Source organism: Carettochelys insculpta, chromosome 6 (assembly GCF_033958435.1).
Source record: "Carettochelys insculpta isolate YL-2023 chromosome 6, ASM3395843v1, whole genome shotgun sequence".
In the NCBI taxonomy this organism is placed as follows: Eukaryota; Metazoa; Chordata; order Testudines; family Carettochelyidae; genus Carettochelys; species Carettochelys insculpta.
The window spans coordinates 119,189,197-119,300,115 of NC_134142.1; the positions used below are offsets into that span (position 1 = coordinate 119,189,197).

General features: G+C 51.4%; 4 protein-coding genes across 7 annotated transcripts; 3 read left to right on the forward strand and 1 right to left on the reverse strand.

Annotated features, from left to right (window-relative positions):
• Nucleotides 1–4,857: 4,857 nt before the first annotated feature.
• Nucleotides 4,858–14,395, forward strand: CBLIF (cobalamin binding intrinsic factor). Its single transcript, XM_074998567.1, has 10 exons — nucleotides 4,858–4,883; nucleotides 5,096–5,175; nucleotides 5,424–5,612; nucleotides 9,594–9,728; nucleotides 10,304–10,438; nucleotides 11,853–12,028; nucleotides 12,264–12,450; nucleotides 13,746–13,881; nucleotides 14,052–14,170; nucleotides 14,334–14,395. Exons 1-10 carry the CDS (start codon nucleotides 4,858–4,860, stop codon nucleotides 14,393–14,395), a joined length of 1,245 nt encoding a protein of 414 aa, XP_074854668.1.
• A 2,079-nt stretch (nucleotides 14,396–16,474) lies between these two features.
• MRPL16 (mitochondrial ribosomal protein L16) lies at nucleotides 16,475–21,382 on the forward strand. Its single transcript, XM_074998052.1, has 4 exons — nucleotides 16,475–16,629; nucleotides 18,178–18,243; nucleotides 20,260–20,408; nucleotides 20,662–21,382. The coding sequence occupies exons 1-4, from the start codon at nucleotides 16,578–16,580 to the stop codon at nucleotides 21,145–21,147; spliced, it is 753 nt and encodes a 250-aa protein (XP_074854153.1). The 5' UTR covers nucleotides 16,475–16,577; the 3' UTR covers nucleotides 21,148–21,382.
• A 121-nt stretch (nucleotides 21,383–21,503) lies between these two features.
• STX3 (syntaxin 3) lies at nucleotides 21,504–53,561 on the reverse strand. Of its 2 annotated transcripts, XM_074998051.1 has the most exons (12): nucleotides 53,330–53,561; nucleotides 37,409–37,489; nucleotides 36,957–37,056; nucleotides 36,710–36,784; nucleotides 35,880–35,947; nucleotides 34,635–34,743; nucleotides 33,755–33,828; nucleotides 33,278–33,412; nucleotides 31,669–31,779; nucleotides 31,448–31,558; nucleotides 23,317–23,425; nucleotides 21,504–22,851 (listed from the first exon to the last, which is right to left on the reverse strand). In XM_074998051.1, exons 1-11 carry the CDS (start codon nucleotides 53,357–53,359, stop codon nucleotides 23,348–23,350), a joined length of 972 nt encoding a protein of 323 aa, XP_074854152.1. In that variant the 5' UTR covers nucleotides 53,360–53,561; the 3' UTR covers nucleotides 21,504–22,851; nucleotides 23,317–23,347. The 2 variants fall into 2 exon arrangements, with proteins under 2 accessions (XP_074854152.1, XP_074854151.1); XM_074998050.1 differs by lacking the exons at nucleotides 21,504–22,851; nucleotides 23,317–23,425; nucleotides 31,448–31,558 and adding exons at nucleotides 24,067–27,230; nucleotides 29,744–29,858.
• A 23,001-nt stretch (nucleotides 53,562–76,562) lies between these two features.
• On the forward strand, nucleotides 76,563–94,937 carry PATL1 (PAT1 homolog 1, processing body mRNA decay factor). Of its 3 annotated transcripts, none has more exons than XM_074998054.1 (19): nucleotides 76,563–76,639; nucleotides 79,069–79,180; nucleotides 79,465–79,679; nucleotides 79,784–79,861; nucleotides 80,954–81,148; nucleotides 81,811–81,912; nucleotides 82,448–82,537; nucleotides 82,806–83,017; nucleotides 83,130–83,219; nucleotides 83,487–83,670; nucleotides 84,032–84,155; nucleotides 84,495–84,592; nucleotides 84,732–84,791; nucleotides 85,186–85,334; nucleotides 85,857–86,016; nucleotides 90,377–90,532; nucleotides 92,194–92,285; nucleotides 93,115–93,264; nucleotides 93,689–94,937. In XM_074998054.1, exons 1-19 carry the CDS (start codon nucleotides 76,625–76,627, stop codon nucleotides 93,708–93,710), a joined length of 2,304 nt encoding a protein of 767 aa, XP_074854155.1. In that variant the 5' UTR covers nucleotides 76,563–76,624; the 3' UTR covers nucleotides 93,711–94,937. The 3 variants fall into 3 exon arrangements, 2 of the variants coding, with proteins under 2 accessions (XP_074854155.1, XP_074854154.1); XM_074998053.1 differs by having other exon boundaries at nucleotides 76,584–76,639; nucleotides 79,757–79,861; XR_012646059.1 differs by lacking the exon at nucleotides 93,689–94,937 and having other exon boundaries at nucleotides 76,584–76,639; nucleotides 79,757–79,861; nucleotides 90,377–90,543; nucleotides 93,115–93,253.
• Nucleotides 94,938–110,919: the final 15,982 nt, after the last annotated feature.

Sequence of the window (110,919 nt, forward strand, 5' to 3'; positions counted from 1 at the left end):
GTGGGGACTGAGCTCCCAAGTGCACCTACACTACAGTTTTCCTACTCTCTGTTCCAAGCTGGGAGCCAGTGATGCCATTCACCCAGGGCCTTAGCTCTGGCCAGTGTAGCTATAGCTCTCCGTAGAGGGCTACCCTACAACTGGGAACGGTTACCTTGTGCCCCTCTGTTGGGCTTCCCCTAGGGGCCTGTTAGAAACTGCTGCAGTGATCATCCAATGAGTTTCCGCACACTCTGGTGGGGGGTGATTTGCCCTATTTTCACCAGTTCTCATAGAGTCCTTTCCCTCCTGCGTGTGAGCAGGAACACGGAGCCTGTCGCCTAAGCTGAGGTAGGCCCCTGGGCATCCGGATGGGGCCATAGGTCACAGCCCCAACCTGTGTGCCAGGGTTGGCTGATACCCACGCTTCTCTCGTGACCAGAGATCACCCTGGTCTGCAGCACTCCCCCCGGTGTCCCTTCACGGGGGTCCTTACCCAAACACAAGAGCCTGAAGGACAGTAAAATGTTCCCCACTGGCGGTCAGATTTTTTTCACTCTACGCTGGCCCTCCAAGTCATCACCTCAGTTCAGTGTCTCTCTCCCCTTCGTGGGGGCGTTCCCAGCCCTCTTTCCCATCTCTCAGAGAGCCTTCTCCCTCCTTACACCAGTGTTCGCCTTCTCCTTCTGACCAGCTACAGCTTCTCAGGCCACGCTTTCCTGAGTGGTGTCCTCCGCTTGCGTGAGCCACTTCCAGTTTTCATAGGAAATTCCTGATCCCGCTCAAGTGAGGCTCACCCTGGAATCATGGTCGGTTTAGTCCCAAGACCTGCACCCCGTAGGGGGAACCGCCCCATCACAGCCCCCATGGGGCAGGGTGCATTCCAACCACAAAGGCAGGAACAGCTGTGCGGACCGTACCATGAGTCCCCCTCCTCCGCTCAGCCGAAGATGCAATTTATTGACTCTACCAGATGATGCCACAGAATTGCTGGTGTACAGCTGACAGAGCTCACAGAAATTAGGAGGCAAACGAGACAGGCAGAGAATACAGACTTAGCTTGCCCCAGAGCATGAGTTCTTGATGCTTCCTCTTTCTTCTGGCTTGGAACCAGCCGTGCAAGATGTCCAAGCTGAGGAGGGAGTGTCACTTGCTGACTGCAGGGGAGGCAGAGGGGTTTGTAGAGATCCCACCAAAGGGCTGAAGTCCATTTCCCCAGGCACAAACGGGACTGAGCTGCAGTTCCCCTTTAAGGAGAAGGCAGGTGTGTTCGCTGTTGCTGTGCAGCCATGACTGATCAGGGGCCATATTTCCCACAGGAGTGAGAAGGCCTGGGATCTTCGCTGGGGGCACCAACTGGTGCTTTCTGGAGACACCGACTTTCATCCACCTAGCTCACCATTGATCACTGGGGTGGGGGGACTCCAGTTCTTCAAGCCGAAGAGTCTCCTGGATGCGAGGGATGAGAATGAGCTCATGGTCAGCCCTGTCACACACTAAGGGAAAACCGGTGCCCAACTGGCATGTGAACGTCGCTCGGCAAAGTCTTTGCATGACCAACAAGGGAAACAGCCCTTGCTTACTGCCTCGCTAATGGAACCTCGCTCTCCCGTGCGTCTAGGAAGGGGGTACTTTAAGATTTAACTGCTAGAGTCGTTTTTGTTTGGGAGGCATAGAAAACACGAATATAGTAGCATGCAACAGATTATAAGGCCCAAAGGAACCATTGTATCAGTCATGGTCAACCAGTGTGCCGCAGCACATTGGTGTGCCATGAGAACTGTCCAAGCGTGCCATGAAATTTAATCAATGTCCCTTCACTGTGGCTCTTTGCAGAGCCCCTGTGCGGGAGGGGAGGGGAAATTGATGACCCCATGTAGCCAGACAGAATTCCCCCCTGCTCTACTCCATCTTGCCCCTCTTAGGTGCTTCAGAGCACAAAGGAAACAGCCCAGTCTTGGAATGCCTGAGAGCACAGACGCGCTAATCTCAAGCACAGTCTTTGATGCCTCAGAGCACAGATGGACTGTCTCATCATGACCCTGAATGGACCGAAACCAGACCACAAAAGACAAACGGGCAAGCAGACGACCAGGGCCTCAGGCTGCCCTTGGCTAGTACCAGTGATTGATACACCTACACATTGTCCCAGGAGAGGAATCTCCCGCCCATAAGAAAAGAATGCCTGAATTATCTCCACCTCGCAGGTGTGAATTAAGCCCTTGAAACTCCCTATGAGAACTAGCGTCACAAGATGATCTAACACAATTGGCATCTTTAAAGATAAGGAAGAGTGTATGTGACCCAAGGGGTATAAAGAAGGGTCTGGCAGCCCCCTCTAATTGAGCTCCAATTACCTATACCTGCCAGTCAGGAAGGTCTTTGCCTCCCAAGGTCCCCAGGGATGCCCTCTTCGTACTTCTTCTTCCCGAGGGACTGAGTGACAGACACTGGCCACACCAAGTCAGGTAACGCAGGGGTGAGAATAAGACCTGCTATGTGTTTTGCTTTTGTGCACATTTAATAATAGATCTATGAATTAAAGTACTTTTGTTGTATGCTAGCTGCTTGTAAGTAAAGAAGTAAAATATAAGCCTTGTAGCCATAAAAATTAAGCTTTTCCTTATCAATTAAATAGTAACTGTTTAAGTTTTAACCTGACTCCTCCTGTTACTGTGCAAACCGAACACAAATAAAAGAACCCAGCCAGTTTTTTGGCTGTATTAGCGTGGCCACCGGTGAGGCGTACTGAGAGCTGAGCACTGAGTTGTGCCGCCTCCACGGGGCAGACTCCTGGGGCACCTGCCAGCATCCCTGGCTGCCCGCTGCGAAGGGACTTCTCTGTCCTAGCAGTCAAAGATTCGGGTGGAGGAGGCTCTCAGTACAACCTTTGGGGCACCCGTCAGCCTCCCTGGCTGCCTGCTGTGAAGGGACTTTCCATCCTAGCAGTTAAAGACTCGGCTGACAAATCCTTGGGGCATCCGTCAGCCACCCCTGGCTGCCCGTTACGAAGGGACTGTCTGTCCTAGCAGTTAAATACTTGGATGAAATAAGGGCATACATGGTACCTCTCCCCCGGCCATCGGCTAACACCCCTTGCCAGCAGGGCTCAAGGAGCAAGGCTGCCTGAGTCCCAGCTCGGACGAGGTTCATCAATTGCAGAGCCACATTGAAGGGAAATGCCAACTCCATAGGACCACTTTAGCACCAGGAGGCAGCTGAAATGCAGCTTCCTGGCTCAAACGAGCTGGTGGGGACACTGCCCCGGGTCCCTGCTGTGGCAAGGGGATAGGAGGGAGGGCAGGAGACTATTGGAGCTGGGCTATGGTTTAAATGGGTTTGGTCCTGCTTAGAGCAAGGGGCTGGACTCGATGGCTTTTTTAGGTTTCTTCCAGCTCTGTTGTTCTATGATTCTATGAAATGCCACATCCTGGCTTCAATGAGCTGGTGGAGAGGGGAACCTGCTTTCAGTGGTTACTCGTTTACATCCCTAACATCCCTAGCATAGGGTTGAGCAGATTTTGAAAACCCACCTGTGCTCACTACCCAAGACAGTGTATTCTGGGCTGGATTTGAAGCATTAATGCATTTGATCCTCGTTTAGCTTGTTGTATGCAGGACTGTGTTGCAAACCTCTCTAGTAGGATGGTAACCATAGTAAATGTCAGTAAATGGGATGTTTATGAGCAATCGATTCAGCTGAAGAAAGTGGGTGTGCCGTGGAGTTGTTTGTCTCGTTGAAGAATGCCTTGTTACTGAAAGGGTGGGGAACCACTGCATTAGATCACCTTGTCTGACTTCCTGTATACCACAGACCAGTAAATTTCTCCCTCCACCCCCACCTCCAGTGCCATAATCCCTTCCTCGAGCCCAGGATAGAACTGGGGCTCTGTCTTTCGACAGCCAAGAACTGGAGATAATGCCCCCAATAGAGCAGCTCTGTCTCCCCAGACATCTCAGCTGCTCTCTGTGGGGCAGCAAAGGGAGACCCTTCATCTACTACACAGGTAGCAGTGCTGGTCTCTTTTGTATGATGCTTTGAGACCTAAGGCTGCAAAGTGCAACATCAGAGCTGGGTGTTGAGCTTTGGCTCTCAATGAGATTTGGAGGGGAATCACTCTGGCTAAACACCAGTGCACACAGATAAGATTTGTGGGGACATGCTACAGTTTCTCTGACTCCTTTTGATCTCAGATATCAGGCAAGGATATCAGTGCCAGGATAGGGAAAGCAACAGCTGCATTCAAGACTCTTCATCCCATATGGAGTTCACAAATAATATTTGTGAAGACAAAACTGCAGATCTTCAACACAAACGTGAAGAGTGAGCTCTTGTACGGTTGTGAGACCTGGCGTACTAAAAAGTCTTCCAATCACAAGCTACACACACTCCATAAACAGATGCCTGAGGCACATCCTTCGCATCAAACGGGAAGCCTTGGTCACAAATGAGGAGCTCTGGAACAGAGCAGGACAAGAACCACTTGATGCTCAAATCGAGAGAAGAAAGTGGGGATGACTAGGCCACACTCTCAGAAAACCATCATCCAGCAGAGTCCGCCAAGCTTTCCAATGAAACCTGCAAGGAAAGCACAAAAGAGGAAGACCTTGGACAACGCGGAGATCTACTGAGACGGAAGGACAACCAGGGTACTCCTGGGGTCAGCTAGAAGTTTCGTCCTGAGACGGAGTGAAGTGGAGGAGACTTGTAGATGACCTATGCTCCGCTCGGAGCACAAGGGTTTAAGTGTTGATTTAGGACACTTTCTCTGCTAGCCACACCCTGCCCTGTCTTACTCACACCACATATCAAATTAGCCAACCAGAAGGCCCCTCCAGTTGCGAGGTTGCCTGCTCACCCAAGGACGGGGTATAACAATGATGTATGACCTTCCACTCACTGGGTACCTGGCCCCACCACTGCCGGCCAGCTCCTGTGTTTGTTCCCCAGAGTCACCTTGTGAAAGTCTTGATAATCTTTGTTGTGGAATCTGAGATAAGCCAATAGAGCTGAAGAGTGGCCGAGAAGCGGCGGGGGAGAGGTGAGGACTGTGCATATAAAGAATGACGCAGATGGCTGCCAGCACTCTTTGGGACCCCACAACCCTGCGCCCAGACGAGCAGGCAGAATGTCCCCCTGGGCCCTGGCTGTTCTGTGCGCATTTTGCGCAGCTGTCAACACCGCTGAGAAGTGCAGTGAGTATCAGCCCTTCCTCGGGAGAGACCAGTGAGGGGTGCAGTCGCTGGGGCACCAGGGGAGAGGAGATGGTCCTGAGCACAGTTAAGGGTACTAGCGGAGGTGGCACAGCTGATCATGGTTGCCAGTGTTGGTGGGAGCCAAGAATCCCTCAGGAAAGGGAATCCGCGGGAAAACGCTTCTTATTTCACATTGTGGTGGCTGCCACGTGCTCTCCTGCATAACATCTGCTTCTCTCCCTCTCCAGCGGTCCCTGCTAACCAGCAGGCCCTGGTCACTGAGCTCCAGCATAGGCTGGAGAGCTCCGTCGCCTTGCAAAGCCCACCGAACCCCAGCATCCTGATCGCTTTGAACCTGGCCGGCGCACAGAGCAGCGAGACGGCAAAGCTCCTGGTGCAGGAGATAATAGACCGGGTCGTCCAGAATGGCACAGCAGGTAGGAAGCCAGAAATGAGAGCTTCTTCTCTGTGCGCCAGATCACAGGCCCACTGAAGTCATCTGGGGATTTCCACTGACTTCGCAGGGCGGTAGATCTGGCTGTCTGTGCATGCCTCACCCCATCTCTGCATATTCCACCCTTAGAACAGCAGTGGAAAACCTGTGGCCACAGCTGGCCCCTCTATAGGACGCATCAGGGTGGCCACCGTAGGTCCTGCACTTTTGAGAGCCCCATGGCCTTTTACGTGTCTGATGTCTAGTATCAGGTCCCCGCTTAGTCATCCCTTCTCAAAACTAACCCTGCCCAGACGTGCGCTGCTCTTCTCTAGACTCTCTCCTTTCTCCCCAGTGTTTTTAAAGTGTCGGCCCCAAGACTAGAGCCAGAACTGCAGCTGAAGTCTCAGAGCTTAGTAGAGCAGGAAAATTACCTCCCAATCTTGCATATAGCTCTGCTGTTACAAGTTGAACATCTCTAATCTGGAACTCTTTCATACAGCAGCTTCCATAATCTGGCATGGTTTTAGTTTGCTGGACAACCTCTTATCATCAGTGCAGCCAAACTTCCTGTGGTCCCACCAAGTTTTTTTACAGCCTCCAGCCCTGGCTCTCCCTGTTCTGCACTGTTATTTAGCTGAAATTTACCCCTGAATGTGTTCTAAGAGCCCAGGAAGCAGTGCAAGTGTTGATAATGGGCTAGAAAATATTTACCTCCTGTAGTGGCAGTAGGCATCCTTCAGTCTGTATAGACTATGGATTGCGCCCTTTAAAGTTTCAATTGAGGACTTCATATACAGCGTCTATTGTGACTATGAAGACCCACACGAGAGTGACAGTCCTTGCTGCATCTCTTGCAGATGTAGTGGGTGTCTGGCAAGTCCTTATTGTGCTTTCTGTGCGCTCGCTTCTCCTCTGCTAGCTGTCTGATCTTCAACTCACCCTTCTGAAGGCCCTTGTGTAACCCCTGCCTCCATCTGCTGAGGTCGTCCGCTAGTTCTTCCCAGTTGTCCAGCTCGATGTCTACCTCTCTGAGGTCTCTCTTGCAGACATCTTTGTAGCCTCTGGGAGGTCTTTTGCCAGAGGCTAGCTCACCATACAGGATGTCTTTTGGAATCCTTCCATCATTCATCCTGTGGACGTGGCCAAGCCAGCGGAGTCGACACTGCCTGAGGAGGGTGTGCATGGTTGGTATTCCAGCTTGCTCGAGGACGGCAGTGTTGGTCACTCTGTCCTTCCATGATATTCCAAGGATGTGCCTGAGGCAGCGCAAGTGGAAGACGTTCAGCCTCTTTTCCAGGCGGGCATACAGGGTCCAAGTCTCGCTGCCATAAAGGAGGGTGCTGAGGATGCAGGCTCTGTAGACTTGCATTTCGGTGTGAGTGTACAGCTTGTTGTTATTCCACACTCTCTTGCTGAGTCTGGACAGAGTTGTGGCCGCTTTTCCGATCCTCCTATTTAGCTCAGTGTCCAACGACAGGGTGTCGGTGATGGTGGACCTGAGGTACACGAACTCGTGGACGACCTCTAACGTATAGTTGTCAATGCTGATTGATGGGGATTCGGCAACATCCTGACCGAGTACGTTTTACCTCCTGTGCTCCAGCAAATTCTCTCATCTGGCACCAGTCAGGTCCTGAGGGTGCCGGATTAAAGAGGTTAAACCTAATACACCCCAGAACAACATTTGCCTTTTTTGCATTAGTATTGCACTGTTGGTTCACATTCAACTTGTACTCCATGACACTGCACAGATCCTTTGCTGCAGCACTGCTGCCTGGTGGGTCCTTTCTGTTGCCGCTCAACCAGTCCCGTCCCCTCTGCGGGCCAGATTTTGTATGATTGCCAATCTGAAAGGATCTAGTGAGTGGGTTTCCCCAGCAGCTACTGAATGATGCAAATGCTGACCCCTCGTGGTGGTCAGGAAGAATATTCCTTCCAGTTGCATTTTGCTGAGTTTGAAGGGGGTTGTTACAGTTACCGTAATCCCTCGATTTATGCATCGGTTGTGTCCTGGGCAACCTCTGCCTAAATCTAATTTCGCGTAAAGTGGGGGAAGGTTGGGGAGGTACCTGGAATTCGCCTGGCTGGGACGGAGCAGGCAGCTGGAGCCTCTGCAGAGCTCTGCTGCTTCCCGACTTCCCCCAGCTGGTGGAAGCTGAGGAGCAGCAGCGCTCCACCACTGTTCCAGCCACCCACGTCCCCTGGCTGGAGAAGCACCGCAGCTGCTGGCTCCAGCTGCCAGCTTCCCGCAACTGGGGAAAGCGGGGAGGGGCAGCCACGCAGCCCCCAGCTTCTCCCAGCTGGGGCACACAGCTGCTTGTGGCACGTTTTCTCCCAGCTGTGAGAAACCATACCACAAGCCTCTGTCTGTGCGCAGGGCTTCTGGAAGAGCCGGGGGAGCTGGGGCGGGTGGGGGATGATTTGAACTTAACTCGTGTTCATGCGAGGTAAGTGCAAATTGAAATCACACTTCTTGAGGGTTGACTGTATTCTGTGCTAACGCTCTGGCTCTCTGCCTTGCCATGCACACACAGCGGGTGAAGAGGACATTACAGATCTAGGTTAAATGTGGAAAAGTCACCATCAATTACAATTTCACATCTAGCCTTAATGCTGCCCCCTTGAGTGGCTGCATCACTGGGGTACGGGCTCTAAGGACAGGACCTCGGACTATTTCTCAGCTAAAGCTGCCTCTGTAACTGATGAGCCCGTGGAAGCCAGAGAAAGGGGATGGGAGTAGAACAAAAAGATTAACTGTCGCAGTAGCAGTTTCTCTCACTGTGTTTCGATGGTTCTGGTCTAGACAATGTGGAAGATCGACCTGTTCACAGTCAATCTTCCGGGGCTCGATTTCGCATGCCTGGTGGAGACGCATGAAATCCCAATATCACAAGGAGTAAGGGAGTTTGATGGGAGTTTCTCCCATCGACCTCCCTTTGTGTGGACGGCCAGCTAAGTCAATTGCAGATAAGTCGATCTGAGCTATGTAATTGCCATACCTAGAACTGTGTATCTACAAACAACTTACCTGCCTAGTGCAGACCTGTCCTTAAGCTGTTTTCATCCCAGTCTAAGACTTTGTCATCCGGCTGCCTCTGGGGAACAGCGGTCTGTGATCCTACCCAGTGGGTTAGCAGAGGAAATGAAAACAAACCCTGTGTTCAGTGGAAGCAGGAGAGCAAATGGTTTTCAGCATAAAGAAACCTTCCTAACCTCACCACTTATTCCCATGGGCAACTCGGGCCTCTCTCTGAGCCTGAGTCCCCATCAGTAAAATGGGTCATTTATTTATTAGGTGTATTATGCACTGAGGAGTCCCAGTCCTGGACCAGGACCTGATTGTGCAAGGTCCTGCACAGCCATGGGACAGCAATCCTTGTGAGTTTGACTGGAGATTCTTTGGGGCAGGAACTAGCTCAGACTGCATGGATGTACAGCACCTAGCACAACAAGGCCCAGATCTCAGCTGGGGTGCTTAGACACTATCCTGCTGGAATATAATAATAAACCAAAAAACTGAATTCCAGGAGGAAGGGAGGTGCGAGAGCTGGAATGAGGCAGGCAAAAGACTCTGCTTACCAGCCTTGTTGTTATGAAGAACACCATGGGCTCTTTAACACACACGAGCACGCAGGGCCTGAGTTTCACAGCCCATCTGAGAGACAGCCCCTGCCAGCACTCTGCCAGGGCGTCGAAGGCAGAACCCACTCGGAAGGAAAAGCAGTAAGTCACCTTTACCTCTGTGCACCCCACAAGTGTCCTTCAAATGTTGCCCATCCCAGCAAAGCTTCATACCATGCCCACCTCGCTTCGAGAACCGCTCATGTTCTGCTGGCTGCCCCCGTCCTCACTCCTCTTGATGCTTCATGTGCACGATCCGTCACAGTTTTAACCCAAGAAAGTATCTGTGTTGTGCCAATGACTCCGTGATGAGCTGTTCTCTCTCTCTCTCTCTCCTCCACTCCTCTGTCTCGCCCTACAGAGATGACCTCCGGTGAGGTGGCCCTCTACATCCTTGCCCTCCTCTCGTCCTGCAAGGACCCCAAGCATGCCACGGCCAACATCAACTTGGTCGAAGTCTTGAAACACAAAACTGAGGAGGAGTTGAGCCATTTGAGTAAGAGAGGGAGCGGGGCTTCAAACGCGTAAGAATTAGACCTGCATTTGGCGGGCCTGGGACCTGCTGGGTGACCTTGAGCCAGTCACAGTGCCATTCTGTGCATCAGTTTCCCTATCCAGGCAATGGGGATAATGATCCTGACCTCCTCTGTAAAGCCCTTTGAGCTTTATGGGTGAAAAGCGCTATACAAGAGCCAGGGAACTGGACCCCAGGTCTCCTTGCACTTGTAGGGTCCTGCCCCAGTGTGTCTGGGATCATCCTGTCTAGGCGGAGGATCCTTTATACATCCCTGGTGGCAGAGGCTTGTCCAGGTCTGCACTCAGCTGAGGGATCGCTGGGAGCATTGCTCTTTTCTTTACCCACTGAATGGGGCACTGGCAGAAGGTGCTGCCCCGGCCCCTGGGGAGTTTGAAAGTCCCTGTCTATGCCCACAGTGGGAGCAGCATCAGCGAGGATGAGGACAAGGCAGTGCAGGTCCCGGCCTGGTCTACAGACATGCCCATCAGCGGAGGGGAGGTCTGGGGTGTCTCCACAGCCCGGTGTTCAGTCACTCCTGCTCTGGTGCTTTCCAGGTGACTCCAGCTTGGCTGGGACAACATTCTACCAGCTCGGCCTGGACGTCCTAGCACTGTGCCTGGCGGGGGCAGACTCCAACGAGGCAGCTCTGAGCCTGGCCAGGGAGGCGCTGACCAAGGACTTCTTTGTGGGTGAGAGCTGCTGCTCAGCGTGTGTGCCCCTCCCAGCACCAAGCCTCGGAGACACCGGGGCCTGCTTCCCATTGGGCACCTGCTCTGCTCCCCTAACATACCCCGCATCTGGCTTGCTGCTGAGCTTCCCCCTCGTTGCCCCCTCCTTCCAGCAGAGACATCCTGTCCATTGGACGGTTCAGGGCAACAGCCACAGGCTCTGCACTTTGGGGCACTCCATGGGGCTTGGAGCAGCCCAGGAGACCTGGTGCCTGTGACAGGGGTTGGGCCTGCCCCCGCATTCACTAGCAGCAGCACAAAGTGGGATGACCCACCCCCAGCCCGCCCCAGCCCCCAGGGGTGTCCCTGAGGGAAGTGGTGGGACAGCGGGAAGCGGAGACGTGGCTGGGAACTGGCAAAGCAGAGCAGGCCAAGGCCAGGCTGCTCCACTCTCTGCCAGAGACCACCAGTTATACAGACTCCAGGGGCTGAGGCCCCATGAATATTGAAGCCTGGGGGCTCAGTCCAGCAGCGTTAGCTGCAACACAGCCTGCGACTGTGCTGAATTCCAGAGCAGCACAGCCTTTGGGGCAGGGGATTCCTTTACAAGCTGAGGCAGGGTGATTTCATAATGAAAGGTTTGTCAGTAAAGGGAACTGAGGATCATAAGATCATCCCAAAAGCCTTATCAGGTGCACCGGTCAAAAGATGAAGAAAAAGAAAAAGGATGGGCTAAGGGGAGCTGGGCGACAGAGTTTAGGGGCAGAGTTTGAGGGGCATCATTGAAGCTTGGTGGAATGAGGATAATCAGTGGGACGCAGTCATATTGGGGTGCAAGATACATTGGAAGGACAGAACAGGACATGCTGGTGAGGGAGTGGCCCTGTATGTGCAAGAAAGTATAGAACCGAATGACGTAAAAATCTAAAACGAACCCCGATGCTCCACAGAATCTCTGTGGTCAGGAATTCCCTGCTCCAAGCATAAGACTATCGCAGCAGGGCTATGTTACCCACCCCATGACCAAGGTAGTGATAGGGACTGGGAAAGTTAAGGGAGATTAGGGGGGGCTCTGGGCACCACCAAAATTTCTGCAGAACTACTGCTCCTGCTTCCCACTGCTGCTGGTGAGTGCGGGGGCAGGACTGACCCCGGCTGCTGGCACCAGGCCTCCTGCTGAGTCCCCTGGGCCGTGTTGGTTGACAGAGGGGCATTGGAGCGGGAAGAGTTGGGCTGGGGCCTGGGACGAATGGATGAGCTGCCCCAGGCTCTACACCCATCTAGGGATGGTCCTGCCTCCCTGTCTGTGCCCCCGTCACCCTCGTCTCCTCACTGCCCCTTCCTGCCAGCCGCATGCAGCTCCGCTCCTAAGAACATGCTGTTCTAACCACCCTTGTGATCTCCCCCCATGTCCCTCACCGGGGGTGGTCTGCAGACACTGGAGCCATGGCGACTCTAGCACTGACCTGTGTGCACAATGGGCTGGTGAAGTCTCAGCAGAGCAGGATCCTGGAGGCCATCAATGAGGCTCTGGACAAGCTCCAGCAGCAGATCCTCAGGGACTTGGAGACCAACAGCACTAACATATACAGCCTCGGCTTGGCTCTGCAGGTACCAGATCCCCACCCACTCCCTGCCGGGAGCACTGGCCTGCTGCAGAGCCCCAGAAGCACCTTCAGCCAGGGCCTGGCTGTGCCATGGCTGACTTGTGGTCCAGCCTGGCCAGGCAGCAACCAAAGGGCCACGGGACAGTGAGCAATGGGGCTGAGTGCACAAGGATTCAGCCCCCTACACTTCTCCCACCCTGCCCTGCTCTGTTAGGGTTGTCTCCCTCCTCCTTTGACAGGCACTCAACGTCACTCCAGCACCCTATCCCTCCGGAGAGTGGAGTTGCGCACAGACCCTAGCCAAGGTGCTCACCGGGATTTCCCAGGGAGCCTTCAACAACCCCATGGCTGCTGCCCAGGTCCTCCCTTCCCTTGTGGGCAAAACCTACCTGAGTGTGACTGGACTCAGCTGCTCCTCAGATGAGGGTAAGGATCCCTCCCTAGCCTCTTTCCTCGCTGGCCACGTCTCCTGCTCTTTGGAGCCATGGAACAGTGACCCCAGGGTCCTGAGGTCTCTCCTACCTTGGTAGAGGTCTGTGCTAGCTGGCTCTGATAGAACCACAGAACACTATTACTAGAAGGGACCTCAAGAGGTCAAGTCGAGTCCCACACCCTCACAGCAAGACCGAGCACCTTCTGTATCATCCCTGTTAGATATTTGTCTAGCCCGTTCTTAAATATCTGCAATGATGGAGATTTTACAACCACCCTAGGCAATTTCTTCCAGGAATTAACTGCCCTGACAGACCTGAGACCCGCTCCTGGTCTCTGTGCCACTGGCCCTCAGAGAATAATCCCAGTGCTGGGGGTTTCCCTGACTAATGTAGGGCTCCTGGAGCAGCTCTCCCTCATGCTGCATTCCTAGCTCCCAGCGAGGGTGCATGCCAGCAGGCCCTGCTAGTCTTACCTGCTGAAATGGTCCCTCGGGCTGCTGTAGCCAAAGGGGAGCTAGAGCGGCACTCAAGCCACTTTAGCTGCCCCGGGGCTGCCCCAGTCTCTGGTCAGCCTCTCAAAACAAGCAAGGGATGTGCCCACCCTATGAAGAGTTGGAGAACCAATGTTCTCTCTGTCATGCTCTGTTCCTGGGCTCTCTCGCACTCCCATCAGCTGGTTCCATGCTGTCGGGGCAGCCCAGCTTGTAGCCCAGGCACTACCTGCAGAAATGTGTTAGATGATCTGTCTCCTACTGGGTTACCATGGTACCCCCTTATGAGGCACTCTGTCGCCCTCACACCTGCAGTCAGGAGTTCCTCTGCTGGCACATTCTCCAGCTGCTTTTGCTTGGTTACCACAGGACACCCCGTCTAAACAGCTCAGCCCTGCCCACTCAGCCATGCAAGCCAAGGGCTATTCCTTACGGAGGTCCATCTCTTTCCCAGTGCATCCCTGATCACATAAGGGTTGGCCCATGTTTTCCCTTCAGCCACTGTCATCAGGTGCCTCAGGTGCTGCGTCTCACCTGCATTTCCTCCAGACTTCCTCACCCCGGGGGCAAAACCTGGATGCTGAGGGTGAGGGCTTTTCCCACCCATGCATCCCAGCTGCTGAGAGAAACGCAGACCCAGGCAAGAGGCTCCATAGGGTGTTCAGTTTCCATCTGAGATGGGGCAGTGCAATTAGACATGCATTCCTCTCACCCAACCTCCCATCCAAGTCTTGGTCTCTCCCCTGGGGAGCTCTACCTGCCATCACCCATCCCCTCCTGTCTCCTCTCTGCTCAGTCACAGTGGAATACACCATCATCAACCACCTCAGAGGAACATACTTCAACTACACCATCCGCGTGAGTGTACCCAGCGGCTCCGTCCTGCTCTCCATCCTGCAAGCAGCTCAGCAGAAAAATCCACAGCACTTCAGGTGAGCAAGGCAGGCCGACCGTGGCTATTGTTGTAACTTCCCCTTTGGTAGCTCTCAGTTTCCCTCCTGAACCATCCCCGCTCCACCCCTCCCCTTGCCCACAGCCCCGGTGGTACCCTTTCCCCATTACCCCAGCTCCCTCCTGAGTCTCACCTTCATTTCACTTGCAGCTACAAAACAAAGCAGACTTCCTGGGGCCTCATGGTGGTGTCCATCAACAACCGCGCAGCCAATGCCAATGACAGGACCTACTGGAAGTTCTTGAACGGCAAAGAGCCCCTGGATCAAGGTGGGATGGGACAGGAGTAGGTGTGATGGTTGGTGGCAGCCATCCAGCAGGTGCATCAGTTCCATCCAAGCGGGACGTTTTGTAGGAGGGTGGCAAACAGCAATAGCGAGATAAGTCTGACCAGCACCGCCCTCACCTTACCCACCTGTCCCATTATTTCCAGGTGTCGAAAGCTACATACCAAGTAACAACGAGCACATTGAGGCCATCTTCAGCACGTACTGAGCACACAGGTCACCTGAGGGAGGGGGATCCAATCTAGTACAGAAGAGACTCCTTCTGTTGCTCTTCAAGATGACAAGCCAGGCAAGACCCCCGAGGCTGAGGAGAGACATCCCAGCCCATCACAGGGCCGTCACAGGCAAATAAAAAGATTTCTCTGGTTCTCATGGATTGTTGAGTCTTTATTTCAGTCTGGGCTCTCAATAAAGCTCTCAGCTTCTGAAAGGCTCCACAGCTGGGGATAGTCTATGCCAGTAAGCTCAAGGTTCACCTGCGATTTCCCGCTTTGACGGATCACCTAACACCAAGTCTGAGTTGGTTAAGATTGAGACCAGCTTTCTGTTTAAAGCTGGAGCTACGAGCTTCTCAAATCCACATGGTTAGATGGATTTCCTGGAATTTTGGTACACCTCACGAGGGTGCTTGCAAGAGTTTGTGTTCCAAATATTGAGGCATTTGACCAAGGGATCCCCAAAACACAGCTCCTGAAAAAAGTTTTCCCCTAAAGTTTGTGAATTCTTCCAATGTGTATTGATAAAGCTTTTTTTCTGGCTAAAGAGGCTCCAGAACGAGTCGTTCCCACCCAGCTCTTACAGGATATCATTAACATTTCTCCCCCTTTGCAGAAGTCTCTAGAACAGGACATTGCTTCCCAATCAACACTAGAAGATTGCCAAACCTCTTTACCAGACCCTAGGTTGGGTCACACATTTCAGGAGAGCAACAGAGTATCTATACAGTGTCTGGGGAACCAGGAGGAATGATTATCATAGAGGTAGCTGAGTTAGTCTCTATCTTCAAAAACAACAAGGCATCCTGTGGGATCTTACAGACTAACAGATATTTTGGAGCATAAGCTTTTGTTGGCAAAGACCCGCTTCGTCAGATGCATGAGTGGGGGGATTTCAGAGGAGGATTTAAAGAGGGGGTCTCAGTAAAAGGGAGGGCCAGAGGTGACAAGGTCTATTCAGTCAGGGTGGATATGGCCCATTATGGGGCCCTTTTACTGAGAACCCTACTCCCTTCCCAGAGATGGGAGTGTCCAGCTAGGCTGGGAGCATATGTGGGTGGAGTGCTTCCCAGCAACAGGTGAATAGCATATAAAACCCAAGAGTCCTGGCTCTCAGTGCCCACCCACCTCCCAACCACTAGACATTAGGGTGGCCATATTTTCCCAAAAGGAAAATGGGGTGCCCCCTGGAGTCAGCCTGAACCCTCCCTGTCTCCCATCATGCAGGGCCGCCCAGGCCACTCCTCGGTCTACAGCTGCTTTTCCCTACATGGAGCCAGCCCAAGCTGCTCTCCAGAGTAGCCAAGGTGTTACCCGCCCCTCTGCAGCCCATACAGCATTTGCACCTCACTTTCTTGGCAAAACTGCATGTGTCCCTTTGCACCTGCCAGGAGTTGGCAAGCAGAAAGGGGGCAGCAAGCACAAAGGGGACATGCACAGCCCTGCCAACCAAGTCAGGACAGGGCTTTAAAAGGGGGTCATCCAGGCCAAACTGGGACCCTAAGTAGACCCCTCCCCGCCCAGGCTGGGATGGAACCCACGTGTCCTGACTCCCAGGCCCGTGATACCCCATCCCCTGATGTAGCTGCAAAGCCTCAGGGGCAGCGTTCTCTACCAGCTGAGTGCACGGCTGGCCGCCCAGCAGATTAGCAGAGCACCCCACAGGGCAGCGCGTGTGTTTGCTGCTGGAGCACATCCCACTGGCCTCAGCGCACGTAACAAAATGTGCTCCACACACGGGTAGAAAAGCATCGAGGGTACATTGTTCAGGGGGCGCACGCGCCGCGCCGCGCCGCGCCCCAGCCCAGGCGCTCTAGGGCGAAGGCGGTGGGAGGAATGGGAGTTTGCAGCGTCCCCGGTAGCCGGCTTCGCTCTCTGTGGCTTCTCTTTCCACCGCCTTGCGAGATAGAACTCCCCGAGTCCCGGAACTAAAGCTCCTGGCTCTTGTTTCCCCCCGTGCCACGCGCCTCAGCTTACCGGAAGTGGCTCCCCGAGGGCGGACTAAAAAACACTCCAAAGATGGCGGCGTCGCGGTGACCCTTTCCCCTCCCCTTCCGCTTCCTTTCCGCGGTGACAGGCTTCTCTGCGCGGCTACTCAGGCAGCCTCGTTTCGGGATCACCCCGCCGCGCGTGGGCACCCCGCCCCCTCCCCCGCCTCCGGAGCGGCGCGCGACCATGTGGAGGGAAGCCGCGCGCCCTGTGCGCGCACTGCTCAGAGCTCCCGGAGGTCAGAAGGTCACCAACGGACGCGGGAGGGGGGCGGGAGCTTTCCCAGTGCTGGTCTCAGCCGGGCGCTGCCGGGGCGTTGTCCGCCCAGTGAGCCCTTGCCCTGTGCCCCTCGCCGCCCGCCCTGGTCCTGAGCCTCGCCAGCAGCTGAGCCACTGGGTGGCGCCTTTTGGGGAGCGAGAGCCGAAATTCCTGGGTTCTGTCGGGACTGGGGGCCGGGGACTCCTGGGTTCTGTCCCGGGGGGGGGGGACTGGGGGCCGGGGACTCCTGGGTTCTGTCCCGGGGGCCGGGGACTCCTGGGTTCTGTCCCGGGGGCGGGGGCCGGGGACTCCTGGGTTCTGTCCCGGTGGGGGGGACTGGGGGCCGGGGACTCCTGGGTTCTGTCCCGGGGACTGGGGGCCGGGGACTCCTGGGTTCTGTCCCGGGGACTGGGGGCCGGGGACTCCTGGGTTCTGTCCCGGGGACTGGGGGCCGGGGACTCCTGGGTTCTGTCCCGGGGACTGGGGGCCGGGGACTCCTGGGTTCTGTCCCGGGGACTGGGGGCCGGGGACTCCTGGGTTCTGTCCCGGGGGCGGGGGGCCGGGGACTCCTGGGTTCTGTCCCGGGGGCGGGGGGCCGGGGACTCCTGGGTTCTGTCCCGGGGGACTGGGGGCCGGGGACTCCTGGGTTCTGTCCCGGGGGACTGGGGGCCGGGGACTCCTGTGTTCTGTCCCGGGGGCGGGGGGCCGGGGACTCCTGGGTTCTGTCCCGGGGGCGGGGGGCCGGGGACTCCTGGGTTCTGTCCCGGGGGACTGGGGGCCGGGGACTCCTGGGTTCTGTCCCGGGGGACTGGGGGCCGGGGACTCCTGGGTTCTGTCCCGGGGACTGGGGGCCGGGGACTCCTGGGTTCTGTCCCGGGGGCGGGGGGCTGGGGACTCCTGGGTTCTGTCCCGGGGGCGGGGGGCCGGGGACTCCTGGGTTCTGTCCCGGGGGACTGGGGGCCGGGGACTCCTGGGTTCTGTCCCGGGGGGGACTGGGGGCCGGGGACTCCTGGGTTCTAGCCGAGTGACAGGGAGAAATGTAATGGGATCTAGTGGTTAGAGGAGGAGGAGCTGGAGCTAGTGATGGGGTCTGTTGATCAGAGGGGAGGGGCTGGGGCTTATGGAGTCTGGTTGCAGGTGGGGCTGGGGCTAGTAATGGGGTCTGTTGATCAGAGGGGAGGGGGCTGGGAGTCAGATTCCCGAGTTCTATGGTATTTTTGGTACGTGGGGGGGATACTAGGGGGTTAGAATGTGGGTTTCTCCCCTAGTCTGTCACACCTCCCTTTGCCCATCTGTAAATTGGGGAGCATGCCTCTTAGCTGCCTTTGAGAAGCCCTTTGAGTCCCTCTGCCAGTGTTGCACTGTTAATGCAGCATATTATGGTTTTGTTTGATGCTGGGACTTTAGGGCATGTTTTGGTGGTGGCATGGTCCATGGCAGTGTCAGCTTTGTGTCTCCCGCTAGTATTTTATTCATGGTCAAGGTTCTGTGCAGTGTCTCTCTATATCTCTTGCCTTTTATTTATCAGATATTTCTTGTACCAGAGCCTTCAGGTCGGACCCGAAGAATTACGTGCTTCCCCTGGATTATAGCGGTGAGTGCCAGGAATGGAGAAATGTCCACCCAAAAGGGCAGTGGGTGTCTTATAATGGTGGATGAATTTGTGCATTCCAGTGTTGGGGAAAGATGGTAAATCCCTAGGGGAGAGGGGCACTGAAGTGGGTAGGTGTCAGGGGAGCTTTGTAGGATGTGTATTACTGATTTTTGCAGTGTGGCAGTGTAGTGACTTAAGAATACTGTCACCATCACTTAGGAGAACATGGGTTATCCATGCAAGATGCTGATCTTGGTGTGGGGAGTGGAGGAAGCCTTTTGTCATTCTTACTTTCAGGGAGGAGCCTGTTCATTCTTATTTGTCATAGCTTTAGAAAGTGACAGCTAGTTGTGTATCTTCCTTATCAGGAGAACACGCCATTTGCTGTAGGCCGCCCTATTATTTAAACACTGAGGGAGAGCAGTAATGTACCATTTTCTAAAGGCTAATGCGCTTGGGTTCTGGCCCAATGTGAAAGGTGAATACTAGAGCTGAAAACCTTCCTCTGTGAACATACAGACAATCTAGGGCTTTGCACTAGCAAACTCTGCATCTCCCCACCCCATTGTCTAAATGAGATAAGAGGGAGGCTCTGCTGATAGTTTGATGTAAAAAAGGGCAGAATTCGTCCTTAGGTCTGGTCTAGACCTAAAAGTTAGGTTGATGTAGCTACATCACTTAGGGCTGTGAAGAATTTCCACATAGTTAGGTTGACTTAGCACCCCACTGTAGGTGCAGGAGAGGAGACCACAAACAATGAGCCTTCAAGTGTGCTATCACTTCAGTCCAGCTATTGTCTTTTGGAGGTGTGGATTGCCTACAGCAACAGAAGGACCCATTGGTCAACATAGAATGTGTCTACATTGCTGCGCTATAGCGACACAACTGTAGTGCTGTGGCTGTGCCATCGCAGTCACTGTAGTGTAGCCATACCCTTAGGCCATGTCTACACTAGCCCCCACCCCCTTTCAAAAGGGCAAAGCTAATGACACACCTCAGGATATGCTAATGAGGCACTGCAATGAATGTGCAGTGCCTTGTTAGCATAATGGCAGCCGCAACACTTTGAAAGTGCCACTTTCAGTTGCTCACAGCTTGTCTACACAGGGTCCTTTTCGAAAAGAGCCTGCAGACTTTGAAGTCCCCTTATTCCTATTTAGAGGTAGGAAAGCGCCACACCTACCGTTATGCCAATGAGACACTGCATATTCACTGCAGAACCTCGTTAGCATATCCCAAAGTGTCTCGGTAGCATTCCCCTTTCAAAAGGTGTGGGGAGCTACTGGAGACATAGCCTTAGTTTGGCATTGGCTCACCAGACTCTCCCAAGGCTGTTGTGTAGGTGTTAGATAAAATGGAGGAGAGGAGTGGAGCCTTGTGGGACTGCTCTGAGGCCCATAACTATTCTCTGCATTCGGTATGAGAAGGTAGAGCTTTGCCATTTGAGGATGTCATGTTCAGCTCCAGGCAGATGGGATGGGAATATTTGGGGATAAACAGGAGACCCATATTCTGAATCATCTGCTCAAAAAGGAAGCAGTGACAGTGGGAGAATTGGTGGTAGTATTACTAGAGTCAAGAAGTAACTTCCTGAACAGGATCCACACCAGAGCTGCCTTCTTGCTTTCCATCAGAGAAAGTGATGTTCTTTAGCCACAGTAGAGCAAATGCCTCCTCTTGCTTGTAAAACAAGTGCCTTTGAGTAACAGATTTTTTAGGGTATAAACTTTCTTGGGTGCCCTTATAAATCTGTTAGTTTCTAAGATGCTAAGGGCCTCCCTGTTTTTAAACAGACAACACAGCTATCCTTCCAAGACTTTTCTCTCTAACATAACTCTGTGAGGCATAGACACTCAGCTGGGCACATGGTTTCAGAAGCTTAGTGAGGAAAACAGGCTGATGTTCCCCATTTGCATTTTGTGGCTATAGAGCTGTGCCTATCAGCATCTGCCCTAGTGAAAAATTGGGGGTTCTTGTGTGGCATGCTGTGGCACCTCTCTTTGTTCATCCTTCCAGATATCATCATCCCTGAGAGACCCAAACTGAAATTTGTGGACAAAGTTCCAAGTGTTCCTAAACTGAAACGGGAATTCAAGAATCTACGTGACATCCGTGGCCCATCTCCACTGGCCACTGAGTTCACCCAGGGACAGTATGGCATTCTGGTGAGTGGGAGAGGGAGACGCAAACTGGGATGTTTTTGGTTACCCAGAGCAAGGAAAACAAAACCCAAGAAACCTAATCTCTTCAGCAAAGGCAACTGCAACCATTAGGTCTTACTCTGTCCCCAGTGAAGACCTAAACTGGGGCCAAGAGGGAGTATGGAAGTTGCATGAGTGAGAACAAATATAAATGTGACAGAAGCAGCCCCTTTGCAGGTATGAGTCAACTCTTCCTCTGCTTGCGCTCTCCTTGCAGGCATTGGGCGGTGGCTACCTCCACTGGGGTCACTTCGAAATGATGCGCCTAACCATCAATCGTCACCTGGAACCCAAGATCATGTTTGCTGTGTGGCGTGTCCCAGCCCCTTACAAGCCTGTCACCCGCAAGAGCCTAGGCCACCGTATGGGTGGGGGCAAAGGTGCAATTGACCACTATGTGACAGCTGTGAAATGTGGCGGCCTCATTCTGGAAGTGGGTGGGCATTGTGAGTTTGCGGAGGTGGAGTACTTCCTCACGCAAGTGGCCAAGAAGCTGCCATTCCCAGCCCAGGCCGTCAGCCGCCAGTCCCTGCAGGAAATGCAGAAGGCAGAAGAGGAGAAAAGACGCAACAACCAGAATCCATGGACCTTTGAACGTATTGTCACTTCCAACATGATGGGGATCCGCAAGGTGCTGAGTCCCTATGACCTAAAACATAAGGGGCGCTACTGGGGCAAGTTTTTTTTGAAAGACCGAGTGTAGTGGCTAGTTTAAGGTAGAAGGGGAAAAAAAAACACCCTGGGACTTCTGACATGTGAAACATGCAGCAACTGCCAGGAAGGAACCTTGATCTTCCTTCCTCATCACGGGTGAGGTCATTGCTGATTGCACCTGACCTTGGATGGTAGGTGCTCCAGGCAAGGCAGAACAATTGAAAGCAGCCTCTCAGCTTGGTGAGTGGCTGAGCTGTGTGCAGTAAAGATGGAGGTGTGTGCTGGAGTAACCTGTGATCATTTTGGATTAATAAAACTTTACTACAGGGGCAGGGTGTTGTGGCTGTGCCTCCATGACCTGTGTATGTTGGAGGCTAGAGGTGTAAAGTGGTCACCTACAGGTCATCTGGGGCTATTAGGTTAGAGTCTGTGCCCTTGCTCTTTGGCTTGAGGGCAGATGTCCTTGACAACATTCTTCAGTGGGGCAAGTTTGCTTAAAAACACTTCCAACTGATCTTCATCCTCACCCCCAACCCCACCAGACTGAACAGACTAGCAGTAGTCATTGAACTCTTTATTCAGGAGGTGGTCTGGGTGGATGATTGTGCCTTTTAAACAGTAACTATGCAAGTAAGTTAGTGATACAACTTCTGGGCACAAGATGCAGGGGTGGGGGGTTCTCCTTAAGAACTGGAGTGAGTCCTCTGCTCCTCTCACCTTCCCCTGAACAGTACAGTCTCACCTTCTCTGTAATATTTCATGGAGGACTCACTCTCTGAAGACCCTCTCACTCAGATGGGCTCATGGACAACCAGTGCTGGGGAAGAGGGGGAAGGAACCTTAAAACTTTATTCATTTTGTCAGACAAGGAGCCACAGAAGTAGCTGGGTATTAAACAGCATTCAAATTCACTCCTCTCCTTGCTAGAGAGATATGTAGGAGAGCATGTGGAGAAAACCTTAATATACTGACAGTTAGGTATTCAAAGTAAGTGCCAAACTTTCATGGGAGATTTCTGTAGGTTGAAGGAAACCATCCCACATATAAAACAAAGGAATACAGTTTACTCTCTGCATAGAAGACCCTAGCTGAGTGAGTGGGGGCGGTCTTCCTGTTTTCTTCCACTCAGTGGTTCAGGTCAAATATGTTCTGATTTCCAACATCAGCAGCAGGAGTGGACCAGGAAAGAACCAGAGAATGGTATCACTCAACTAAGAGACTGCCAGGTGGTTCAGGGCTTTGATCATGCTTCTGCTGCTGCTGCTCTGAGCTACAACCATCACATAGGCTGACAAGACGACACACCTATAGCAACATGGTCAGGACTGTGCTCTTCCCCACTCTTCAACTTTGTGCTGAGCATATGCAGCATCCCATGGAATGGAAGTCCTCTGCTAGACAGATAGTCCTAGTGGCCATGGGGGCAGAGACTAAGTACAGCTCAAGTAAAAGGTTGATGATTTAGAAGTACTTTGAACATAACAAACAGGGAGTCTGGAAACAGTTAACAGTGGAATATGACCATCCCCTATCTTGTTTGGTTCAGTCTTTGCAACCCATCCTCCCTGGTCCAGCTTCCTCTACCCCTCCAGCCAGGAACAGGGAATGGAGAACAGCTGGCAGGTAGGGTCCATGAGGCAAGCGTGTGACTTCTCCATAGAAGAGGAGGTAGAGCTGGTGAGAAATCCAAATGGGAAAGAACATTTGATGGGTGGCAGCAGGGGGTGGAGTAGAGGAAACAGTGAAAGGCCATCTGCAAAAGCAAGAGATCAAGAGATACTGAAGGAGAAGACATGGCTCATGTAGTCACATCCACATCTGTCAGTTCCCTTTGCCAGAAACATACCATCCTGCCTCCTTGAGATCTGGATCATCTCTTAGGTTGAGAGTGATGTTCCTGTATTATGCTTCCTGCCTGCTTCTCAACTCCCCCCCCCGCCCCCCCCCCCCACTGCTCTCTGATCTAACAGCACCTTCCTGTGCCTCTTGTTAGACATGGCATGTCAGACATACCCCCTAACATTAGCTGTTGCATGCAGCAGTGCTGCCTCTAGAAACCTAGGAGACTTGCTATCTAGATCACTCTTCCCTCTTCTCCCCACCCCCCGCTCTGGAATCAAGGCACAGCACAGAGAACACAACCCAGAAGTACCAATATAGACAGAACCAAACACCAGCTACAGCCTGCAGACCCAGCCTATAGCTCTACCAGACTCACCTGTAGTGGATAGAGGGCCAGAGATGGGCACTCAAGCAAAGATGCCCCCAATGGTGGAAGCCAGGATGATGACAAGGATGATACAACAGATCATGATCATGATCTTCTTCTGTTTGGAAAGAGAGATTTAAACACACCATACAGGCAGCCAGCTGTCAGCCAACTACACAGGGGACAGGGGAGAGAAGAGGGCAGGGTCATTCATTCTCTGTGCCTCACAAAGAGCAAAAGGAAGGTGGACCACAGCTTTGGGCTGGATAAAAAGGAAAAGGACCCATGGAGTAGTAGGATGGAGATGCAGATGGAGGGAGGGAGGAAGGCTTTTCTCTCACAGGACAGGACATGACAGGTTTTATCCTTAGTGCCAGTGGCCCACATGGGAAATCATGGCACAGCAAGCTCATTTCCCTTCCCCTCAACTCACATGCCATGGGGGGGAGGGGGGAGGGGAAGTGCTCAGATGCAGTTACAGGGACCCAGCAAATAGCTAGAAAGGAGCGAGCCTGCCCTGCACATGCAGAATAACCCTGCTACCCCCAAGGCAATTATATGAACTCCCAACATCTGTTCTTACCATACACACTGGATACCACAGACCAGCAGAGGAGAAGCCCCAGTCAAGTTTTCTGATGCAGCTGGTGTACTTGAGAGGAGGTCCCTTCTGGAGACTCAGGACAACAGGTTGGCTTGGGTGAGGGAGGGGAGGGGGATGGTCCTCTAACCCATTCACCTTGCTAATTGTCATTAGTGTAGCCAGCTGGTCAGGAGATCATCAACAAACCTCTTTCCCCTGCTGCCAAACCTGGTCACTTGTGCTAGTCTGAAAGAGCAGCTGTCTCTTTAAAAGTCAGTGATTCAAGAGAAAGCAGTTCTCAGCCTGTTGCTGGAGGCTGGAAGTCCCAGTCTCATCCCCACAGGCAGTCACAGGGCTGTTCATTCCACAGTGCTCATTAACCTGCTCTGACAGTTCATACACCTACTGCCTTTCCCCATCTGTTGCTTTGCTCAGCCTTGGCTCAATGCTGCCTCAATTATCCAGCCCATGTTAAGGGTAAACAAAAACAACCAATCCCAACCAAGAGGATTCAGGGTAGCCTAATGTCTGCATGGAGTAGTCTCTTCCAGGCCCGGACTTGGATCCTATGCACAACCTTGGGCAGCACACGCTCCATTACTAGTGTGCCAGAACCACAGCATCTGTTTATGTCTGGCAGCCCAGCTAATAAAGTCTCCTTTACACTAAAAAGAGGGTGGTCTGGTGGTGAGAGCACTGGAGTGGGATTCTGGAGCCCTAGGCTCTATTCCATATTCAGCCAGTGGGAGTCATCACGTCCCCTGCCCATGCCTCAATTTGCCCATCTGTAAAATGGGGGCAGTGGCAATGGACTTGCTGGGGATAGGAGCAAATTACAAATTACTGCCATTCATTGTAGCCAAGTCTTGTCTGTCTTTACCATGTGAGGGACAGGCCAAGGAGTGCACACACCTGCCTCCCCATGTCAAACCAGGAACAGCTTAGGTGGCTATAGCTGGCTGTTGGGTTCAGGCAACACCAGTGCACACAAGGAAAGCGACAGAGGCGAGAACTTTTTATGATCAAATACAAATTCATTTATTTGCTTTTTTAAATTAAAAATAAATCAAAGTTTAAAACACCCACCACACACACACAGGCCAATACCTTCACTTGGTGAGACCGTGACATTTGCCCTGTCTACCGAACTCTGGGGAACTTCAGGGGCATCTCACAGTTGCAAATGGCAACCTTGCCCTGGCAGCAGGCTCCAAACCCACCACCTAGAAAAATCACAGACATCAAGACCTAGAGAAGAGGACAACAAATGGGAACTTTCTCCCAGCTCCGTCTGTGTCCCAAGGAGCACTGCCCCCATGCAGTCTTGTATCAGTATAGAGGGTGAGGGGGAGTCATACTAGTGAGTGCTGAGTGATCCTGAGAGAGGTGCAGCCCCTAGCACACCAAGAAGGATGATGGGGATGGAGATGGTGCATCTGGGCCAGCCAGATGCTGCTAGGAAGTTCAGCCGCCTTCCTGGACAGGAATCCTCCATCCTGACTACCAAGGGCAGTCAGCCCTTCGCCTTCTCCAAGGGGGGTGGGGCGTGGGGGTGGTGGCGAGACATGTGTCAAGTGATTTAGCACAACCCTTAGGCCCTCTGTTTATCCTCAGGCCAGGTGCACGATGAGGCGGCTTCCCTGGCCACTCTGCCCTGGGAAGATCATTAAAGGATGAGCCATTGATTCAGGCCTTAGCTTCCCTACTGAGGCTTCCAAACATGGAGCCAAACTAGTCCAATGGCATTTCTGCAATTGAGACCTGTACAATGGGAAGAAGGCTCAGGATTTCAGCCGCCCTTTCCCACTGAGGCCAAACAGTTGTCCTACGGCTCCAGCTGTCAGTCATACCCAGCTCAGGTACATCACACCCAAACACATCCCACAAGGAAAAATGGGCCACCCTGATTTCTCTGACAGTTGTAGACAAGGGACTGGTTACTCAGAATAATATACACACGCACACACACCGACTCCTGATCCAGGCACATTTAAAACAACACACGTGAAAACTCAACCCGCCCTGAGTAAACAGAACGTTAAAAGGCACATGTGGACACAAACATTAAAATTATATCCCCAGCAGGGTGGGCAATTATACCTGCTGGTCCCACAACCAAGGGAGAGTCCCCCAGCAAGGCTCAGACAAGGTCAGTGCTCAGATTTGTGGCCTAGGAGGTCCCGATTGCTATTTAACAGAATGCAGCACCCACCCAGAAGTTTTCCAGGGACCCCAGCCCTGCAAACAAAGCACATTGCATTATCAGACCCTGGGCTTTGGGTTGGATGCCAGGGACCAGCCTATTTTTGGTGCTTCAAACAAAGAAGTAGGTCAAAGATTCACATTTCAGAGCTGACAGCTTTCAATTCCTCCCAGGTCTCAACAAACAGGGATCACAGAGACAGGGCTGGCAGGCCCCTCCTTCTGCACACACGGATGGATTAACAGGAAAAGTGGCCCATGTTCTGTACAGAGCTCAGAGTCCTCCCAAATGCATATGTGCTCTGCTGCATACCCATGTGAGTCCCAGCCCCATTCCTCAGCCTGAGTACTGAGTACAGCACCACCAAATCTGTGCCTGCTGGTTTGGCCCATGTCCCTTCTTAATCCTGGGGTCAACCAGGCTTGGTAACATTGCAGATTCCAGTGCCATATGGTTAGTGCATTGCCACACAGGAGACTCAGGATCCAGGCCCAGAGAGTGCTGCGGGAGGCCAGCCACAATTAACGTCCAATATGCCAGGCAGCTGACCCAGGTGAGAACTCAACTCCTGATCTCCCTGCCCTAGCCTGTGCAATTCAGAGGGGTAGTTCTTACACTCCTTAGCCTCCTCCAATAGAGATTTAAAACAATTAAAAAAAGTCTCCCTAAAAAAGTGAGAGTGAGACCGGCCAATGAGGTAGGAAACAGTCCTGGGCATTCCTTTAAAGTCTGCTACCATTGTTTGGGAACCCACCAGGAAACGAGATCTGACCGAAACAGGAAGTGACATCGGGAGAAGCCAGGGTTGGTGGTTGCAGAGAGGAGGGGAGAAGAGGCAGGCACGGTGACAGCTTCTCTGAAGTACCTCAGTGGTGCTGGACACACAGGTACCTTCTGGACGTGGTGAAGCAAGCTTAGATCCTCCAGGAGGGCTGCGTCAGCTAGCTGCTGAATGGGGAGCTCTCCCAGGAAGTACTGATGGGAAAAGCTCCACCCTAAAGGGAAATTATTCACAGCAGAGCCAAAGGATTAGCAGGTCCAGGAAAGGCCGGGGGAGCGGGAACTCAGCGTGTGGGACACGAGAAGGATCATTAGGGATCAAGCTCACCACCAGCCCAGGAGGAAGATCAGGAGTGTCTGGAGAAATTGAAGGAAGAGGGGAGAAGTCAAGTCACATCGGAAGGCAGCCATCAGGGTAATATTCAACATAAGTCACTGACATTTTAGTCGTCCCCAGAAAGGTCGCCATGTTCGCCTGTAGCATCACAAACACAAGCAGTCCTGTGGTACCTTAAAGACTAACCATTTCATATATTAGGTACTGAGCTTTCATGGGTCAGACCCACTTCCTCAGATCTCGTGGGGAAATTCCTCACCTTTGATATTTTCAGGAATGGCACCATCCCATTCAGTTTAGTTTACTTCTTCCACTGGTCCTATTAATGTCAGGTGAGCCCCCTTACTTATTTTCTTCCTTCCTTCCTCCCCCCCCTTTCCCATATAAACCCTGGATTATTATTATCTGCTCCAAATCTGAAGTGGGTCGGACCCACACAAGCTCATTACCCAAAATATAAAATTGTTGGTCTTTAACGTGCTACAGGACTGCTGTGTTTTTTATTTTGGTTTTTTTTTTTTTTTTTAAGCAGACATCTAAAGCTCTAACAGATTCTGGGCCCAGGTAGAAATGGGGAAACTACCTCTGCAGGTGGGATGATAACCTGACTGTGGGATTCAGAAGGGAGCCAGCATGTGCTCCCATAGGCTGAATGCCATCTTCAAAGCCACGGACCTTGCGCCCCAGAGTCTCAGCTTCCATTTAAAATGCAAAGCGAGCTTCTAACTGTTCTGCTTGCAAAGGAGACCTCAAAACCACAACCAGAGCGTGAGGGAGACCTACTGGTGAGGGGCACTGAAAGGGCCGTTTTGTTACCTGCATCACAGCTCGCTGGAGAAGCGGAGGGAGGGTGGGTAACGCACCAGCGCAGCTCCCTGCGTGCGGGGGCCACAGATCCTCAGTGTTTGGGCACTGCTGCCCTTCCCCTCCCCCATCCCAAACTGACCCAAGCACTGTGGTCAAGCTCAAGGGACATCTACTCCACCCCACCCCACAGGAGAAGTCAAGAAGCATCACCCCCATATTTTGATTATCTGCACAATCTACTGCGAGGGGCTTCTGGTGCCACCCAGAGGCAAGGGGTGGTGGCAGAGCTTGGAAGAGTACCACCTCCTTTTCTTCTCCTCCCTCCCACTTACCCCCTGCAGACAGGGAATGGAGAGCAGGTCAAAATTAACCCTTCAGATCCCTTGGTGCATGGTGACCTGCCCAGAACTCGAGTCTGCAGAGACCCAGCGAGATAAGCAAGAGCCCCATGAGAATAGCACAGAGGCCTGCTTAGGCCCCATCCATAGAACTATCCTCCTGGTTCTAGAGCCCTGAGATATCACTCCCACCATCCCATGTCATGCTCTTGACCCCACCCCACTCCTGCAAACAGCTTCTCGCTTGCCACCTCTTCAGTGCCCGGAAGTCATACATAGAAAGGTAAGAGGTTGAATGTGAAACTCAGCTACCAAGCACAAAACCAGAGCCAAGAACCCAGAGCCCAAAGCACAGAGACTAGAACTCAAAGTACGGCACAGCCCATAGCATAGAACCAAGAGTTGACAGCACAGAACCCACAACCAAGAGCTCATGTAATTGCCCACAGGTGAGCTCAAACCTGGGACCTCAGCAGCTTAGTGCAGGAACCTCTACAGCACTACACTCTACAGCAGTGTCCAGTAAGAATTCAAAGATCACCACACTTGTGGTTGTCGTCTTTCCATATTCACCATGAATAAATGTCCTCCCTTACCCCAGAGCCAGGCACTCTCAGCCCCCTGCTCCCGGTTCTAATTTAATGCGGGCGACTCACCAGCACCGTTGTTAGATCTACTGCTGGATCCGTGGCCGGGGCCACCGCAGCCGCCACATGTTTCTCCCACCAAAACAGCAGGGCCTGTGGCAGAGTGGGCAGACAGCACCCCCTGCATGTGGGTTGAGGAGGGGCCATATTTAAAAGGCTCCCAGAGCTGCACGCAGCTCCAGAGCCAGATTCTCCACACCACGGGGTCCTGTTCACCACCCATGGCGAGCGGCCAATGCACCGGACTCTGTGGCTCTACAGTTTGAGCTAAAAGCTAAGTCCGTGGCGGAGACTCATTCTCTCTCTCTGAGCTGGCTAAGTGCCACTACAGGGGACAGTGGATCACACCCAGGTGTGTGGGTCACACTTGCAGCACAGAACCCACAACCAAGAGCTCCCAGCACAGAATGCACACAGCCAAAAGTCTAGAACCCAAAGCCAGCATCAAGAACCTGAAGCGTAGACCCCAGTGCACGTCAAGGTTGTGGATATAACACCCAGGACAGATGCATTTTATTTCTGACCCATGGCAGGGTTGGTCTGCAGGAAAGAGGAGTGAAACCCCACCCTATGTCCAAGGTGCACACTGGTATACACCCGGCTCAAAATGGTCCTGAGCTCTCCAGTGCAGGCGAGAGAGACAAGAAGTTCAAGTCACACCCCCACCTTGGTTTGCCTGCTGCTCCCTCCCCTCCACTCCCCCCCGCCCCAGCCGACCCCCATCTTCCCCACACTACTTACAGTTCCAAGCCAACAACCCTGAGGGCTGGCTTTACTTGAGCCCTACGGAAAGTCCAATAATCAGAGCTACTATTGCGAGCAAGACCACCACTATCACAATGATAATCACCATTTTCTGGAGGAGGGGACACAAACAAAAACAAAACAAAAAAAATGCCATAAACAGCAATGCAACAGCCAATGAGAACAGGCAGGTGCCCCTTTCAGAGATGCGTGTCAGAGGGCAGGGCACAGACGTCAAGGTGGCAAAGCAATTTTGTTGGACCGCCTCAAAAACACACACAAACATTCACCACCAGAATCTTTCAGTGATCAGCACAGCTACATTTTTCTAGGCTTCCCGACTTTGGTCTCCCTCTTAATTTAGCCCAGTTCCAGCCTTCTCCGGCCAGGAATACTGCAGGGACTGGTGGAGCAGCTGTGTGCATCCAGTGCCCTTACAACGCTCTTCTCCCTCCACTGGGGCATTACTAGGAACGGTGAGCAGAGGGGTACTCCCAGCAGGAAGCCTGCTGGACAGGACAGGAGCGCTGGTGGTGGGGAGCTCCAGAGAATCCCATCTTGACCACTCCCACCAGGGCGCCCAAGTTACCCCAGTACTGACCCCTGCCAGCAGGGAATGAGAGGTGTGGGGGAGTTCCAACCCTCCCCGACTAGGGGGCCCTTTAGGGGACAGTGCCAGAACTCTGGTGCAGGAGCTTGGCTCCTAACCGCCTTTATCAAGACAACTAGAGAAGAAAAGGGCCCAGGAGGAGCCTGGAGCTCGCGAAGTGAAGCAGAGAGACAGCCCAAGCAGCTGCCTCTGAGAGGGACGCAGCAGGCCACCTTGCACGTGGAGGGGCTCCACGCCCGGGCTGCGAGAGGAGGCTATGAAAGAAGAGCCCAGGAAGCCAGAGCAAGGGACAGGGAAAGATTACCGACAAGCCAAGGGGTCCCCAGCAGCATTCCCTGCAAGCCGGGTGCTCGTGCAGCCATGCAGGAGAGTCCAATGCTGCCCAGCTGATCAGCAGAGCACCCACCGCTAGTGGTCTGTCCCTGCAGTGGTGCACATTCACCCATGCCACCGTGCACATTAAAAAGTTTTTTCTACATGGGGATTGGTCACCAGGGCCCCTGATTTGTTCTGGGCCTTTGCCAGACAGACCCATTGGCCCGTGTGCTCACGAGGCATTCTGGTGACTAGCTCCCTAGGCAATTACAATACCTTTGAGAACTGTGGGTCCTTTGCTATCAGGGAGGGGCTGGGGAAGAGGGAGGGAGGGAGAGCGGTGAGGTCAGAGACAGGTGGGATGCGGGAGGAGGAACATTGACAGGGACTGAGAAGTTCTGTGATTGGATGCAATGGGGAAAGGAAGCAGGGACTTAATGAAGCCAGGCTTTGGTTAGGCAGCTGGGACGTGATTGGATGAGTCTGGGAAGGATGACAGGGCTCTTTGCTGGTGGGAGCTGGAAGGTGGGATCTGACAGACACTTTACAGGGTGGGGCTTTCGATGGTGGGATGGATGACAGAACAGAGGAGAGCCCTTTAATTGGCATGGATGGGGACTACGCAGAGAGCTGTGATTGGTGGGGCAGAGAGGGTAGGGTGGGGCTTCGGTTGGTGGATGGGTCATGATTGGACAGCATCTAAGAAGAGCGAGGCAGGGGCTGTTGATTGGCAGGAGATGGAAATTGGACAGGGGCCTGTGACTGATCACTCTCACCCTTCTGGCCTCACTCTGGTATTTCACTGCCTTTTTGGTGTCGGCCACAGCCCGTTCCACAAAGCCCACCGACTGGTCCATGTTGGTCTCTATGCGGTCGATCATGGCTCCCTTGCAGAAGAGAGAGATGGCGGGAGCGGCAGAGTGCAGCGGAAGAGACAGAAGAAAACAAGAGAGCCATCGAGGGGACCCAGGCATGGATCGAGGTTCGGGGCACTCACCTTGCGTGCCTTGCTCTTGTATATCAGAGCCTTTTTGGTCTCCTCTCGTGCTTTCTCTACATGGTCCACAGTGTGCATCATGTTCAGCTCTATGTTATCTATGACCCCACCCTGCCAGGGGAGTAAGAAGAGAGACCTGTCAGGAAACTCAGACATCAAAAGTGCCCATTGATCTGGGGCACTTGAGAGTCACTCAGAGCACGTCGACGTTGCAGTATTAGCCAGGGATGTTACCCAGGTTTAGCCCAGGCCTCCCTACCAGCTACACACAAAACTCAGACCTGGGTTTGGAAGCATGTTAAGCCTGGGCTGCCTGACCCAAATGGAGGGGCAGGGCTAGAGTAAGAACACAGGATAAATGATTCATGTGCAGATTGTCCTCCAATGTCCTTCCCACAATGCCCCATGAATGGCAGACAAGATCTCCTGCAACTGACTGGGAAAGAACCCTCGAGCACCCCAGTGCAAAGGCTCAGGAGTTACGTCTCCAGGCACCGGGGGCAGGGGACACTAATTCAGATGGGCTTTGCAGTGGAGATGTTCATTCAGCAAACTGGTGGGGGCTTGGACCCCGGTGCCAATCACCTGGCTGAACTGGGACATGAAGACACAGTGCAGGCCCGTGGGCGAGACCACAACATCACTTTCTGCCATTTACATGCTCCTCCCATCAGGAGGCCCGGCCCAGCCCTGCCCTCAAGGTATCCCACTCCGCTCAGGCGAGCGAGGCATTCACCCCACCCCACCCCCAGCCCCTGCTCTTCTCCTGGGTGCAGAGGGGTTGCCATGGATTGCAGGGGTCAGGGTCAACCTGCTGCCTCTCAGGACAGGGAAGGGGCATACTCACCATTCCCCGACTCGCACGCCACCTCCTCGGCATTGCATTGTGGGTAGAAAACAGAAAGGGGCCTCAGGGATGGACACTAATGGCTAAGTTGCAGTGAGAGATGGCTGCACTCTGGGGCTACTGAGGGGCACCAGGATAATAAGAGGGCTGAGGATTCTCCCAGGGACACCAAGTAGAGTGGGCCTTGGCCGCAGGAGCTCTGTGGGGTCGTAGGAAAGCCAAGAGGACGGGCCGCTGGGCCTCCACACCATCAGCCACATCACCAAAACCAAATCCCCAGCTCACTCCACCTAGCTCCTGTACAGCCAGCATAAAATCCCTGGTGGCTAGGAGGCACCGCGCAGTTACCCTGTCAGCTTGCTCAGTCCTGCCCCTGCCCCCCACCCCGTTTCACCCTGACCAGAACAATCCCTTCCTTCCTACCCTCAAGCTGACATGCTTATCATGCCCTCTCCTCCCACGGGTACTCCATCGCCCAGGCTTGCCTCACTCCACCTCCTGTTTGTTACACAGCTGTCACTCTTCATAGGGTTGCTCTGTTACCCTGGTCACTGCCCAGGTTGCCTGGTTACCTGTGCTCATCCCTCTAGGGCCCCACTCTCTGCTTGCTGAGGGACCTTCTTCATGTTCCCCCCCAAGTTATTCTATTCCCTGATCCTAGTTACTAGGTTCCCCCAGCCTGTCCCAGTTGCCCAGTCACTCAGGTTCTTATCCCTCCAGAGGGCCCCAGCAGAGCCCTCATTGGTTGTTCTGCCTGGTTACCTGGTTTTCCACCAGCATGGCAATGTCCACAAACATGTCGTGAAGTTCCTTGATGCTGCTCTCGAGCCGCACGATGTCCTTGTGCCGCCCCTCGATCTCGCTCAGCGCCTGCTTCGAGATCTGCGAATCCATGATCTAGAACAGAGCCAGGCAGCATCAGCGACTGCCCTACACAAACCCCGATACTGCTAAAGAGCCACCAGCCAACGCCCTGATGTTCCCACTGCTCAGTCACCTGCTCCCCCGCACCCCCAGCCTGACACCCACACTCGCCGCCCAGCCCCCAAATTCCCACGGCTCTCCCCCAGTCCCAGCATCTGTGCCGAGATTCCCAGTCTATACAGCGCTTGGAGATCTGCTGTTGGAAGAGCTACGTAGCAGTTAGGTACTATTAGCAGCAGCAGCTCCTCTACAGTTCTTCCTCTCCACGCACCCCCCTATTGCCCCATCTCCCTCCATATCCCACTGCGTCCTCACCCCAGAGGTGAATATTGATGGGTTTCCACTCTCCAGCATCTCCTCCAGCTCCTCGTCCGTCGTGTTCTTCCCAGCTTCACCACAGGAGAAAGAGGCGAGATCACATCAAATCCCTGACCACAAATGGTGGAACCAGCATGGAATTCCAGGGGGCGGGAAGAGATTTACACTGACTGTCCTTGGGAACAGGTGTGTTTGTGTGACTCCTTCTGGCCTCCGAACTGTGAAATGCCTTCCAGGCCCAGATGCTAAACATCCGCCCCCCCGGGAGGCAGGGAGGAATCTCACGGCTGCCCACTTCACACTCCCCAGCAGGGGGCACTCACACACGGGGGGGGTGGGGGGGGGTGGGAGGGGATCATGGGTACGAATATGTATTTAAAAAAAAAAAAAAACAGCAAAATAGAAATGTGTGAAGGCCATGAGGACACCCCCTCCCGGGAAAGCGACGACTCCCCCAGAACCACACCACCTTGTGCTGCTGCTGCCGCCTTCAGAGCTGGGCACTGGACTATCAGCAGCTGCTGTCCAGCCACCCAGCTCTGAAGGCAGAGAAGAAGAGCTATGGGTGGCAATACCGCGCCCCCTCAACAAGTCCTGCAGCCACCTTGTGGGTCAGAATCCCCAGCCTGGGAAACGCTGTACAATACAGACAGAAGTACACAGAGATTAGACTTCTTGGTCCATGACAGGTTTCTTCCACAGCTGTGAATTTGCTAGGGCCCTAATTACGATCTCTACGGTAACGCAGGCCCAAAAACTGGAGTCAGGTCATCTCCACTGCTATGGGAAATGAATCCAATGACCCCTTGGCTGGGGAGCAGAGATTCAGGGGCTGGCCACAGGCTGCCTGGGGGACCTGAGCACGGAAGGTACATACTGATTTCAAGCTGCCGCTGGATTCGCCCTTTGCTGCGTTCCCGGAAGTCAACCTGTGCCTCGTTGTACTTAGTCATCACATCGACAAACTTTCGGGAGAGGACAGAATGCTGGGGGGGAGGAAAGGGGACAAACGAGTGGGTCTCTGTATGATCTATACTGTGGTAATGGGGTCAGTGGGCACTGCCTGTCCAACTGGGCCAGCACCTGCCCAGGGAGCTATCTGAACACAGCACAGCCCACCTGCTCCCCATCTCCTTACCCTGACCCCATGCCCTCTGTCACCTAGTCTGGCACTGGCACAGCCCCTCTCTCTGGTAACCCCCGCCCCCCAAAAACACTGTCTGGTTGGTTCTGACAGGAGAACCCACTGCAGCATTGGGGAAGGGTCTTGTCTGTGCCTCAGTTTACCCATCTGCATGACAGGTCTAAATGTTCCAGATATAGTGATTTTATAGTGCTTCAGGCAGTGGTGGACAGCCTGAGAGCCACATGCAGCTCACCAGGGCTCCCCCTGTGCCTCATGGCTCCCCTGCCTGTCCCCCCCCAGCACTGAGGGACCAGAGCCCCCTGCTTCAACTCCTCTCCATCCCATCCAGCACTCTACATGCTACAAATGTCTGATTTAGGCTCCATCCCCACTCCTCCCCCTGAACACCCAGCCAGGGGATCTGGTTCTGCCTTCCTCTGTGGGACTGAGGAACCCTCTTCTCAGAGGGCCTCACACGAAGCCAAGGGGCCATATACCGCTGACTTCCTTCTCGGCAAGGTATCATCTCCCTGCACAGGGCTGTGCTACAGGTTGAACCTCTCTAATCCAGAGCACTCATCTGGCAACGTCCGTAATCCGGCGTTTTTAGCTCACTGGGCAGCCACTTATCGTGGGGGTGGCCAAGTTTCTCATGATCCCATAAAGTTTGTTTCCAGCCACAGTCCTGGCTCTCTGTGTTCCATGCTGTTATTTAGCAGTAATTTACCCCTAAGTGTCTACTAAGAGCCCAGTAAGCAGTGGAAGTGCTGGTCATGTGCTAGACAACGTTGGCCTTCCATGATCAGCATATTCTCTCATTCAGCACCGGTCAGGTCCCAAGGGTGCCGGATGAAAGAGGTTCAACCTGTACAGTCACACCATCTCTGTTGTGACTTGTCCCCTCCCCCAGGGCTCTGAGTGTAGCCCACGGTCCCCGGGATCCGCTGCCGGCTCGAGGCAGGCTGACAGGCGGGTTGCAGCGTGTGCCCTGCTCACCTGGGATTTCCGTATCCGCAGATCTGCTGACGACCGTATTTCATCCTGCTCAATGTTCCGCTCCATGCCTGGGGACACAGGCAAATGGGGTGAAGTAAGTGGCGGCGGGAGGGGAGAAAGACTGGGACTGGCTGCACTTTCCTCACATCGCAGCCTCTTTTCCCGATGAGCTTGGAGTTCTCCTCTTCCCGTAGGAAAATGGCTCATCCCTTCCTGACCCCCCGACTTCACCCATCCACAGCCAAGTCAGTGGCTCAGCTGGCTGCACCCGCTTGCGACCAGTGTGCGCTGTACTGTGGGTGCTTATGCGCCTGCTCAGAAAAAATGCAAATGCCACCCAGTTGATTAGCAGAGCACCCACAGCTCCATCCCTATTAGTGGTGCACATTCACATGTGCCTTGACGCGCGCAGTTTATTCTGCACATAGGTGGAAAAGATAAGCGGGAACATTGCTTGCTCTCCAGGCACTGGGAGGTAGTGGGTGCAATCTGCACCCTGTCTGCATAGCTCTCTGTCCCCACTGGGAGAGTCTGGGACACAGAAGTTGATGATCCTACTACGGGTTAACAGAGGTGGGTCTTTTAGCACGAGCCATAGAGACCTAAGTGTTAAGATCCAAAGTTCCCTGGATCCATCCTGGCAGCTGATGCCCCACCAGCAGGGCAGCTCCTGGCCAGGAAGGGTCATGGCTTAGAAGCAGTCTCAGGGGAGTGCAGGACGAAAGAAGGTGGGTGTTGACAGGGGCTGGGCAGCCTTAGGGAGAGCTCTACAGGAAGGATCCACTAACAGCCAGCCGAGGGGGTGGCGGCGGGGAGGGTCAGTCTCTTACTCTTAAGCTTGTTTCGGACGCTGTTGGCCATTTTCTTGATCTCCGCTGTGAGCTGCTCCAGGTCGTCTTTGGTCTCTGCGGAAGCACAAGCCACCAGACCCGATCAGAGGCAGCTGGGGACCCTGGCCAGTAAGGCCCCCAGGAGAGCAGCTGCTGGAACCCTCCCCGGCAGAGATTCACCCTCCCTTCCCGCAGGAGGTGGACCCGTGTTTGCGCTTGTTCAGGTGCAGGAGAAGCTCGGGCTTACTCTGCTCGGGGATAGGAGCGGACAGGATGATACTGTACAGCTTCTTTGCCCCCTCCACATTCTCCGCGATTTTCTCGATATTTTGTCGGGTTTCTTCAATCTAAAATGGCAAGAGGAGACGGCTGTGAGCTGTACTGCAGGGCCACCCTACCGCGATCAGGGCTGCAGGGTGCTTGGGGCTGTACAGGGATGCTCAGAGAGGGCCCCTGCCCCCCACAGCTCACTTTCTAAACAGGCAACAGACAATGGCGGGGTGGGGAGGAAGGATTTGCCCAAGGTCACCAAGCACCCAGATCTGTGCTGCCTGACCACAGCTAACTGCCAAAGGAGATGATCTCTAGGCCCAAGGGCCTCGCAGGCAGAGGAGCTCTGAGAGCAGGTCTTGCTCCCTCTGCCCTGGAGAAGGGACACAGACTATACAAACGAGCCAGACACCCATCCCTGGGCCACACCTCTGAGAAGAACTCGTCCATGAAGCCTGTGTTGTCGATGGCAATCTCCACATCGTCAGCATCGTCATCCTGGTCCTGTTTCTGTAAGGAAGGGCAAGGCTGGTGAGGGACCTTCCCAGAGCCAGCTCAGCCATGCCAGGCTCTGCCCTCCTGCTCCCAGCACAGAGGAACCCCTTAGCACCTAGGAGTGCACCAACGAGCACCTTACCAGCGCCCCGATTCCCAGCCCCTCCGCTGGGGTGGGAAAGACACAGCCCACAAGCCGGATCTCGCCTGCCCCGCCAGTGGATGTGGCCCTTCCTGCCCCTTGCAGCTTTCTGTTCTGTTCTGGAGGGTGGGGGCAGGGGAAGCTTCTTATGGTTTGCAGCCAATAGGCGCTGAGAGATTTTGCGGGGGGCTGAGGCAGAGCGCCACATGAAGTGGGGAGCATTTTTGAGCAGTCTGGTGCTGCAGCAGACCGTGAGCCTGTCCCACGAGTCACCCAGGTAAGTCTCCTGGCCAAACCTTGTCTCTGGCACTCCAGACCCTCCCTCTCCCCAACTCTCTCCCCCGCTTATTTCTGCCTTCCCACATAATCCTATCCTCTACCCCCCACCCCACGCCCCCATCCAGACTCTGCACCCCAGTCTCCTGCCCTGGGTCACACCCCAAACCCCCACACCTCTGCTTGTATCTCAGACCCCGGCCCCAGGTCACAACACCCCATTTCCCTCCCAAAGCTCCCACCGCCTCCTTCCCCCCAGCTCCCCTCTGCACTCAACCTCCATCCCAGACCCTGCACCTCCTCTGTTAGCATCATGGAAGAGGGCAGCCCTTGACCACTCTCCAAGTTCTTGGAGTGGCTCCCATCAAAAATTATTGCCCACCCCTGCCCTACACCCAGCAACCCCCTTGGGTGGCCAGTTGTGCAGCATGGGCCTCACTCAGAACAATGAGGAGGGCAAGGCCTGGCCTGCAGAGATTAGAGCACTTGGTCGATACCCAAGTGAAGGATCAGCTTTCCTGGCGATCCCTCCGCCCCGGGGCGCTGTTAGACGCTCACAACCTCAGGAAGATTTTCAGTAACCTCTGTGATGGGGCTAGACGCCAGGCTGACGACCTGGAGACCCCATCCATTCACCCAGCCCAGAGCCACAGGGACTCTGCCCAGCCCCCGCAAGACCTGTCTTTCAGGGCATCTTTGAGACCAAGAACCAGGGGTCCAGCTACTGCGCATGGAGGTCACTGGGAATATTTTACTATGTCCTCTAGGAACACGTCAGACGAAAAATCAACTCATCTCAAGCAGCCTCCTAAAAATACCAGTCACCAGAAGGCAACTTCGTGCCTGGGAGTGGTCTGGAGTGACTGCTCTGATTTCATGGGAGTCACTCCCAATTTACCAGGGTGGGACGCTGATCCGAAGACCAGATCAGCTGCCCCGCCACAAGCAGGGGCAGAGGAGTCCAGGGACTTTATGGAGATTATTGGTGCTGCCTAAAGGCGGGGAGGATGGAGGGAGGGTAAAGGGCAGGGAGTTAGGAGGTGCCTTGCAGGTAGCTGGTAAAAAGGTGGGGGTCATAGTGGAGGGGTCTGGCCCCAAGTTTAAAGTTCCCCCATTGGGAAGTGACCCTCACCACACCCCCAGCAGAGTGGAAATAGGATTACTTTACGGTTAAGACCGTGTTTGCCCCCAGCCCATGGCAATAATGCAGCAGCAGAGTCACATCACTCTGCAGCACTTGGAGAAGAAGAAAGTGATCAGGAATAGTTAACATGGATTCACCAAGGGCAAGTCACACCTGACCAGCCTGATTGCCTTCTATGAGGAGGTAACTGGCTCTAGGGAGATGGGGAAGGTGATGGACATAATATCTCAACTTCGCCAAAGTTTTCGATTGTCTCCCACAGCACTCTTGCCAGCAAGTTAAGGAAGTACGGATCGGATAAACGGACTGTAAGGTGGATAGAAAGATGGCTAGATCAAGGCTCAACAGTTCTGTGTCTGGTTGGCAGTCCAGTGTCAAGCTGAGTACTCCATGGGTCGGTTCCAAGACAAGCCATGTTCAACGTTTTTATTCATGAGGGGACAGATCGGACCCTCAGCAAATTTGCGGGCGACACTAGGCTAGGGGGAGAGGTAGTAATGTTGGTGGTAGGGATAGGGTCCACAGTGACCTAGACAAATTGGAGGACTGGGTGCAAATTCAAAATGATCTGGGCAAACCGGGGAAACGGTCCAAAGCCAATAGGACGAAATTCAGTCAGGACAAAGGCAAATCGCGCCACTGAGGAAGCAGCAATCCAGGTGCACTCAGGCTGTCCTGTCCATAGGTCAGTTCAGGACAACTGCCCCAGGCACTGTGATTTTGGGGAGTTCAGGGGAGATGCAGAAACTTAGGGCCAATGGTGGTCCAGGGATTAGCAGTGGGGCTGGTGCTTGCAGCAGGCCACCCCTGCTCCTACTGGCAGTAGAAGGAAGCAGAACAATTCTGTCCCAGCCTGCTTCACTCTGCCAGCTCTCGGCATCACATGGGGGAGAGGCAGGGTGGCAAAGAGACAGGGCAGGGCCATGCCCTGGGGTGGTGGGAGGGAGAGACGCCTGGCCCAGGTCCCACTCCCTCCAAGGGACACGCCTGGTTGTATACATACAAAATAGGAAGAAGTTCTGCAGGAAAGGATGTGGAGTCACAGTGGATCACAAGCTCAGTATGACTCAGAGCACCATGGTTACAAAAAAAAAAAAAGTAAACATCCTTCTGAGGTGTATTAGCAGGGGCGTGGTAAGCAAGGCACAAGCATGAACTCTTCCATCCTACTCCAGGCCGATACTGACGTATTGCATCCAGTTCCGGGTGTCACCTTTCAGGAAAGGCACGGACGAGTTGGAAAGAGGCCAGAGAAGGATCAGCAGTCTAGAAAACATGACTGATGAGGAAAGACGGAAAGAACTGGGTTTGTTTAGCCTGGAGAAGAGAAAACTGAAGGTGAACGTGATAAACAATCTTTGAGCACCTAAGAGATTGTTACAAGGAGGGAGAAAAACTGTTCTCCTCAACCTCCGACAACAGGACAAGAAACAATTGAGCTTATATTGTAGCAAGAGAAGTTCACATCAGATATTAGGAAATACTTCCTAACTGCCAGGGTGGTTAAGCACTGGACTGAATTGCCTCAGGAGGCTGTGGAATCCCTGCCAGTGGGGGTGTTAAGTGTCAGAGGTAGCTCTGCAAGTGTGGATCTGCAAAAACAAGAAGCCCTGTGGCACCTTATAGACTAACAGATTTATTGGAGCAGGAGCTTTCACAGGTAAAAGCTGAAGCGGGTCTTTGCCCACAAAAGCTGGCGCTCCAATAAATCTATGAGTCTATACGGTGTCATGGGACTTGTTGTTTTCGGAGCTTTTTTAAGAGCAGGTTGGACAAACACCCATCGAGGATAGTCTGGATGCTACGGAGTCCTGCTGTGAGGGCACAGGACTGCACCACAAGCCCTCTGGAGGTCTCTTCCAGTCCTGGGCTTCCACGAACACCTCAGCTCTGCCCAGTGTCAAGAGGCCAGTCAGGGAAACTCATGCCCGCCTCCAAGGCGCCACACAGAAATCAGAGTGAACCCACCACCCCCCGCCCATGTTGCCATAACTCTTACAATCCTCACTGGTCCCCTCTTCCCACATCCCCTAAAAGAACCTAAGGGCCAAGATGGCAAAGGTTTTTTTACTAAGCAGCAGCGGCGGCCTCACTGCTTGTTTATGGGAAGGTGACTCCTTGTCCCTTTCCAGAGGCACAGAAGATCCCTGCTATTAATGGCCCGAGTAGACCACCCACGCTTCCCCCGCCCCAACCTTGCTTTTGCCACATGTGATAGATATGGGTTGTAGGCAGCTGCTCTGCCAGAGCCTTCGGGATGGGGAACCAGCTGGCATCCAACTAGACGCCACTGCTGGTTTTCTGTGAGGTCTGTTCTAAGCCTCTCCTCGCGCTGCTGGGAGGCAGCTGATGCTGCTGATCCTGGAGCCAAGAGATGGTGGCTCAGGTTTTCCTGGATGTCAACTGCTGCCTGGGGGATGGGGTGGGCCAGAGAAGAAGCCTGCTGAGCCTCCATCTCAGCCAGAGCACAGGCCTTGAGACCTCACAGCCTGTCACTCTAGGAGTACAGCTTCCCTCCATCCAGCCCAGGCCAGCTGTGTAACCCAGGCGGCCTGCGAGAAGGGTGCACAGACAGGATGCTTAGGAGCCCCCAGTCAGTGGTCCAGGATGCCTGCCCAGGCCATCCCCAGAACAAGCCTTCGGCTGTGCAGTAGGAATCCTTACAGCTAGGTTGCAACCTGCTGCAGCAACCGCATCTGAGCCCTGCACAATCCCTGTGTGGGATGAGGAGGAAAACAGTTCTCTGCCTCTTCACTTTACAGCTGTTCGGCAGGCTTGAGGCACAAATAGACATGTTGCACACACTCGTTCTGCATGTTCCTTTCTCCTGGACAATGGGATGAAGACCATGGTCAACGAGCCCGTTACAGCCTGGGCTAGAAGTGGGTCTTGTGGCTCAGACACCAGAGGCCCCCAGGTCAAGCACCTCACCTGAGGCACACGCGTGCACACAGGTGCGCGTTCTGTACTCCACATGCAGGAGATGGAGAAGGTACAGCGATGGTAGACAAGCAGCCAGCCTCCAAGGGAAGCAAAGGCCAATGAGAAAGAGGAATTGCTACTCAAGGGAACACAACTAGGTCTAAGGGGATGAAAGCAAGGAAAGGAGCATGGGGGGGACACTGCCTGAGAACCTCAGTGAGCAGGAGGCTGAATGGTTCCCCTTGGGCATCAATGAGAGTCCTCACTCTTAGGACCTCTAAAATTAGACAGTGCTAGAAAAGGCTGAGAAGGGCCCAGGGGAAGCAGCCAATCAAAATACACAGGAAGGGCAATTCCAGCTGGAATCGCTCTGTTGCGAGCCGCTTCTAGTCACTCTCGACTGGGGGCTAGCTCGGGGCCAACGACCGAGAAGAAAGAGGCTCCTTCTCTGGTACCCCCCCACCCACCCTCCAGGGGAAGTGGGAGCTGCAGAGGGAGAAGGCTCCCAGCCCAGCGGCAGGCTCAGTGGACACTCAGAAGGTACTGTGCCCCAGAGGGTATTCAGTGCCCCCAGAAAGGTTGCTCAGCCACCTGCATTCCCGTGGGGCTACTCACGCAGCTGGTCTCAGGCACACACAGTGAAGGTATTAACAGATTGCTGGAGGGGAGAGGGGGCTGCATGCTCCGGAGCACGCACAAGCCACCCCCCGCCCCAATCCTTCCTGCTTTAAAGTGACAGCGACTCCCCTAAGACAGGCTCACCCGTGGGCAGAGCCCCCTCCCACCAGGCGGGAAGTGGCGGTGCTCCCCTAGGCCTCCCACAGCAGTTCACCCCCACCAGCCAGCTGGTTCTGCCGCTTCCCTGTTTAAAGGGCAAGAGATGGGGTGCCGCTCGCCACCTCCCCATCGCCCCACCCCAGCTGTTGGCTTAAAGGGAGAGAGGACAGGCCCCCTCCCTCCCCCAGGGCCTGAGGAAAGCCGGGACCAGATGGCTGGCTTCCCCGTTTAATTGCATTACGCCTTCCCCACGCACTCTGCCGAGACAGAGTACCAAGGGTGGGGGCAGGGAGGCGCAGCAGGGAACCCTCCAGCCTGACACCCCCGGTGAGGGAAGGCACAGGGTAGGCATGAGGGGGAAGAACCCGGCAGGCTGGTTTGAGGCAGCCCCTTGTGCGGACTCACTTGGCACCCGGAGGATTTTTAAATCCAGTATTTGTGGGGAGGGAGGAGGGGATGTAGCATCTTTCCATCTCAGATAAGACCCTGGGCTGGGGAGGAGCGGGAAGCTGTGGCTGGAGAGGCCCAGATAGGGCACTGGGTCATACAGAATCAGCCATGCCTCAGACACCAACTTAAGGCAGCAGGGTGGGAGTCAAGGGCGTTCACGGGCAGCGACTGAGGGGCACCAGCCCAGCTGTGCATGGGGAGCCCAGGGCTGGGATGGCAGGGGCCAGGGGGTGGGATTGAGGGCCACCAGCCAAACTGTGCATGGGTTATACCGGGTAGGACAGCAGCACCTCTTGCAGCACAGACCTGAAGTGCATTTGCAACAGGGAACTGGGAACGCTGATAAATTCACACACGAGACAGCGGCTGCACTGCAGCCGGTCTGCATTGCATCCCGCCCTGCCCATGCGACGAAAGAAGCCCAGTGGGTGAGGTAATAGGTTTTACCAACGTCCAACGTCCGCTGGCAAGAGAGCTGAACTCCCGGCTAGGTGGGGCTCTTCCAGAGCTTGGCTCTCCCACCATAAAAGATCTTACCTCACCCACTCGTAATACAAAGAGAGACCAATTAAGCAACTCCCTGAAGAAGAGACATCTGTAGCTGCGGAAGCCCTGTGTGCTGCCAATAGCCAGGGCGGTTTTAACGGGAGATACAGCTGCAGTCCCTGGATCTCCCCAGCTTCCTGCAGCAGCTGTTCAAACAGCCAATTTTAGTTGATGTCCCTTGAGGAGGAAGGTTGAAACCAAGTCAGCCTGCGTCAAGCCAAGACCTTGTTGTTGCCACCCTCCTCCCACCCCAGCCTCTCTCCTTGCTAACCCCACTCCTTGGGTCACATTTACATTTAGGCCCTGATCCCCACCAAAGGAATCGGGCAGCTGACCTTAATCCAAGGACTTACCTCCTTAACCTCCCAGCACCTCCAGGCGGCTGGTCCCAGAAGCAGAACTGTGGCAGAGTCCTAATGACTTCCCCAAGGTCTGGGAAAGCAGAGAGCTGACCCAGGGTGCCCCAGTTCCCACCCAAAGCCCCGCTCCAGCCCTTCTCCCTTTCTTTAAACCTGTGCATAATCCTACGCTCCACTCCTCAAAGGTATTTCAGCACTTAACTCCCACTGAAATCAATGGAGCTGGGTACCTAAATACCTTTGAAAAATCTAGGTCCTCTGGATTTCAGAGAGAGTTCTGCTTGCATAGATCCTGCTGCAGGAGCAAGAACTTTAACTGCTAATGCCTGGCAGCTGTGGCTGTTCCAGCAAGAGCCCAGCAGAGTAACATGAAGGAGGGGACCCTGGGGAACCTCTTGTTACAATCCTATCACGCCCCCAAAGAAGAGGCGGAGACAGCATCAGTCTCCCACGGCATGACTAGATCCTGCTGACTGACTGGGTCTCCAGGACGCTCACAGGGAACCAGGAAAAGCATGTCATTCCACCTTGTGCTGGCTACTTCCAGGACTCTTAAGAAAAACCTTCAAATTCTGAGCTATGCAGGTAAGATACTTGGGATTCTCCACATACACCTCAGGAACAGGAGTAGAAACAGTTCCAGAAAAAAAAACTGCACATACACAAACCCAAAAAAAAAAAAAAAAAAAAAAAATCAAGCCTCATCCTTCCCTGGGTTTGCGTTGAAATGGACAAACCAATGGTTCTCAAACTTTTTGGCCCATGGCCCACTTCGCTCAATACAAACCTTTCCGCAGCCCACCAGCCAACCACCCACGGTGACAAAATGCATTTCCTTGTCTCTAAAGACCTTACATACTAAATTATTCATATTAGTCAACTGGAGCATAAAAACATAACAGAGCAAAAACGTAAAGGGAAGGCGGGCTGCCGATCTGGAGACCCAGGGTGGACTCAAAGTCCCAAGCCCATGACCCACCTTCAAGATGGTCATGGACCACTATTGGTCCATGGACCACATTTTGAGAAGCACTTGGGTAAACCATTCCCTACTTCTGCACCTCTCGCCTCTGCATAGCCTGGTAGGAGAGTTTAATCAAAGACAAAAGATGTGTGTTGCCCTGGTTAATACCAGTATCCCAGAACACTGGCTTAGCAAAACCACTATTAGGAGAAAGTAGGGCCTAGCATCTGTACCACAGAAAAGGTTAACATGTCCACAACAAGCGTCAATCAAGGGACTGACTCCTTATGCCCTCGTGTTGGAGGTTCATGCTTCTTGCACACTGTCCTGGGTTCAATGTGTACTCTTGGCTCAAAGCAGGGCACCTTACACCCATGCGTCATCGCTGGTTACCCTAACACCAGAAATAACGTTTGGCACAAGAGAGGAATTCAACAGTAGATTTATAATGAAACACCCCAGTTGACGGAGGATGAGCAAGAATGACACATGGTGACCGTTCTTGCCATAGAGACGATTGTGAAGACCGCAGCCCTGGAATCCTGGCCAGTGGATTTGGCAGTCATCAACAAGAAGTGAGAGGAGCTTAGTCACACGCTGTGTGGTGAAGGAAGAACTGCAGCTGTACATTGGGAGCTGAGTGGAAGATCTGAGACTAGGCAGAGTCCCCAGCCCCAATGTCCAGCAGGAAGCCGAAGGCTGAGCCATTCATGAGCCATTCTGCAGTCGCCTATTGGGGGCCCCATGGAGCTCACCACAGGGGAAGGAAATGATCAAGCGAGGGGGTTACACTGCAATCATGAAATACTAAGTCCCAGTTGGTTTCCATTTAGGCACCTAAATATCATTCTGGCCATAAGCTTTTCAGTTCCCTCACCAGGACACAGGCACCAGCATCTGCTCATACTCTGTCTCCAAGCAGGACGGGAGCTACCACAGCTAGCCTATGCCCACTGGCACTCCACTAAGGTCCACGTTCAAGCCAGGGTTTTACACTAGGAAGGAGCTTAGCCCCCAAAGGCTGCTCCAGGAATTCCTGCTCTGGGTGTCTGTCTCTTTGGTTTCCATGGCTTCTCCTGCAGCCACTCCAGAGATCCCAGGCCCTACAGAAGGATGAAAAGCCATCACCCCACCCACCATTCTCCTGGAGCTTCCCAACAGCTGCCAGTCAGGGAGTCGGGAGGCAAGCGGCCTTCTTTCCTGTTCTTTTCCTCCCCCGGCTGTTCTTCACCTCACCTCCACCACCGCTCCCACCGGCGCAACCTCCAGCAATCCTTCTTCATTTAGAATCCATGTGAGACTAAACTGGAGGCAAGTGCAGAATAAATTGACGTGCACCGAGGCAGGTGCCAATGTGCACCACCAGTAGGGTGACCCTATGCCAAAAACAGGACATCCTGGCAGGGGAGGGCACGTTCCCAGGCTGCAGCTGATAAGCAAGTGCAGCTCCCTGGCTGCCCCCTCTCCCCCGCAATGCCATAGTGTGCTGGAATGGGTCTGCTGCCCCACAGGAGACTCCCCAGTTGCAGCAGGTGGGTTCACCCACTGCCCCACGCCGCTGGGCTCCAGGAATGCTGTAGAGATGCTCCCTGACTCCAGTGGTGGCTGCCACACTGAGAGGCAGCTGCAGCCTCCAGGCACTGGGAATGGGGCAGCTGCTGCCTGTACTGAACAGTCAGCATGTGCTGTCTGGCCAGCTCCCGATTGATTTTACCTGCGTTCGCAGTGACTTGGGGAAAGGGCAGGTCAGCAGGGGGAGTGAAAATACAGAACTTTTTTTTTTTTTTGTTAAAAAGAAGGGCACCTGCCTAAAATACAGGCCTGTCCCAGTGAAAACGGGACGGATGGTCACTGGACACCAGTAGAGACAAAACTCAGCAGAGCTCCCCCTGCTAATCAGCCGGGCGGCATCTGAATCTCTCCTGAGCGAGCACACAAACATAGACTTATAGGGAGACTGGCACAGGTAACAAACAGCACAGACCACCGGCTGTTGTTCTCCTGCCCTGCCCCACTCCTAGCAATTTTTCTAACCTTTTCCCCTCTACTCAATTCTCCGTCGTCCCCCCCGGCCACCGACCCAACCCCAGCTTGAATTTCCATAGCAGGAGGCAAGGAGGTACATTACTTGTTACACTGGGGATCTTGCTTAGCCAAGGTGTGTGGGCCACCCCCCCCCCCCCCACAAGAGGTCACTCACAGCTGTAAGCAAATATCTCTGTCCCAATCTAAGGCAGTTCTGTGCAGATTAGAGAAAGCACCTGAAAAATGCACCTCTTCCCTTCAGTGGATGGGGTCAGAGCTGCTCACCTGTGTGCCACTGGCCCTATACTGCTACCTGCTAGTGGAGACAAAAAAAGCAGTCCAGTAGCACTTTAAAGACTAAGCAGAATAATTTATTCGGCGATGAGCTTTTGCGGAACAGACCCACTTCTTCAGATCAGAGCCACACCAGAACAGACTCAACACAAAGCACAGAGGTCCAAAGAAAGCTCATCTCCGAGCAAATTATTTTCTTAGTCTTCGAAGTGCTGCGTGACTGCTTTTTTTGTTTTGATAGAATACAGACTAACACGGCTCCCTCTGTGTCACTATCCAGCTAGCAGAGAGTTCCCTTGTGATCAAGCGCCTTTTGCAGTCGAAGGCTCTCTCCCTTGGCTGTGGAGCGTCAGGTATTAAGGAGGGCCGTGTTCAAAAGAGTTACTGCTGGACACGTAGACAGTCAGCCCATCCTAGGCTGACTAGATAGTCAGCCCATCCTAGAAGAATACACAGCACAGGTGCACAAAGATCATTCTCCCAGCCCGTCACTGACCTCCTCTGGCTTCCCCCTCTCTATTGCATCAAACATAAGCTGCTTGTCTTCGCTTCCCAGGGCCTTTGCGGTCAATCCCCATCTGACCTCTCCTCCCTCATTTGCTAGCCAGATGCTGATGCTCACCTGCAACTGGCCCCTCAGGCCAGCCTCCCCGGGGTGTATTTTCTAACAGGCGCCTTTGCACTTAACTTCCAGACTGCCCCTGGTGCTTGGGAGACGCTCCTTGTAAAACATCACCCCCAGCGCAGCACCATCCCTCCCAACCAGAGCCCCTAGGGCAGTGGTTCCCAACCTTTTCGTTAGGGCCGACCCCCAATCACCCCCACCAAACTGTTCACGGACCCCCCATCAAAGCTAATTCTAGCAGCTGCGTACTCTCCGTTAAAGGAAACCACAACAGGTTTTCCGGACAGCAATTCTTAACATCATTGGAAGACATTTAATTTAAAGATAACAATGGATTGTAACTTTGCAATTAATTTAAAACTCATTTTCTATGACCATTTTTATTTGTCTTATTTCCCCCCCCCAGACCCCCACCCCCCCGCCACACTCTTGTGGACCCTCGGAGGTCTGTGAACCCCAGATTGGGAACCATTGGCCATGGGAAACCCAACAGCAGTCCGGCTGCTGAAGTGCACAGCACGCTGCTCAGCAGTATCACCTTGTTTTCTGTACTTCCTTGTCTGCACCCACCAGTTGTCTCTCGTCTCATATAGAGAAGGCAGGTGTCTTAATGTTCTGTATTCGTACAGCACCTAGCGCAATGCAGCCTTGTGTCACAGGCGGGTCTCCCAAGGGCCAGGCTAATACAGAGAAGTACTAACAACAGCAGTGCAGTAAACCCGCAGGGATGGACTGTAAGCAGTTTCCCTGCTATGTATTGGAAGGCCCACCGTGCAGCATGGCCGCCAACAGCTGGGCTTTAATTAGCGTTTGACTGGTCAGGTCAGCTGGATGCATTTGAGTCTCCACAGAGTGGAACAGCTGTTCTCTCAGCTATCTGACCAGAGCCCATCTAACCGCTCACCACCATCACCACCACCACGAGATCACTTCCCAGAGCAAAGCTAAGTGTTCCCTAAGTATCCGCACAGTGACATGAGTATCCATTCCATACAAAACAATTAACACGGGAGAGGACCAAAGGAAGCACCCCACAGGATCCCTTGCTGCCCAGGAGTGTGTCCTAATACCGCTCCCAGAGTCTGTCCTTCTGCCATCATAGCTGATCCCCTTCCACAGCCGGAGCACAATCTAGGAAAGAGCCCTCAAAGGTTTAGTCAGTGCTGCCACACTGAATGCTGGTTTAGCCCATCAGAAACAAGCTCGGAGACATCCTGGGCACATCAGGACATTAATCCCTCAGCGTCAACTCCCTAAGGGCCTCTCTCCAGGGGCAACACCGCTGACAACAATCACCATCATCATCCCCAGCTCTTATCCAGAGCTTTTCACCTGTTTATCGCCGAAGTGCTTTGCCAAGGAGAGATCAATGTCCCCATTTTGCAGCTAGAGAAACTGAGGCACAAGGTGGGGACATGATTTGCCCAAGGTCACTCAGCTGGCCACTGGCCAAGCTGGGACTAGAAACCAGATCTCCCTGAGTCACAGGGCTGGCATCAAAACCTCCTGTCTGGGACATGGGCTGCTCTCCACTGGAGCTGCAGGGGCAGGCGCACAGCTCTGCTCAGATCTTAACTGCCATGCTCCTCAGCCTAGGAGGTTGAACTTTGCTCCTGCTACACCAGGGCAAATGCAACCACTGAACCTCCAGCCTGTTCCTTCAGGCGGAGGAAAGAACTTGGGAGGGGGAGGTTGGTGATTAATCCAGGCATGACGTGTGCTGAGCTACCCAAGCCCCTGTTCAGATCCCCAAGAGCCTCTATGCCCACCCAGCCAGGTCCGGTTGTCCTTGTGCTCCAGTGGGGAAGCCCCAGCAGCAGGGCTCTCCTGTTTAGACACCAGCAGCAGCTTTAGCTTTCCCAGCCTCAGGAATGGGCCCGAGGAAAGCAGGCCCAGCCACACCAACACAGTGCCACTCAGACGGAGGGCAAGGCCCCAAGATAGCAGCTGCTGAGAAGATACCTTGTATGGTACAAGCAACAGGGGAGCCACTGTGGGAAACACACCAAGGGCCCCACTGCCCACACTCACTAAGAGGAGCAAGGCAGAAGAATGGCAGGGTCATGGGCTCGCTCCACTGGTCCCACCCTAACAAGCTCCCCATGCCGGGACAGATCTGGAATCTTACCTAAGGGGCAGGAAACTGTACCTCTCCTGCATACCTCACTCATATCCTGGAAAACACCCCTCCCCACAGGGCAGGACAGGATTACTTCAGTCTCCTCCCAGCACACCCCCTCCCACTCAGGCTGCCAGTCTGGGACTCCAGTCCTCCAAGAAATAAAAATAAAATTAATCCCCTTCTCTCGCTCTCCTCCCCAAGCGTTTTATCTCCTCTTCCCCTGGCTGATGGCTTCATAATCCCCGCTAAATCCCTGTCACTCCCACCCCCTTCTCTCCAAGACACCAACAGGGACGCAAAATGAAGCAACTCGGCCCTGTAAGGCCTGGGCTGGCAGACAGACCACCTGCCCTACTCCTGTACCATGGAGATCAGCCCACCAAGGCAGAGAAAGACAACTCCCATAACAGCCCACCTGCAACACAGGAGTCACAAGTTCAAGGCCCCAGCCTCCCTGATTCAGGGTAGCAACTGGTCTGAGACATCCAATGGGGGTTCCTGATCTCCACCAGGCTCTTTGTGGGACACATTTCTCAGCCTCTCGTTCCCACACACAAAACAAAGCTCTCAGATTTTTTCCAGCCTTCCCGCCCCCCACCCCACCGAGAGTCACGGGGGTGATGGTGATGGAGTGAGTTTAACCTCTTAGGTTCTGGATGGGGCACATCCAGACTGGGAGAGGTCTTTGCTCTGCCCTCTGGGAGGAGGGATCAGTCTGACTGGGAGAGACAGCCCTGTTCTGGGCAGGGAAACTGTTCATTTGACAAGCATAACGTGATCATTAGGGTGAGCATTTACTCTGGAGATGCTGGTTTCTACCAAGGGGTCTGTTTCCAGACAGCTTGCTACTGTTCAATGAAAAGATACATCTTTAGGCCCTGCAAGGGTTTCCTCACAGGGTCTCCCACAGTAAGGGCAGTTCAAACAAGGCGTGGGGTCCCACAGCTGGGGCAGCGTCACTCCTGGGAGCCCTGAGCGGAGGGGACTGGGTTATCTTTTTATTTCCCACTCAAAGACCTGATCACCGAGTCCTCCTTTGCCATATCTCACTGCCCCACAGTGGCCTCCTCTTCCTCCCCTTTCGCAGCAAACGTGTGGCCTCTCCACCACCCACCCTGGGAAGCACATCAGTGGATCATTAGCTCCATTTTACAGATGGAGAAAGAGAGGCAAGGGATTGGGACGTGGCTAAAAGTCACACGGCAAGTCAGCGGAAGTGCTCCAGATGCCTAGGCTCATGCTCTGACTCCGACTCCACTCTCTCTCTCAAGCCCGGAGCCTGGCAGAGTAGGCTATCACCATGCCTTCTGGAGAGGACCGAGAGATGTTGCCCCAGGGAATGGGACCAGAAGAGGGATGGTTCAGTCTCTGAACACCTGCTCCCTTACATGGGACGTGCTCCAAGGTGGGAGCTAGATCCATTTCCCACGGCGCCGTATAGATTTCTCAGCCCTGAAGCCCCAGAACCCCACTGAAGTAAAGCAGCAGCAAATAGGGTACTCCAGCCTCACTGTTCCCACCTGGCTCTGCTCAACTGCTGCCCAGATGCTAATAGGCAGGGCAGCTCTTGTGTCACACCTGGGCTGGAGCAAAGCAGGCTGGGGAGAAAGTGGGCAGGTAAGGAGGGACACAGCTAAGCCAAGAGCCACGCAGACACGGAGCTTCCCACGCACAGTGGGGAGAGAGAGTTTGCTCGGGCCTTTTATTCTTTGCCTTCAGCCCTTTGTCTGATACTTCTTTAACCAGAGCTTCCTGGCAACGAGAGCTGGGAGAGTCTGACCCTGTGCCAGTGGCGGCCTGGCCCCAGGTGACCTGTCACCTGACACCTGTGACTCCACCAAGGGCATGCACACAGCACTCACGAGTACCCCACCCTAAGAAGGCAGCATACGTGTGCAGCTCCCACGGATGCCCTGCTGCTCACATGGCAGCACAGACGCATGGGGCTCCCCCAGGTGCCCCTCGATTGCAAGACAACACATGCAGCCCCTGGGAGCTCGCACAAGATCATATCACAAAAGGTGGGGGCACTGCCCGAAGGGGCTGGCTGCAAGCAACCCTCCAGGCACCACTCAGCACATGTGGCGCTTGAGTGACCCTAACACCACATTGTGCACAGCCCCTGCACTCACAAGCAACACACACACACACACACACACACAAAACCAGTGCCAGAGCTCCCAAGCAACCCTCCTGAGAAGAGCTCCAGGCACTAACAGCCTTGTGATCAGCCACCAGATGCCTGTGTGACACAGGAAGGGGGCAGGAGGAAGGAAGCAGAGACAGCCACACAGCAAAGTGCCAGGGGGCAGTCCTTGTGGGGTTCCCCTATGGGCCAGGCCGTTAACGGACAGGCTGAGCAACGGTCGGAAAAAAAAATACAAACATCCCCAAGAGAAAAAGAAAAGGAGGAAGTTGCCAGTTCAACTCATCCAAATACAAGCGGGAGGATGGAGGTGTTGAGACCTGGGGGCCGTTTCTTCAACCCAGCCCCTCCTTTTCCCTTTCTTCCACTGACCCCCCCCCCCGGGCTATCCCCGATGGAGGAACAAGGGCCCTGCCCCACCCCCTGCTCTCAGGGCACATGAGCACCTCAATTTCCACCTGTTTAGTCCTCAGAACACCTCACGTGGGTGGTCTCCTCCTTTCCTTCCCCTCCCCTCATTATCCCCGCAGTGTGGCTGTGGCCCAAGGGGCAGCGTACTGACATCATACCAGCCCCCCAAGACCCCACCATCTCTTGGGGAGGGGGGGGGAAGAGACCCCCTAATGGGGCTGGGTTATTTCCCCCAACCTCACCTAGGAGAGCCCAGGGAGCTGGGGAGGGATGATACTGGACAGCCCAGGGAGCTGGGGAGGAGGGGATGCGGGAAGAAGAAAGGGTAGTGGACATACCAGGCAGCTGGGTGGGATGGGATCATGGACAGAGCAGGCAGTGGGTGCGGGGAGGGACAAGAGAGGAGAGTCGACAGAGCGGGGGGAGTCGATACCAGACATGCTAGCAGCTGGCGGGCAGGGGGTGGGGACACACCGGGGGGGGGGGGGGCGCGCGCGAGATACAGACACACCCGGGGCACTTTTTCACGCGGGGAGGGGGCTCGTGGCCGGAGCCGGGCGCGCGAAGCGGGAGGACACCGCACAGAAAACCCCGCCCGCCCGGGGGCTCAGGGACCGGCCCCCACCCCCCGCCAGCGGCCCGGGGGACTCACGGCTTTGAGCTGCTCCAGCCGATCCTTCATGGTGCCCGGGGCTCCTCCCAGCAGGTGCGGGCTCGGCTGCGGCAAGGGCCCGAGCGGTGCCGGGGCGCGCCCCGCCCCCCTCCTCCCGCCCCCGGCTAGCAGCGGGGGATGAAACTCATGGGAGCCGGAAAAAATACTCCCGGCCCGGCCCTGCGTCTCGGCCGGGTTGTGCCTCCGTGCGCGGCTGACCGCCAGGCGCTGCCCTAGCAGCTGCTAATCCCCGGGGACGCACGGAGGGAGGAGAGAGCCAGGCGCCTCCTACTTCACCTGTGCCGGCAGCTGCAGCCCCGCGTCTCTTAAAGGGCCAGGAGGCAGCCCGGGGGGGAGGCGGAGGGACGCAGCCGATCCCGCTGCCCACCAGAACTAGGTGCAATCTGAGATATGCTCTCGCCCTCCCTGCTCCTCTCATGTCCTGGGGTCCTCCCAGCTGCCCCCATTACAGGGACGGTCAGGCTGGGCCGGCCTCTGATCCCAGCCAGTAGAGCTCAGAGACACCCCTCCTGCCCTGCTTTGCTTCGCAACTGGGTGGGTGTAGGCAAGGGAGCCAGCTAGGCGGAGCCTGAGCAGGGGTCGCCCGGCGCCCCACAGGCCCCATGCGCTGTCACAGGGGGCCTGGCCTACAGCAGACTCCTCAGCTGATAAAACTCCTTCCCATGTCATCCGGTCAGAGGCCAGTTGCCAAGGCAGGGCAGGAAATGGGGCTCCCGGTAATTGGAATCCTGGGCCCCCCTTGCACAGGATCAGGGCCTTGGCCTTTCAGGGGGTGTTTGTGGCTGATGATTTTTAAGGAGTCAGGGTCCTTTTAATGGTCCAGCTGACAGCCTGAATCTCCAAGGGTCTGGTACACACACCTCATAGAACTGGAAGGAACCTCAGGAGGTCATGAAGTCCAGTCCCTGGCCCTCTTGGCAGGACCAAGCCTCATCCTTGTTTTAAAACTCTGTTTGCCCCAGAGTCCCCTCAAAGATTTAACTCACAGCCTGGAGTTTAGCAGACCAATGCTCAAACCACTGAGCTAGCTGGTCCCCACCTCCCCTGAGAGTCATGGGATCTCAGCACATCTCAGGTTCAGCTCCTTAACAGTGAGCTGCCGGGGGGCACGGGGGGATGGGGGAATAGAGCTTCTGACTTCCTTTGCTTCTCTGTTATCTGCAAAGGAAGTAGAAGGGAGGGGGAGGGGGGCTGATAAGAAAACTGATTGAAAAGGGGAATTATTTTAACTCAAGGAGTTTAAGGTTTTGTGGGAGGCAGTGCATGGCCCAGCTCAAGGGAGAAGCAAAGATGAAGCTATCTTAGTGCTTCTCTTAGTTCTGGGCCTGTCAGGAGTCAGAACAGTCCCTTACTCTGTGTTATGGCAGCCCTGTTATCCATCATGATCCTAACAGTGTGCATTAAGGCTAGGCAGGCTGGCCCAGTGGTAAGAATGGTAGCTGGCAACCCACACTGAATTCTATGCTCTGCCACAGAGTTCTTGTGTGATTGGGTCACTCTGAGCCTCAGTTTGCCCATCCATGTAATGGGGTTAATAGCACTGCCCTGTCTGAGAGGCTTGAGACAGTGAAGTCTGTGAGGTGCACAGATACCACAGTGATAGTGGGTATATATGTATGTTAGATATGAATTACTTTCCCTCCCTGCTCTGCTTCTGTCCCCAGGGCTTATAAGGAAGCCTACATAGTGCTTGTGCTATGCAATACCCACCAGAGAGAAATTCCCCCTCTTGGGGACTGCAGTGTTTACTAGGGGCTTGCACATGTTGTTGCTTGTGTCTGCTGAGATTATGGCACCCCAGGGACTCCCTGCCTCTAAACACTCCCCCTATCAGCGCCCTCAATGCCACCCTCCTATCCCCCTTTGTTGCAGGGACTCCTTGGACCTGCTAGTTACCCCCCAGGCAAGGCTTTTGTGTACCCCTCTATCCCCTTTCTCCCATACCAGAGTCCCCCATTTTTCCACCTCGGCAGTGGCTTTGCATCAGCACCCACTCTGACATCCTCCATTCCTCTATCTTCCAAACGGCAGGGGTTCTGTGTTCCCTTCCCCCCTCATTCTGTAGTCCCCCCTTCTTCCCCTCCATAGCAGAGGGTCTGATTTCCACTCCCCCCATAATCCCCATTCCTTCTTTCTCCCAATCCCCACCCTCCTTCCCAGGAGTCCTCTGAGTTCCCATTCCCACCTTGCCCTACACCGAGGTCCCCCCATGGTGAGGGCTCCCTACTTCCCCACCATGCTAGGAGTGCTGCCTGGTCCTCATTTCCCACCTTACTAATGCCTTTGACTCTGTAACAACAGATGGCCTGTGGTCGCTCCTCCACATGTTCAGTTTGCTCAGTAAATTATTAGACTTTCCCGTGCAAGAGTGCAGCTTCCTGTCCTTCACCAAGGAGGCTACTCAGTGGCCTTTGTTATTGCCAGTGGAGTGAAACATGGAGGTGTTCTAGCTCCAACACTATTTAGCCTCATGTTTGGAACTGTTATAATGATGTGTTCAGGGACATTGATGGGGGCATATGCGTGCCGTATCCTGTGGATGGCAGTGTCTCCAATCTGCATTGCATGCCTATGAAGACAAAAGTTATGAAGACAATAATTCGTGAACTACTGTTCAATGATGGTTGTGTTTCATTGGCCCATACCCTCAGGGACATCCAGGTGCTCTCTGACTGCTTTGCTTGCGCTGCAAAATCTTTTGGCTTAACTGTTAGCCTGAATGAGAGAGAAGTCATGATCCATTCTTGGCCAAGAAGTACTCTAACTACTCCTTGTGTGTCTATCAATGATGCATCACTTGAGTTTGTTGACAAATGTCATCTCACGAGATACAATGACTGGCTCAATGACTGACCACAGCACGTTGGTGCAATCTTTGTTGTCTCTGAACAGTGTAAGGCTATAAAAATGGATGCTTACTACACCATTATGATATAGAGTGAGAAGGGACCTTAGGAAGTCATCAACCCTAGCAGGATGGAGCACCATTCCCCCCCTCTTTTTTTTTTTCTTTAATTTGCCCTAGCCCTCTATATGGCCCCCTCCAGGGTTGAGCTTACAACTATCATCTTAGCAGGCCACTGCTCAAACCACTGAGCTATTCCTCCTCTCTCCCCCTGGGCCTTCTAGATATGGACTTCCTATCAAGTCCACCTAAGGTGCTTAGACTAATTCCACTTCAGATGTCTTCAGTAGATAAAAGGTATGAAATGACAAAATTTGGTTCCACACTGAGGTCCTTGAGGGTGGCAACCTCACAGTCATTGAAACTTTTTTAGTAAGAGCACAGCTGTGATCATCCTTTGCTCTGTGTGCCTGCCAGTAGAATACTAAAGGCCAACTTTGAGTGAGAACTGTAGACTGGATCCCATGTTGGAGTCAGAGCAGATATCCATCTCTCATAGAGCTGGAAGGAACCTCAAAAGGTCACCGAGTCCAGCCTCCTACACTCACAGCAGGACTGATCATCATCACTGGCAGTTTTGCTTCCCCTCTAACCTGCTGCAGACCCTTGAGAAGCCCCCTCTCAAGGGCTGAGCTTGCAACCAGAGTGTACAAGGCCAATGCTCTAGCACCGGGCTATTCCCTCCCCCAATGATCCCGGTACACTTTGTGCATAGGCAGCCACACAGGAGCGATTCGGGGGGAAGGCACTCGACTCTGGTGTCACATGGAGGCAGTTACAGTTAGGGAAGAATGTGCCTGTTCATTGTGTCATTATTGAAACATTTTTCAGATGACAAAGGACTTTTTCAAAGGCGAGCAGTGATGGGGGAAGGGCTGGTCAGGAGTTTTTTCTACGAAATGGGTTTTCACTGGAAAATTTCAACTCATTGAATAGCTTTTTCATTTTATTTTATTTTATTTCTGTGGGAAAGGGTCAGTTTCTATTAATCTTTCACTGGGGAGGATTCCCTGGTCGAGGATGGAATTTCTGGTCAAAACTAGAGAGAGGGAGAGACCCACCCCAAATTAGCCAATCACCTGGAAGTATACAGTCAGAGGGGAGTTGAGTGGGTCAGGCTCCCACCCATGCTGTGCTCACCTGGGATTAGTTAACTCATGGAGTTCTGGGGAGGCAGTTAATTAGCCAGGGAAGCACCTGGAATCATAGAATCTTAGGGCTGGAAAAGACCTCAGGAGGTCATCAAGTTCAGCCCCCTGCCCAAAGCAGAACCAACCCCAACTAAATCATTCCAGCCAGGGCCATGTCAATCTGGAACTTAAAAACGTCTGGGAATGGAGGTTCCACCACCTCCCTGGGTGACACATTCCAGTGCTTCGCCACCTTCCTGGTGAAATAGTTTTTTCCTAATATCCAAACAAGACCTCTCCCACTGCAACTTGAGACCATTGCTCCTTGTTCTGCCATCTCTCACTACTGAGAACATCCTCTTTCCATCCCCTTTGTAATCCCCCTTGAGGTAGTTGAAGGCTGTGATCAAATCCCCTCTCACTCTTCTCTCCTGTAGACAAAATAAACCTAAATCCCTCAGCCTTTCCTCATTAATCAGTTAACTCAACAACATAACTCATAGGGAAACTACAGCCAGTGGGGACAGAGGAAAACAGTAGTCCTCAGGATGCAAAAGGTTTCTATAGAGAAGGCATCTCAGGAGGAAGGCAGTGATGGAGGCTCAGCAGCACAGGAAATCCAAGTAGTTCGCTCCTGAGTAGGAGAGCTTCCAGAAGAAGGGGACAAGAAGTCCCCAAGAAACCTGATTCCCATTAACAATTCCATTAAGCAACAGCAGTTAAGTTAAGCTGAATCCTGTTACGCCTGCTGGTGTGTAGGGCAGCAACAAAGGTCCTCCACTTCTGTCTGTCTTTGGCCATTTTCTCCAGTGTGTCCCAGTGTTGTTCATTCTCTTCATGTCCGCCTCAACAGTGCGCCGCCAGGTTGTCTTGGGCCTCCCACGTTTCCATTATCCTTCAGGCCTCCAGTGAAGCGCTCTCTTTACAATGGCGTCTGCCTCCCTTTTCATCACGTGCCCGATCTATCTCCAGTGTCTTCTCATGGTGACAGTGGTCATATCCTCCTGGTGGCATCGCAGGAGCAGGTCGTGGTTGGAGCTTGTCTTCGACCAAAAGATGCGAAGTACCTTGTGAAGGCGAGTGGTGTGAAAGGATGTGCGCTTGGCAAGGTCACACTGTCATACGCCAGCACTCTGAGCTGTATATTAGTGTTGATATGACACAGCTCTGGTACAGCTTAAGCTTGGTGTGGACACTGTACTGTGTAGATCTCCGTGCACTGTTCATACTTCTGAGGTAATAGCAGAAGGCCTGAAAAGAGAAATTACTGGCTGCCTTGAGGAAGGATCCTTGTGGTTCCCTCTCTGCTGGGAACCTTGACCAGCAGAAAAGACCCTTCCTCAGCTAGTGCCAAAAGGCCCCCTCCTACCGGAAGAGGGTTCTGGACGATGAAGGCCTCTCTGATCAGGGACAATGGGTTAACAGACTAAAGTTGACTCAGTCCTTTTCCCCTCTTCCCCCCCAGCTAGAGAGTGTAAGGAGCTGTGGGTCTAGAAAAGGGTCTACAGATTTACCAACTTAGTTGCTCAGATAGTGGCAATACTCAGCTTTCACTGCCAGAACTATGCATATACCAGGCTGTCTCTGTGTCCCGGCGTGGCAGGGCCAGGGTGGAGGGCCTCTCAGAGGAAGCCCAAACAAGTAGAAGGGCCTGCAGGACAATCACAGGCAGCTGGGTGGGAGATGGCTCAGCCTAACTGGGGCCAGCTGGCCCCAGTGACTGGGCTAATAAGAGGCCTTTAAAAATGCTTCATGGTGGGGAGGGAGTGTGACAGGTGAGCAGAGAGATGCAAGGAGACTGGAGAGAACAAGTTTGAGAGGAGCAGCAGGAACACCAGAGACCACAGAGGGAGAGTGGGGAGCTTCATCAGAGGAACAGTGGGGACTCACGCCTGCTACAGCCTGAGAAGATACCAGGAGGATTCATCTGCGGAAGTGGCCCACGGAGGAAAGCTGCTGTGCCAAAGGCTAAGGGAGTCAACTCCTTCCACTAGCAGCTGCACAGGGTCCCTGGGCTGGAACCTGGCATGAGTGGGTGGGGGCCAGGTTCCCCCCAGACCACCCCTTGCCCCAGCAAGGGCAACTGGGCCCTTGAGTGGGACCAATGGACTGAATAGAGGCCTAGGAATAAGACTGACTTTGTCACACCAGACATGACTGGAGGTGGACATAGCACCATGCAGGTTGGGCATAGGGTGCACTGAGCACTTGAAAATCTGGGCCATGAGGGATTGCCATCCTCCCTGAAGGCAACTGTGCTTGAATGCTACAGAAAACTATGGGAGACAGTAGCCATCTATACTAGACTTTCACTTGGAAAGGCTGCAGGGAAATGACAGCCATCTTGGCCAAGGGCAGCCTATGACTTCAACCCTCTCTGCGATATTTGAAGAGGGTGGCTATTTAGCGGGAAAAGCAAGACTTGCTGAACTGGAAGCCTACCTGAGAGAGAATATGAAATACTTAGAAGACAGGAGCCACTGAGAAAAGTCCTCCTGGTAAACTGACGAGGCCTGGCAATGCTGTCTATTACTTCAGCTCCTGAGGGCCTTGGTGACTGGTGCCTCCTCCCATTGCTCCATCTAGAACAGGAGTTTGTGCAGCAGATCAGAAAGCCTGAACTCTCCTTCCATAGACCTTCGCTGTGGTCATGAAGATACACCAACAGCCCACTGAGACGAAGCTGGCAGGGAGGTGGCTGGGGAGCCAGGCAGTGAGGTCTGGAGCATCCGAGATATTTAGATGCTTCCCTAAAAAATACCTTTGAGGATCTGGACCTGCGTGGCTTGAAGGCGATGCTGGCTGGTGAGGGTGAGGGCGAAGGCTCTCTGTGCTCTGAAGTCATGAGAACAGCTCTCAGGTTCAACCTTACACGGCCCACTCCAAATGTTTCAAGGCAGTAGCAGTCAAATGTCTCCCAGCCCCACCCCCAAACATCAGGCGATGGTCTTAAAAATCATGATGCTAAAAATGCCCATTGGGTTCTTTTCATTGGCCTTGCAGGTTTCGACCGTTAAGGCTTCACATTTTCAAGCTTTTCTCCACAACTACATGGACAAGAAACATACCTGTTGTGTGGGGGTGGGGAGCTGAAATCAGATGTAACCCTATGGCTTCAAGGACTGGGGCTTTACAGAAAACACCCAGTTTCACAAGGCTTTCAATGAAATGGTGAGAGTTGGCAACACTGAGTCCATGAAGTCATTGCAAACCAAACATTGACGTACGTACAGCGCGCTAAAGGTGTGAACCTGTTCTTTTGCTTCATGGTGGAGGGAGCTTCAGAGAAGGTCCGTGTAACTCCATCTTCTGGGGACTCAGAGCTGCCTGCTTCATTCAATCACCTTTGAGTCTTTCACACCCTAAATTCGGGGCCCAGGAGAGCGGAGCTGACTGAAAATCTGGCTTTTTTTTTAATCCCTTCAGAGACATTTTACTTTTCTACCACATTGCAATGTTTCAGTCAGGCCATGATGCATTGTGGGCACTGTAGTCTGGGTGTCTCATGCGTCCATCCACGTTCATAGGCCAGGTTCCATCTTCCACAATGCACTACAGCTTTCTCTCAGAAAAAGGCCAGGCAGCCACTCCTAATGGTCAGCACCTACAGTAGCAACAAGGCTGAGCTTGGGAGTCACACCAATGATCAAATCAGTCAGGACCAGAACTCTCACCCGCAGTCAAAGCCAGAGCCACCAACTGGAGTTGCGCCAAGACACCAGGAGCACGGAGGGGAAGCCTGGTGAAGTCTCTCATGATATGGTCAGCAGCAAACCCAGGGGCTATTTGCTCAGACAAGGAGGGTTGATGGGGGGTGGGGGAAATGGGACAAGAACTTTATGCTAGGAGGTTACTAATCAGCAGCTGACGGTCAGATGAGTCAGCAGATGTTGCCCTCTTTGTGGTATATCGGCTCAGCTGCAGTTCCCTGGCTGGCTTTGCAGTGCATTGGTGCAGGGGGTAAGAGTCTTACTTAGCAACCCCCCCAGACCTAGGTTCAGAGACCCTCAGCTGCCTTATGGTTGTATTATTATGCACAACTATGGCACCTCCCTAGAGATGGAGCCTGGTCCGTAGAGGAAATGGGGACATGAGGTACTGACTCAGACCCCCTAAGTGCTAACTAGCAGAGGGTATAGCTGAACCTCTACATCAGAGTGCAACAAAGGGTGGAGTGCGAGATCTCTACCAACAGCCAGTACCCTACTTGTGGTGAGCCATGTCAATGCATCTCTCCTGCAAATTATTCTCTTAGAGCATGTAAATTATGAAGGGGATAAACAAATTCTGCTAAGGGTAGGACACCCTTCTCTCCTGGGCTGACCCTTGTGCATCTCACCCTGCATGTCTATTTGCACAGGGAGCCCTAGCGAGCAAAGACTGCAAAATCAGCAAGGGATCACAGAATCCACAGGAAGGAACACCCAGCAGGGGGATGCCCTGCCTACCACACAGCTCAAAGAATGAGCCTGGTAGATGAGGAGATTGCAGAGAGAAACCGGGGACAGGGCTACACTGGCCCAGCTGCCCTGCTGCAGCCGATGCCGTAGAGGCGCTCTGGTAGGAAATCGCTTCTCTTTGACCATAATTATTCTGTCTCTGAGAGGCTGCAGCAATGTCAGCAGGAGAACATCTCCTTTGGACGCAGCACCAGCGTGCACAGCAAACAGCACTTAGCTTGCTGTAACTTACGTTGCTTAAAGGGGGCTTTTGCACACCCCTGAGGTGAGTTAGATTGACTTAAGCTCCATGCAGTGTTCCCTGTGAGCTATGCATTTGGGCAGCTGTCCAGCAGCGATTCAGGTGCTGCCCAGTGGATTAGCAGAGCCCTGCCCATGGGCAGCATGTGTTTTTACTGGCTATGCACATCCCCACATGCCTTGGTAAAGATACAATTTATTCTGTGCATGGATGTTAAAAATCAGAAGGAACATTGGCCCCAAGTATTCTTCACCTGAGGGCAAGCTACCAGCATGCTTGTTTTCTGTATGGCGGTCACAGCTGGCCTGGTTTATAATTGCTGGGAGGACAAAGCTTCATTAGGCCAGAAAAGTGTCCTATTAATTGAGTCTAGTTCTCTATAAAGCACGTTATAGATTTACTTTACACGTACAGAATCCAGCTGAAGTCCTGAAGGCAAACAAGGCTGTGCTCTTCCCCTTCCTCTATGATTTACTCCTAAAGTTGGAGAGCAGGTGATGTCCCACATGACAGAAGGATGCAAACATTATCACTCTCTATAAAAACAAAGGCAACAACGGTGACTGCAACAACTACAGAGGCATCGTGTGTTGTGAACAAGACACGAGAAGTCATTCTTCCGCTCTGCTCTGCGCTGGTTAGGCCTCAGCTGGAGTATTGTGTCCGGTTCTGGGCACCGCAGTTCAAAAAAGATGTGGATAAACTAGGGAGGGTCCAGAAAAGAGCGACAAGAATGATTAAAGGTCTAGAGAATGTGACCTATGAAAGAAGGTTGAAAGAATTGGGCTAGTTTAGTTTGGAAAAGAGAAGACTGAGGGGAGACATGATAGCAGTTTTCAGGTATCTAAAAGGGAGTCATCAGGAGGAAGGAGAAAACTTGTTCTTCTTGGCCTCTGAGGATAGAACAAGAGGCAAGGGGCTCAAACTGCAGCAAGGGAGGTTTAGGTTGAACATTAGGAAAAAGTTCCTAACTGTCAGGGCGGTCAAACAGTGGAATAAATTGCCAAGGGAGGTTGTGGAATCTCCATCGCTGGAGATATTTAAGATCAGGTTAGATGTCTATCAGGGATGGTTTAGATAGTATGTGGTCCTGCCATTGGGGCAGGGGGCTGGACTCAATGGCCTCTCGAGGTCCCTTCCAGTCCTAGTGTTCTATGATTCTAAGATTCTATCTTGTTACTGAGCATCACAGGAAAAGCGTTTGCCCATGTCATTCTCAAAGGCCTGCAAAAACTCGCAGATTGAGTCTATCCAGAAACACAATGTGGCTTCAGGGCTGGCAGGTCAACAATGGATGTGATTTTTCTCTCTTCAACAACCACAGGAAAAATGCAGAGGACACGGGAAGCTGTTACACATAGCATTTGTGGACTTAACAAAGGTGTTTGACACAGTTAGTAAGTCACAACTCTACAGAGTATTAACCAAGATTGGCTGCCCACCGACCGTACTCAAGCTGATAACATCCTTTCACGAAAACATGAAAGCAACAGTGCAATATGATGGATCTACATCAGAACCATTTGCAATGAACAGTGGAGTCAAACAAGGGTGTGTTCTTGCCCCTACCCTCTTCGTCATATTCTTCTCAGTTCTACTAAAGTGCGCGTTTCAAAACTCACGCAGAGAGGTATTTCTCCACACAAGATTAGATGGCTCTCTCTACAACCTGGCAAGGCTCAAGGCCAAAACTAAGGTCAAGAAAGTCCTCATTAGGGAGCTCCTCTTCACAGATGATGCAGCTCTCTTCGTTCATAATGAAGATATGCTTCAGTCACTGATGGATCCTCTGTCCAGAGCCTGGAAGTTGTTCTCCCTTGACATAAGCATGAAGAAAACTGTTGTATTCACTCAAGGTATACCTCAGTGACCCAATGTCTTTCTAGATAACAGCCCATTAGATCAAAAAAGCAGTCAAGTAGCACTTTAAAGACTAACAAAATAATTTATTAGGTGATGAGCTTTCGTGGGACAGACCCACTTCTTCAGACCATAGCCATACCAGAACAGACTCAATATTTAAGGCACAGAGAACCACAAATAGTAATCAAGGTGGACAAATCAGAAAAAAAATGATCAAGGTGAGCAAATCAGAGAGCAGGGGGGCAGGAGGGGAGAGTCAAGAATTAGATTAAGCCAAGTATGCAAACGAGCCCCTATAATGACCCAGACAGTTCCCATCCTGGTTCAAACCATGTGTTAATATGTCGAATTTGAATATAAAAGAGAGTTCAGCAGCCTCTTTTTCAAGAGTGTTGTGAAAATTCCTCTTCAGTAAGATGCAAACTTTTAAGTCATTAACAGAATGGCCCACTCCATTAAAATGCTGATGTCTGTTTTGGGCCCATTAACTCTTTGTCTAAGAGAGTTTGAAGTCTGTCCAATATACAAAGCATCTGGGCATTGTTGGCATATGATAGCACATATGATGATAGTTGAGGAACATGAGAATGTGCCCGTGATTCTGTGACCAACCTGGTTAGGTCCAGTGATTGGTTAGCTCCAAAATAGATAGGGGGACAAAGCTGGCAGTGGGCTTTGTTGCAAGGAAAAGTTCCAGGACTGGTGTTCCTGGGGTATAGACTGTGGTTGTGGGTGAGAGTCCTCATGAGGTTGGGAGGTTGTCTGTAGCAGAGAACAGGCCTGTCACCTAGGGCCTTCTGGAGTGTGGCATCCTGATTAAGGATAGGTTGTAGATATTTAATAATGTGTTGCAGTGGTTTGAGTTGGGGGCTGTAGGTAATGACCAGTGGTGTTCTGTTCTTGGCTCTTTGGGGCCTGTCTTGGAGTAGCTGGTCTCTGGGTATTTGTCTGGCCCTGTCAATTTGGTTTTTTTCTTTTTTCAATCCTTACAGCCCATTAGATGTGGTCCAACAATTTTGTTACCTTGGATCTACTGTCACCACAAACCTATCCATGGATGAAGAACTAACATCAGAATTGGGAAGGCAGCTACTATGTTGGCAGACTTATGAAATGAGCATGGAACAATCCTAAAATGACAGTGAAAACAAAGATACTACTCTACCAGGCGTGTGTACTGAGTATCCTGCTATATGGTTCTGAGGCATGGACCACCTACTCAAACCAGGAGAAAAAACTGAACAGCTTCCATCTTTGCTGCCTCTGCAGAATTATAAATATCAACTGGCAAGATAAAGTTTCAAGCAGATGTCCCATCAAGATCTGGCATATCCAGCCTCATAGCAATCCTCAACAGCAGAAGATTACAAAGGCTTGGTCATGTGAGAAGAAAGGGTGATGAAAGGTGTCCCAAAGAAATCCTCTTCAGTGAACTGTCATGTGGGTTGAGAACAAGAGGAAGACCAAAGCTGAGATTCAAGGATACATGCAAAAACGCCATGAAAAAAATTCAACATTGATCCAAAATCCTGGGAACCTAATCACCAGATTGAAATACCTGGTGACAATTGCTACGACAGGGTACGTCATGCTTTGACAGTACGGCTACGTCTACACGTGAAGCCAACATCGAAGTAGCTTATTTCGATGTTGCTACATCGAAATAGGCTATTTCGATGAATAAAGTCTACACGTCCTCCAGGGTTGGCAACGTCGATGTTCAACTTCGACGTTGCGCGGCACCACATCGAAATAGGCGCTGCGAGGGTACGTCTACACGCCAAAGTAGCACACATCGAAATAAGGGTGCCAGGCACAGCTGCAGACAAGGTCACAGGGCGGACTCAACAGCAAGCCGCTCCCTTAAAGGGCCCCTCCCAGACACAGTTGCACTAAACAACACAAGATACACAGAGCCGACAACTGGTTGCAGACCCTGTGCCTGCAGCATGGACCCCCAGCTGCCGCAGCAGCAGCCAGAAGCCCTGGGCTAAGGGCTGCTGCCCACGGTGACCATGGAGCCCCGCAGGGGCTGGAGAGAGAGCATCTCTCAACCCCCCAGCTGATGGCCGCCATGGAGGACCCGGCAATTTCGACGTTGCGGGACGCGGATCGTCTACACGGTCCCTACTTCGACGTTGAACGTCGAAGTAGGGCGCTATTCCGATCCCCTCATGAGGTTAGCAACTTCGACATCTCGCCGCCTAACGTCGAAGTTAACTTTGAAATAGCGCCCGGCACGTGTAGCCGCGACGGGCGCTATTTCGAAGTTAGTGCCGCTACTTCGAAGTAGCGTGCACGTGTAGACACAGCTTATATGTGCAAGCCACGCAAAAGAACTTCACTTTAGAAGGAAAAGCTCTCAGACTCCAGAGATAGTCTGACATGCGGTTATTGCAGTCGACTGTGCAAATCCCATATTGGACGGATAAGCCACGAGAGAAGCTGCAGACTCAAACACTGCCCGTAGATCCTCACTGCCGCTGCTAACCACCGTCTCTCAAGACATGAAGGGGCCATATGACACATAGCCAACTGTGGCTAATACTTGTCCATATTTGCAATTTCCTCTGTCTCTGCCCTTTGTTAAATACCTTTGTCCATGTTTTCTGTATAAACACATTGTGGTGCTGTGAGCTCAGTGGAACAGTGACCTGAGACATAATTGGGAAGTTGCTTCCTTTGAGGGCAGCAGAGCTCTGAGTTCTGACAGTGTCCAGTAGGGCAACATCTGTGACATAGGGGCATTTGGGCCAAGGGTAGAGTGTGCCTGTTCCCAATCTGTAGAGTAGGGGTAGGGAATCTCTGTCCCGCGGTCAGCACCAGCCCACAGCTTAATTTGATCCAGCCCATAGCAAGTCTCCACACTGCAGACTGGGAGCCTGGGGCCTTGAATCTCCACGTCCTCCCCTACAGGCCTGCAGCATGGCACATACCCAGTTACGGTGTTTTGGTTTGGTTTTTGCTTCTCACCTTGGGTGCATTGGGAGCAAGTGAGTTGTGAGAGAGTGGGTTGGCCTTTTTTTTGGCTTGTCTGGCCAGTAAATTATTTTTCTATGGGTCACCACCTGTCTCCCTTATCAGAGGTCTCAGTGCCTCTGGGGCTCATTCCAGAATCCTTGAAGTAACATGTGAATGTAAATCGTCATCAGAAATATCCACCTTTCCTTTCCTCAAACCCTCTCATTTTTGTACTGATGATTTAGGGTTAATTATTAGGCACTAAATTTTCTCCAGACATTCAAAGATGAGCCATGCTCCAAGCAGTTCTAGAGCCCCAATTCAATAAAGCACCTAAGAATATACTTAAGCCTCACTGGTTTCAAATTAAAGTTCAGTTTGAAGTTGGATATGGGATTATTTGTTTTGCTTTGGTGAATGCAGGTGCTTGCCTGAATCAGGGTCTAGATGAGGAGAGGTAACCCCAGGAGAGGAGCAACAATACCAATTAATATTTATGGTGCTTTTTTGTTTGTTTGTTTTAAAAAAAAAAAAAACAAAAAAAGAGGAGATGGTACTCAGCTGGCTTCCCCCTCCCCCGCCGCTTCCCCCTCCCGCAAGCCAATCTCAGGGCTGGGGCTGCTGAGGTTTATGCTTACGTTAGGAAATTACAACTGGTAATCTCCACTTTAACCGGGCAGGACATTCCTTGAATGGCTTTAAGGTTTGTGTATTACTACAAAGAGATTTTAACACCAGATTACAAAGGGAGATCTCTGAATTGGAATTCATTTGCAAATTTACAAAACATAAAAAAAACAGTCCTGCAGCACCTTAAAGACTAACTATATTATTTATTAGGTGATGAGCTTGAGATCTGAAGAAGTGGGTCTGTCCCACAAAAGCTCATTACCTAATAAATAATATTGTTAATCGTTAAGGTGCTACAGGACTGCTGTTTTATGTTTTGTTTTGTGCAAAGGCAGACATCTCTCTGAGACTATTTGCAGTTTGATATCTTTCACCTGGAACTCAACAAAGATCTAAGTTATCTTACACATGACAAGGACAATTTCTCCACCTTTGAATATTGGCAGGGATGGCAGACATCCCACTTAATTTACACTTCCCAGAGGTTTCTCTATCTCACTTCCCCCTTCTTCCTCTTCCCCTCTCCTTACTTTTAAGCTTTTCATATGTAGCTGATTCCTCAATTTTCTCTCAGTTTTTCTCTCAATTCTGCTCCAGAATCTGAACAAGTGGGTCTGTCCCACAAAAGCTCATCACATAATAAATAATATGATTAGTCTTTAAGGTGCTACAGGACTGCTTGCTTTGTTTTGTGGAGATACAAACTAACACTGCTGCCTCTCTGAGACTTTTTTCTGAGAGTCTGATGAAGCGGGTCTTTGCCCACGAAAGCTTATGCTACAAAATATCTGTTCGTCTATAAAGTGCCACAGGACTTCTTGTTGCTCTTTTCTAAGAGATCACTTTTACAGTGGTCGATAACATTTGTGGTATTATTACAGCACTGCCTCAATGCCTCCAAAAAATGAGGCCCCCATTGTGCTTAGTGTCTTAGAAACAACTGGTGAGGGGAAGTCCATGGCTTGTAGCGCTAAGAAGACAAAAGGTGGGGGACAGACTATTATTACATGGTGTTGTCCAGCATTACACCCACAGGGTTTTAAGATCGTTTCAAATGCATTGCTGTTTGTTTTAAACTGCAAAGAGTTCTTCTCCAAAGTTCCCCTTCTTTTCCAGTTTCGAAATTCTAGGACCATGCAAACTGAGGGCCTGCCTACACCAGGAAAATAGGCGCCACAGTCTAGGGTGTGAATTTAAAACACAAAACTACTCTATGCTAGCTAGCTTCTCATGTGGCCAGTCTTACTGTGGGCTGAGAGTGCTCTTCCGTGGTCTAGCTTAGTTTGCAGGCACAGAGGCATGCCTACTATACTATAAGTGTGTCCACCTGGGGGAGCTAGCCAGCAGCAGCCGGCACATATCAGCAACTCTGCACTTCTTCTCCATGTAGACAAGCATCGTTTCAAATGGATCAAAATGACATTCTGTTTATTGGGAGATAGTCTATGGGTGTAACAGATAATTGGGAGCATAAGCTTTCATGAGCAAAGACCCACTTCGTCAGATGCATGAGTGGGGGCTTTTCAGAGGAGGGTATAAAGAGGGAGTCTCAGGCAAGGGAGGGACAGAGCTGACAGGGTCTGTTCAGTAGTGGAGGGTGTGGCCGATTATCAGCAGTTCATGTGAAGGTGTGAATATCAAGAGGGGAGAAATTGCTTTTGTAATGAGCCCACCACTCCCAGTCTCTGTTCAATCCTTGGTTGATGGGAGTGCAAGTTGCAAATGAATTTCAGCTCTGAAGTCTCTCTCTGGATTTATTTTTGAAGTTTTTTTTTGTTGAACTGCTAATTTTAAATCTGTTACTGAGTGTCCAGGGAGATTGAAGTGCTCTCCTGAAGGTTTTTGTACATTACCATTCCTGATGTCTGATTTGTGTCCATTTATTCTTTTACATAAAGACTGTCCAGTTTGGCCAATGTAAATTGCAGTGGGGCATTGCTGGCACATGATGGCATAAATTAGTAGATGTGCGGGTGAAAGAGCCCGACAGAAGAGTCTGCCCTTTCTTGGGGACTCTCTTTTTGCCCTACCAGCCCCACAAACTTGATACAGTCCTACTTTCCTTGTCTCCGAGTCAAGGAATATGTCCAACATGACACAGAACAGTGCACTGACCCACAGGTACCCTCCCACCTACAGTACAAGGAAAAGAATTCTTCATGGACTCCCCCAGTGGTCGAAATGACAGACTGGACCTATACATAGAATGCTTCCACCAACGCGCACAGGCAGATATTGTGGAAGAGCAGCATTGCTTCTGCCATAACCTCAGCCATGCAGAACGTAATGCCACCAGCAGCCTCAGAAGCAACTCTGACATTGTCATCCAAGAGGCTGACAAAGGAGGCGCTGTTGTCATCATGAATAGGACGCTCTACCAAAAGGAGGCTGCCAGGCAACTCTCCAATACCACATCCTACAGGCCACTGTCCCAGGATCCCACTGAGGAATACACAAAGGAACTACAGCATCTGCTCAAGATCTTCCCTATAAAGCACAGGAACAAATCTACACAGACACACCCCTAGAAGCCCAGCCAGGTTTATTCTATCTACTACCCAAAATCCATAAATCTGTGAATCCCGGACACACATCATCTCAGGCATTGGCACTCTCACTACAGAATTGCCTGGGTATGTGGACTCTGCTCAGACCCCCTGCTACCAGTACTCCCAGCTTTCTTCAAGATACTACTGACTTCCTTAAGAAACTACAATTCATTGGTGACCTTCCTGAAAACACCATTCTGGCCACCCTGGATGTAGAAGCCCTTTACACCAATATCCTGCATGCATATGGACTTCAAGCTGTTAGGAACATTATCCCTGATGAGACTGAGGCACAAATGGTGGTGGAGCTTTGTGACTTTGTCCTCACCCACAACTATTTCAGATTTGAGGACAATTTATACCTTCAAATCAGTGGCACTGCAGTGGGCACCCGCATGGTCCCACAGTATGCCAAAATTTTTTTGGCTGACCTGGAACAACGCTCCCTCAGTTCTTGTCCCCTAGCGCCCCTCTCCTACTTTATGCTACATTGATGACATCTTCATCATCTGAACCCATGGGAAAGAGGCTCTTGAAGAGTTCCTCCGTGATTTCAACAGTTTCCACCCCACCATCAACCTCAGCCTGGACCAGTCCACACAAGAGATCCACTTCCTGGACACTAGTGTGCAAATAAGGGATGGTCATATAAATACCACCATATACCGGAAACCCAGAGACTGCTGCGCTTATCTACATGCCTCCAGCTTCCATCCAGGGCACAGCACACAATCCATTGTATATAGCCAGGCACTAAGGTACAACTGCATTTGCTCCAATCCCTCAGACAAACATCTACAAGACCTTTACCAACCTTTCCTGAAAGTACAATACCCACCTAAGAAAGTGAAGAAACAGATTGATAGAGCCAGACGTGAACACAGAAGCCAGCTGCTACAAGACAGGCCCAACAAGAAAAACAAGAGAACGCCGCTGGCCATCATGTACAGCCCCCAGCTAAAGCCTCTCCAATGCATCATCAGTGATCTGCACCCCATCCTGGACAACAGTCCTTCACTCTCACAGATCTTGGGAGGCAGGCATGTCCTCGCCTACAGACAGCCTGCCAACCTTAAACAAATTCTCACCAGCAACCCTAGACCACACCACAGTAACTCTAAACTTGGAACCAATCCCTGCAGCAAACCTCGCTGCCAGCTCTGCTCGCATAGCTACACCAGCAATATCATCGCACGACCTAGCCACATCAACCACACCATCAGGGGCCACAGGACTTACTGTTGTTTTTGAAGATATAGACTAATTCGGCTACCTGTCTGATATCTATGAGGGGTAGCCATGTTCGTCTGTAGCTTCACAAAAACAAGCAGTCCTGCAGCACCGTGGAGGCCAACAAATGTATTTATTAGGTAATAAGCTTTCATGGGTAAGAACCAGTTCTTCAGATTTTCCAAAATCTGGGGCCAGGCTCCACGCCTGAGGAAGGGGTGGGGCCATGGGCAAAAGGGGTTCGGCCCATGGGCAATCAGCCCTTAGCACCTCTCACAATGTGATGCTGCCCCCAGTCCCCTGTCTTTTGTCAGGGCAGAACTGCTGTGTAATAGCAGCACCAGTGGCTGGAGTTTCAGGCCCCCTTGAAACGCCAGGCCCCAATGCAAGAGTCCTCTTTGCCCCCCACTCTCAGTGGGCCTGCCCACAGCAGATGAGACTATTACATGCCAAAGGCAGAGAACAGGAGCCACTGCAGTGCAGCAGAGCCTGAGGCCCCAGCAATGGCAGAGAAAAGATTAACTGAGATATGCCCAGGTAATTCTGACAAGTGACCCCCACCCATGCAGGGAAAATTCTGACCTTGGAGGGAACTCCTTCCTGGACCTCCCACCCCCCAAGTGGTGATCAGCTAGACGCTGAGTAGTCACTCTTAGAAATGCCCTTTCACTGAGCAGCCATGCACAGGGTGTTCACAGGGTCTGGGAAATGGCCCTGCACCTGCACTGAGGCAAAGTTACTTAGTGGCTTCAAAAAAAACCAAAACAACAGAAATGTAGCAGGTTAAAGACTAACAAAATGATTTATTCGGTGATGAGTTTTCATGGGACAGACCCACTTCATCAGATCAGTAGCATTTCCAGTTCAGACTGACAGCTATACGTACAGAGGTAAAAAAAAATTTGCAATAAAAACTGGCAAATCAAGTATATAGGACTTAAGAAGAGGAGTGAGGGGTGGGGGGATCTTAACTATCTTGCCTGAGACAATTACGAACATCAAAGGAAGGGAAGCAGTCCTTGTAATGTGTGAGGTAATTGCTGTCTTTGTTCGTACCAAGTGTTAATGTGTTAAATTTGAATATGAACCCCAGTTCACAAATTTCTCTAGGTAATCTGCTTTTAAAGTCTCTTTGTTCTAAGACACAAATTTTCGGGTCTTTAACAGATTGGCCCACTCCATTGAAGTGTTCACTGGCTGGCTTATGTGTATTGAGAGTCCTGATGTCAGCTCTGTGTCCATTCATTCTTTGGCAAAGCATTTGCCCGGTCTGTCCAATGTACGTAGTGGCGGGGCATTGCTGGCACATAATGGCATATATAATATTGGTCGAGTTACACAAGAATGAGCCCTTGATGTTGTAACTAACATGGTTACGTCCAGGGATGGTATCCCCAGAATAAATATATGGACAAAGTTGGCAGCAGGGTTTGTTGCAAGGAAAAGTTCCAGGATTAGTATCACTGTGGAGTAGCCTCTGATTGCTGGTGAGAATCTTTCTTAGGTTAGTATGTTGCCTATAGGAGAGGACAGACCTGTCACCTAGGGCCTTCTGGACTATAGCATCATGATATATAATAGGTTGTAGGTTTTTAATGATGCATTGCAGGGGTTGAGTTGGGTCTATAGGTTATGACAAGTGATGTTCTGCTTTGATCTTCTTGGGCCTATCTTGAAGAACTGGTTTCTGGGTGTTCTTCTGGCCCTGTCAATCTGTTTTTTTACTTCTTCTGGTGGGTAATTAAGTGTTCTGAATGCTTGGTAGAGGTCGTGAAATTTTCAGTCTCTGTCAGTAGTGTCAGAACACAGGCGATTGTATCTAAGGGCTTGACTATAAACAATGGATCACGTGGTGCGTGCTGGATGGAAGCTGGAGGTATGTAGGTCAGTGTAGCAGTCATTGGGTTTCCGCTAGAGAGTGGTCTCTGTGTGGCCATCAGTGATTTGTACTGTGGTGTCCAAGAAACGTATCTCTTGTGTGAAATAGTCAAGGCTGAGATTGATGGTAGGACACAGGTTGTTAAAATCTCTGTGGAATTCTTCCAGAGTCTCTTTACTGTGGGTCCAAATGATAAAGATGTCATCAATGTAGCATAAGTAAAGGAGGGGTAACAGGGGACAAGAGCTAAGGAATCGTTGTTCTAAGTCGGCCATAAAAATGTTAGCATACTGTGGGGCCAGTGGGTGCCCATAGCAGAGCTGCTAATCTGGAGGTATAAATTGGAAATAATTGTGGGTGAGAACAAAGTTACATAGGTCAGCCACCAGATGTGCTGTGGTAATATCAGGGATGGTATTCCTGATAGCTTGTAGTCCAGCTTCATGTGGAATATTGGTGTAGAGAGCCTCTACATCCATGATGGCCAGGATGGAATTGTCAGGAAGGTTTCCAATGTAGCTTCAGGCAGCTCGCAGCCCAGGAGGCTTGAAGTTTGATTTCTTCCTGCTATAAGGTGAGACTCAGAGAAGGAAACTGACTGCAAGCACAGAAGTGAAACTGGCTGAGCATGGAGCAACTGTTTTGTCTTTACTTGATTTCCACCACTGTCTCTTGGGGCATGGCTGGGAAACCTGCAAACCAAAGAATGTCAGACCGCAGCTGGTTTTTGAGGTGCCGAGCCCATTGGGACCCACACCTCAGCTGAAGCCTGTAGGACCACTGTAATGCAAACATAACTCACTCACATGCAGGAGATGAGGTAGCTGCCCTGGGCCCTGTGCTTCTGGGGGCCCTGCAGCAGCCATGCCACCTGTCCTATGGAGGGGAGGCGATTACCTGTGGGGCAGGGAGCAGGCAGTGGGGGTAGGTGGCAGCAGCAGCCTTAGGGGATCACCTCCCCAGCACTCACCATTTGGGGGCCTTTCACTGCTGCCTCCTGGCTTGGCAGGGAGGGGAGAGGGCAGGGCCCACAGTGTGTTGGGGTGCTTGCCCTGCACCCCCTCCCCTCAGGACGGCCATTCCCTCACCCATTCTACCTAGTGCTCTGTCCTGCTAGTGGCAGCTGGGTCATAGTTAGAGGCTGATCAGCCTGTTTCCACTGTAGCTAACGGAGTTGGCCCTTTTAGCTCAGGCAGAAACATGTCATGCTCTAAGATCCAGAGGCCTCAGGCTCAGTCCCTGCTGCTGCTGCGATGCTGCGTTCCACAGATAATGAATCATAATTAATGACAACATCCTCTTCAAAGATGTTGCACTTATGCTGCTGTTTCCCTAGCTATGCAGCTATTTTTCCTAAAACGGGGTTATCCTGATTGTTAGACTCGGGCACTGGAAATGTAGGAACCCCGTGTTCTATTTTCAGCTCTGCTGCAGGAAGTCCTGGACATCAGTGCCTTGGTTTCCCCAAATGAAACATGGAGATGATGATAATGACGCACCTGCTAATTAATTGGTTATAATTTTAAAACATATTAAACAGCGAAGTATGTAAAATGTTGACTATTAATTATAATCATTACTGTTAATAGGTTGTAATTACTAATATTATCCTCCTGTTTATGCACTGGTTGTGGCTGGAGGGTGTATATAAAAGGTTGAAGCAATAAGGCAGTGAACGCAAAAAATATAAATTATGAATACCTTGTTGCTGGGAAAACAACAGGGGGTCCTATGGCACCTTCAAGACTCACAGATTTATTTGGGCATGTGCATTTGTGAGCAAAACCCCACTTCCTCAGATGAAGTGGGTTTTTGTCCACAAAAGCTTATGCTCAAATAAATCTGTCGGCCTTTAGGGTGCCACAGAACTCTTTGTTGTTTTTTCAGACACAGACTAACATGACTATCCCTCTGAGGCTTGTTATTGTGGTTGCTATTTGCACAGCACAGCGGTCCATGGCACTTTATAGCCAGATATACAGAGCAGTTCCTTCTCCTCAAAAGCTAACGCTATAATCAATGTACAAACAGAGAGAAAAGGACGCAACAAAAGCCATGGCCCTGGTTGGGGTCAATAGGGCCATCAACCACAATTGGCCCTGGGGCAAGGTGGGGCGGGGAGGGGCTTGGGTGGAAGGGGCAGGGGCGAGGGCAGTTGGCCCTCAGCACCATCTGGAACATGGTGCTGGACATCCCCTGCCCAGCCCTCAGAGCTGTGCAGAGAAGTGCTCCAATAGCAACTCAAAGGGGCCCAGGACTCCAGCCGCTGCTGCAGTAGGGGTGGCCAGGAGCCTTCAAAAATCACCAGTCACTTCCGGCGTCTTCGCTGAGATTTCTGCCTTTCTGAGAGCCAGCTCGTGAGTTTTTGGGCCCCACACTCATGATCTGTGAGTGCCTCGGTTTGGTGATATTAAGCCTGGAAGGAAACACAGATTTTGGCCTTGAATGTTGGAAAATCTCTACCAGCTCCCATCCTTCTTAAGCCGCCCCAACCAGGCCTGCTGACTGGGGAGACCAGGGAGAAGGAAACCAGGGGGTTAGAATTGGTTTGGGGAGCAGGAGAGGAAAATGAGAAGGGTGAAGAGACGTCCCCCATCCCGTTTTTTAGCTGTTTTGCCAACCACTTCAAGCACCGGTCGCAGCCAAGTCCCGTCTCTCCTCTGGGGCCAGGACCTAGTTTCACGCTCCCCGGCATTTTTGCCTTCACAGCTCTTCCGTTCCCAGCCTCCGGTGTGGGTGGGGGAGAACACAGGGCACGAGCAGCACGGCTTCGCCACGAGGGCGAGGCCACGGCGAGAAGGCAGGAGGAGCCCGGCTGCTGCGTTTGACGGGAAACTTGCAGCAGGTCGGCGGGAGCAGGGGGGGTCACCTCAGGACTGGGGGCCCCAGAGAATGGCGGGGGTGGGGGCAGTAACCAAGCGAAGGGCGCCCGAGCCCTGCCCATGCTGTAGCAGCACTGCAGGGGCGTGTGGCACGGGAGGGGTTGGGCTCTCCCTGCGCGAGCCCTCCTGGCAGCGCCCAGGCTGGGGGCAGACAAGGGGCCCGGGGCCCTGGCCTGGTGGCTCAGCCATTTGGGGGAGCAGGGCTTCGGTGCCCACCCTGGGGAGCAGTGTGGCTGCCCCAGAGCTGAGGCAAAACATGGAGGGTGTAAGGCTGGGCCTGCCAATAGGAAGGCTTCCCACCAACGCTGGTCAGTGGGAGAGGAAAGAAGCACTGCCCCTTTAAGAGACCACAGACAGCGAAAGAGACGCTGCCCCTTTAAGACACCCCCGCCCACCCGGCAGGCCAGCACGGGAGGGTTGCGGAATGACGTCATGCGCGAGTCTCGTGACGGCGACGCCTGCGTAGCGAGGGGCGGGGGGTTCGGCGCCGGAGCGGGGTCCGCGCGGAGCCTCCCTGGCGGTGGGAGTCTCCGCGCTGCTCGCTATGTTCCGCTACCAGGTGAGCGGCTGCCCTGGGCACCGCCCACCCTGGCTGCGACCTCTGACCTCTGACCTCAGCCCCTGGGTTACCTCTCTCCGCCCCCGGAGCCCCCACTTCCTCCTGGACACGGGGGCCTGGCGGGCGCGGGCCGCAGGGGTGTGGGCGGGAGGGGTCGGGCGGGGGTGTGCGCGCAGGCCGGAGCGAGCCCGGAATGCAGGAGGCCTTTGTGGGAGAGGTGGGGTGGGAGGCGCTTGGGGAGGCAAGATCTGGAGTCTGTGTCTGGGGGAGCGGGGGGTGGGGGTGTGTCGGGGCTCAGGATTTGGTGTGTGGGAGGAATGGGGGGGTGGTATGGGGTGGGAGGGTTGGCAGGGTATGGGGTGGGGAGCGTCAGGGGGCTCAGGATTTTGTGCATGGGGGTCTGGGGTGGGATGGGGGTCTGGGGGTGTGGACACGGGGGAATGTCTGGGGTGCCCTAGTTCTGAGAGGACTGTGGGTATAGGTGGGGGAGTTTCTGGATGGGAAGGGGCTTGGGGAGTGCCTGAGAAGGTGTGGGCTTATGGGTGTGTTGGAGTGCTAGGGGGTCTCTGGCAGGCATCTTTGGGGGAACATGAGCTGGGGGGGGGTCTCTGTTGGGGGAGGGTGGCATGATTTGTGGAAGGTTTCAGTTGTGGGGGGAACATTGCGCCATGGGGGACCTAGTTCTGAGGGTAGCATGAGGATCTCTACTTCAGGGTGCGTGGCCAGGTACCAGATCAGTGCAGTTTTTGTGTGCCTGGAAAGGGCAAGAAGGTGGCCAGGGTTTGGGACAGGGAGTTCTCTCTCTGGGGCAGGGACTGTGAGCCAAGAGGATGTCCTTCCCCGCAGGCACTTGAAGTGGCTGAGATTGTCACACTAAGTAGGTGTCAAAGCCATCTGACCTGGGAGCTGTCAGGAGGGACAGAGCAGGCTGTATTTGTATCCTGTTTGTCTCTACCTCGGTCTACATAACCCTGTGACCTGGAGTAGGAGGTTCCTTGCGTAATTGTACAGAATGTGGGCTGGGGCTGCCTCTTTGAGGTGGGGCAGCACTCAGTGTGGGCTGGGGTCAAAGTGACTCTGAGGGGCTGCATGTTGTATAGGCATAAGGATGTCATGTAGAGAATGGGCCATGGCACATACTAGATTTAAGCCCAAGGTGCCTGTCTTTCTGTGTGGGATATGGAAGGAATTTGTCTCTTGGAGCAGGGACTTGCGGGGGTATAGGCCAGGGGCTGCTCTTCTGACTGTGGGGTTCACGAGGTATAAGTGTGCCCAGGCTGCATTCAGATGGCTGCGGTGGCTATGGGTGCATCAGGCTGGGATCAGGAGGTGACTCAGTGGGGGTGCCTGGGATATTAGCCATTTAGACTGGACTTGATAATGGGTGATGCTAGTTTGTCACCTGTTACGTTAACTGAACCGTTGTGTGCTTGGGTGGTGGGCTCAGAAAGTGGAACAGCTTGAGGGAGAGCCTGACTGAGTGGAGGACATGGGGTAGCAGGTGCCTGCTGGCTGTTATGTGTTTGGGAGCTGGGGCTAGGGGCACACTTGTTTCTAATCCAGAGGAATGTATTTAAGTAGAACCCCCCTTGGTCCAGGCTGGAGATGTCAGTACGTTAGGTGTATTTATTGCATGGTGTGTGTACATAGTGTGCCATGTTTCAGGGGGCTGTGCGGGAAGACTGTAAGAGCCTATTTTGTCTGCCATAGGTGGGAGAGGAAGGTTCTTTCCACTCCTTGTATTTATCTGACTCCTGTCACTCCCACGATCTTCAGTGTATTTATTTATCCTTGCAGCTCCAGTGGAAGGCAGGGCTGTGCTGTGATCCCCTTTGCACAGGTGGTGATGAGGGGCTCCAAGAGACTAAGTGACTTGCCCCAGAGGTCACAATAACAGAGCAGGGAAACACCCCAGACCGTCCTCCTAGCCATTGGAGTATCACCCTTCCCTTCATGCTGTCAGGGGAGGTGCACTGGAGATAGGATGTTTATCTGTGGGCTGGCCATGCTTTGTGCGGAGGGTGTGTGGGAGGGGGGGATGCTGTCTTTCCTTTGAGATGCACTCAGTCCATGGTTGGGCAGAGGTGCCTGTCTGATGCTCCTGGGTGCTGTTTGAGTGCACTGTCTTGCGTGGGGGGGGGGGGGGGGGCGTGTCTTGAGACGTGCTTGCTGCCAGGTGACATGCCTTGTTTGAGGAGTTATGTTTAGTATGTGCAGGAGGTGACGTCTCCCCACCACCCGAATGTCCACACTTGGAATGTGCTGGTGCAGTGGAATGACAGTCTCCATGAAGGGATTCAGTCAGATTAAGAGCCCCAGCTCTGGGCATGAGATACCTGAGGGGAGCCTATTTTGGTGATGCTGGATGAGCAAGTGAAACTGCAGCTTCTCTGGTGGCCTGCTCATTGTTCTCTTTGCTCTTTTCCAAGTCCCTAGAAGACTGTCCTTTGGATGAGGATGAAGATGCCTTTCAGACCCTGGGTGAGGAGGATGAAGATATCGACCAGTTCAATGATGACACGTTTGGAGCGGGTGCTGTTGGTGAGAGCTGCATCTCTCATTCACTTCCTCACCTCTGCCCTCAGCGCTATGTCTGGGGAATGCCATTGCTGGATGGAAATCTCTTTAGTCCTGCCCTTCACCATTCCTGCAGCTCCAGTCCTGGGTTGCTCCACCTAAAGCTCTGCTGATGTCCCTCAGTCCTGACCCCCTAGCATCCCCTGCTGTTCCACTCCACTGCCTCCTGGGAGGTATAATTTAGCTGTGCAATAACTGAGTGGTACTGTACGGTGCCAGCCCGCTTCCTTTCTGTGGTTCCCTTGCAGATGATGACTGGCAGGAGGCACATGAGCGGCTTGCAGAACTGGAAGACAAGCCTGCAGCAGCCAGAGAGCTGGAAGATGGGACGGTCAGTGATGAAATGGACCTGCTGGGGCACCATGAAGAGAACCTGGCTGAGCGGTTGAGCAAGCTGGTCATTGAGAATGAACTGGAAGATCCAGCCATCATGCAGGCTGTGCAAACCCAGCCTTCTATGCTAGTGAGTGCAGTACTTGTAGGTGGCGGGGGGAGCCTGACTGCAGGGAGTGGGTGGAAAGACAGGAGACCCCTCTCCAGGGTGACCCACCATACTCTCCTTTACAGCAACCAGGAGGCCTCAATTCCAGCATCTGGGATGGATCTGAAGTTCTGAGGCGCATCCGAGGACCACTTCTCACTCAGGTGCCATGCCTTGTCTCATTACTAATCCAGCAAAGGGAACTCAGTGTCTTTCAGGGAAATGTTTCCCTCTCACCTCTGGAATCCCTTTCCTGTGCAGAACAGCAGCTTTCGCTCGCTTCAGCAGTACCAGATTTGCCAGTTCCCATAACCTATTGCCTTGGATTAACCCCTAACCGCCTTTGGTATCCTGTTGCCCAGCAAATAAAAGAAAGCTGCAGTTTTCCCTAATACTTATTGTGCTGCACACCATGCTAAGTGGGTTATTCCTTCTCTTCTGTGAAAGCCAGCTTAGACCTGGACATGTGAGACTTGATTTACTCCTAAAGAGCCATTTTGCTCAGAGAGTGACTCTAAGCGTTGTGGAGGGTGGGCCGTCACTTGCTTCTTGCTGATTCTGAATCAGACCAGCTCTGTCAATGAGAAATAGTCTTTTAGCTGTCAGCTCTGCCAATTTCCTGTTGGAACTGGAGCCAGGCTGGGCTGTTTCTTGCTTGTGTGTGATCCGTGCCAGCCCTGCCCTATTTGAGATGTTAAAGGACTAGTGTGGTTCAGCTGATGTGAATGCCTCAAGATAGCGATTCTGCCCAGCAGACCTTAATTAAAAATGCTGATGCTTGAGCCATAATAGAATCCCATTCGTTCTCTTGCATCTGAGCTAGGGCCTAATAGGACTAAAAAGCAGCAAAAAATGTGTGTGCTGCCCTGACAAGCAGCAGATGGGATGATAATGAATTGCACACAGCTCTGTTCTCCTGGAGTCTCTGGTTAGCGACAGATGTGGTGACACAGGTTGTGACAATGACTCTGTGGCAGTATAAGAATTCAGCAGCCTGATTTCCAGCCTAGGGTTTCATACTTGCCCACTTGGTCGTAGCTGCAGCTGACACATGGAAGCTCTCCAGAGAGCGTTGGCTTTTCTGACCATCCTCTCTCTCTTTCTCCTGAGGCCAATTGCTTTAGCTCTGCCTCAAGAGCCTCTGTTGTTTTTACTGACCACTAGTGCTCGGAGAGCTGTGTCCCTGGTGAGCTGGTAAAGGACACGTGGTTTAAAGGCGCTAACCTGTGGCTGTTTTTCCCCTTCCCTGCATGCAGGAGGTGCCCTCGGTGTCTGTGCTGGAATATGCTCTGCCTCAGAAACCCCCACAGGCTCAGGAGGACGAACGGGATCTCTCAGAGCGGGCACTGCCTAGGCGCTCGTCCTCCCCAGTCATTGGGAGCCCCCCGGTCCGGGCTGTCCCCATTGGTACCCCACCAAAGCAGGCTGCCATGCCCAACTTTAACCAGCAGGTATCTCTTCCCCGCCACCCTTCTCTGGCAGGAGGTGTGTATGGTTGCTAAGGTTTCCGGAGAGGGTGGGGTTTCCAGGGAGGATCAGGATAAGAGAGAGGGAAACCCCAGAAGGTGAAAACCCTGAAATTATTAGGACTGCTTAAGGGAGCCAGACACTAGCTTTTGCCACCACACCACAGCCTTTAGAACATCAACGCAGCTGGAGGAGAGATTAATAGTAGGGGCAGGTGGGCTTGTCCTCTTAGCTGCTCTGTTCTTCAGGTGGCCCTGCTGTACCTGGAGCATGCATGGGCCTCCTTCATTGGCTGCTGTCGCAGGCCAGCAACTGGCAGGGCAGGGGTGTGACACTGCTGCCCCAAACAAGATGCTCTCCAGCCAGAGTCTCTGCCAGGAGAATTAATCTGGAGATGCTGATGTTACGCGTACTTGGCGCGCTGAGGGTGGGGCGTGTGCATGTTCCACAACTGCCATGAATTGGAGGGTGGTGTGGGGACCTTTACGTATGGTGCGCTGTTGGAAGTTTTGCATTTAGCTCTAGGAGTGAGCCCTGGGGGACAGCTCCATGGGAGAAGCTGCCTGGCAGATGTTGGCAAGCAAAGGGGAAGCTCGTTTCTAGGACTAAGACAAGTCCCCTTGTTTTGGTTTCCTCTTCCTCATAGATCCTGTGCCCAAAGCCTGTTCACATCCGGGCCCCAATGCAGCAGCGTTATCCTGCCCCTTATGGAGAGAGGATGTCCCCGAACCAGCTCTGCAGTGTGCCGGTACGGAGTGTCTCAAGCTTTATGTATTCTCAGCCTGACCCCCTCACGACCCAGTCACCAATAATTGTCCCTTCTAACATTCTTCAAGTCCGTTCTCCATCAGCTTCATCCTGAGCCTCTTGTGTTATATATTTATAAGTCCTTTCCACAACCATCACGATTGCCCTCTGAGCCTTCCTGTAATGCTATTCCCTTCCACACATCCAGGCCTCGGTGTCTAAACTAACGCCTTCTTAAAAGGGAATCATCTGATGCTGAATGCTGTGACCTTCATGTGTCAGCTCCCTTTCTGTATCTCAGCACCTCCTTCCCTGTCCCTGTTCCCCTGAGGCCCAGGTGTATCCCACATGTGGAAAGCTCACATGCCTGTCTCTCAGCGCCTCTATCCCTGATCTGAGTGTATCTGCGGTCTCTTGTTCTCTCTCTGATCTGAGTGTATCTGGCACATGCACCTGCTGAACGTCCCCATTGGGTTGACTGGTTCTTTGTTTCGAATTAGAGTTTCCTTTTTGCTCTTTCATTTTTCTTTCCCCAGAATTCCTCCCTCCTGGGCCACCCGTTTCCTCCCAGTGTCACTCCTGTTTTCACCCACCTTCAGAGAGCGCAACTTCTAGGAGGAGCCCAGGTAAAGCTCTGACAACTACCTCTTGTTCTCCATCATTCCTCAGCTGCATCCTGTGCACACTGTGTTTGCCTCTGGTGTCTGTGACCTCTGTTCTGCCTTTGTATGACTGCCTCTGTGCTCCTCCTCCTCAGACAGTTGGTGGCGACTCCCTTTGCTGGCTCCCCCAGATGACTAGAGCTGTGCCACTCAGTCTTGTGTGTCTGTCTCACTCTCCCTGTCAAAGTGGTAACTTTTGTGGTGGTCTCTCCCCTCACCCACTTCTCTGCAGGCTGGCCGAATGTCTCCTAGTCAGTTTGCTCGTGTCTCTGGACTCGTTGGCAGCCCCCTCGCGTCCATGAACCCCAAGTTGCTTCAAGGCAGAGTTGGGCAGATGGTGCCTCCGGCTAGTGGGTTCCGTGCCTTTTTTGGGGCGCCTCCAGCGCCACACCCATCCCAACAGCAGCACCCGCCAGGTCCTGGGTCCCACTTGCAGAACATCAGGTACGACCGTTATCCTCTGCCTCCCGTCACTGAGCTCACCACACCAAGTTTGAGAGTCTCCACTGCCTTTCTCCAGAGATGGCGGATCTGAGGTTACAACTCTCTTCTCTAGGCCTCACCCGCAGATGTTCAGACCAGATACGACTCACCTTCACCCCCAGCATCGGCGGCTCTTGCATCAGAGACAGCAGCAGAACAGGAAGTGAGTACCGACATCGCCTGCATTCCAGGGTTGGGAAAGCAGGGTGGGGAGGGATCAGGAACTCCACTGCAGGGTGAGAAACTTCACCTGGGTTACTACTGCCAGAGAAGGAAGGTATCTCCCACATATCCACACCGGTGGGCTCTGCTAGGAGTTCATGTTCCCCCAAACATTGGGACATGGCCTCCCGAGCCATCCTGCAGAGCAGGCTGTTTGCCAGGTGCTCTCCTTTCTGTATCTTCTGACCTTTTATGGGTCTCCCGCCAGCCAGCACCGGAGTCTGAATGGCTCAGCAGGAGACCGAGGGAGCCACCGGAGCAGCCATCAGGAGCAGCTGCGGAAGGACCCCTACGCCAATCTCATGCTGCAGCGGGAAAAGGACTGGGTGTCAAAGATCCAGATGATGCAGTTGCAAAGCACTGACCCTTACCTGGATGACTTCTACTATCAGGTAAATGCATCACGGTCACTAACTGAGCCATCCTGACATAGCTTATGCCTAGGCATAAACAAGGCTGTCCCAGAGACAGCTGACCCACCATGCTAACCCCCGTCTGCACCTCCCAGAGAAGTGCCGGCTGGTAGGGTGACTGTAGCTGAGCTCTCATTACCATACTTTTAGCTGGCCCTACAACTGTGCTTCGTCCCCTCTGCCTGGGCCACTGCCCTGCCTGCCCGTGTGCCAATTACCTTGTTAGTCCCACCAGCTGTGGGACTCTGTGTGATTGCACATGGGTGCTGAGGGCCAAGGTGGCCATGATCTCTGTGCTGGGCTCCTAACCATGACTACCCCCTTCTCTCTTTGGTCTCAGAATTACTTCCAGAAGCTGGAGAAAGTGTCAGCGGCAGACGAGCTGCATGGCGATGGCCCCAAGAAAGAACGTACTAAACTCATCACACCTCAGGTGGCCAAATTAGAGCACGCCTACAAGCCAGGTAAATGCCCGTTTCCCGAAACCATAGCCTGGGAACTAGCAGAGCTGTGGGGACGTGTTGGTCATAAAACAGCATCTCATTCCCTAGCCACGCTTTTCACAGCTGAGGATGGTTTCCTGTTGAGGTGGGTGCAAAAAAAGCACCCTATTCGTGCTGGGGAGAGGGCGGGTGCTGGGGACAGCTGGGGGGTTCTCTGGGGAAGGGAGGGATTGGTCAGGGCTCTCTGGGGTCAGGGTGAAGGTGGAGGAGATTAGGGCTGAGGGTTTCTGTGGTGTGGATAGAGGAGCAGAGGGTTGGGGTGGTGAGTCTATGCCCGTTGCTATTCCTCTGTCCTTGCAGTGCAGTTTGAGGGATCGCTCGGGAAGCTCACGGTCTCCAGCGTAAACAACCCCCGGAAAATGATCGATGCGGTGGTGACCTCCCGGAGCGAGGATGACGTAAGTAACAGCAGACGTGGCTGCTTTGTACAGTCCAGGCTCGCTCTTTCCACCTGGGATTCGGCCCTCCTCTCCCTTCACCCGCCCCAGCACTGTTTTGGTCTGTGCTCCACCTGGGTCCACCTCCCTCTTTCCCTAGGAGACGAAGGAGAAGCAGGTTCGAGACAAGAGACGTCAGACCCTCGTCACCATTGAGAAGGTGAGTGAGATGAAATTCTCCCCCTCCCCCGACCCTTTTGCGGAAGAGTCGACCAAGCCAGGTCTCTGGGGGAGCTGCCGAGCCCCCCTGCAGCTGCTGCACTTTGTGGGGGGGGACATCAGTCCATAATAAGTCCCCTTTGGCCTGAGTGCTGAAGCAGACGACAAGGAGAGAACAGAGGCTTCTCTTGACTGGGCGGAGGCAGGCTGGCAACTTGTGCTGCCCTTGCTGCGCCCCCTGCCTGGATCGAGGGCACTCTCTCTGCAGGGTGTGCTGGTCCAGCAGCATTCTCTGGTTCCGAGTATGCTCGGAAGGCAGAGCCTTCCTGTCCTGACTAGCTGTGGGGTTAGCGGGGGTGCCTGGGTTGGCCCTGATCCGCTTGCGTGTCGTGCAGACGTACAGCCTTCTCCTGGATGTGGAGGACTACGAGCGACGCTACCTCCTGAGCCTGGAGGGTGAGCGGCCGGCCCTGATGGAGGAGAGAAAGCAGAAGATCTGCAGCATGTATGACAACGTGAGGGGGAAGACGCTTGGCCAAGAGAGGTGAGAGCTGGACTGCTGCAGCGCTCCTGGTGCTGCACAGATGAGCTACCTTCCATCCTAGGGAAAGGGAAGGACTAGGAAATTGTTCCCCTCTTTGCATCAGGAAGGAGTGTCTGCAGCTCACCGAAACAGTCAAGGAGCTCTGCTTCGGGGCTGCCCCTCTTCTCTTGGAAAGGTGCAGTAGGAAGGGCCCAAGGCACTTTGGGAAGCAGCTTGTGCCTGGAGTGAGGCTCCTCTGCTCCTCCCCACCCATATGCAGACTGCAGGGTCTGCCCCTGGAAACAAGAGGAACCAGGGGGACCGAGAGGCCTGGGCTCAGGAGCAAAGTGTGACTGGAGAGGCCCCAGGTTCAGAGGGATTTTATTGCACACATGCAGTGGGGCCGGAGGACAGGCAGCAAAGCATTTGGTTGTGCCCTGTGTTTCCTGAGCATAGGGACTCCTGGGGGACCCTTGCCATCGACTCCTTGTGAACTAGGGAAACATTCTTGTCTCTGACCGTCAAACATTCTCCTCTGGGCAGGCCGAGTGACGACCACTTTGTGCAAATCATGTGTATCCGGAAAGGGAAGCGTATGGTTGCCCGGATCCTGCCTTTCTTGTCCACGGAGCAGGCAGCTGACATACTCATGGCAACAGCCAGAAACCTGCCCTTCCTTATCAAGAAGGATGCTCAGGATGAGGTAACCAAAGAGACCATAGCAGAAAACTTTGTCAGGTTGTTGGTACAAGTTGTCGCCGCATCTTGGAGGCAGTGCTGTCCAATGATCCGAGCAGGGCACTACGAATCCAAACTCCTGCCTTCCCTGTGTGAACAGGGGAAAGTTGCTTTTCATATTGGCAGCTTCTTCACTAGGGGTAATAACTAACAAGTCTCTGCTGCGTTAGTAGTATTGACCTGTGGGTTTGTGAGGATTCAGTCTTTGGGATGGTGCTTAGAGATCCTTGGATAGGGTGGTACAGTTAGATGCACTGATAGCTCTTGTGTGCCCATGTTCATCACACGCTCGTCTCTTCCAGAAACACTCCCTCCAGATTAAGACTGGGTAGGACTGACCAAAGCTTGAGGAAAGCCCAGTCAGTCAGTTTTTCTTTTCCGTTAGGCTCTTATGTCTGTGTAACCCACACACCTCTTGGATGTGGTTTGCCATCCCCTGTAGTGGCATCTAGACTGCTTAAAGAGAGAGTGGATGAGTCTCCTCTACATACTCAGCTGAGAGCCCGCCGGCTTTTAGCTCACACTGTAGAGGCTCCTGCACTGAGCCGCAGAGGTGCCAGGTTTGGGGTGCTGCCAGTGTAGTGTGAATGCTTCCTATGGTGATGGAAGGGGTTCTTCTATCACTGTAGTTAACCACTAGGAGTTAAGAGGTTGGAATTAAGTTAATGAAAGAACTTTTCCATTTAACCTAGCAGTCCCTGCACTAAGGCATAGCTTGGTTTATCGGTGTCACACAGGGTGTGACATTTTTCACAGCCTTGAGTGATGTACTTGACTTGGAAATGCAGACCAACCCTAAGAACTATGTATTGTTTCACATAAGAACGGCCACACGGGCCAGATCAAAGGTCCATCTAGCCCACTGTCTGTCTTCTGACAGTGGCCAGTGCCAGACGCCCCAGAGAGAGCGAACAAAACAAGTCATCGCTCATTGCCAGCTTCTGGCAAACAGAGGCTAGGGACACCAGAACTGCCCACCCTGGTTCGTAGCTGTGGAAGGACCTTTCCTCCATAAACTCATCTAGTTCTTTTTTAAGCCCTCATTTAGTCTTGGCCTTCACAACGTCCTCCAGCAAAAAGAGTTCCACAGGTTGACTGTGCATTGTGTGAAGAACTACTTCCTTGTGTGTATTTTACACCTGCTGCCTATTAGTTTCATTTGGTGACCCCTACTTGTTATGAGAAGGAGTAAATAGCACTTCTTCATCTACTTTCTCTGCCAGTTGTGATTTTTATAGACCTCCTATCATATCTCCCCCGCCTTAGTCGTCTCTTTTCCAAGCTGAAAAGTCCCAGTCTTACTAATTTCTCCTCACATGGAAACAGTTCCACACCCTTAATCATTCTTGTTGCCTTTTCTGAACCTTTTCCAATTCCAGTGCATCTGTTTTGAGATGGGATAACCACATCTGCATGCAGTGTTCAAGATGTGGGCGTACCATGGATTTATATAGAAGCTATATGTTTTCTCTCTTGTTCTCTCTCTCTTTCTTAATGATTCCCAACATTCTGTTGCTTTTTTTGACAGCTGCTGCACATTGAGTGGGTGTGTTCAGAGCACTATCCGTGATGCCTCCAAGATCTCTCGAGTCATAACAACTAATGTAGACCCCCTTATTTTATATATATAATTGAGATTATTTTCCCATATGTGTTATTTTGGAGGTATCAACATTAACTTTTGTTGCCCAGTCACCTAGTTTTGAGAGATTCTTTTGTAACTCTTCACAGTCTGCCTGGGACTTAACTATCTTGAGTAATTTTATAGCGTCTTCAAATGTTGCCATCTCATTGTTTACCCCTTTCTCCAGATCATTTATGAATATGTTGAATAGGGCTGGTTCCAATACAAGTTCCTGGGGGACATCACTAGTTACCTCTTTCCATTCTGAAAACTGACCAATTAAACTTCTTACCCTTTGTTTTCTACTTTTAACTATTTTGCAAGTCCATGAGAGGACCTTCCTTCTTATCCCATGACTTTGCTTAAGAGCTTTTGTACAGAGACCTAGCCAAAAGCCTTCTGAAAATCTAAGTATACTACATCCACTGGATAACCCTTTTCCGCTTGCTTGTTGACCCCCTTCCTGCTTTAAAGGAGATTGTGGCAGGGAGGAGAAATACACTCATTTCCTTCATTTGCTGCTTTGTGATGAGTAAAGGCAGCCTGAAAAATGTGGTGGGCGGGTTGGGGGAGTTTTGTCTTGTCTTTTCTTGTAAAAGCTCTATGGACTTCTAGAGAATACGCAGGGTTATGACACAACTGGATGGTCTTTTAGGTAGCAGTCATCCTATTTTATCTTCATACAACTTCCAGCACAACCACCTCCATGCTACATGATACAGATGATGATAATCCTCAATGTGATGAAGGAAGATGGAGGGAGGTTTTGTTCATGTAAACATTTGTTTCAATTGTTGCAAACACTTGACAAATAATGGAAAAGAGAGAAGCTGGTTGAAGATTCAGCACTGCTGCTCCTTCAAGTGAGGAATGAGAGCGTTCCTGCATCAGTTTTGTAGTATTCTAAGGAGTCGTCCACCAAGAACAGGGAAGACCAGTAGTTCGAAGGTAAAAAGACAAGTTGGAAGTCTTTTAGACCTTCTTTCAACTTAAAAAATGGGGGGGGTTTTTAAAAAAAAAAAGCCTAAAAGCATAATTCCAATCTTCCTTTTCTTTTTAAAATACAATCTAAAATGGAGAAATTCTCAAAAATGCCTAAACATAAAAGGGCAAAGCTTTGCCCACCCTCTGAAGAGGGTTTTCTGAGGTGCAAGAATGGAAAGTGATGAAGTTGAGAGATTGAACATTCAGTTTTGCTTATGCACAGTTACATCTTGGAGTTGTTTGGTTGTGAAATAGAGTAAATATGTAACATTTGATGTCCTTCCTGAGGGGCTGGATGGTAATCTCAGTCTCCAGGTACCCCATTGAAATCCTGTGGAATTAGTAATAGTGAATCTTAGAATCATAGGGCTGAAAGGGACCTCAGGAGGTCATCTGGTCCAGCCCCCTGCTTCAAGCAGGATCAACCCCCACTAAATCAACCCAGCCAGGACCTTGTCAAGCTGGGACTTAACCTCTAGGGATGGAGACTCCACCATCTCTTTAGGCAACGCATTCCAGTGCTTCACCACCCTCCTGGGGAAGTAGTTTTTCCTAATATCCAACCTACTCCTCTCCCTCTGTAACTTCAGACCATTGCTCTTTGTTCTGCCATCTGTCACCACTGAGAACAGTTTCTCTCCATCCTTTTTAGGACCCCCCTTCAGGAAGTTGAAGGCTGCTATCAAATGGCCCCTCAGTCTTCTCCTCTGTAAACTAAATAAGCCCAGATCCCTCAGCCTGTCCTCATAGGTCCTGTGCTCCAGCCCCTGAATCATTTTCGTTGTACAGCTTTAATAAGAGACCAGAGTGAAATCGCCCGTGAAGTCATTTTGTTTACTTTTGCTGATATATGTTTCTGAAGATATCAAATGCAAAGACTCTATCTTTTAAACCTCAGTGATGCACTTACAAATAAACACTGGGGACTGTCCAAAAAAAAAAACCACACTTTGGCTGTGGCCACACTTGGCCAAAACTTCGAAATGGCCATGCAAATGGCCATTTTGAAGATTACTAATGAGGCGCTGAACTGAATATTCAGCGCATCGTTAGCATTAGGACACTTCCGGCCATGGCACTTAGAAAGTGCCGCTTCTGAAAGCGCGCGGCTCGGCACGGCTACACGGGGGCCCTTTTCGAAGGGATTCGAAGTGTCGCGGCTGGAAGCGTCTAGATGCTAATGAGGTGCTGAATATTCAATTCAGCGCCTCATTAGTAATCTTCAAAATGACCATTTGCATGGCCATTTCGAAGTTTTGGCCAAGTGTGGCCACAGCCTTTTAGAACAACGTGAACCACACTGCACGTGAGCTACATTTCTGAGTGCTAGTGGGGTCAGGAATTGACGGCACATATCGTCCACTGCAAAATTCAGAAGCCAGGCTTCAGTGCAAAGGACAGGGATCAGGAACTAAATCGGGTTCAGATGAAACAGGAACCCTCCCTGGACACTCACCCAAACTTAGCCAATAACCCTTTTTCCGAGCCTGCCTCAGAACAAAATCTCGGCAGCAGACGGCCAGTTGCACAACTCCTTTCATGTGGCAGCAGTGCCCAGAAGCCGGTGGTGAGATTTGGGCCCCACTGTGCAGGGGGCTGCACAAGCACATAGACAGTTTTCTGTATAGTGGATTCAGTTCTGTTGCCCCTCCTGTAGTGAGGGGAGCTCCCCCCCTTGTCAGTGATCTGCGACTGACGTTGCTCTTCTCTCCTTCAGGTGCTGCTGTGCCTGTTGAGGCCCTTCTCTCTCGTTCTCTATCATCTTCCATCGGGGATGGTCACCAGCCTTCTGCAGCAGCTTGCGAACCTACCTCAGAGTGCCACGGCGCCGGCGCCTGCCAACTTGCACCTTGCAGCTGTGCTCCAGAACAAGGTGCCTGCTGTGTAAGCTCTTGCTGAGCACTGAGAGGGAGCAGTGGCTGTCTACCCCTTCCCTTCACTGCTGGGACCTGATTTGACTGTAGACACCTCTGCCGCCCTCAAGCATGAGACACGCCAGAGGCAATTCCCCTTCCTTGATGGTCTCCTCTTTCGCTGGCCCCAGGGGCATGAGGAGCCGAGAGCCCAGCTCCTCCCTTCTCTTTGATGGGAGGATGCTGTCATTAGCTAGCCCATTGTCCAGGGAAGGGCCCAGATGCCATCCACCCACTAGGAGAGCAGGAGATTGGTTCCCCTTCTCCAATGGGCATGAAATCTCCCTGACTGCGATTCCTGGAACCAAAGACAGGCCAACAAACATGAAGAGGCCTGCAGCTTCCTTGCCAGGAGATGCAGTCGCGTTAACTGGCACTGGAATCACCTGCATTGAATTGCAGCTAGTGGGGTTGATGAGGAAGGAGCGAAAGAAATGGGACTGACTTGGGGAAAGGAGAACATCCATTATCTCCTTTCCCCTTGCATTGCACAGACAGCTGTGGGGAGCGCAGCTACCAATGAGCTGAGACTTGCTCAGCAGAGTGAGGCGCACATTAGAAGTACCACCAGCGGGCTGGGCAGATGATAGGAATCTTTCTCCTTTTTCACAGCACGGTCTGTTTCCCTGGTCTTCGCTGCTTTTGCTTTAACGGTAGCTAAGGCTGTATAGTGCTCGTGGGGCCTGCTACGGATCAGCTGCTTTCTCCAGGATTCATTTGGATCCAGAAGAGAATTAATGTAAAGCACAAATCTTAGAACTTGTATAAGCTCATCATTTGCGGAAGCATGCTGAACAGATCTGAGGGGCTCTCCAGCCATGGCAAGGGTGGTGGCCAGGCGGGGAAGCGGTGTGCTTTTCTGGGGCAATGCGCTGCAATGGTGGAACAGCAGTATGGGAGATTGTGCAGCACCCTATGCTGGACTGTAGCCCTAGATAAACCTGGGAACAGGCTGCTTCTGGACAAGGCGGGTGTCTGCTTTGGTAAGCCTGGCACAGCAGAGGAACCAGGCTGGTATGACGCACCAAGAGGGGAAACCAAGACATATGTGCCCAAAAGGCTGCCCAGACAAGCTGTGCGTTCGTAGCAAAGGAACGCTGTAGGTTTCCAGCCCTGCCCACCCTGGTCGCTCTTGTGCAGTGCAAGGCTTAGGCTGCTAGGCAGGTGCTTTAGCTTAACCTGACTTTTTTTCCAACCCCCCCCCCATTATTGCTAAACTCTGTTTCTAGGGGTCCTGGCCTATGACTAAGGCTCCAAGGGGCTGTGGTAATGGAAATAATAAGGCATTCAGCCTCTGGCAGGTGTGAGCTAACGTCACTGGGCTTTGTCCTTGAAGGGAAAATGATCTGAGCTCATGAGCAGCCCGTGATGTGACAACCATGCCTGTAGTGGAGTGGTCCCCCCGTGGCTACCCAGAGACTGGCTGCAGTCAGCATGGGCCTGGGCAAGCCAGGGGGTCATGAGCAGAGGCCAGAAGTGGGGAGGTGAAGGCTTCAGGCCCAGGAGTGGAAAATGTGCTACAGCAGCACCAGGAAGAGAGAACTCGAGTGCCTGCCTTGGGTCAGGCTCAGAGGCTGTTTTCCCCCTCCATGTGCATCACTGTCTTCTCCTCTCTCTGCAGTTTGGCCTGTCCCTGCTGTACTTGGTCCTGAGTCGTGGGGAGGAGTTGCAGAGTTCCCATGCTGCTACTGAGCTAATGCAGGACAACCAGTGGTGAGTCCCAGCTCCATCATCTCCCTCCCCCGAAAACACTGCATGTTAGCCAATGGTGAGAAGAGCCGTGCCCTGGATCAGTGTATGCACCAATAATACGGCCACCTTCCAGCAGGTGGGCGTTGGTCTAGTAGTCAGAGCACAGGATTATGAACTAGAACAGAACTCACCACTTCTGAGTGGGAGGAGGGATCACCCTGTGAGCTGACAGTCTCCTACAGTAAGTCCAGGCTCCTTTGACCTCTCCTGCACCCCTTCCTATCCAGACCCCTACTCCCACTCCCTCCCTGCAGCACACTGGTTGAAAACCACTGACATGCACCGGAGCTGAGTCTGGTTCCCTGAGCAATTTTCCGTCCCTTTCTGAGTAACTACTGTCCTTTAGATCTGGCACTGTCTTTCCATGACACTCCATCGTTTGCAGGGGAATAGCTTAGCAGGAGCCATTCTGTTTCCTTCTTCCTTGTTTTTCCTTGCATCTTCTATTAAACTGAACCTATATAGTCTTATAGCACACGTCCGAATAACCAGGTCAACATAATGATATTCGCAAATTATGCAGAGCAGCTTTAGTGTGGTCCAAATGGGATTCCTCACTGAAACAGACCCTTTGTACTGTCAAAACATTGTTGAAACTGCCTGTCTCCAGCTGCAGCTAAGAGGTCGTATCACAATCCAGTGAGGTTTAAGAGGACCCGGTTAGGCAATCAGTAGAACTCCTATTCCTGGGCCTCTTGTCCTCCACTTTGACCATTAAATCCTGCTTGGGGCTGAAGCAGAGAAGTTCTTTCATCTCCATGCCTTCCTCTGTGCTCTTCTGTCCCGCCAGGACGGAGTTGATGTTCACGGCAACCCGGGAGCTTCTGCGGATCCCTCAAGCAGCACTTGCAAAGCCGGTGTCTACCCCCTCTAACCTGCTGTCCCTTTTTTCTCGCTACGTTGATCAGCAGAAGCTGAATGTGCTGGAGACGAAGTTGCAGTAAGTCCCTGGTTTCTTGTTTCTTAGTGCTGCCTGGCATCTTGGTTCCATGTACAGGAATGGGGGGTGGTGCAGGTTTGAATGACACCCAGCAAGTGGGGAGTGATGAGCAAGTTGCTTTGTTCTCAGGAGCTGGGGCAGAGAGGGCCAGGAGATGTGTAGAGCGAGGAGGGGAGATTCAGGAGTTGAGTCCTGCTCTCTGGTTAATAAACCAGCAGTTCAGAGGCGCAGAGAAGTGGACTTTGCCAAGGCTGATCAGGCAGTGACACAGAAGGGTGAAGGTGGCGGAAGTCTTGGTAGCATTAGATGAGGCTTGAGTGTCTGTGTGCACGCTTCAGCCGAGGGTGGGGGTGCACCAGTCGCCAGGCCGCATCCTAGTATTGCAGCTATCTCACTCTTTCGTTCTCTGCCTCTGCTCTGCCAGGTTAGTGCAGGGGATACGGTAGGAGGTCTCAACAGGTCCTCGATGCCAGCTGCCATCCTTGCTGCCGCCGCCACCACCGCCACCACCCCCAGAGGATTGCAGTGGAGAAGGGGAGGCAGTTGCTCCACTGAAGCAAAGCCTTGTGGGATTTTTCTCATGGCTCTCTGGTACGGGAGGCCTCTTTTTCGCTGGGTGTGTTTTTGGTTTCTCCTCTCACCCTTCGCTGCTAGGTTGCAATTCAGCATGTCCTTGCTGCGTTCCCATTGCCCTCCGTGTCTTCACAAGAGCTGCTGCTTTTTCCCTACACAGCCCCTCTTCCCCAACATGCACACTACTGAGGGACTGGTGAGGAGCCTGCCCCCTCCTCTCTGCCCCCTGCCGATGCAGTATACATATAGCCAGGGAGACAACTAGTTTTGGGGGGAACCCCCGCCACACGCTCTGCAAGCCAGAGCTGGGGGCACAGAGGGAGAGCTGCCCAACATCTAGATGTGTAGAAGGGTGTGGCTTTTAGATAATTGGCTGGCTAACCCTGTCTGTTTTCATTCTTTGCCTATTGGCTAACGTGAGACTTGTCTGTCCCACCCCTCATACAGCACAGGGTTAACACTCTTGCTCCTGATCAGCGCTGGGCCTCTTGTTCGTTCAGAAGCTGCATGAATTGGGTCACCTGTCTCAGTCCCATGACGCAGCGAACACACATCTTTGCACACTCGCCTCGTCTTCCTGAGAACCGTTTTGTACCCCATCTCTCCCATGTGCCCCTTGGTTCAGGCCCATGCTGTCAAGAGCCCTCCAAGATAATAACCAAAGGGTCTAGTGATAGTGCCGCTAAACGGAATGACTTTTCCATACCCACCCACTGCTAGATCCTGCTGTCTGCTCCTTTTGGAATGTGGTGGGGTTTTTAATATTACTTTGCTTTTAAAGACAAATATTTGCACATGTAGGTATTCTACAACCAGTAAACTCCCCCCGTTATTAACCAGCTGCTTTCTCCTAATTCACCTGTCCCCAGAGTGTTCTCTCCTCCAACCAACACCACCTCCCCATACCTCCTCTCCCTATTCCCCAGTCCCCCTGACTTGGATTTCCCTCACAACTGATCAAGTGGACTGTTTGTTCCTTTATTGTATTATTCCTTTTTTGTGCTTCCCCCTCCTTCCTGCCCTTATTTTGGTTCTGAAGAAAATTAAAGTTTCTAAATTTACATTTTTATAGGGTATTGTAAATAAAAATGAATTGTATACTTGGGGCAGAGAAAAGTGATTCTTTCCATGTGCCGGTCTTGTGTGTCTTCGAGCTCGTCTCCCTCCCAAAGTGCCTTCCTGACAAGCTATTGGTAAATAGCTAAGATGCAGAAAAGATTTTGATAGAGGGCTTATTAATCTAGGGGGCAAATGCCAGGCAGTATCCATGGCCTAGCGTTTGAAGCTAGACATTTTCTAACTGGAAATAAAAACTTGTGCCTTAAATGGATGTAATCAGCCCTTGAAAGCATAAGCCAGAGGCCATCGGGGATTCTCCATTTCTCTGGGACGTTTTACTGAAACAGTATATGCAGGAATGGTCAGGTGCCATTCCCTAGTCAAGGCTATGCACGAGGGCAGATGAGGTGATCACAATGGTCCCTTGTCTTGATCACAGCCTCAGGAATGAAGGGTTAGAGCTGTTTAACAGGCCCTGGCACAGCTACCTAAATTCAGGGCAGTATGTTCAGAACGTCTGCATTGGACATTGCAGGACATGAAATCAGTAGGAATCTTCAAGATAGAGCATAGCGAGGGAGGGAGGGAGGGACGGACTCGCGCGCACACACGCATGCCCTGGTTACCATCTTGTCATAACTTATGAAAAGTGCCAGGAAGGTTTTAACACCTAAGAACTTTGCACTTCTGTTTCATGTCTTATTTGAAAAAGGGGATGTGTGAGTTTTTGCTGTTTCAGAGGAGAGAATGTTTTCTGAATCCTCAGTGGTGCTACCCATAATAGCAGCCAGCTTAGACTTTTGAGATCTCCCTTCCACCTGCTAACAGTGCTCCTTAGCAGGTGCAGGTAGGCTATTGCTGAAATGGAAGTACTGGTTGACAATGTTTTTCCTAGTGGAACATTAGCATAAGCATCAATTACCTAACAAAGGAACAACCAGAGAAAGTGCCAGGGCTACCACATTCAGCACCCAGGGCTACATGTGAAACCACAGCTGCCATTTGTGTACAATAGGAGTATTTAGTGGCCTAGCAAGAGCTGCAAAGATTACTGTGGGTATTGAGTACATCAGCTGCTCTGTTCTGAACCTCTTGGAGTGGTTTGTTTTATGGGGATGTGCGGTTTCCTGAGCAGTTGTAGACACAAGTACAGTAAACCCCCAAAACGCGCAAGTATGAGTTGCGCTTCACTTGTGTTGACACAAGCGCAACTCAAAAGTTGTTCTGTAGCTGTTTGTGCGCCCAGTTCCCCCAGCTGGGGAAAGCCAGGCAGGCAGCTGCAGCAGTGTGGCCTCTCCCCAGCATCCCCCAGCGGGGAGCAGCCCCACCACTGTAGCTGTCTGCCCAGCACATCATCTCCCAGCTGTAGGAAGCTGGGTAGGCAGCCACATCTGGCTCCCTGCTGCTGGTGGGAGCCAGGCAACTGACCAGTGATGTGCTGATCAGTTTCCGAGCTCCCACCAGTAGATGGTAACCAGGAGCCAGGCAGCCCTGGTCCCCAGCTGTCCTCCACTTGCTGGAGCCAGGAAACTGATTGGGGCTGGTGCCCTTGTCAAGTTTTCTGGTTTCCCCCATAAGATGTGGGAAATTTGACTTACGCGGGAGTTGCAAGAATGCAATCCCCATGTAAGTTGGGGGCCTATTGTAGCCTTTTCTCAAGGCCATAATTAGTCACAAGGAATCCAGGCGAATACAGTGGCAATGGCTCAGTTTAGCGATCCAATAGCAAGCTGTCCTGAATGGAGAGTAATACTGTGGGGGTAGAGAATTCTTCAATGTGCTTCCATTGCTAATCACCATCTCCTCAATCCTTGATTTCACCTTAGCAGTAGTTCTTCGGTGAATGGCTCATCTCAACCATCATCATCAATGGGGGAGGGTGTAATCTCTCTGGGATTCCTCGTGATCAAGTAAGATTTCCCCTTGGATGCCTGCAACTGAGTATGATGATGAGAAATTAGACCAAACAGCAAGAAACACTCTGGCAGTTGGCGGCATGTGAGATTTTGTTTCCAGCGGTACCAGTGCAGGCCTGTGCACTCTCCTTATGTTGGGCTGTCTGATATTCTTCATGGATACAACACATGATCTCAAAGTGTCGGGGACTGTTCTTGACGGTTGTCCTCCAGCTTACCCAATCAGGTTTACCCAGTCCTCATCCTGCCTCCCCCAGGTGTCAGTGTCAATGTTGCACTTTTCCAAGGTATTCTTAAGGACATCTCTGTAGTGTGCCCACCATGAGACCTCGCCCTGGTCCTCAGCTGAGTGTGGAGAATCAGTTTAGGCAGATATGGCAGGCATCCCGACCACATGACCAGACCATTGTAGCTGTCTGTGGTAGATGTTGCCTGGATGATGCAGGAATCCAACATTGGTCCATCTGTCCTGCCACATGATAGCCAATATTCTCGAAGTACCTTTGGTGGAATTTCTAAAGGTCTTTCATATGATGTCTATAGGGAGTCCTGGCTTCAGCTCAATATAGCAGCGTTGGGATGACTACAGCATTGGTCTGCATCTTGATATCATAGACATCAGACTTAACTCCGTAAACATCCAGCAGCTGCACTGGTGATTCAGCGACAGATTTCATTTTCAGTGTCAGTCTTGCTGGACAGATCAGGAAAGCTGTTCACTTCTCCAGTGCTTGGTTGTCCACCATGGTGGTTGGTTCAGGTGTTGGCTGAAAGAGACTCTTTTTGTCTTTTGTGTATTGTTAGTTCCAACCTGTGGGAGGCTGTGGCAGAAAAGTCAACAATGGGAGACTACCTTTTGAGGTAGCTCTGGCCTTTAGAGTCATCAGTGTACTGGAGTTCTACCCCTGAGCATGTTGTGGTCTTGGCTCTGAAGCAGTCCAGATTGAAGAAGCTACCATCCATCCTGTAGGTTATTTCAGCTCTGCTTGGGAGGTCATCTTCAATAACCTGGAGCATGGCTGCCAAGAACCTATTAAATGGCATGGGTGCTATCACGCACCATTTCTTGACTCCAGTTCTTATGTCAGTAGGTTCAGTTGCCTTGCCATTGTTGAGTACCATGGCCGCCATATTGTCAGAGGTGTATGATGTTGGATTTTGGCTGCCAGCTAAAATGTTACAGAATCTTCCAGAGTACCTCACGGTTTACAAAGTCTAAAGTTTTAATCAGAGAACACCATATACAGAGGCTGATGTTGCTCCTGGCACTTCTCTTGTATTAAATGAGCAGAAAAGATCATATCAGTCATTCCTTGTCCTGATCAGAAGCTACATCAGATAGTATCCAATCTGATAGCTTTCTTTGATAGGATAACGAGCCTTGTGGATAAGGGAGAAGTGGTGGATGCGGTATACCTAGACTTTAGTAAGGCATTTGATATGATCTAGCATGATATTCATATCAGTAAACTAGGCAAATACAACTTAGATGGGGCTACTATATGGTTGGTGCAAAACTGGCTGGATAACTGTACTCAGAGAGTAGTTATTGATGGTTCTCAATCCTGCTGGAAAGGTGTAACAAGTGGGGTTCCATGGGGGGTCTGTATTGGGACCGGTTCTGTTCAATATCTTCATCAACGATTTAGATATTGGCATAGAAAGTACACTTATTAAGTTTGCAGATGATACCAAGCTAGGAGGGGTTGCGACTGCTTTGGAGGATAGGGTCAAAATTCAAAATGATCTGGACAAATGGGAGAAATGGTCTGCAGTAAACAAGATGAAGTTTAATAAAGACAAATCCAAAGTGCTCCACTTAGGAAGGAACCATCAGTTTCACACACACAGAATGGGAAGCGACTGTCTAGGAAGGAGTATGGCTGAAATGGATCTAGGGGCTATAGTGGACCACAAGTTAAATATGAGTCAACAGCGTGATGCTGTTGCAAAAAAAGCAAACATAATTCTGAGATGTATTAACAGGTGTGTTGTGAACAAGACACAAGAAGTCATTCTTCTGCTCTACTGTGCGCTGGTTAGGCCTCAGTTGGAGTATTATGTCCAGTCCTGGGCGCCGCATTTCAAGAAGGATGTGGAAAAATTGGAAAGGGTCCAGAAAAGATCAACAAGAATGATCAAAGGTCTGGAGAACATGACCTATGAAGAAAGGCTGAAAGAATTGGGCTTGTTTAGTTTGGAAAAAAGACGATTAACGGGGGACATGATAGCGGTTTTCAGGTATCTAAAAAGGTTTCACAAGGAGGAGGGAGAAAATTTGTTCTTCTTGGCCTCTGAGGATCGAACAAGAAGCAATGGGCTTAAACTGCAGCAAGGGACGTTTAGGTTGGCCATTAGGAAAAACTTCCTGTCAGGGTGGTCAAACACTGGAATAAATTGCCAAGGGAGGTTGTGTAATCTCCACCTCTGGAGGTATTTAAGAACAGATTAGATAAATGTCTATCAGAGATGGCCTAGACAGTACTTGGTCCTGCCATGAGAGCAGGGGGCTGGACTCAAAGAACTCTCAAGGTCCCTTCCAGTCCTAGTATTCTATGATTCTATACATTGTGACTCCGGAAGGACTTCTGAACCATCTCCTTTCCGCTGGCAGAAGGACTCAGATGAGACTTTTTTCTGCTGTTGGAAGCAAGCAGATTCCTCACTAGTTTCCAGTCTGTCCCTGTCACCGTTCTTAAAGATGGTCACTGAACTCACAGGGTATGGTTTCCCATCTCCAGATCATCAGAACGAGGGAACAGAGGTGCAACAGCAGGGATGGACCTCCCACTTTGAATATCTTGGTAGAGATTCCATCAGTGCATGTGGCCTTGTTGTCCTTCATCTTTTTTTATGGCTGCTTGGATCTCAGAGATGGAAGGTTCACGATCCATATCGACCCAGACAGGTAGACTTGATGATGTTAAAAATGCTGTTATCAGTTGTGTCACTGTTGAACAGGTGGCTCAAATGTACCTGACACCAGTTATTGATTCCATCTTTTGTCTTGATTCAAAAATGTTGTAAAGCCGGTTGGTGTCCATAGTGCTGGCATGTTAGTCCATGTTGTTTCTCATAATTCTTAAATAGGATCAGAGAGAGACTGCGTGCTTAAGGAATTCTGGAGGGGGAAGATCCAGTGGTCTTAAATGGCTTCAGTAAGTGCAATCCCACTGGTCTATGCTGCTTCTGAGGCAGAATAGCAGGATATTCTGGTTGCTATAGAGAGGCCCAGCAATAAGTGCATGTGTAACTAGTAGGACGGGGTAGAAAAAGCATTTCCTGTGTGGTAATACTTGAAGTTTCAAAGAATTTTCCTCTCAAATAAGGGTTAAAAGTCAATTTCAGAAATGTGTGTCAACTGACAAGCAGAAAAGAGTCAGTTTGGGTTAATCAAAATGGTTTTTTGGTCTAAATTTCCTAAGGCTATGTCTACATTAGACATAAGTCAACCACTGATACACAATTTTAGTTACATCAGTTGTAGCTAAAATTGTAACTAAAATCGACTTAACAGCGGTCAACTTCTAGGACTGTCCTCATGGAAGAAGGACGAAAGGAGTGTTTCTTCCATTTACCTTCCTTAATCCTCACTGCTCACAAAGAGTTCTGGGGTCCATATTGACCCCAGAAAGTGCTGTTCTGCGCATGCACAAAACAAAATCCCAGAAGATAGACCCTGAGCAGGTCGATCTTGTGCTGCAGTATAGATGTAGGCTAAGATTTCAAAATGAAAAGTCTATGTTGGATATGGAAAACAAAACATTTTCATTTGAAAATTTTGAAACTAATTTTCCCTAATTTTATTTAAGTCAAGAGGGTTGTCAAAATTGACCCCACTGAGAATCATTCTGGGGTGAGATAAAGGAGCATTTTGAATTTACATTAAAGAAGTTTCTCAAATTCCTGACCAGCTCTTACATCTGGATCAATACCACCAGCACCTCTGTTCCATGACCAAGTAAGGTAAGTGATTCTCTTCTGTGGGGACTGAGGTCATCCAGGAGGGATGCCATCTGCCAGGAGCCCACATTCAAGATGCTACGGAGAAATTGTCCAGGATCTTCCAGGTTTCTGCCTCCATCTCAAGCTACTGATCTATGTGGGCACTAATCATATTGCAAGGCACAACCTTGAACAGATCACAAGTGACTACCAGGCTCTAGGAGTAAGGGTGAAGGAGTTCAGGGCCCAGGTGGTGGTCTCTTTTAGCCTTCTGGTCAAGGATAGGGTCGCAGACATACATGCATTTTGGACTTGAATGTGTGGCTGCAAGGATGGTATTGCCAGAAGGGCTTCAACTTTGTTTACCATAGGATGATGTTCTGGGGAGCAGGACTACTACACAGAGATGGGGCCACCTGCCAAGGAAGGAGAGAACATATCTGGATGCAGACTGGTTACTTAGAAAGGAGGGCTTTTAAACTAGGTTTGAAAAGGTTCATGTGACAAAAGCTGACTTGTAAATTCAGAAGACAAAGACCTGTTCTATGTTGTTGCTGAAGGCACAGACATGCCCCCCTTACATCCAGCTGCTATCTGTAAGGGTACCTAGAGGGCTCTGTGCACTGCCCCTCCATAAGAACCACCCCTACTGCTCCCAGGGGCTAGATACTTTGGCCAATGGAAGAAGCAGGCGTGGCAAACAGAGCCACCTGTCTGCACTTCTGCATAGGTGCCATCTGAATGGGGACATACCTGTGCTTCTAAGAGCTGCTTAAAGAGGTAGGTGCAGCCTGAAGGGCCCCTCCCAACCCCCTGCCTCAACTGTGATCCCCTTCCCACCTCTGATCCCCCCCACTCCTTGTCCTAGCCCAGGACAGCCTCCGGCATGCCAAACTCCTCACCCCCCTCTCCAGAACCTACACCCCAGATGGACCCCTCAACCCTCGTGCAGTGCCCCATCCCAGAGTCCCCTCCATCCTCTGAACCCCTCCAGTCTGGAACACCCTCCTACACTCCAAGCCCCCCATTCCTGGCTCCATTCCAGAGCCCACACCCCCAACCACCATCTGCTCCACCCTCCCCCACCATCCTGCACTTCAACACTTTGCCCCAGCCTGGAGCCTCACCCCACATCCTGAACTCATTTCTGGCCCTGACCCAGAATGCCCATGTCCAGCCAAAGCTCATTCCCTCCTGCACCCCAACTCCATATTCATGAGAATTAATGGGCCTCCCTAGAATTTCCAGCCTCTGAGGTGGCTCTCAAGCCAAAAAGTTTGCCCGGATAATATAGATAGAGGGAATTGGACTAATTGACCTCTCAAGATCCCCTCCAGTCCTATAACTCTATGAGAAGGCCCCGAAGCAGACAGAAGAAATTAGTATAGGTGGGGGTCTTCTGTTTACATGCCCTGTCTGACCTAGAAGCCTCACTGCAGAATAATAGATATGGAGGGGACCTGGTGAAGGCCTCAAGTACAGCTTCCTGAGCTGAGCCTGGATTCAGTAAAGTAGACCATGCCTGACAGGTGTTTGTCCAAGCTGAAGGGTCTGCAACCGGAATTGTGCAAAGAGCCATTTTTTCAAATTCAGTTACAAAATCAATCCTTTGAGAGCCACAATGCAGGTGAATGAGACAGTCTTTTAATAAATAATGTCAAACCATAATTTTTGTCACCCCTAGTTTAAGAACAGCGCAAACACAATGGTTTGTACCAGTTAGAAAGTTTGTTACTTTCACCCCTGGATGGGAGAGCAAATGAGGACAAGGAAAATGCTGTGCCTGGGGATAGACTCTTGAGCAGGAAGAAGCAAAGTTCTCATTAACCCTCCACGCCCACCCATTACCAGGCTCTACCCCTCTTGGCCTTCAAACCTGCCCCCCATCTCTGGGCTTTACCTGCCTCAGCCCCCCATGCCTAAGCTTTACCCTGCATCCAGCAAATCCACCCCACATCTGCAGGCTTAACCCTGCTCAACCTCAAACGTGCCACCCCCCATCTCCAGGCTTAACCCCTCTCAGCTGATGAGCTCCTCCAGCTACACACACTGCCGCTGCTCCTCTGTGGCCATCGCCTCCTTCTCAGTGGAGCTGCATGGCTCCTCCCCCCAACTGTCCTGCTCACTTCCCCCACCTGCAGCATGGGTGGCTCCCTGCCCTTCTGTGCTGAAATAATGGAACTAAATGTAATTGGTTTAATGTTCGGAGCCCTCCTGCCTGGTGTTAAACCAATTACATCTAGTCCTGTTATTTCAGTGGTGACAGGGCAGGGAGTTGCAAGAGGAGTTGGTGGCAGCAGAATCTGGAGCCACGAATGGCTCCTTAAAGAGCCACATGAGGCTCTGGAGCTGCAGGTTGCTGACCCCTGCCCTAGCTATTTGCAAAACTTTGGAATTCTATAATTCTGTATCCTCCTTTGGAAGCATATTCCAAATCAAAATTGATCTTATAGTAGCATAATTTATCCTTGTAGCTAGTGTATTAGTAGTAGTGGGAGGGCCCTTCAGGCTGCACATACCTCCTACTGGTCAGAGGGAGGGATAGTTCAGTGGCTTGAGCATTGGCAGGCTAACCACAGGGTTGTGAATTCAGTCCTTGAGGGGGGGGCATTTAGGATGTGGAGCAAATAGAATAAAAAAAGAAAATCTGTCAGTGGTGGTAACAGGTCCTGCTGTGAGTGCAGGGGAACTGGTCTCAATCATCACTGAAGGTCCCTTCCAGGTCTATGAGACAGGTATATCTCCATCCATTTCTAAATCTCTCTTGCTGCAGATTTAAATCCATTATATCTTCTACTCTCAGAGGACACCAGAGAACAATTGATCACACTCCTTCTTCTAACAACCCTTAATGTGCTTTATCAGGTTCTCTCTGTCTTCTTTCCTCAAGAATATATACACCCCATATCTTTAGCCATTCATTGTAGCACAGATTTTTAAACCTTTTATAATTTTTGTTCTCTTCTGGACTCTCCAATTTGTCCCTGTTTCCTAAACATGGCACCACTTGTAATTGATACAATGCGGTTTGCCTGCATTTACAGTCTGAAACAAGTTCTGAGATCTAAGCTGCTCCATTCATTTCTATAGGAGCTCACTCAGAGACTGCTGCTTCCAAGATCATTCCACTTCAAAGTCATCATTGTTAATTATTGGGCTGCTTATTAGAGTAGGTAAAAAAGGAGAGGGCTGCTCTGCACTATACACCCCCTGCACATTCTAGTTGTGACCTAAACCCAAGTGCAGACACTGTGAAGTCAATGGAAGAATTCTTTCGTCAACCTCATTACTGCCTCCCCGAGAGGTGGATTTACAATATCTGTGAAAGCACCTCCGCCATTGCTTTAGTGTCTACACTACAGCACTATCATGGAACAACTGCAGCAGTGTAGCAGAGCGTTTCCAGTACAGGGGATCCTCATTGTCTGTTGGGCATAGGGACCATAAAGTTGCGTCTTAAAGTGAAATGATGTATAACGAGGAACTTTCCCCCATAAGAAAGAGGGGGATAGGGACTGTAAGGGTGTAAATTTTGCCTCTGTGACCATTTAAACCCGAATGTACCATTTGATGTACCATGCATGTAAAGCATTGTAAGCAACATTTAAAGAAATAACCCTAACCCAAAGTATGCTTTTAAACCATTTTTAGCCTATGTGCAGTCTGAGACAGAGGAGAGCCACAGAGCATGCTGGGAATGTATGCTGATCTTCAGTTTTCTAAATGCCTTAATGTCTTAAGGGCAAAGAATTTTTACGTCGTGTTCCTCAAAGTTTAACTGGTGTAAGTGCTGAACAACTTATGTTGCAAAGCTGTCGTGTCGCACTTTAAAGACTACCAAAATAACTTCTTAGATGATGAACTTTCATGCGACAGGCCCACTAGAGGGATAGGCCATAGTATTAAATACTTGAAAATCTGTGTCCTAAAACAAAGAGACGTTAGCACCAGATTACAAAGGGAGACACCTGAACTGGAGTTTATTCTCAAGTTCAACACTTTGCGGCTTGGTCTTAATAGAGACAGCAATTACCTTATGCGTCACAGACAGCTTCCCCATCTTTGATATTCGTAGTGATCTCAGTCAAGTCACTTAACTTAATAGACACTGGCCGGAAGTAATTTTCTTCCCCCTCGGTCTGTCCTATGTAGCTGATTTGTTAGTTTTCATTTCATTTTTTCCTCTCTGTTATATTTTCATTGTGCCAGTTTACTTTCAGCAGAATTTCCAGATCTGCAGAAGTGGGTCTGTCCACGAAAGCTAATAAATTATTTTGCTAATATGTAGAGTGCTCCAGGACTGCTTTTTTGTTTTGTGAAAATCCAGACTAACACAGCTACCTCTCTGTGATTTATATTGAGGGTTGACTGCACAACATACCCTAATTTAAGAAACTCCACATTATACAGGGAGTGACTGCTAATTTTAGTGCTATGAATGGGTGGTCTCAACAGATATCACCACTCCCTTCTTCAATCGAAAGTGAACTCCAAGGAGCAGACTAACGCCTCTGAATCCCACTGAGGGGGTGCCATGCCCCAAGATCCATGGGTGCAAGATGTTTTGTTAAAAGAAAGCATTTCCCTTGCAATATTAATGTTGAGTGATGCTTTAACAATTGTTACACAGAAATTCTCATGTAGGCTGGACAGGTGCTGAGATATTTCAGTTTGTGGTCAGCGAGTTGCTGTTGCAGCCCATGGAAGCGTCTGCTAGCACTGGAGCAGGGGTGTGCAAAGGGAGTGGCGGCCCCCTCGTAGGGGGGCATGAAATTTCCTAAGGGGTGGTGCAGCACGATTGGCTGCTGGCTCTCAGGCTCAACCGTCTCATTAAAAATGCTGCAATATGTGACTCTTTTTATGTATGTGCATTCATATTTATATACCGATTAATAATGGTTTTCCATTCTGTAGACTTATTTTCTTGCCCATGCCAAAAGGTTGGGGTTTTTTTTCATATGACTCTAACCAAAATTTCCACTGATCTGGATTACATTAGACAGGTGGGGAGGGGTGGGGCTGCTAGTTGCAGGGATGAAAAGTGGGGCCCAACGTAAAAAAGTGTGTTCACCCCAGCATTGGAGCACTGTCTTGAGAAGGCAGGTGTGTGGAACAGCAGCAGCGCCAGAGGGAGGGGATACGGACAACTCTGCACTGGGTAGCTGTGATTGGCAGGGTGTGCCTGCCAGATCCCTGGGTCATTGATTTTTCTTTCTGCTGGGCAGCGTCCATACATCTACCCAGATGCTGATGGGGAGTCTGGGTTTATCACCATTATTTTTAAGGTGGGGTTTGATTTTCTGTCCTGTAAGGATGTGGCCACATGGTTTGCAAGACTCTGTGAAAGAAGCCACTGGGACATGCAAGTACCCTGTGAGCCCACTCTGAACTGACAGCAGTCTGCCAGTATTTTAATGACATGGGATTAAATCATTTTAAAATATACCTTTACACTTCAGTGTTCAAGACTGGTGAATTTTTAAGAGGGGACATTAAATAATGGCTGAACACAATGTACTGGATCATTTGAAACTGAAATATCAAGATAAAAATCAAGACACAAGAGTACTTGGCTTGAAAAAAGGCAACAGGGACCAGTACTTTAACCACTGCTGTAGGAAGTAATTTATTAGCTTTCGTGGGACTGGCTGGAACTTGGAGACTGCCCTTGCACCTTTGGACCCTGGGTCTGAAAGAAGGAGCCAGATTGGGTGGCAAAAGGAGATAGATAATAACCCTAGCCTATGAGATAAGGAGGAAAGCAAAGGGATTTCTGGGAGGGGATTCTCATGAGACTCTGCCTGCTGTTTTGTTCCCTGGAAAGAGGCAAGGAGAAGGGACAGCCAAGTGAGAAGAAAGGCTAGAAAATGTGCAAGTGTGGTCACCTGGAAAAGAAGCCAGAAAGAAAGGTGACTCTCATTTGTTCGAGAGGAGACAAGAACCAGTTAGACAAAGCCAGACAGGATGGCTTTCAGCACAAAGGGGTTATGCATGGCAGTGATGCTACTGCAGCCTTGGAAAGGAGGAACCAAGCTTCAGACAGTTCCTCCAAAGAAGGCTTGTTCCTCCCGTAGGCCTCACCCCAATTCCCACTGAGGCTGGTCCAGCCTTGACAATGGGCCTACCTGGCTGAGAACCCCATCCAACCTAAAGGAAAAAAAAAAAGTTGTGGGAGTGGAGAAATGTCCAGCTTGTCAAGCTAAGGGGGATCCAAGTTGAATCAGTTTTGTCCTAGCAGTGTAATTTTCCATCTCTGATCCAATGAGGCTGGAGTAAAGCATAATATCAAATGTCCAGAGATGGGAAGGTGCTTTAAATAAGCACTTTTTCTACACACCTAATTAAAAGGAGGCAATGAAGCCTTTGAGAGCACCTGCTGCTACCGCAGCAGCTCATGAAGAAAAGCAGTGTTCTCAAAGCGAGCCAAGGAAGTGAGAGCATGTGCTGTGTGTGATTAGGCAACCACCCACTTACTGGCTTGGGCTAAGCTCCTCCAAGGTACAAAGGTGCCTAACTCCCACTGAGTTCACTGGCATGAAGTGCCTGAATACCTGTGAGGATCTGGCCCTCTTGTAGCAACAATTCCTCATTGTCTCAAGTATCAGAGAGGTCACCAAGTTAGTCTGTATCTTCAAAAACAACAAGAAGTCCTGTGGCACCTTATAGACTATCAGATATTTTGGGGCATCAGCTTTTGTGGGCAAAGACCTGCCTCATCAGATGCAGGAGTGGGGGGTGGGGGGCGGTTTCAGAGGAGGGTATAAAGAGGGAGTCTTATTCACAAGGGGAGGCCCAGAGTTGACAAGGTCTGGTCAGTCACGGAGGATGTGGCCCATTATCAGCAGTTCACGTGGAGTTATGTACATCAAGAGCGGAGAAACTGTTTTTGCAATGGGCCAACCACTCCCAGTCTCTGTTCAATCCTTGTTGATGGAGTCCAATTTGCAAATGAATTGCAGCTCTGAAGTCTCTCATCAGAGTTTATTTCTGAAGTTTTTTTGTTGTAGCACTGCTACTTTTAAATCTGTCATTGAGTGTCCAGGGAGATTGAAGTGTTCTCCTGCAGGTTTTTGAATGTTACCATTCCTGATGTCAGATTTATGTTCATTTATTCTTTTATGTAGAGGCTGACCAGTGTGGGGAATGTAAATTGCAGTGGGGCATTGCTGGCACATGGTGGCATACGTTATATTAGATGTGGAGGTGCTGTGGTTCAAGTGGCAATTGTCTGAAGTTCTGTGGCACCTTTATAGACTAACAGATATTTCGGAGCATAAGCTTTCATGGGATGATGAAGCGGGTCTTTGCCCAGGAAAGCTTATGCTCCAAAATATCTTAGTCTATATCATGCAGATACTGACTAACCCAGCTACCCCGTGATGATTGTCTGAAGAAATCAATGTGTGTTTTAAACATGCAAGTCCAATATGTACTACAACCATAACTGTACGATTCAGCAAATCTTTTATTAATTATTTTTTTATTATTTCTGTTAGCAATGCAGTGACTTGGTATCAGCATCACCTAACCACACACAATTCTCTTCTGCTGTTTCTAATCCCCTCTTCTCAGTGTGATGTCAGTCTGTATAGAACAAGTTGAATCTCTCTCGTCTGGCACTCTCTGACTGAGAAACATCTGTGGTTGAGGATGATTTTAGGTTACCTGGATGTTCATTTACTATGGGTATGGCCAATTTTTCCACAGTCCCATTAAGTTTTTTACAGCCACCAGTCCTGGCTCACAGTGTTCTGTGCTGTTATTTAGCTGTAATTTACCCCCCAACTATCCTCAAAGAGCCCAGAAAGTGGGCCTACTTTTGCTCCTTGCTCCATTCTCGCATGGAGATACACATCTCATAGACCTGGAAGGGACCTCAGGTCATCAAGTCCAGTCCCCTGGCCTCTTGGCAGAACCACACACTATCTCTTTAAAAAAAAAAAAAAAAGCCTATTTGCCCCAGAGCCTGAAATAACCTCCTCGAGGATTCAGCGCACAACCCTGGGTTAAGCAGACTAAAGCTCAAACCACTGAGCTATCCCTCCCCCTCTTCCATTTGGGCAAAGGTCCTCTGGTCAGTATCCACTGGCTCCCTCAATACTTTCAGGGAGCAGTGGCTGCCGTCTGGGGCTCTCTGCTTGGTATCCCCTTCTGGCTCCCCTGTTTTAGCCCTATGACCTCCACACACATCTTTTTTTTTCTTTTAATATTAAAAAAGAAAAAGTAAAGCCAGAAAGCAGTGGATGTGTTGGTAATGCTGCTAGACCACCTCCCATGCCCCAGCAAGTTCCCTGATTCAGCACCAGTCAGGTTCCAAGGGTTTTCGACTAGAGGTTCAACCTGCATCTGATTGGAAGGGGAGTCATAGTGTATTTGGGGTTCAATCTTAGAGGTTGTTTGAAAAGATTAGATTTTTATCAATAAACATTGATTTCACTGTGACACTGACAAACTGACAAAAATGGTACCATTACTAATGAGGAAATGTTATTTGCTCCTTCTCACAACACAAGAACTAGGGGTCACCAAATGAAATTAATAGGCAGCAGGTTTTAAACAAAATAGGAAATATTTTTTCCACACAACACACAGTTAACCTGTGGCACTCCTTACCGGAGAATTGTGAAGACCAAGACTATAGTAGAGCTTAAAAAAGAACTAGATAAATTCATGGGGGATAGGTCCATCAACGGTTATTAGCCAGGATGGGCATGGATGGTGTCCCTAGCCTCTGTTTGCAAGAGCCTGGAAATAGGTGACAGGGAATTGATCACTTGATGATTACCTGCTCTGTTCATTCCCTCTGGGTCACCTGACATTGGCCACTGTCAGAAGACAGGATACTGGGCTTGACAGACCTCTGGTCTGACCCAGTAAGGCTGTTTTTATGCTCTTAAGTGGAAGATAACAACTTCTCCATCAACTGTGAAAAAAGACTGTCCACTGCAGAACAATGAAGGATTTTTTTTTTTTTTTAAAAAAAGCATAATTGTGTGGAAAAGGTGATGGCAAATATAAAAATGTCATGTAGAACAACATGCTACCACTAGTAAGGACTAGACATTGGTTAATGGATGCAGATATTTTCCTTTATCTATAGATCTCAGAGCGCCTGAAAATCTTCAATGTGTTTCTCCTGCAAACAGCCCTCAGAGGCAGAATAGTGCTATTATCTCTAATTTTTGCACATAAATTAAGACATAGCCTTTCCCAATGTCACAGAGGAAGCCAGAATTGCATGTCAACATATACGAAGTAAATACCCTTAAATCAAAATCTAAGAATTTTTCAAGCAGCATTTTTCTTACTTTGCCCATCTGTACATTTTAATTATTTATTTCCTCCACACCAGTCATGATTTTGTATACATCTATCATATCTCCCTTTAATCGTCTTTATTCCAAGCTAAAAAGTCCCCGTCTTATTAACTTCTCCTCCACTCATGGAAGAGACAAGCAGTACATACCTGTCACACTCTTTGTTCCTAGTTGTGCATCTCTCCTATTTAGTTTCCCCCTCTAGTTTATGATCAGCCATTTGGCAAGAGTCTGTAGACTTGCCCCTTGGTGTTGCAAACCTATGCAGGGACTGGGGAGCAGCCTGGCATCTATCCACTACCTCCAGCGGGTTCTACCCCCCTGTGGCTCCTTTCAGAGAGCACTATAGGAACCTGAGTGTCTGTGGGGCTTGGCTAGGGCACTTGGGTTACCTTCCTGGCTCTAGCACAGATGCTGTGTGATCTCAGCTGAGTCCCTTGCGAGCCTAGGCCCGTTGCTCAGCTGCGACTAGGGTTCCAAAAGGGCCAGACCCACCAAATGGGGACAGCAATGATTCATGCTGGGTCCTGGCCCTAGGGACAGGTCAAAGGTTGGCAGCTTACAGCCAGAAGGTCATAGGTGAGAATGTCACCAGGGTCACAGGTCAGTGAGACCCTGGCTTGGACACGTCTATGAATCCTGGTGCTTTCTGGGTAAACAAGACCCTAGTTCAGCCAATCCGAACATTGAAGTGGCGGAAACCCCGCCTCCTGCGCTAGCCAGCCAATCAGTCACAGGATGACTCACCCTCAGCGTTGGACATCCCCTCATCAGCAGGGCCCCAACCAATCGCATCTCGGCTCTAAGGTGACGTTACCTTATCTCCTTCCATTGCTCCCCGTTAG

What these genes read in the sequence shown, in the direction of transcription:
- CBLIF (XM_074998567.1), top strand. Translation starts at nt 4,858, where the DNA reads ATGATGTATGACCTTCCACTCACTGG. An exon ending in CAGCTGCTCCTCAGATGAGG is followed by an intron (nt 12,451 to 13,745) that starts GTAAGGATCCCT and finishes CTCTCTGCTCAG; the next exon opens with TCACAGTGGAATACACCATC. An exon ending in AAAAATCCACAGCACTTCAG is followed by an intron (nt 13,882 to 14,051) that starts GTGAGCAAGGCA and finishes TTTCACTTGCAG; the next exon opens with CTACAAAACAAAGCAGACTT.
- MRPL16 (XM_074998052.1), top strand. Translation starts at nt 16,578, where the DNA reads ATGTGGAGGGAAGCCGCGCGCCCTGTGCGCGCACTGCTCAGAGCTCCC. An exon ending in GCTTCCCCTGGATTATAGCG is followed by an intron (nt 18,244 to 20,259) that starts GTGAGTGCCAGG and finishes TCATCCTTCCAG; the next exon opens with ATATCATCATCCCTGAGAGA. An exon ending in AGGGACAGTATGGCATTCTG is followed by an intron (nt 20,409 to 20,661) that starts GTGAGTGGGAGA and finishes CTCTCCTTGCAG; the next exon opens with GCATTGGGCGGTGGCTACCT.
- STX3 (XM_074998051.1), bottom strand. Translation starts at nt 53,359, where the DNA reads ATGAAGGATCGGCTGGAGCAGCTCAAAGCC. An exon ending in CCAGCGGCAGCTTGAAATCA is followed by an intron (nt 33,829 to 34,634) that starts GTATGTACCTTC and finishes CCTGTGGTGAAG; the next exon opens with CTGGGAAGAACACGACGGAC. An exon ending in ACAAGAGCAAGGCACGCAAG is followed by an intron (nt 31,559 to 31,668) that starts GTGAGTGCCCCG and finishes CTCTTCTGCAAG; the next exon opens with GGAGCCATGATCGACCGCAT.
- PATL1 (XM_074998053.1), top strand. An exon ending in ACCAGCTCTGCAGTGTGCCG is followed by an intron (nt 81,913 to 82,447) that starts GTACGGAGTGTC and finishes TTCTTTCCCCAG; the next exon opens with AATTCCTCCCTCCTGGGCCA. An exon ending in CTAATGCAGGACAACCAGTG is followed by an intron (nt 92,286 to 93,114) that starts GTGAGTCCCAGC and finishes CTGTCCCGCCAG; the next exon opens with GACGGAGTTGATGTTCACGG.